This window comes from Lithobates pipiens, unplaced genomic scaffold (genome assembly GCF_037356315.1).
Source record: "Lithobates pipiens isolate NorthernLeopardFrog02 unplaced genomic scaffold, aLitPip1_a1.2 Scaffold_23, whole genome shotgun sequence".
Classification (NCBI taxonomy): Eukaryota; Metazoa; Chordata; class Amphibia; order Anura; family Ranidae; genus Lithobates; species Lithobates pipiens.
In genome coordinates this window covers 57,485,736-57,629,914 of record NW_027507785.1, presented here as the reverse complement: position 1 = coordinate 57,629,914, position 144,179 = coordinate 57,485,736, and the positions used below count along the sequence as shown (strand labels likewise).

The 144,179-nt window shown below is 45.5% G+C and overlaps 1 protein-coding gene across 2 annotated transcripts; it reads right to left on the bottom strand.

Moving 5' to 3' along the window:
* Positions 1-63,407: 63,407 nt before the first annotated feature.
* Positions 63,408-127,599, bottom strand: IP6K2 (inositol hexakisphosphate kinase 2). Of its 2 annotated transcripts, XM_077451689.1 has the most exons (7): positions 127,461-127,575; positions 121,150-121,246; positions 77,877-78,163; positions 75,514-75,739; positions 73,267-73,439; positions 71,335-71,510; positions 63,408-66,939 (listed from the first exon to the last, which is right to left on the bottom strand). In XM_077451689.1, the coding sequence occupies exons 3-7, from the start codon at positions 78,076-78,078 to the stop codon at positions 66,427-66,429; spliced, it is 1,290 nt and encodes a 429-aa protein (XP_077307815.1). In that variant the 5' UTR covers positions 78,079-78,163; positions 121,150-121,246; positions 127,461-127,575; the 3' UTR covers positions 63,408-66,426. The 2 variants fall into 2 exon arrangements, with proteins under 2 accessions (XP_077307815.1, XP_077307814.1); XM_077451688.1 differs by lacking the exon at positions 121,150-121,246 and having other exon boundaries at positions 127,461-127,599.
* Between the last annotated feature and the right edge of the window lie 16,580 nt (positions 127,600-144,179).

The window sequence follows — 144,179 nt, the reverse complement described above, 5'->3', positions numbered from 1 at the left end:
CGGTCCTTTAACCTATAGGGTCCCGACGCACTAACAACATTGACATACACATATATTATGGCCAATTATTTTTTTTTGGACAGGGTCTAATTAACCTACCAGCATGTCTTTGGAGTGTGGGGGGAAACCGGAGTACCCGGAGGAAACCCACGCAGGCACAGGGAGAACATGCAAACTCCAGGCAGATAGTGTCGTGGTCGGGATTTGAACCAGCAAGTGAAAGTGCTAACCACTACACCACTGTGCTGTCCATAGAGCTCCAGCGTTTTTCTTTGGAGGGAGGAGAACCTTCCAGAAGAACAACCATCTCTGCAGAACTCCAGCAATCAAGCCTGTATAGTAGAGTGGCCAGACGGAAGCCACTCCTCAGTAAAAGGCACGTGACATCCTGCCTGGAGTTTGCCAAAAGGCACCTGAAGGACTCTCAGACTATGAGAAAAAAATTCTCTGGTCTGATGAAACAAAGATTGAACTCTTTGGCCGGAAAGGCATGTCTGGAGGAAACCATGGCGCCGTTCATCACCTGGCCAATACCATCCCTACAGTGAAGCATGGCGGTGACAGTATCATGCTGTGGGGATGTTTTTCAAGGGCAGGAACTGGGAGACCAGTCAGGATTGAGGGAAAGATGAATTCAGCAATATACAGAGACATCCTTGATGAAAACCTGCTCCAGAGCGCTCTGGACCTCAGACTGAGGCAAAGGTTCATCTTCCAACACGACAATGATCCTAAGTACACAGCCAAGATAACAAAGAAGTGGCTATGGGATAACTCTGTGAATGTCCTTGAGTAGCTCAGACTTGAACCCGATTGAACATCTCTGGAGAGATCTGAAAATAGCTGTGCACCAACGCTCCCCATCCAACCTGATGGAGCTTGAGAGGTCCTGTGAAGAAGAATGGGAGAAACTGCCCAAAAATAGGTGTGCCGAGCTTGTAGCATCATACTCCAAAAGACTTGAGGCTGTAATTGGTGCCAAAGGAGCTTCAACAAAGTATTGAGCAAAGGCTGTGAATACTTATGTACATGGGATTTATTTTTATTTTTTTTATAAATTTGCAAAGATTTAAAACAAACTTCTTTTGCGTTGTCATTATGGAGGTATTGTCTGTAGAAAATCTGAAGGAAAATAATGAATTGAGTCCATTTTGGAATAAGGCTGTAACATAACAAAAATGTGGAAAAAGCGAAGCGCTGTGAATACTTTCCGGATGCACTGTATGAGCGGCCGCCAACGTAAAGGGGGAAAGGAGGAACCAGACAAGGCAAAATATAAGCAGATTAAACTTCAGCTTTAACATAAAGTTGCCTGACTACAGTATTATCCTCCTCAGTAGCCCTTCCCCATATTTTTGTTGTGTTAATCTGCTTAAGGAGAGGTTGGTTCCCGCGTATAATTCCCAGGAATACAGGACATATATAGCCGTGTATTTTTGCAAGCTGTTTTATAGTTTCCTGTGAATCAGCCTTTTGGCTGGAACAACATCAAAGCTGGCGAAGATGCTTTGAAATTGATAATAAAACAGAAAAGTTCCAAGTTGTGGAAGAGTTGTGCGCAGAGCCCCCGGCCATCACCGCGCCGGCCGGGGAATACTGAAGGAAAACGATTTCATAACCCTTTCCTGTTGGCAATTTTTAAGTCATGGAGTAATTTGCGAATGCCGAGCAGGGATTGCAACATTAATATTACGCTGATGATGCGGAATTTATTTTACATTGGAAATTATAAAAGCTGATTCATTTATTTTTTTAAACTTCCAAAATAAATCTGCAATGTGACTGTATGGGCGTGATGGCCAGGCAACTAGCATTTTCAGCAGAGGTCAGCGAGGCAGCCTGTGTGTTTCTTTCAGTACAGGCTTTGAACTGAGAGTCGTTGCTGGAATTGAGAAAGATTGTAAAAAGTTTGATTTATAGGGAGTTGGTGAGAAGGTTACAGGGAGGGTTGGTGTTGGAAATCACAGGGCCCCATACAGGCTACCTGACAGTGGGGGCCGACTTAATAGCATCATGGGCCCCAGGGCAAAGTAATGCACTGGGGCCCCCTACCAGCCTGCCCCAACGTACTCACCAACACGAAGTATGAATAGTTAATAGAATTAAGCATATATTTATTAGTAGTTTCAATAAAATCGATTTTAACTACTTCAGATCCGCACTATAGCCGAATGACAGCTACAGCATGGACCTGCTTTGCCGGGAGTACATCCATTGACGTCCTCCCGTTGCCCGAGCGGCCTGCGCGCCCCCTGCAGGGCTCGTGCGGCATGTTCTGTGATCAGCGAGATCTATGAGACTCACTGGATCACAGATCGAAGTAAGGGGTCGATCCCGACCCCTTACCATTTGATTAGCTGTCAGCCAATGACAGCTGATCATGTGATGTCAACAGAGCCCGTAATCGGCTATGAGAGGGACATTAGTCCCGATTACGGCGAGCTGCCGCCGGATTCTGAGAGCCCACCTGTGCCCCCTGCCAGTGCCACCTAGCAGTAGGCAACAATGCCGCCTACCAGTGCCCACCGGCATCACCCATCAGTGCTCACAGTGCCACCCACCAGTGCCCACAGTGCCACCTAGCAGTGCCCACAATCAGTGCCTCAACAACTGTGCTGCACATCAGTGCCACCTATCTGTGCCCATCAGTGCCGTCCATCAGTGCCCCCTATCAGTGCCACCATCAGGGCCCATCCGTGCCATATAATCAGTGGCCATCAGTACTGCCTTAATATCAAGAAAAAATAGAAAAATGTATAGCTGCGCTACCTATATACTCCAAGCTCCCTAGTAATTCAAATGCATTAATCTAAACACTGGTATTATCGCAACCTTCAAACCATCACCATAGTGAATAAAATGAATGAATAATAAATTAATGATTTCCCAAATAATTCATCAACATATACAAAAATATATAAATAAATAATGCACAACTTCATAAGTGATACTAATAAATAGTTCATAATTAATAGATAAAAATTGAAAAAAAAAATCCGACGGTTTCCGAGTTAAGCCAAGCTGTCCCCGAGTATTTCCAAGGCTCTCCGGCGCCACACCCCCAACCTCTGGCCACATGCGGTATTGCATGCAATCTAAGTCAATGCGGAACAAATTATCTTTGTTTCCATTGACTTCTATGGGGAAATTCACTTTGGAGTGCTTTGGATTACAAGCATTCTCCTGGAACGGATTATGCTTGTAATCCAAGGTTCCACTGTACAAGCATGACTCCCACAGGCAGAGGCATGATGGGACTTGTAGTTTGGCAACAGCTGGAGGGTCACTAGTTTGAGACCCCTTCTAAATTATTCCATTGTAGCTCTGGCTGTATGTTTTGGGTCGTTGTCCTGCTGGAAGGTGAATCTCCGCCCCAATCTCAAGTCTTTTGCAGACTCTAACAGGTTTTCTTCTAAGATTGCCCTGTATTTGGCTCCATCCATCTTCCCATCAACTCTGACCAGCTTCCCTGTCCCTGCTGAAGAAAAGCATCCCCACAACATGATGCTCCCACCACCATGTTTCACGGTGGGGATGGTGTGTTCAGGGTGATGTGGAGTGTTAGTTTTCCACCACACATAGCGTTCTGCTTTTAGGCTAAAAAGTTAAATTTTGGTCTCATCTGACCAGAGCACCTTCTTCCACATGTTTGCTGTATGATTTCTTATGGTTTTCTTTCAAGAATGGCTTTCTTATTGCCATAAAGGCCAGATTTGTGGAGAGCACGACTAATAGTTGTCCTGTGGACAGATTCTCCCCCCTGAGCTGTGGATCTCTGCAGCTCCTCCAGAGTTACCATGGACCTCTTGGCTGCTTCTCTGATTTAATGCTCTCCTTGCCTGGCCGGTCAGTTTAGGTGGACGGCCATGTCTTGGTAGGTTTGCAGTTGTGCCATACTATTTCCATTTTTGGATGATGGATTGAACAGAGCTCCGTGAGATGTTCAAAGCTTGGGATATCTTTTTTATAACCTAACCCTGCTTTATACTTCTCCACAACTTTATTCCTCACCTGTCTGGTGCGTTCCTTGCCCTTCATGATGCTGTTTGTTCACTAAGGTTCTCTGAAAAAAAAACTCTGAGGGCTTCACAGAACAGCTGTATTTATACTGAGAGTAAATTACACACAGGTGGACTCTATTTACTAATTAGGTGACTTCTGACGGCAATTGGTTCCACTAGATCTTAGTTAGGGGTATCAGAGTAAAGGGGGCGGAATACTAATGCCCCCCACACCTTTCACATATTTGTTCGTAAAAAAAATGTTGAAAACCATTTATCATTTTCCTTCCACTTCACAATTATGTGCCACTTTGTGTTGGTCTATCACATAAAATCCCAATAAGACACATTTATGTTTTTGCTTGTAACGTGACGAAATGTGGAAAATGTGGAGGGGTATGTGGTGATATAACACACAGACAGCAGTCAGCAGGTTCTCTGTCACAGTGGGTCCTGTGACATGGCTGTTGGTTGTTGATTTTGTTAACTTATTGGTCATAAGCTAACAAGGTCAGCACCCAAAAGCCATGTCATGGGACCCACTGTGACAGTACCAGCCATGATAGAGCACCTGCCTGTGAGTTATCCTAATGCTGATGATCTTATCCTGTGCTGTGTTCAGGGGCGGATCCAGAGTCTAGTCTCGGGGGGGGGGGGGGGCACTGCTATAAAATATGTTTTTTTGGGGGCAATTTAAATGGGAAATGGCTGGTATTGGCGCTTCGATCATTAGGGCACCATGGCTGTTATGGTGTCAGGATGATTGAAGCGCATCATTTCTATTATTACATTGTAATATAAAATTAAATGGTTCAACTCACCATAATGCAGAATCAGTGGGAGCCCTGAGGGTGTCACTTGCCACGTCGCCTGCCACCAAATGCGGATTGTCCCTTGCCACATCATTTGTCACCAAATGCAGATTGTCACTTGCCACATCACCTGCCACACATTGCGGATTGTCACTTGCCACGTCGCCTCCCACACATTACAGATTGTCACTTGCCACGTCACCTGCCACACATTGCGGATTGTCACTTGCCACGTCGCCTCCCACACATTACAGATTGTCACTTGCCACATCGCCTGCCACACATTGCGGATTGTCACTTGCCACATCGCCTGCCACACACTGCGGATTGTCACTTGCCACGTCCCTTGTCACCAAATGCGGAATGTCACTTGCCACGTCACCTGCCACACATTGCGGATTGCCACTTGCCATGTAGCCTGCCACACATTACAGATTGTCACTTGCCACGTCACCTGCCACACATTGCGGATTGCCACTTGCCATGTAGCCTGCCACACATTAAAGATTGTCACTTGCCACGTCGCCCGCCACACATTGCGGATTGTGTGGGAAGGCTCCCTGCTGCCATAACACGATAGAACTGTGGGAAAGAGTGCCCCCATCAGCACAGAGTGTGTTAATGGAGGAATTGGCACTTTTTGTTTGTTCAGCCCACTGGTTGAATCAAAAAACGTATAAAGTATATAGGGAGGGTTGGTGTTAGGGTTATAGAGAGTAACAGATAGTTGGGGTTACAGGGAGGGTTAGTGTTAGGATTGTAGGAAGGGTTAGTCTTGGGTTTACAGAGATAGAGGGCTAGTGTTGGGATTACAGGGGGTGTTGGGGTTACAGGGAGGGGTAGTGTTAGGATTGTAGGAAGGGTTAGTCTTGGGTTTACAGAGATAGAGGGCTAGTGTTGGGATTACAGGTGGTGTTGGGGTTACAGGGAGGGGTAGTGTTGGATTACAGGAAGGGTTAGTGTTAGGGTTAAAGCAAGGGTTGCTGTAGGGGTTACAGAAAAGGAAGGGTTGTGTTGGGATTACAGAGAAAGTTAGTGTAATGCCGCGTACACGCGATCGGAATTTCGGCCAGCAAAAGAACGATGAGAGCTTTTCATCAGAAAATGCGACCGGGTGTATGCTCCATCAGAATTTAGCTGGCCGAACTCCCGCCAGCAAAAATTTGATAGCATATTCTCAATTCTCCCGATGGAAAAACTTTCCATCGGAAATTCCGATCGTGTGTATGCAATTCCGACGTGCAAAAACTCACACATGCTCAGATTCAACTACGAGATGGAAGCTATTGGCTACTGGGTATTGAACTTCCTTTTTCTAGTCCCGTCGTACGTGTTGTACGTCACCGCGTTCTTGGCGGTGTGACCGTGTGTAGGCAAGACAGTTTGAGCGCAATTCCGTTGGAATTCTGACCGGAAAACCATCAGAGCTTTTTCCAATGAGAATTCCAATCGTGTGCTTTAGGGTTATAGGGATGGTTAGTGTAAGCCCCCCGTACACGCGGTCGGACATTCCGACAACAAAATCCGTCGGATTTTGTCTGAAACTGGTGTTGCATACACACGGTCGGACAAAGTTGTCGGAAAATCCGATCGTTCGGAACGTGATGACGTTATTTCGTTACGACGGGACTACGTACAGGCTAGTAGGCAATAGCTTTGGTCTAGGAATGTGATCTGAGCATGCGTGGTGCTTTGTCCGATCGAAATTCTCTACAAGCGATCGGTCAAAGTCCGATCGGATCATGTTGTCGGAAAATCTTATAGCCCAGCTCTAAAACTTTGTTGGTCGGATATTCCGACGGAAACAGTCCGATGGAGCCCACACACGGTCGGATTATCCGATAACACGGTACGATCGGACATTTTCCGATGGAATGTCCGACCGTGTATACAAGGTCTAAGGCCGCGTACACACGCGCGGACTGTTCGCCCAACCTTGTCCGCTGAACAGTGTTTGGGCGGACAGTCCGCTCGTGTGTGGGGCTTCAGCGGACAGTTTCAGCGGACAGTTGGCCGAACAAGGTCTTACGGAAATTCCGAAAAACTGTCCGCTGAAACAAGGTTTCAGCGGACTGTTCGCTCGTGTGTAGGCTTGTTCGGCCAACTAAGTCTCGCGCATGCTCAGAAAGGATTTCCACGTCGGAAGGTTGCATTGCAGTGTATAGGACGTCGTATTTTTCGTCCCGTCGTACGTGCCGTTCACGTCATCGCGCACGGTTTCAGCAAACTGTTCGTCCGTCGTGTGTGGCCATGTCCGTCCATGCTAAGTTTGAGCGGACTGTTCGCTCAAACTGTTGGACGGACAAAGTTGGGCCAACAGTCCGCGCGTGTGTACGCGGCCTTAGGGTTACAAGAAGGGGTAATATTGGGTTTTTAGGGAGGTGAACGCTATATCAAAAAACTAGCAACTCCGAAGATTCCTTGCATTGGTCTGTTGCAGGGGTGGACTGACAACTCATGGGGCCCCCGGGCAATAGGAGATTATGGGGCCCCCAGGCAATAGATTATGGGGCCACACTGTATACACACACACGTAGACACATACAGTATACACACACAGTATACACACACAGAATACACACACAGAATATACACATACACACACTGAAAAGGTACTGGAGAGGCGGGTCAGCTACAATCTTGGGATTTTTAAAAAACACATATTTTTACATACTGTTCCTGGTTTTATTGAGGCTGGCAAGCATGATGGGGCCCCTTAGGGGCATGGGGCCCTCGGGCAGTGCCCGAGTGCCCCAATGGTCAGTCCACCCCTGGTCTGTTGTATCAATGTATGGAAGATTCTCACTGCAACATTCACTTGTCACAATGTGCATGCAGGGAAATGATCTATGGGAACAGTTCCCAAACATCTTGCCATCTGTGTGTGTCTGCCAACAACAGGCAAAAAGCGGTTGTAAAACAAAGATTGTATGAATATTTGATCATCTGTTAACGAATCCCCCACACCCCAAGGCATGTGTACCTCTGAGCATTCTGCAGAAAGTCCTTTAACTATTAAGGAAATACAAGTCCCAATTTGCCTGCCCAGAACATGCCGGGAACACAGAGCTCCTGGAGTCCTCCTGGATGACAGGACACAAGTAGCTCACCAGGAGCTCAGTGATTATTCAATGGATTAAGAATAAGAAACTAATTTTCTCCGCAGGCACTGAGGAATTTCAGATTTGAAAGTCCTGAGCCTGTGAAGGAGATTTACTGCCTGAAGATAAAGGAAAACTGCACTGCCATATTAAAGGAGAATGTTAGTCAAGGTGGAGGCTGTACTGTACATGTTCCATGAGTCACTTTAATTGCAGGCATTAAAAATACACTTTAACTGGTTCAAGTCCGCAGTCTGTAGATCCGCTTTCCATAGAACGTTTCCCCATACCGAGAGAATGTTAAAGATGAATTCAAGATATGGATATTTTTACATTGGTCAATGTAACTTTGCATGTACCATACCTGTGGGGTCCCCATGAAAGCTGGAAATCACTGTATAGACATTGATACTCCAAAGATGTCCACTAGATTCCTGGTCCTGAGCAGCTGGCCTGCTACATTGTGAACACAGGCAGGGCCGTTTTTTTTTTTTTTTTTAAATATATTTTTATTGAACAAACAAGATAAATGTAAACAATTAAATGACAGTCGAAGTGGACAGTATCTTTCTGAAGCAGTAACAACATGAAACATCAGAGCAGCTTAAAATAGAAGGAGCGAAACGCTCCATCGACCCCAAGGGCCAAAATATTAGGCAGTTTAATCCTTCAAGAGAGAAGAGAGTGGAGAAGGAAGTTGAGAGGAGAAAACGGAAAAGAAAGAAAGAGAAACGAGAAGGAGATAGGGGGGTAGGGGGTAACACCCTGGGGGACAAGGATTGCATCACAGTTTAGGTGCTGCATGGTATCACAATAGAATTTGAAGATGAGAAACAATATCATCTATACATACAGAAGTACAGAAATGAAAATCTCCTACACTGAGGATCACAAGGGGACAGTAATATTTGGCTTAGTCCGGGGTCCCAGTCCACGAAGAATTATTGAGATGTGGAAGGTTGAGCTGAGGGATGGTGTTCCTCCATTGCAGAAACGGTAGGGTCATACCCGTCCAACGATAATTGAGCTAGTAAAAGAGCGGCATCGTGTGAGGGAGGTAAATGGTCCGGTAATGATGTCAGCTTGAGTTTCCCCAATGCATTGCCTATGTCTCGTTGCAAATACCAGCTGGTATAGCGAAAGGGGGAAATGATATTATTAATTTCCTCTGAGGTAAAGGATCGTTCGATATAAGCTCTCCATCTGGTAAAGAAGCGGGGAGTGGAAACAAATTGGGAGGAGATAACATCAAGTCGTTCTATGTGGAACAGCGAAAGGAGGGTTTGTTGAACCCCAGTTAGACTTGGTGGTGTCGTGGAAATCCAGTAATTCATAATAGTCCTGCGTGCCGCCAGGAGGCATAGGTGGGACCAATGCGAGAGGGTGAGTGGACTTGGAGAGGTTAGCGACTCGGGTAGAGGGTCGCAGCTAAACAGGCAAATCAACGGGTCTTTGGGTATCAGTGTCCCGGTAACCGAGTGGATGTAGTCCAAGACTGAATCCCAAAATGCAGATATAGAGGTGCAGTCCCAGAAACGGTGTAGTAGGGTAGGTCGATCTTGAGAGCACCAGGGGCATTTGGCTTCCGAGGGCTCCTTAGTGGTAGTACGGAACGGGTAGTAGGCTCTATGGGTGATCTTAAATTGAGTTTCTCTCCACTTTTCTGAGATAACCAGTTTGGAAACAAGTCTGTATCCCTTCAGGATCCTTTCAGGCAAGGTAGTATCATGAAATATCGAAGCCCATTGTTTGAAGGGAGCAATGTGGTACTTTTCCGCCTGGTAGTCGATTAGGTGGGAATATAGGGTCGAAATGGAATAGTCGCCCTGTCGAAGCATAGTGTCCAAAGGTGATTTTCGGAGGCAATCTTGACGTAAACCTCCAATGGACTTCAGGTAACTCAGCAGTTGATGATGATAAAACGAGTGATTCGAGGGTAGTGAGAATTCCTGAGACAATGATCGAAAGGATCTAAGTGTTCCTCGCCCCTGCTCGTAGAGGGATGCCACTGTACGTAGACCCCGCTGTTCCCATTGAGCAAAAGCTGAATGAATGGTAGAAGGCGGAAACATGGGATTGCCTTGAATAGATAGATGAGCAGAAATATTTGTGGGCAAGCCCAGGAGCTTCCTTACCTCCCTCCAAGCCACCACAGTGTCCCGAATAAGAATGTTGCTTTTAAGGTGAGGTGGTAAAACGTGAACGTTGGAGTGAAGGATCGCCGAGAGCGTGTAGGGATGTACCAGCGCCTTTTCGAGATGGTGATTGGAATATCTTGACTTGCCCGCTATCCAGTCAAGGCCCTGTCTCAGGAGACATGAAAGGTTATAGAAACGGAGATTGGGCAGGCCCGCCCCTCCGTCAAGCTTCGGAAGACACAACTTTTGAAGGGCAATGCGTGGCTTTTTATTGGCCCAGAGAAAAGCGGATAAAGCTGTATGTATTTTTTGCACATCAGAATGTTTAAGGAGGAGTGGGATGGTTTGCATTGGATAGAGCAGCCTCGCAAAGGAAACCATTTTGAAGAGATGGCATCTTCCAAAGAGTGACAACGGCAGCCCCGCCCAAGTCTCCAACTCCTGTACAATCTTAGAAATCAAGGGTGGGTAATTGAGGGTATAGAGAGAAGAGGGTTCTCGACCTATGCGCACTCCCAGGTAGGTTATGTGGTGTTGTGCCATTGTAAAAGGCAAGGAAGATTGCCAGGAGATGGCTGTTCGCAAATTTAAGGATAAGATCTCACTTTTACCAAAATTGATTCTAAATCCCGAACATAGGCGATATTCTGCAAATAGGTCACGAAGTGTAACAAAATCGGCCGGGGGATTAGACGAAAAGAGTAAAATGTCATCCGCAAATAACGCAGATTGAAGATTTTGATCCCCAACCATAATACCGCTGATACCGTCCGGTGAATTTAATAACCTAGATAAAGGTTCAATTGCTAGATTGAACAACAGGGGAGACAAGGGACATCCTTGTCTTGTCCCTTTGGTGAGAGAGATGGTGGGCGAGACAAAGTCCGGCGTAACTAATCTGGCAGTAGGGGCAGTGTACATCTGGCAGAGGAAGTGCGTGACTGGACCCGAAAAGCCAAAGGCTCGTAGTACCTTAAATAGCCAAGCAAAATTGATATTATCAAAAGCCTTTTCGGCGTCAATAGAGATGATGGCTAAATCCTGTTCCGGGTATAATTTCGCTTTTTCCAGTGCCAGAAGTACCTTGCGGATATTCAATGTTGCGGACCTGCCAGTAGTGAACCCTGATTGGGCCTGGTGGAGGAGTGTAGGAAGGATGGTAGCTAACCGTGAAGCTATAATTTTGGACATTATTTTAACATCTACATTGATAAGAGAAATGGGCCTATACGAACCTGGGCATAAGGGGTCTTTACCCGGTTTGGGTATTAGCTTGATGTAGGCCTGGGAACCCGTAGGGGGGTAAGAACCACCATCCCATAGTGCCGTAAAAACTTTAGATAAAGTGGCCGGTATAAAGTCACGGGTAAGTTTATAAAATTCAGCCGAGTATCCATCGGGTCCAGGTGCTTTGGAAGGGGGCATCAATTTTATTGTAGCCCTAATGTCCTCCAGGGTAACAGGAGCATTTATGGCTTCTAATTGAGGTCCAGTCAATTGTGGCAGATTCACCCTCGAGAGCACCTGGTCAGCGACGGAGTGGTCGATGGGGTCCTCTGCATATAAGGAGGAATAATAATCAGTTAGTAGTTGGCTGATCAATTTAGAGGAGGTAGCAACTGATCCGTCAGGGTGTTTCAAAGCATGAATATGGGTCGGTCTTTTAAAGCCTGAACAGAGCCTGGCTAACAGCTTACCCGCCTTATTGCCATACTTGTGGAGGCGCATGGACAGATAGGAGGAGGCAATCTGCTCCTGCCCTTCCGCCCAGAGATCAAAGTCTTGCTTGGCTAGCTGCCATGACCTGACAGTAGCCTGTGTGCGATTATGTTGGAGCTCAAGGTGCATGGAGCGAAGTTTTTCGCTAGCTTGAATATAGTTTTGCTTTGAGTGTCTCTTGTATTGTGTCACATAAGCCATAATCTTGCCTCGGAGGAAGGCTTTACCCGCCTCCCAGAAAAGATTTGGGGTGGCGATATGTTCCCCATTCGTCTCTGTATATTCGGTCCAACTAGTGAGTAACATGTGTTTAAAGTCCTCATTATTTGCCAGATAGGAGGGGAAACGCCATATGGGCGAGGAAGAGGAAGGCTTAACATTCAACAAGCTAACCGTAACAGGGCTATGATCGGAAATGGCCATGTCCTTGATGTCAGAATCCCTCACCAGCGGCAAGAGTGCAGGGGACACAAAGACATAGTCAAGTCATGAGAACGTCTTGTGCGGGTGTGAATAGAACGTGAATTCACGCTCCGTTGGATGGGACAATCTCCACACATCAGTGAACTTTTGTGACGAGAACGTACGGTCCAGGGGGGTGGTGTCATTACTAGTTTGAGTTAAAGGCGTAGGCCCGCGGGGGTTAGTGTGTGTCCTGTCCTCAGAGGGACTCATAACTGAGTTAAAGTCCCCTCCTATCAGGTGGTGTGTCTCTGACACCTGGGAGATCCAAGTTCCTAATTCACCGAAAAACGACAAGTCTGGGGAGTTGGGCGCATATACATTAGTTATAGCAATGTCTTTAGAAGCTAGTGTCAGGTGCAAAGTGAGCATACGACCCCCCGAGTCCACCCGTACATTACGAGTGGTGTACTGCAGCTGTTTATGAAGCAGAATAATCACCCCCGCTTTGCGACCCACAGCCGGGGAACCCAATACTTCGCCAACCCACAGTTTACGAAGGCGTGAAAAATCTCCGTCAGTCAGGTGTGTCTCTTGTAAGAGCGCCACATCTGTCTTTAATCGCTTCAGATGACGGAGGATTTTCATGCGTTTGGAGGGTGAACGTAAGCCTTTAACATTCCAAGATACTACATTCAGTCGGTCTTTAAAGGCATCAGCCATAGGGGCCTTGAGGTGAGGTAGTATCAAGATGAGGAGAATGTAAATTAACAGTGAGACAGACCAAATCTATCCCAGGAGTGCGCATATATATGGAGACCCCCAGGGGTGTTTGTGGAGAGGTATAAGGGAGAGAGAAAAGATAAGCCGTAGCAAGATAGAGAAAGGAATGGGATAAGAAAAAGACAGGGAAAAGTGAACAGATCCATACAATATGAAAAGTAACCAAACATAATAGGTGTATCCACCATAGAGTAGCCGTAGCCCACTTCACCTTTTTCCACATGGGTTGCATCTATGGTAGTCGGCTCCCAGTGGGCGCAGTAGCCCCCTGGGATAGGCCGATAATGTTCCCCGGGGGGGGACGAGGGTAGGGGGAAGGATAAGGGAAGGGCGAGAATAATCAGCAGTATCTCGGGTTGGGGGTGGGGGAAGGTTTGGGGGTTAGGGAAGGGGGGTCAATCCCAAAGTTGTAAAGGTACAGCCTGTTTGCTGTATATGAAGAATGGGACAACCAATCGGGAAGGTGAAATAGGCCGGCTGACACGCCTAAACAGTATATTAGAAGTAAGTGCTAAAAAAAACAAACAAAAAAAACAAAAATGGGCAATAGACCCAGTGAAAAACAAATAAATGTGGAACATAACATATCAAACAAAGTAATCGTGCACAGGCACCATCATAGGTAACCAACTTACAGAGGACCTCACAGCTAGAGTAGTAGCTGTGACTACCAAAAAGTGAGAAACACTCTAAACAGTACCCTTATCCGGGCGCAGTGCCAGGAGGATTCCAAGGACAGAGTCAGCGGATCTCAGAGCGTGGGTGCTGATTAGTGGAGCGAATCCTTTTGTAAGGTGGTTTGGAGGGGCTCAGCTGGTTAGCCGTAGTGGCCTGGGGGGCCGCGGCAGGGTCAGCAGTTGGACTCTCCATCAAAGGGTCACGTGTGGTATCCATGTCTGCTGGGTAATTGGTGAAACGTTCCGCCTCAGAAGGTGTATTGAAGGTGCGGCGAGTGCCATTAGGAAGAGTAACATGTAGTATTGCAGGATAGGCCAAAGTAAACTTAATATGGTTCTTAAAGAGAGAGGCACAGATCGGTGAAAATTCTTTACGCAATCGCATAACTTCAGCAGAATAATCAGCAAATAAAAGTAGATTAACGCCGTCAATCGTGAGGGTGCGTTGAGAGCGAAACTTTTGCAGGATAGCGTGCTTGTCTGCATAGTTCAGGTATCTAGCTATGACCGCTCTAGGCTTGCTGCGCTGTTCAGAGAGCTGTCCCAGGCGGTGTGCTCGTTCCACCACACAGGGGGTAGTGAGGCCTAGTCTAGCCGGGATAGTAACCATGCAGAGGTCCATGAGCTGTCCCGCAGTGACTGATTCAGGCAAACCCACTATTCTCAGGTTGTTCCTTCTTGCTCTGTTCTCAAAATCATCCAATTTGATCCACAGATCTCTGGTGGTACGTGTGAGGCGAGCTAGAGCAGCAGCTTGAGCAGTGGTGTCATCTTCCATGAGGGAGATCCTTTCCTCTGCCTGTGTTAAGCGCTGTGACTGGGCCTGCAATTCGTTTCTGTAGTGTTCCATGGCCTTTTGGATAGCAGAGTCTATAGATGCCGTTAAGGTAGGGGTTAATAAAGCCACAACTGCCTGGGCTATGTCTGCCGTATGAGGCGCCTCCGCGCCAGAGAGCAGGGATGGAACGAGCGATGGCTCAGCAAGGCCTTGTATCGGCGCCATATTGCCTAAGGACGCGGCCGTGTCCGCCGGCGCGGGCATCGCTGCGGCCAGCGATCGGTTCCCGGACCGCTCCACAAAGCGGTCCATCCACGGCTCTGCACCTTCCCCAAAGAACAGGGGGGGGTCCCCGAGGCTATTCGCTGCTTTATAGCGGGTTTTCAGGGGGTATGCGGCGGGAGCAGAGTCCGCTTACCTCCTCCTCATGTGGCGCCGGAACCGGAAGTGGGGGCCGTTTTTTAAGGCCGGGGAAAAGGGGCAGCTGCCCTGGGCCCTGTCATTGTTGTGGGGCTCAAAGCAGCTGCCTCATACTTGCCAACTATCACGGTTTAAATTCCCTCATCCCTTGAGGTTTTAGTCCTGTGCTGTGTCCCGATATCTCAGTGTGAAGTGCTGCTACTAATGCTGCCCAGCTCTGCCCTATTGTTGTGTACAGATGACTCACCTGTAGGTCCTGTGTTTACATGTAAATTACCAGCATTTATATGTAAATAGTGATGGCATTCCTATGTAAATAGCAACGACCGGCAGCATTGATATGTATATCATGCCCCCCGGAGGTCATATCCACAGTAATCTCTAGCAACCAATCAACAAGCATAAATCATGTGCTGTAACCTCAATCAACAAGTGGAAATCATGTTCTGTACCCTCTAGCAACTAACCAGTGAGCTGTAATGTGTGCTGTAGCCTCTAGCAACCTGTCAGTGAGCGGTAATGTTACACTTTAACCTTTGGCAACCAATCGTAATAGCTGCCTGATCTGATACATTAAACTGATTTTAGCTGCTATTTATTATATGCGCAGGTGGAGAGCAAAACTGCATGGGGGGCCCCAAGAAAAGTTTTGCCCAGGGTCCAAGTGGCAGGGTGGCAACATCACAATCTCAGCCCCCACAATCAGAGAACACTTTGCATTCATTGGGAAAATTCAAAGTGTTCGCTGAATGGCGCCTGTGCCAAGCGGCTAACCGCAGCATGGAAGCCACTCAGCATTGGACCCAGAAGCTAGTGGAGATCACTGGAGTAGAAGTGCCTACTACAGTGATTTCCATCTTCCACCTGGAACCCAAGCTGGACCAATGGAACTATGTTAAAGGCTAGGTTCACCTTTTTCTTTTTTTTTTTCTAAATTCCAGTCCCCCTATGTACCAATATAGCAATAAATTACAAGAAAAAGAACCACTGCTCCAGGTGTATAGAGATAAGGCTGATTGGAGTATCTTGCAGAGTGCTAGCCCTGGCCCACCTCTGTGGGAAACTTGGAAAGAAGAAAGAAATGGCTGCACATCCAGAACTTCCGATCGCCTTTTATTTTGTTTCACAAAGATAACACCAAAACACCAATCTGTGGTCACGTAGACGCGTTTTTCATACATCTTGTGCTTAATCATTACCAATGTGTACATCTTGTGCTTAATCATTACTAATGATTAAGCACAAGATGTATGTGTGAAACGCGTCTACATGACCACAATTTGGTGCCTTTGGTGTTATCTTTGTGAAACAAAATAAAAGGCATTAGGAAGTTCTGGATATGCAGTCATTTCTTTCTTCTTTCCATAGCATTAAAGTGATTGTAACCCTTTGTTTTTTTTTGTTTTTTTTAAATAACAAACATATCATACTCACTTCCACAGTTCGTTTTGCACAGTGTGGCCCTGATCCTCCTCTTCTGGGGTCCTCTGGTGGCTTTCGCGGCTCCTCCTCGCATCGGTTAACCCTCTGTGAGAAGCGCTCTCCGGGGGGGGGGGGGGGGTGTTACCTTTGCATCCATAGACAAAGAATGTCAGACTTGGCCCCGCCCCCTGGCGCCCGCATCATTGGATTTGATTGACAGCAGCTGGTTAGTCCTAACCTTGTTCTTCAAGGGGAAACCCTAACCTTAAGCCCTAACCATAACTCTTTAAGGCCAAACCCTAACCCTAACCATAAACCCTAACCCTAAGCCCTAACCATAGCTCTTTAAAGTGGTTGTAAACCCTTACAAACCACTTTGACCTAGAGGTAAGCCTAGATTAAGGCTTACTTGTAGGTCCAAGAAATATCTCCTAAACCTACACAGTTTAGGAGATATTTGCCAAAAGACAGGCCCCCGCTGTCTACGGCGCATGCTCCGCAGACAGCGGCACGCAGGCGCACTGAGCGCGCCGCAGTTAACGGCGATATTCCACGAGTGACGGCTCCTGTGCGCATGCACAGGAGTGACGTCATCGCGGCTCCGACGAATGACAGCGCCGGAGCAGCGAGACCCACCAAGAAGATGGAGGCTCCGGACTACAGGGGACAGCGGTGACTTCGCTGGCTGCTGTGTCAGGTAAGTGACACATTATGCTTTACCTTTTCAGGGAATCAAAGAGGAAGTAAACTCATCAGGGTTTACATCCTCTTTAAGGGGAAACCCTAAACTCTAACCCCAAGTTCCTTAAACCCTTAATCTTGCCTAGGCAAGAAAGGTGTATGCCGTGTGATCTCGCACATGTGCAGACACGCCATGAGATCTATGGGACCCTGCAGAGCACCCCCTTTTAGCCTTTGACTGAGCATTGTCCTAATGAAAAATTTTCCCCCTATCTAGCTAGTTTTTTTTTGTTACTGGTAAATGTTCTTGTATTAAAATAAAAAAAAAATCATATTTACTAGTCCATGAAGTCTAGAGTTATCCTCCTTCCAGCCAAATGTTCTTCACTGTCGTCACTATCTTGGCCAGACACCTTGTGCATGCGCAGACATGCTATGAATCCCTGCCAGGTCTATGGGACTTGGCAAGGCTTCATGGCACTCCTACACATGCCCAGTCACAAGAAATTCCTGTGCATGCACACAAAGAAGCAGGTCTCTGCCATTCTATGGTGTCTCTGCGCATGTGTGCAAGGTTCAAGCAATTCTGCGCATGCACAGGCACAGCGCTTGGCTCTGCCAGGTCCCATGGAGAAATGATAAAATAGATAGACTTGAAGCTTGTGAAATTATTGTTCTTGTCTGTGGGATTTTGCCTACAAATGATATACTATCTATTTCTAGTTTTATACACACTTTTTTTACTTATAGATTTGTATTTTATCTCCGATGAAGGGAAGAACCCTTTGGCCCCCAAAATGCTGTGGCTATTGTTTTCCCACTGGTTTATGATTTTACTGTCAAACTTAAAGTGGTTACATAAACCCAGTGTAGTGACTGGCGATACACAGAGATCAAACAAATCCCCCTACATAAGTTGTACCTGTTTATATGCTGTCTTCTCTATTGTAAAGCCGTTTGAAGTCCAGAATGTATAAAGCTTATCTGAGCTGTCAGAAAAAAAGGGGATGGAGAGTCGAAATTACACTCTGTAGAGCTCAGCTCTGAGAGCCGATTGGCTGGAAGGGACCCGCCTCCTTTCACACTGCACACAGGAACAGAGCTGAGGCTGTCAAGCGCAGGCTGTGTGCTGGAGATCCCTTCCCTGTCACCCTTTTCTCTCTTGGTGCCAGGAAAACTTGTGAAGTGATTCGTACTGACTCCAAAGACATGCTGGTAGGTTAATTGGCTTCTGTCTAAATTGGCCCTAGTATCTGAATGTAGGTTAGGGACCTTAGAATGTAAGCCCCTTGAGGGTAGGGACCGATGTGAATGTACAATGTATATGTAAAGCACTGCGTAAATCGACGGCACTATATAAGTACCTTAAATAATAATAGCAGAGGAAGGAGGCAGCAGACAGCAATGACACTTAGTGCTTTTCATTTAGACAAGTACACATTTTAGAAGGATATCCTTTGTTCATATTTCATGCCTGAGGTTTACAAACACTTTAAAAGGTACTTAGCGTTCTGAACCAATCCTTTGACGTTTGGTTTCTTCTGTTCGCGTTAAGGTCCCATACAGTGGTGGCTGGTGGGTTCTTCTTTGAGGGGGGGGTGGCAAACAAAGAACACCACCCCTGGCAGCATGGCACGGCACTGAAGCCCCCCCCCCCCCCCGGGCGGTCTGGCACTTACCAGCAGGGCTGTGGTGTCTTCTCCTCCTCTCCTGGAGTGCAGTGGCTCGGTGTCCGCTCCTCCAGCGGCTTCCCCCGCCGTGTGTCTCCTCTTCCGCCAAAGTGCTAGACATCCAATAGGATCTCCTGAGGCTTTGGCCAGTTAGGAAACAGATCTCACAGACCTGCCTCCTAATTGGCGGGGAAGAACTTTAGTGTTGAAATAGCAAAAAATTTATTTGCTATGGTCACATAACTGGGTGGCCTCGGAGCGCAATGCTCTGCGCTCAGAGGCCACTCTTTTTTTTAAGCCCATTAGAACATCTGGCTCTAATCTGATGCTTCAAAAAACAACCCCCCATTGGAATCCACGGGCCGCCACTGGATAGGACTTGCGCCTTGTCTGCGCGAGATGTTGTGGCCAAGATGGACGGAGCTGGAGCATTGAAGAACATTGGGCTGGAAGGAGGACAACGCTGGATTCCAAGAACTAGTAAGTATGTATTTGTTTCCTTCAATACAGGAGCAATTGGTTGGATAGGGATGATGTTCCTCTTTAAGACAAATTTCAGACAAAGGCTAAAACGGTGGGGTTCCTTGGCAAGCATGTCTGACTGCCACCAAGAGCTCTGTCAAGGCTGTGGAAAAAGAAGGTCATTTTTTAGGATCTCTTTTTCCATTCTCATTGATTGATTTAGATAGTTGAAGAGAAACGCACTGGAAGACCTTCTCTCGAAGGACATCGTAAAAGTCAAGTATGTTGTCATAACAACATGACCCATACGGGACCAATAAATAATAAGACTCAGAAGCAAAAGCAGCAGCTTCATTCATTAGGCACCTGAACCTCCCGGCGCGACTGTGAAAATAGACTTGAACTTACTGTTTAAGAAAATAGCTAAGCTGAAGCATGACATCGAAAATAAAAATGAGAACTTTATTTACTAAATGGATTTAGACAAAAAGAGCAGAAAATACAATTTCCAAACACATCTAAGGCCTTGGAAATAAATGAGGAAACCAGTGCAGAATCAGCAAAAAAAAAAAAGGGAAGAAAACGCGCTGACAAGTCAAAATGAAAAGTCTCAAAATGTGATGGACAGCTAGCAAAAAACAATCAGATAAACTGTGCAATAAAGTAAATAAAAAAAAATAAAAAATATTGCAGCGCTAATAAAGTCAATAAAGTAGTGAACAAATAATAATGTGCATGTGAAATCCCAAAAAATGTATAGCATGACGAATAAAGTTCATTTAGTGGTGCAAAAAATTAATAGTTTAGAGATGATGCGTGTGATCCAACCATCACCAACGTGCTCCACCACCAAGGGTAAGATGGACTCTTACCAGAGTTACAAATCATTACACACCAAACCGCAATCTTCGATCAGCCAACAAAAACCTCCTCCCCGTGCCCAAAGCCCGGTATAAATCCAAGGGGGATCGGAGATTCGCTGTCCAAGGGCCTCGGCTATGGAATGCTCTACCAATCAACATCCGCCTGGAAGAAAATCACCTGGCTTTTAGGAAAAAACTCAAGACCTTCCTCTTTTAGCAGATGATCATAGCTCGCCACAGCGCCTAGAGGCGATTCAGTTTGCATTGTGCGCTATACAAGTATTTCATTCATTCATTCATTCAGAGGACTTTGCACAGAGTCAAATACGCTCTGATAAATGAATGATCAGCAATCGGCCATCACAGATCTTTCCAGGGACAGTTGCTGTTCAGTGATCCCAATAGAAGACAAATGGACGTAGGGCAAACTATGTATCTCATATATATATAAATGAAGGAAAACATCCAAATAGTGTCGTAACGCAAACGCTAGTTTATTGCACACAAACGGGATAAAGGGTACTCAAATAAAAGATATCTAAAGATAAAAGCAGGCATGTATGCAATGTAGACCATGCATAGAGATCGATCAATTGGTGTACACAAAGAAAGCATGGCGACGGCACGTACATAGGCTCCGCCCTACAAAATTAATAGTTGGCAGATGATGTGCGTGCTCCAACTGTCACCAATGTGCTCCACCACCAAGTGCAATTTCAGGACACCAAACAGTCAACTCTGGATTTTTTAAGGCTTTATTCTGGGCAGAAATCGGTGGGCTGTTGAATAGAGTGTATGAGATGCCCCATCCGACCCCAGTTTTAAATCCAAAAAGGGTACTGATTTGTTGCCGTAGCATTTGTCAGTTAAAGCGGGAGTCCGCCGGGAGTCTGCGTTTTTTTTTTTTAAAAGCCAGCAGCTACAAATACTGCAGCTGCTGACTTTTAAAATAGTGACACTTACCTGTCCAGCGCGCCCGCAATGTCGGCACCCGAAGCCGATCTCTAGATCGTCTGTCGGGTGCTGCCGCCGCCATCTTGGGTATGTGAATCAGGAAATGGAGCCTTTCGGCTTCATTTCCCGGTTCCCTACTGCGCATGCGCGAGTCGCGCTGCGCAATAAGGACGGTCCCCGCTGCCTCTGGGATCTGTGTGTTTCCCAGCAGGCAGCGGGGCACTTGCGGAAAGGGGTGGGCACTTGCGGAAAGGGGCGTAATCTACGCCCCTTTCCGCAGAGAGCTATCCCGGAAGTGGGTGCAGAATACCTGTACTGTACGGGTATCTGCACCCCCCTCCCCCCTGAAAGGTGCCAATTGTGGCACCGGAGGGGGGGGAGGGTTCCGATGAGCGGAAGGTCCACTTTAGGGTGGACCTCCGTTTAAGACCCTTCTAGCGATCCTTTCCTGGTTCCAATTCCTATCTCAGGCTTTTGCACTTCAAATATGGACAGATAAACATCAGTCTGAATAATGCTGTGGATGTTGACCCCAAAGTCCCATGACTTGTGTTGTCAAACCTCCCTCAGTCCTGGAAAAGTGCTTGATACTGTGGTCCTTGGATACACACCATTAAGTTACGGATTAGTCCTACTGGGTTGCACTCCCGTTGCTCTCTCCCAATCAACAGTCCTTGTTGCTCCAGAAAGTCGATTCCCAGTTTAGTCTGCTTAGTTCCTAGTTCCTACTTCCTCCTCCTCCATGCTATCCGGTACATCCCCGCATGGGACGCCTGGTCTTCCTCCAGCACTACATACTGACTAGGCTTGTGAAATTCGTTCATAACGAATCAAAATTCGGCCGAACTTTGCATCTTTCGGACATTCAGATGCATCCGAATGTCCGAATAAAAAAATAATGAATTACAACGAATACAAAAGAAATATAACAAATGAATTCGAATGAATTCAACATGATTCAGTAATTCTTTAAATATCTAATGAAACAAAAGGTCAGCTCAAAGTAAATCTTACAGTCCAATCATCTAATTAATTTTGTGCCGGAGGTTGGATTACAGGCAAAGTGCATTCCTGAGAACTGAGTTAGAAGGGTGTTGTATTGTATTTAAGCCGAGGAGAAGAGACGTTGTCATTGTGTGTGTTAAAAGATTTAATAAACAAACGACTTTCCAAACTACGAATCATTATCACGAATGTCTATACATACATAAATAGCGAATTTTAACGAATACAAACAAATTAATTCGACACTGTACGAATAATAACAAATTATCCGAAAACGTATTAAAGTAACATAATGAATATAACAGAACGAAATGATGTATTTTACGAATGACAATGAACCGAAACTAAACAACATTTTCCGTTGTGCACAAGTCTAATACTGACTTCTTCTCCAGGGGCCAGACGACGGCCTCCCTGGACTTGCCTCCGGCTATCCGTCTCCGGGATCTCGGAACTCCCGGGCCTTCACGCCTCCTCCCGGAGGCTCCGGGATCTCTTAACCCCCGGGCCTATAAGCCTCCTTCCCGGAGGCTCCGGGATCTCTGAACTCCCTGGCCTCCGACCCTGAACCTCTAATCCTCAAACTCCCCTCCTGGACTCTCCCTAGAGCATGTGACCTCCCTTTTTATGAGAGACCTTCCATTGACCATAGCAATTAACCATTGGTCAATACTCTCACATGGGTTTCCTGCCACTCAGGTCTCAGCCCATCCTCTCTTTCCAGCAAAATCTACTGTCAAGCAGAGGAGGTTTCCCTGAGCCCAAGTGTAGGCGGCCACACCTCCTACTACTCTGACACTCCCATACTCCAAATAAACAACCAGGCCTAGTAAAAAAGTAAGACCCTGGCTAAATTTACCTGTCTCTTTACCCTATACTGTCAAAAACAAACAAACACTAAGCACCTACCTAAAAGTAGAGGGCGCTACATCTGCATCTCAAAATGTTGGGAGTTATGCTAGTTGAGAATGACTGGTGTACAGGTAGCCATCTGTTTAGAGGCAGGGCTTAACTTCCTCATGTCAAAGTTGTTCCCTGATGTGGTGATCCAGAGATTGAAGCTGGGGTTAGGGGCCTGGCATGAGGAGGGGCCAATAGCACAATGCTTGAATAGAGGCAATGGTTTAACAGTGGCACACGTAGTGCAGAATGGCAACACATTGCTGTGGCTTGATAGCTACAGGCCTACAATGGATTAACTTATACACTATATAGTCCTCACAACAGTGCTGATATTACATTATAAACTAGGGTGGTATTGGAGAGGGCTGGGGCAGCACTGGAGCAGGGCTGAGTTGTACATTGGTCTGAGGGTTCTGCAACAGACTGATGAGCAATGGAGGAGGCTAAGGGCTCTGGTGGGGTCGGATGGGGTTTGCATGGCGCTGAAGTGCACTGTCAGAGGCTTTGCTGGGTTTGGGTGCTCTGGATGGGACTGGGAGGGCACTTTGAGTGGCCAGTAGCTCTTCAAATAGGGTTGGGAGGCATAGTGTGGGCTGCGGGCCCTTTAGTAGGAATCTGTGGAGGGGGAATTGCACTGTAGAAGACAATGAGGAGCATTACAGGAGGCTGTGTGAAGCAGAGACCCGTTTTCCTCACTTACTTTTAGGCCTCTTGCTAGATGGACAGCCACTGGAAGATTAAACGCCCCCTTCTTTCTCCGGTTATTTCACGCGATAGATACATTATATTGCTAGAAGTATTGGGATGCCTGCCTTTACAGGCTCATGAACTTTAATGACAGCCCAGTCTTAGCTTGTAGGGTTCAATATTGAGTTGGCCCACCCTTTGCAGCTATAATAGCTTTAATTCTTCTGGAAAGGCTGTTCACCAGGTTTAGGAGTGTGTCTATGGGAATGTTTGAGCATTCTTCTAGAAGCGCATTTGTGAGATCAGGCACTGATGTTGGACGAGAAGGCCTGGCTTGCAGTCTCTGCTCTAATTCATCCAAAAGGCATCGGGTAGGGTCAGGACAGTCAAGTTCCTCCACCCCAAACTCACTCATCCATGTCTTTATGGATCTTGCTTTGTGCACTGGTCCAAATCATTTGGTGGTTGGGGCATTATGGTGTGGGGTTGAATTTCAGGGGTTGGGCTTGGCCCCTTAGTTCCAGTGAAGGGAACTCTTAAGACGTCAGCATATCAAGACATTTTGGACAATTTCCTGCTCCCAACTTTGTGGGAACAGTTTGGAGATGGCTCCTTTCTGTTCCAGCATGACTGCACACCAGTGCACAAAGCAAGGTACATAGAGACATGGATGAGAGAGTTTGGGTTGGAGGAACTTGACTGGCCTGCACTCGACCAGACAGAACAACTTAGAGATGAATTAGAGCACAGACTGCGATCCACGCCTTTTTGTCGACATCAGTGCCTGACCTCACAAATGTACTTCCGGAAGAATGGTCAAACATTCCCATGGACACACTCCTAAACTTTGTGGGCAGCCTTCCCAGAAGAGTTTAAGCTGTTATAGCTTCAAGGGGTGGGCCAACTCAATATTGAACCCTACGGACTAAGACTGGGATGCCATTAAAATTCATGTGTGTGTAAAGGCAGGTGTCACAATACTTTTGGTGATATAGTGTATGTCACATGGCAGGACAAGAGAAGTAATGGGACTCCACACCCCAACAGGCGCCATTTAACGTTGATTTTCAAAGCCTCCCTGTGATACTGGCTCAAGCATGCTAGGTCACAGAGTGTTCTGCCGCTTCACACCTTAAAGGTTCTGCCAAATCCCCAAGTGCAGCCATAGCGGACTCTTGGTAACCTAGAGACCCAGCAGAAAAGCTAAGCATCCATTATCTTTGGGCCTTATCAGGAGAGTTCCCAGCTATGAGAATCTTCAAAAGGTCGCAGGAGGGGTAGAAAAATCACACACCCACAGAATGGATAAAGCAGGAGCAGGAGGATCCTTGCACTTCAGGTCTGCAGATGCAGCTTCCCCTCCAGCAATAAAAGTAGTGAGCAGCACAGTAGCTACATCACCAAATCTCACTCCAAAATCTTCTAAGAATAGCAGTCAACCGTTCCTTAGATGATCTCACACAGCAGATGTACAGCTATGTGGTTGTAGGTAAAAGGGTGCCTAATTTTTTTAAGTAATTCCAGACAAAGGGACTTTCAGGATACTGCTTGGTACAATGAACATTTTTAGATGTTCCCTATCAGATAGAAAATATTCATCTTTTGAGCTCAGGTCATTTCGCTGTATTTGTGTAGATAGGTGTTGGAGCGTAAACTTTGTTTCACTTGACCCTATTCACTTTTCTTATCTTTGTTAAATGCCATAAGCTCATATGTCACCATCCAGAGACAGGTGGAAAGTGATCTCAGCCATGGACAGAAGTGGTGCAGAGCATTATCTAAATTTCTCTGTAGATAGTCACTGCAGACCTTTGAGACATAGTAGAGATAATTCGGTCCTCAAAACATTACACATACTCTCCTTGTCTCTGCTCTGTGGGGTTTCCTCACTATATACGGTAATTCAAAGCCTGATTAGAGCAGTACTTGAATTGTACAGAAATGGACGTGTGAAGGAGGTAAATGTCCATTGTAATACAAAGCTGCCCATACCAACAGACTAGGCTGCCTGACCCTTCTTCTGCAGCATATTCTGCCCTCCTTAGATATGGGAGCATGGGATAGGTCCTGAATACTCATATTGTGCAACAAATAGTATTTCTCAGCCACAAGTATTAACCAATATGCCCCCCCCCCCCCCCCCATAAGACCTGCACATTCCATCATGGTAGGTTGAAACCTAAGCAGATATTTGCTGGGCCTCCAAAGTTGATGGCACATGTCAAACAAAGTTTTTAGCAGAGAAGGTGTGATACAACCACGTATTTGGCCCCTCTGTGGAAACCTTAAGACCCCAACTCTAGGCAGATGACCTGTTTAGTCGTACAGGCTGATGGCCCCATATCGGTTGTCTTCTTTTGTAGGCCCAATCTAGATAAAAGAATAAAATGGGGGGGGGGGGAGAAATAAAGAATGAATGGAATGGAGCGGTCGCAAGTCACAACATAGAATCTATTGTCTCAAAGTTTCTTTCACACAATATGGAGAATTCATATTCTAAATAAAGTATAATAAAGCCAATTAAAATTTAGATATTAAGAATATAACAAGCGGGAGGAGGAAAAGGGAGAAGGGTAAAGAGAAAAGCAGGGGGGAAGAAAAGGGAGAAGGGAAAAATGACAAGCAAGGAAGGAAGAAAGGAAAAAAATGGTAGAAGAAAGGGAGAAAAAAAAAGAGCAAGGAGGACGGGAGGAATAAAATGGAGAAGGGAAAGGAGAATGTAGGGAGGAAGGAAGGAAGAGAAGGGAGAGGGGAAAGAAGAAAAACAAGGAGGAAGGAAAAAAGAATAGGGGGGAAGAAATGAAGAAGGAGTGTAATGGGGCTAAGGGAATGAAAAAAGGTAACAAGGGGAAACATTTGTGATAGAGGAAAGCAAAGAGGGGAAGATAGGAATAAAAAGAAGGAATGAATGCAGAAAAAAACAGGTAGGGAGGAATTAACAGAGGAAAAGGAGAAAAGTAAAGAGGAAGGAAAGAAAGGAAGAGAGGAAGGAAGCAGTGAAGGAAAAAGGAGAAAGAAGGGGAGGAATGAAAGAAGGAAGGGAGGAAGGAAGAAAGGAAGGCAAGAAGGAAGGAAGAAAGGAAGGCAGGAAGGAATAAAAGGTAGTAGGAGAAAGGCAGGAAGGAAGGGAGGAAGGAAGGAAGGAAGGAAGGAAGGAAGGAAGGAAGGAAGGAAGGAAGGAATAAAAGGTAGTAGGAGAAAGACAGGAAGGAAGCAAGAGAAGAAGGGAACTGAGAAAAGCAAAGATGAAGGAAGGTATAAAAAGGAGAAGGGAAATGAGAAAAACAGGGAGAGAGGAAGAAAGCATATAAAAGGGAGAGGGCAAAGGAGAAAAGCAGAAAGGAAAGAAGGAAGAAAATGGGGAAAGGAGAAGAGTAGGGAGGAAGGAAGGAAGAAACGGATGAAAGGAAAGGAAAACGCAGGGAGGAAGGAAGGATAAAAAGTTAGAAGAGAAAGGAGAAATGCATGGTGGAATAAAAGGGAGAAGTTAAAAGAGAATGCAGAGAGGAAGGAATGAAGTAAGGAAGAAAAGGGGAAAGGAGAAAAGCAAAGAGGAAGGAAAAAAGAAAAGGGAGAAGGAAAGGAGAAAAGCAGGGAGGAAGGAAGGAAGAAAAGAGAGAAGGGAAGGAGAAAAGCAAGAAGGAAGGAAAAAAGAAAAGTGGTAAGGGAAGAGAGGAGATCAAGGAGGAAGAAATGGGAGAATGGAAAGGAGAAGAACAGGAGGAATACAAGGGAGAAGGTAAAGGAGAAAAGCAAGGAAAAAAGAAAAGGGAGGAGGAAAGGAGAAAAGCTTGGAGGAAGGAAGGAAGAAAAGGGAGAGGGGGAGAGAGCAGTGAGGAATATGGAAGAAATGGGAGAAGGGAAAGGAGAAGAGCAGGGAGGAAGGGAGGAAGGGAGGAATAAAAGGGAGAAGGTAAAGGAGAAAAGCAAGCAGGAAGAAAAAAAGAAAAGGGAGAAGGGGGCGAGAACAGTGAGGAATAGGGAAGAAATTGGAGAAGGGAAAGGAGAATGCAGGGAGGAATAAAAAGTAAAGGAGAATGCAGGGAGGAATAGAAGGGAGAAGGAAAAGGAGAGTGCAGGGAGGAAGGGAGGAATAATAGGGAAAGGAGAATGCAGGGAGGAATAGAAGGGAGAAGGAAAAGGAGAGTGCAGGGAGGAAGGGAGGAATAATAGGGAAAGGAGAATGCAGGGAGGAATAGAAGGGAGAAGGAAAAGGAGAGTGCAGGGAAGAAGGGAGGAATAATAGGGAGAAGGGAAAGAAGAAAAGCAGGGAGGAAGGAAGAAGCATTGAAGAAATGAGGCAAGGGAGAAAGAGCTGGTTGGGGGAAGAAAAAGGCAAAGACAGCAGAGAACATAAACACATATACTTATGGTCTAATAGAGGAATCTATAATATCATTTTTGGCGCCCAGCTTCTATTTGGCCATTGTGGGAACCATTAAACTGATATTCCCAGGCATTCAACCACTCATTGCCACCCTTCCCCCCCAAATGAACAGATCTGTTGTGATTTGCCTTTGTATGGTCAGCATTAGATTGCCGCTTAACATTCACTTCAAGCAGTCAGGACTTTTACCCTTCGGCCTACGCCCGAAAACCCTGAGAATTTCCTTGTGAGCGCAGATCAGATGTCTGTACAGTTTTTTTCTGTACAGTCAGCATTATCTTGGAGAAATGTCGGGACGCACATACCAGGATAGTCATTGGGTCTAATATAGTTAAAAATAAACAAACTTCACTAGGATTCTGTTATTGTGTACAAAGTGAACGTGAAGAATCGATGTCACATTAGTAGTTAGAGTTAAAGTTTAGCCCATCTCGCGGTTAGCATGCAGCTCAGTGAGACATAAAGCATTGCATAACAGTTCTCACACTTCAGGAACATTGCTGTGTCACTTCTCTGCATCTGAAAACATTTAAATCTGAAGTTTAATCTGCTTATATTTCGCCTTTCCCTTCTTTATCTATATGCTAATTACATTTTTAAATAAAACCTTTATTTTTTCATTACATACCTTATTTTAGACCCCGTGATGTCATCACTGGCTCTCAATGCTTTTGTATGGAATGCAGGTAGATCATGGCCGGTAGGAGGAGCCAGCAGGGAGCTGTACATACCTTCCTGAAAACATCACAGCACCGTTCTCAGTACTCCTCTCAAGAGTCCTCAGCCCTGATGTAGGCAGAAGAGGTATCCAAATATCAAAATGCTTTTATGGGTGAATGTTAGTCTGGAGGATTAAGTGTTCCTACACAGGATGTATTTGAATGTAGACTGCCCTAGGTAACCTCGACATGTGATGTTGAGCCTTTATTAATGAAAGTATTGAAATCCAAATGGATGAATGGGGCGTGTCAAGGAGAGTTAGGCAGAGGAGGAAAGGACTAGATCAGGGGTGCCTAACCGCTGGCTCGCAGCGCCCACCTCCTTCTCTGGGATTGTAGGTCGGCAAGCCCAGATCGCGGCTTTTTGAACCGCCATTCCAGAGCATCGGTGTCAAGAATTGTGCTGGCGTTATAGGAAGCATTCAGCTGCAGTAGAAAGCAGAGCCGATGCTTCGGCTATAGCGCCGGTTCTTATCACAGGTGGAGCGATACCAAATGTACTCCATCTGGGACCACAGCCACAAGCGATACCCACCCTGGGGGATAGCCAGCAGCTGCTAGCCAAACATTCCTCGGGGGCAGCAGCAGACACCAGCCATAACCGCCCCTGGGGGACAGCAGCAGCCGCCAGCCATACACGCCCTGGGGGGACAGCATTAGCCGTCAGCCATACCTGCCTGAGGGACAAAGGCAGCCACCAGCCATATCTGCCCTGAAGGACATCAGCAGTCACCAGCCATACCCACCTGGGTGACAGCAGCAGCCTCTAGCCATATCCGCCCTGGGGGACAGCAGGTCGCCAAGCCCAGATCGTGGCTTCTTGACCCGCATCAGTGTCAAGAATGGCACCAGCGCTATAGGAAGCATTCAGCTGCAGCAGAGAGCAGAGCCAATGCTTCCATGGGGACATCTGACCATTAAGATTTTTCCATCTCTGGGGATATCTGACCATTGAGACATTTCTATCTCTGGGGGCATCTGACAGTTGAGACTTTTCCATTGCTGAGAACTTCTGACCATTGAGACTTTTCTGTCCTTGGGGACATCTGACCATTGAGACTTTTCTGTCCTTGGGGACATCTGACCATTGAGACTTTTCTATCCCTGGGGACATCCAACCATTAAGACTTTTCTGTCTCTGGAGGCATCTGACAGTTGAGACTTTTTCTCCCTGAGGACATCTGATCATTGAGACTTTTCAATCCCTGGGGGCATTTGATCATTGAGATTTTTCAATCCCGGGGGACATCTGATCATTGAGACTTTTCAATCCCTGAGGACATCTGATCATTGAGACTTTTTAATCCCTGAGGACATCTGATCATTGAGATTTTTCAATCCCGGGGGACATCTGATCATTGAGACTTTTCAATCCCGGGGGACATCTGATCATTGAGACTTTTCAATCCCAGGGACATCTTCTCATTGAGACTTTTCAATCCCGGGGGGCATCTGATCATTGAGACTTTTCTATCCCGGGGGACATCCAACCATTAGGACTTTTCTGTCCCTGGAGGCATCTGATCATTCAGACTTTTCCATTCCTGAGCACATCAGATCATTGAGACTTTGCATGTCTCTTCTGCAAACTCTACCACTTCGCAGGTATTTATTTATTTTATTGCTTCATTTATGCATTGATGTAATCTTTCTAAATACACTAAAACCTTCATAATTAAATAAAAAAAAAGGGCAGCAGCTACTTCCTCCTTCCTCGTTCTTTGATCTACATAGTGGAAAGTCGTTCCCCTCTATTGATATCTTTGTCTTTGATCTGGTATTAGTATTGATCTCCTACTTCAAACCTACTGAGTAAGAGAAATCCTGGAGCTCAGGTAAAGTGCATCGCACATATCCCGATGACTCGTCATTTGTCCGTTGGTGACATCGCAGCAATGACAGGCTGATACCTTCTTTGGGTTTGCTGCTCATTGTGTGGAATTAGACCTTTGTTATTATGTGCCGGTGAGCCTTACAAGGCAAGATCCAGAGCTGACCTTCCTCCGATATTTACAGCCTCATAATTCATGATTACCCTCCAGATAGGAGCGGTTTTATCACCACACTGTCCAAGTTCAGTGTGCCCCCGGGAGTGTTATGGTTTCCATTGACGTAAGGATTTATTTGCTTGTTTTCATAGCCAAAAATGTATAATTTAGTTTGCATGTTTTACAGAGTTTGAGAAAAGGGGAAGGAAGAGATAAATCGCACCACCATGGTGGAGGAAATACAGCTTCTATTACACTGACGGACTATTATATTGTTTTGAATTAAGCACTGTCACATTATTTGATGGGATTGCTCTTCATCGTGGAGGATGTTATTGTTATTATTATTATTATACTTACTGTAACCCGATCTTGATCCAGGGATGTGCATGAGAGCAACGGCTCTCTTGGCTCTCTCTCTCTCCTCAAGGGACAGAGAGGCAGCACCGAGAGCTATTGGTTCCCGCTGCTGTCAATCACAGCCAGTGAGGAAGGAGCATGGGGTGGGGCTGAGCCACGCTCTGTGTATCAATGGACACACAGAGCCGGCTTGGAAGCAAGCCTCTATGAGTACACCCAGAGCAAGCAGCTTGCTGTGGTGGCTCTTGGCAGGGGAAAGGAGCCAGGAGTGCCAGAAGTGGACCCGAGAAGAGGAGAATCGGGTCTTCTCTGTGCAAAAACATACAAAGAGAAAAGAAAAAACCCACAATAACATCAAAATGATACACTCCAGGGGATGTGTTAGCCTAATAAGAACCAATATATATAAAAAAAAACTAAATTATATCTCAAAACTAATACCTTGTTTCCCCGAAAATAAGACCTAGCGTGCTTGTCAGTGATGGCTGCAATATAAGCCCTACCCCACCAAATAAGCCCTACCCTGTTTCCCCGAAAATAAGTCCTACCCTGAAAATAAGACCTACAAGGACTTTAACTAGGGCTTATTTGGGGGGTAGGGCTTATATTGCAGCCATCACCAACAATCACACTAGGTCTTATTTTCAGAAAAAGGGTATGTGTATAGCTTGAACCATGCATTATACAATTTTATAGTACAATCCCCATGGAGGGGATATAATTTTAATATATAATGATATCAAATTCACATGGAGATCTTCCTATGTTCTTTCTAGCCCTGACAAAGCGGGCGCCCTTGCACACCCAAAATGCATTGGCTACTTTTTGAAATGTACCCCTGACTTTTAATGGAAAAAGTTGTATCTGGACCTCTTAGCAGTGGTGTGGGGCTTCATTTTTAATTCTCGTTAGATGATGCTGAATGTCCCCCAGCTGGGAAATAAGATGGGCTCTATCTGACTTGCGGCTTCTAAGGCACAGAGGCTGGTCTTTAATTAGGAAAATGATGCGGTCGCCTAAGGCCTCGCACTCACGGGGGCTTCACGGCCGCCTAATTTGTGCATTACCCCAGTTTTGAGGGACAGGGCACCTTAACTGTGCTGTGCACAGACAGCGTTAAGAGCCCTGCCTTTGCGGCAGCCGAACAGCTGATTTGCAGTGTGACAGTGGAGGAGCAACTAGGGTAGCAAAGGTCGCACATACAACAGGGCCCTGGTGTTCCGCAACTGTGGAGGGGGGAGTGTTGCTACTAAGAAAAAGGGCACTTTCCTGTGGTCCATAAACAGCAGAAAAGTGCCGGTTAAAACTACTGTTGTCCTAGAGCAGTGATGGCGAACCTCGGCACCCCAGATGTTTTGGAACTACATTTCCCATGATGCTCAACTACACTGCAAAGTGCATGAGCATCATGGGAAATGTAGTTCCAAAACATCTGGGGTGCCGAGGTGCCATCACTGGCCTAGAGCATCTTCTCCCTCCCCCACCGTGCCCCCACTTGTACACCTTACCAGCGAGGCTCAGCCAATTACTAATCAGCTGGCTCCGGAACTGCGCATTGGTAATCGGCTGAGTTCAGCTGGGACTCAGCGTGGACTTGGCTTGGGCGGGGATTGCCTTGAGGGGTGGTGGGGAGGGTGGGAAGGGTGGTTGGCGGGCCTCTGGTCAAGTGTGCAATGATATTATGGTGCTTGGTGCCTGTGCAGCAAATTTGAAAGCATCTGCAAGGAGAGAGGAGGACCAAAGCCTGCAGGCAATTACAAGGTAGTGTGTCAGTCAGTCACACTATTGGGGGGGGGTGGGGTCAGAGATGTAAGGAGCAAGTGGAGACCCTAAGGTAAGGGGAAGACACTGATATAAATGTCCTACCTTATATCAGTGTCCTCACTCCCCTCTTACGTCAGTGAAACTCTTTACCTTAGTGTATTCATTCTGCAGACTCTGGTGTAAAAGGTTCTCTGGTCACCAGACCCCCCCTTGCAGATTTCCTCCTTACATCGGAGTTAACAGAGTTACAATGCAAGGGGAATGCTGCAGACTCTGAGGTAAGGAGGAACATTGCAAACTCTGATGTATGGGGGGCTCTGGTGACCAGAGAACCTCTTACACCAGAGTTCCCCTTTACACCAGAGTCCACAACATTCCCCTTTACATCAGGGTCCGCAGAGTTCTCCTTTACATCAGGGTCCGCAGAGTTCTCCTTTACATCAGGGTCTGCAGAGAAACTCTCAAGTAAGGTTTATTCTGATGTAAGGGCAGGAAGGGACCTGGCTGAAGAACACATGGAAGGGTCCCGCTGCGGGACCATAATAAAGGGCCCAGCAATGAGCGTAAAGTGCCCCCTGGGCTTGGGTGGTTTTTTGAACCTTGAAGGTTCTAGTTCCGCCTCTGCAGTGTGACTTTATTTTGGAGGTGACAGGACACCTTAACACTGCTGTGCGCAGGCACCTTTACACTCACCTCTTGCATTATCTAAGACTACTGGAGCTTATTTTTCTTATTATAGGCGTGACGTGAGTGGGGCCTCATGTCTAAGTTTTGCTTAAGGCCTCACAAAGCCTAGAGCCACTGATGCTAATGCACATTGTGTGAAACTCACAGTTGCATTAAAATCAGAGAAAGCCATTTCAGTACAGGAGGGGAGCTTGCAATTAGAATTTGGTAAAAATCTGAAATTGGTGATTTTGGGGTCAATTCATAAGGGTTCAAGAATGACAAATAAAATGTGGTAAAATAATGCATGGAGTAAATCGGTTGTGAAAGTTCAAATCACAAAGAACTTTTTGTTAAATAGCGAATGCAGTTGTGGTATATCAATTTAGTGGTAATTACCGCACTATTTAATGCGGCAATTTACACCACTGAGCTGGTTGCTAAGGAGCGGGCCGTAAATCTGGCCACCGCGTCCTTAACAATGGAAACAAAAACAGCGCGGGGTCCGCCCCCAGTCTATACCAGGCCCTTCGGGTCTGGTATGGATTTTGGTGGGGGGGCCCATGCCATGTTTTTTATTTTGCCGTGGGGTTTCCCTTAAAATACATACCAGACCCTTCAGGCTGGTATGGATTTTGGGGAGGACCCTGTGGCATTTTAAAAAAAAATCTTGGAGTGGGGTTTCTGGGGATTTTTTTCATCAGGATTTTTTGTCAGGATTTTTTCAGGTATTTTTTTGGAGGGGGGGGACCCCCTGTCCTTTTAAAAAAAGTTTTTTTGCCGTGGGTTTCCCATAAAATCCATACCCGAAGGTCCTGGTATTACTTGGAGGGGACCCAATGCTGTTTTTAATTCATCATTTTTAATTGTCTGCATTTTTTTTGCATTCAGTTGTCAGCAGGAAACCCGCTGACAGCTGATGAGTCACCCGCTGTTAAGGACGCAGCGGCCGGTCTGTTCCTTAGCAACCAGCTATTTGTCAAAAAAAACAGCATGGCGGCCGGTGCTCAATATTTGGGGGGGGGAGGGCTGGGGCAGCAAACTAATGCCACCACCCCCCCCCCCCCCTCCAGGAGACGAATGGGAGGGCAGCAATGCAGTGATTGACCCACCCCCTCCAGCATAAAAAGGATGGGAAGGCAGAGATCAGAGACCTTACCTTAGGAGGCAGGGGGAAGGAAGAGTCGGGTCGTTGCTTCACCTCCCAGCCGAACAGGAAGTGTGTCCTCAGACATAATCGGGTCCCAGGCCCTGCTTCCTGATTGGCCAGGAGGAGCATCAGGAAGACAATAGCGTCCTGCACCCTGAGCTCATCCTTTTTTGAAGCCAATTAGGGCCTCAGGCACTAATCATGTGAAATCCAGCACGTAGTTTAGAGGCTGGGAGCATGGATTAGGGGGGGGGCGGCGCCCCTGAGTCCCTTATGGATGGGCCGTCACTGCTGCATGCGATACCGCCAGCAAAACCCTGGTGGTAAATATTGCATGTTTTTTTACTCTCTGGTGCGTTTTTAAACGATATTTACTGGCACATATTTCATTTTGCGGCAAATACTGCATAATTGTTATTCATTTATTTTTTAATGAAATGGATTATATTTAGCGCTAGCGATAATTTATGCAAATTAGTCACTTGAATGTGGTATCACATGCGGTAAACATTAGTGAATTGACCCCTTTTGTGTGGCAGGGCCGGTGACAAGCGTTGCTATGGTCCTGTCCACCGTGAAAAAGGGTTAAAAGGGGCCCGTACAAGGCCGGGTGGTATGGGCGGTGCGGTGGGCATGGAGGTGGCGGTACATTTCCGTTGTGTCATACTGAGTTTCAGTGGCAGGGCCTAAAACATTCCCATGGAGCTATGCTGATCCCATGTTACACCACACAACCTGTCAGCCGTCTGACCTTTCCATTGACACTTATAGCTCAGCAGCGGCCAAGTTTCCAAAACCCCCCCATACGTCGGCTCGTGCATAACACACCCCGGCCTCTCTGTATCAGACCCGGAATTCCCTGTCACATGACCGGTGAGAACGCAAAGTACAGGGACCACAACTCACGCCTGTTGTGTCCACAAATAGACTGCTGGTATGGAACACTAACCCCGTACATAGGATGGAATTGAGAGCACTAGGAAAGACATTGATTGGAATGATAAATAATAGGTTTGGGACTGTAACAGGATAACAAGCTTGCCTTTACACACAATGCGATTCTATGCAAGACTCAACCCATCGCAGCAGGGTGCTGAAGACAGGACGTTGTGGTAACAGCCACCTGTGATGTAGAGCCTCTATGATTGAAATCTAATACACTTTGTGAGAAACTCACAGTGTGCAGTGAAATCAGAGTTAAGCCAGTTCAGTCCAGGAGAGGAGCAGGCACAACTGTGCAAGGCTGAAGCGTTCCGTTTTAATAAGGTGCTTCTGGTTTACAAACTAGCCTTTACTCACAATGTAATTCTATTGCATGCTCCCCCCCCCCTAAATCCAGCCAATGCTTTTACCAAAAAAAAAAATGGACATTTACTAGGGGCTGGTTTGGAATCTTCAGCATGGGCACTTCTGAAAATAAAGAATCCGGCGCTACAGGGCCCAAACAAGTGTAAAGCTAACATGTTCTCACCCAAAACAAGACTTTAAAGAGTATCTAACCAAAACTTGGTTTTGTTTTTTTCCGTTGTGGATGGAGTAGGGAAGGGTTAAAGAGGAATTTCACCCCGGAAAAATTCTCTTTTCAACGTTCTTCCTCTATGTCGCCACCTTTAAAGTGGTTGTAAACCCTTCCATCTACCCAGTGAAGTGATTGGCCTCAGGTGATACACAAAGATTAAACAAATCCTGCTACATAAGTTGTACCTATTTATCTGCAGTCTTCTCTTCTTTACATCCATTCAAAGTTCAGAATTTTTACAGCTTGTCTGAGCTTTTAGAAAGCAGGGGCGGGAGCTGAAGTTACACTCTGCAGAGCTCAGTGAGAGCTGATTGGAGGAAGGGACACCCACAGGGCCGGTGCTATGACTAGGCAAACTAGGCAGCCGTCTAGGGCGCACTGCTGCCTAGGGGCGCCCAGCTGCTGGTCTCCCTCTGTGTCTGCATGCTCTGCAGGCTGCAGCATGTAACTAACTCAGGCTCCGCCCCACAGGTAGTGTAATTAGAGGCGCAGCACTGGAGCCAGCACTAGAGAAAGCAGAGCCAATGCTTCCTATATAGCGCCGCCTCTTTTCACATGGGCATGGCAAAGGGGGTGGAGTCAGGGGTGTAGCCAATGGGGGCGCTAAAATTAGGTTTCGCCTAGAGTTTCAAAAATCCTTGCACCAGCCCTGGACACCCACCCCCCTCTTCACACAGCAAACAGGAACAGAGCTGAGTCTGTCAATCACAGGATGCATGCTGGAGCTCCCTCCCTCCCCTGTCACCTTTCTCTTGGTGTCAGAAGTGATTTATGCTGATAGCAGAGGACTGAAGTAGCAGACATAAATTACACTTAAGCCCCATACACACTATCAGATTTTCTGCTGATTTTTTTTCCTTCAGATTTACCAAAACCATATAATATGAGGTAAAACCTTGGAAGTTTCAATTTGTATGCAATCAGGCCGGCCCTTCTACTACATGGTTTTGGTAAATCTGAAGACAAAAATCAGCAGAAAAACTGATAGTGTGTATGGGGCTTTAGTGCTCTTAATTGAGACAAGTACACACTATAGAGGGATATGGTTTGTTCATATTTTATGTCTGAGGTTTACAACTACTTTAAATACCCTGCTTGGTCTCTGGCAAGTATTTGGGATCCAGCAGAAAGCTGTGGCAGGTCCTTGTACGCGTTGAAGGTTTCTTTCGCACGCTCACACATGTCGCTGGTTTAGGTATCTGGGATCTTGGTGAGACGCAATATCCACACTTCAGTAAAACACTGGAATGTCCCAGGATGTTCATCTCACACATTGCAGGAAGTAGTAGTAGCCAGGCATGTACTGGCCATAGGGACTATAGGGAGTTTCCCGGTGGGCTGATGGCTCAGTGGGCCGGTTTCAGTGACAGCCAGTGGCATCGCTGGGGGGGACTTTTGGGGCCATAGCCCCGAATCTGGGGCCCATAGCCCAGAGTCAGTCCAGGAGTCCCCAACCACAGGGTCCTGGCCCACTACTTTCCTCTTTCTGGTGACCCTGATGTAAGGAGGGGCTCTCTGGGGACCCTGATGTAAGTCGGAGGCTCTCTGGGGAACCTGATGTAAGGGGGGGCTCTGTGGGGACCCAGATGTAAGGGGTTGGCTCTCTAGGGACCCTGATGTAAGGCAGATGATCTCTAGGTACCCTGATGTAAGGCGGATGATCTCTGGGGACTCTGATGTAAGGGGAAGGCTATATGGGGGCCCTGATGTAAGTGGGGGGCTCTCTGGGGACCCAAATGTAAAGGGAGCTCTCTAGGGGCTTTGTTGCGCAATTGCGTACAGTTTATATACTGTTTTTTGCGTGTTTGCAAAATTAAAGTGGGCCGGTCTGGATGAAGTCCAGCGCCAAATTTTTGTCCCAGTCCAGCCCTGGTAGTAGCCCACAAAATTCTTGTCTAGGTGAGAACATTTAGCCCCAAAAAAGTGCTAAACGGTCCTGAAAATTCTGTTTTCAATTTTGTAAGGATCTGCCATCTGAGTCCAGTTGTGGAGAGGATCCCCTTCACCTCCTGTATCACAGACATAACAGGAGGTGAGGAGATCTCTAAAAAAAAAAAAAAGTAGGTAACGCTTCTTTTAGACATGTGTCCCCCATTGGAACTTGTCCCCTCTTTTCCTTTTCCTGGAGACAACCTCTAAAATGTAGGATTTTCCATCAATTTCAGTCATGGAGATAATGGTCACCAGAACAAACTTAGAAGATGAATCTCCCCAGTGGGGATATCAATAAACATCCATCAGGGGTTCTAAATCTTCCAAAATCCATCCAAAATTAAAAAAGCAAGGTTTGGACATACAATTTTAAGTTTAGTCTAGTTATATAAACAACCCTAGACATGTCCAGAACAAGCATTTCACATGGTAAATGAGTCATTTGCGATACGGCTGAAATTAAAGACAAATTAAATATGAGCCTGACAGTTCCTGAAATGTCCTTTGCTGGTCTATTAAATACTATATTGCATCACCCGGCTCTTTGGCCGTCTCCAATTACAGTTTATATATCCTGCCGCAGAAGGCATCAGGGAGTAAATGTATTTTACAGGTTTATAGAGGAGAGGTAGGATGGGTTTTATTTATCATGTCCTCATTGGGGAAGGTGTAAAGTTCCTCCTCCACAAGGGTCAGTCCAGTGATACAATATCGGAAAATTGATTACCAACACTTACCATCATTTTCCTTTCCTATCCCCATGGCATCACACGGGGGTTGGGGATTCAAGTGGTGTTGGTCCTCAAAGGTCCAAGGGGTCAGACAGAATAAGCAGATTGGAGACCCATAAAAAGGCCTAAGAGAGCCACCGGAACAAGAGAGGGGAGATGTGGGAGAGCCCTTATAATGTATCTAAATGTAATTATTTTCTAAATTGAGAGAGATGAAAAAAAGAAAAGAAAAATTGACAAACTCTTGAGTGGAAAGATTAATCGAGAAATGTCAAACATTTGCGTATCACTGTAAACTGAGGAAGTGGAAATACATAGACACAAAACATCTAACACAGTGGTCTCCAAACTGTGGCACATGGGTCGCATGTGGCCTTTTGCTTGCCTCTCTCGGGTTCTTGGAGCATTATTCTTCCCACTGACACCAACCATGGGGTACTATTCCTTCCATTGGCACCAAAGAAGGGGCACTATTCATTTCAATAACACCAACAATCGGGCAGATATAAATACAAAGAATTACCGCTCTAAGGTAATGACTTCTCCCAAAACAGCAGTCTCCACAATCCCACAGGGTGCTGGCTCTGTTTGCAACAGGAACTGAAGTAGAAAAGATGTAGCTGGATAGCTGCACTCCGAATTATTCAACATTATTTCAAAAATATAATTAACTATGTCATTAGCTATGACATAGTTAGTCATTAGCTATGACTAAGCACCGTGTTTGGTGTGAAACATGTCAGCGGCTGTGCAGTTAGTCTGTTTACCAGCCTAGATGCTATGATTTTAATTATATTTTTGAAATAAAGTTGAATAATTCAGAGTGCGGCTATCCAGCTACATCTTTTCTACCAACAATCGAGCAATTTTCCTTCCACTGACACCAACATTGGAGCATAATTTCTCCTACCGATGAAAAACAATGGAACACTATTCCTTCAACTGACACCAATCAGAGGGCACAATTCTTCCTAATGACATCAACTATGACACACTATTTCTTCCACTGACACCAATGATAGGGCACTATTTCTCCCACTGACACCAATCATGGGGTACTATTCCTTCCACTGGCACCAAAGAAGTGGCACTATTAATTTCAATGACATCCACAATGAGGCAATATTTCATTCACTGACACCAATGATAGGGTACTATTCCTCCACAAATATCAATGATAGGAGAATATTCCTTCTCCCACCAATAATAGGGTATTTTCTACTCTCATTTACCACAGTCTGACCCCCTAAAATCTGAAGGACAGTAAAATGGCCCTTTGTTTAGAAAGTTTGGAGACCCCTGATCTAACCTAATGACTCTGACCCATCCACATGGACACCTCTGCCATTTGTTTCACCGACGGGCTTCTTACCTCCTCTTATCCTACCAAGACATGTGGGTTGGCTTTGCCCCTCACTCAACCCCACCAACTGTTGATCAGATCATTTGCATTCCAATCTAACAAGGTAACTAAGTACTCCTTAGTTAGGCTTGTGTGATGACATGAAAATAGCCAGGAAAGAAAAATTATGTTAAGTATTGGTAATCAATTTTCCTGACATCTCCATGGCGTCTTGCATAGTAAATAACTACCACAAATTCATTCAAGAACCAGCTGAAATTTCTCAGTGCTTAGCCAGATTTAATCTTTTTGTCCAAAATCAACCACAATAAATGTAGCCTAAGCTACACAATAATGAGATAGGAATATGTTTGGTGATAATTATGTTGCAGATAATCTCAATTGACAACATCCTTGACACAGTCCATGATATGTTGTATGAGCAGTCACCCCTTCTGGCACTGGAGGAGTTTGCCATATAGATGTGGTTGATGACTTTGCTCCAGGGAGCCTCCTTGCCCTTGTTTCTTCCTATAGGAATCACAGATTTTCTTGCCTGGAGAAGAGATTTTAAGCTTTTGCCCACATTGAGTGGATCCACTTAGCGGTCCTCTAGTGTGGTGAAGCTCGGTAAGACTAGTTCTTCATTGACTTAGAACCTGGATGGTACCTTGTGTAGAAAGTCTATCCTAAGAATGAGGAAAACTATTTGGGAAGAAATTGTAGAAAGGGGTCAGAAAGCCCCAGGGGGTCATACCTCAATACAACAAAGATCATTACGGCATCCAAAAGAAGCATTTAGCTAGTCAGACACCATGAAACCAGCTGATACTCAGAAGACCCTATTTAGAGGCACGGAATCTGAATTTTTGTGCCCCAGATTTATAGAGATAGGCTGGAAATCTTCATCCTGGGGACAGGAGAAAAAAAAAGGAACACTCCTGCTAGGATAGGACTTCCTGAAAGGGCTGAGTATGGAGTGGAGTCAACCTGTCTGTAATGCCATGGAAATATCAGGAAACATGGTTTGCATTTGATTCAAGATATCTTACAGGGCAAGCTCTATAGCAGCCATTCTCAACCAGGGTTCTGAAGAATTCTAGGGTTCCTTCAGAAGTTGATCAGGTTTCCCTGAGCTGTGGCTGATTGACTTCCCATTTGATGATGCCACATAGTTCTGTGGTCAACATTATCTTTTTAGCTGTCTGGGTGGCCTTCTGACCACCAACGTAAGGTGAATTTTTCCCACTGTTCACTATTGAATTAATTTTAGCAGGGGTTCCCCCGAGATCTGAAAAGTACTTCAAAGGTTCCTCTGGGATAAAAAGGTTGATAAAGGCTGCTCTATGTGCAGAGCAGTTTCCTCCACCTCATACAAAATCTTATGGTGCAAATGAGACACTCAACCCATTGCTTTCTGGCATGTTTCGCCCTCCACAGGGGAAAAATCGTACTCTACTCATAACTCTATAATTAAGCCCCAGCAGGAGGGGAAATGCGTCAGCAGAGGAACAAGTAGAGTATGTGGCATTTACGGTGGAAGAAATGTTGGATGGCTCAATGTTTGCTCCTGATGCAAAAGAGGGGTTGATGGAATCCAAGATGCCCATGGCTGGGGTGTGGCCCAGGACCTTACAACACTGTTGAGGGATGCATGAATAGAAAGGCTCTTGTTTGAGACAGCCAATCTACAGAGGGATGCAACACTTTAATATACCAGCAGGTCTCTAGTTGGGAAGGCATGCAGTCCTTCAGTAACACAGGTACCATTTCTAAAGGGCATTGGCTTGGCACTGGTCATGTGGCTGTGCACTGGTAATTACCTACAAATTCCACCAATATTGGTCCGTGAAGTTGCTCATTACAATAGCAAGCTGTTGGTTGAAAGAGGGCGACCCAAAGTTCAGATCCCCGAAAAGGCAGCCTACATTTTATTTCCATGTCAAGTTTCCTTTAAAGCTGCTTTGGTGATTTAGAGGCGAAAAGCGTGCCGTTATATGCTCCGCGTTCACTGTGCTCTCGCTAGTTGGCCTCGAGGGCGGTGTCTTAGTAAATCCATAGTGCTGCTGTTGTATAATGTCATCTTCCTCTCGTGTCTATCTATAGTCTTCTTTGAATATAATTTACTTTACAGCTCGTGAAAGATGATTGGTGACCGGCCTCTCGGGCCCGCCTCGCTCCCCTTGCATTGCTTATTAAATATCAGGTATTTATAGTGTGGAATCCAGTGAGCGAGCATGGTATGTGGCCCAAAGACATTCCCGGCCCTTGGCCATCTCTCATCACTCAATGTGTGTCCCTGGAACCGTGCCAAGGCATGCCGGTTATAAAAATACAATACGGCACGCAGAGTCCTGGCTTGTGTCTGCTCGGGTTCTAAACACAGAATCTCCTGTTCAAGTGACCCTGTCACACAAACTCGAATTTAGACCCATCGAATAATGAATAAACACAGAGAAGGAACAGAAGAAGCCACATAGTGTAGTAATTCTAACTCCATTTTTATATTTAAAAAAAAAGTACATACTTACGAATGTAATAAAATACTCAGACAGCTCCTTAAAACACTGTTGCTCGTCCAAGCCGGTGTGATGATGTTGCCGATTAGCTCCGCCCCTACGCATTTCGTCCTACAGAAAGTTTTCTGAGGGATGTCAAATGAATGGGCTGCTGTACCCACAGTGTGTGCCCACAGAATTGTGAACCTAGGTTAAGGCCCCATGTACATGGGTGCTTTCAGGGTATATTCTGGTGCCTGGGAGAGACAGCCACTATGTACAGCCGCCCACGGAAATGAATGGTGGTCTATGCAGTTCTTATGTTGTATTATTATTAATAATATTATTATATAGGATAAAGTTTGCGCAGTGCTTTACAACATGAAGACAGTACAGTTACAATGCAATTCAATATAGGAGGAATTAGAGGGCCCTGCTCGTTAGAGCTCATAATCTAGAAATGCCTGTAAGCACACGTGTATGGTGTATACCCACATAAGCTAGAGTACAGCTATTTGGCCATTGCTATGGGTGGCTGTACACTGCAGCTGTTTCTCCTATGTGCAGAAATACGCCCGCAATTTATGTTAGATGCCTGAAAGCCTTGTGTGCAAATGTAGGCTTTAGTCCATGGACACATTTGCTAAATTAAAGAGGAAGTAAACCCTGACAGGTTTTCCTGACACCAAGAGATAAAAAGGTGACAGAGGAGGGAGATCCAGCACGCAGCCTGTGATTGACAGCCTCAGCAGTATAAATTCTGCACTTTGAACGTCTGTAAAGAAGATAAACATGTGCAACTTATCTGAAATTTTATTTATCTGTGTGTATCACCTGAGAGTTTTTTTTTGCCATCTGAGTCTCCGTAAGGGAGATTCCCGCTCTCCGTTTACCATTATCACAGAGAGAAAAGAAAATGGCAAATTTGTGCTGTCACCAGAACGGGAATAAAGGAGAAATCTTCCAATGGGGACAACCTTGATTTTTGCTCATTGCGAATTGTTCAGGTTTGTGACAGGGGCTCTCGAAGTCTCACATTCACACACTGTGCCTGCAAAACCTGTGCTGTATTTCCTCATTTTTCACATTTTTTGCCATTTCCTGAGCCCTCCTGGCCCTTTCTGTTTTTTGAAATTTTTTGATGCTTGCCATTAGTGATGGCCGAACGGTTCGCCCTGCGGTCGTTTCGCGGCGAATTTCGGCCGTTCGCGGTCCGCTCGTTCGCTCGACTATTGGCGTCGTTCGCCCCGGCGGACTTACGTGTTTAATGTGTAAAAGAACTTTGACCTATGATGACACATCCATCATGGGGTACAGGACAGCCAATTGAGACATGACAGCACATGGACACTTGGACATTCCCCCTAACCTTTAAATACACCCGATCCGGTGGCCATTTTACATTCTTTCTTCTGTCACTATAGGGAAAGGTTGCTGTGTGGAGTAGGGAGAGATAAATCGCTAGCTATTTGGTACACAAAAGTTCTTTTCAGGACTGGTATAGGTGTTAGGTGTATATAGGTTTGCTGTGCTACTGATTGTTGCAGCAGCCTGAGTGTCTTTTGTCAGTTTAGAGAAAGGGACAGGACGGTGTGTGCTACAGGGAGAGTCGGTTTAGTCATCATCATCATCATCATCATTAACTGTTACTATCAGGTCCACAAAAGAGCTATTCCAGTAACCACTAATCGTTCCAGTCTCCTCTTTTTTGCCACTTTGTATAGGGACAGGAAGGAAGCAGTGTGTCAGGCAGTGAGGGTCAGTTTAAAGAGTTGCTGTTACTATTAGTTCCACAAAGGTTCTTTTCAGGACTGGTATCAGTAGTATGGTAATAGGCTTGTACACGTATAATATTCTTTCTTCCAAATATAGAAAGAATATTATACTTGACTGCTGCCCTTCTGCTGCAGTCTGCTAATCATTCACAACTCACTTGTTCCACAAAGCTCTTTATCAGGACTGGTAACTTGGTCTGTGTAGGGTGCTACAGTACATAGGGTTGAGTGAGGTACAGTCTGCTGTTCTGTAAGGACCGCTATCGGTCCACAATAGATAGGGTTGAGGTGCACCACTGCTGACCGCTGCCCTATACTGCAGCAGTCCTTCATTGGTATAGGGACTGAAGTACAGTCTGCTAATCACTAACACACAACCTGCTTGGTCCACAAAAGTTCCTATAAGGACTGGTAACTTGGTCTAGGGTGCTACAGTACATAGGGTTGAGTGCGGTACAGTCTGCTGTTCTGTAAGGACCGCTATCGGTCCACAATAGATAGGGTTGAGGTGCACCACTGCTGACCGCTGCCCTATACTGCAGCAGTCCTTCATTGGTATAGGGACTGAAGTACAGTCTGCTAATCACTAACACACAACCTGCTTGGTCCACAAAAGTTCCTATAAGGACTGGTAACTTGGTCTAGGGTGCTACAGTACATAGGGTTGAGTGCGGTACAGTCTGCTGTTCTGTAAGGACCGCTATCGGTCCACAATAGATAGGGTTGAGGTACACCACTGCTGACCGCTGACCTATACTGCAGCAGTCCTTCATTGGTATAGGGACTGAAGTACAGTCTGCTAATCACTAACACACAACCTGCTTGGTCCACAAAAGTTCCTATAAGGACTGGTAACTTGGTCTAGGGTGCTACAGTACATAGGGTTGAGTGCGGTACAGTCTGCTGTTCTGTAAGGACCGCTATCGGTCCACAATAGATAGGGTTGAGGTGCACCACTGCTGACCGCTGCCCTATACTGCAGCAGTCCTTCATTGGTATAGGGACTGACGTACAGTCTGCTAATCACTAACACACAACCTGCTTGGTCCACAAAAGTTCTTATAAGGACTGGTAACTTGGTCTAGGGTGCTACAGTACATAGGGTTGAGTGAGGTACAGTCTGCTGTTCTGTAAGGACCGCTATCGGTCCACAATAGATAGGGTTGAGGTGCACCACTGCTGACCGCTGCCCTATACTGCAGCAGTCCTTCATTGGTATAGGGACTGAAGTACAGTCTGCTAATCACTAACACACAACCTGCTTGGTCCACAAAAGTTCCTATAAGGACTGGTAACTTGGTCTAGGGTGCTACAGTACATAGGGTTGAGTGCGGTACAGTCTGCTGTTCTGTAAGGACCGCTATCGGTCCACAATAGATAGGGTTGAGGTGCACCACTGCTGACCGCTGCCCTATACTGCAGCAGTCCTTCATTGGTATAGGGACTGAAGTACAGTCTGCTAATCACTAACACACAACCTGCTTGGTCCACAAAAGTTCCTATAAGGACTGGTAACTTGGTCTAGGGTGCTACAGTACATAGGGTTGAGTGCGGTACAGTCTGCTGTTCTGTAAGGACCGCTATCGGTCCACAATAGATAGGGTTGAGGTACACCACTGCTGACCGCTGACCTATACTGCAGCAGTCCTTCATTGGTATAGGGACTGAAGTACAGTCTGCTAATCACTAACACACAACCTGCTTGGTCCACAAAAGTTCCTATAAGGACTGGTAACTTGGTCTAGGGTGCTACAGTACATAGGGTTGAGTGCGGTACAGTCTGCTGTTCTGTAAGGACCGCTATCGGTCCACAATAGATAGGGTTGAGGTGCACCACTGCTGACCGCTGCCCTATACTGCAGCAGTCCTTCATTGGTATAGGGACTGACGTACAGTCTGCTAATCACTAACACACAACCTGCTTGGTCCACAAAAGTTCTTATAAGGACTGGTAACTTGGTCTAGGGTGCTACAGTACATAGGGTTGAGTGAGGTACAGTCTGCTGTTCTGTAAGGACCGCTATCGGTCCACAATAGATAGGGTTGAGGTGCACCACTGCTGACCGCTGCCCTATACTGCAGCAGTCCTTCATTGGTATAGGGACTGAAGTACAGTCTGCTAATCACTAACACACAACCTGCGTGGTCCACAAAAGTTCCTATAAGGACTGGTAACTTGGTCTAGGGTGCTACAGTACATAGGGTTGAGTGTGGTACAGTCTGCTGTTCTGTAAGGACCGCTATCGGTCCACAATAGATAGGGTTGAGGTGCACCACTGCTGACCGCTGCCCTATACTGCAGCAGTCCTTCATTGGTATAGGGGCTGAAGTACAGTCTGCTAATCACTAACACACAACCTGCTTGGTCCACAAAAGTTCCTATAAGGACTGGTAACTTGGTCTAGGGTGCTACAGTACATAGGGTTGAGTGCGGTACAGTCTGCTGTTCTGTAAGGACCGCTATCGGTCCACAATAGATAGGGTTGAGGTGCACCACTGCTGACCGCTGCCCTATACTGCAGCAGTCCTTCATTGGTATAGGGACTGACGTACAGTCTGCTAATCACTAACACACAACCTGCTTGGTCCACAAAAGTTCTTATAAGGACTGGTAACTTGGTCTAGGGTGCTACAGTACATAGGGTTGAGTGAGGTACAGTCTGCTATTCTATAAGGACTGTTATCGGTCCACAATAGATAGGGTTGAGGTGCACCACTGCTGACCGCTGCCCTATACTGCAGCAGTCCTTCATTGGTATAGGGACTGACGTACAGTCTGCTAATCACTAACACACAACCTGCTTGGTCCACAAAAGTTCTTATAAGGACTGGTAACTTGGTCTAGGGTGCTACAGTACATAGGGTTGAGTGAGGTACAGTCTGCTATTCTATAAGGACTGTTATCGGTCCACAATACATAGGGTTGAGGTGCACTACCTTCTTTCTTCATTTGGCTCACTTCCTTGTCCCAAAAAAGCACACCGTACTATATGCCCCTACCCTCCTCTTTGAAGAGGTTGAGCTGTGTCATATTTCTACTGGGGCTGCTTATGATATCCCTGTGCTGTCCTGACTTACTCCTGGGGGTTCTTATTATGAGGGGATCACACCATCCCTGTGCTGTGCTGAGTTTCTCCTGGGCCTGCTTATTATGAGGGGATCACACCATCCCTGTGCTGTGCTGAGTTTCTCCTGGGCCTGCTTATTATGAGGGGATCACACCATCCCTGTGCTGTGCTGACTTCCTCCTGGGGGTTCTTATTATGAGGGGATCACACCATCCCTGTGCTGTGCTGAGTTTCTCCTGGGCCTGCTTATTATGAGGGGATCACACCATCCCTGTGCTGTGCTGAGTTTCTCCTGGGCCTGCTTATTATGAGGGGATCACACCATCCCTGTGCTGTGCTGACTTCCTCCTGGGGGTTCTTATTATGAGGGGATCACACCATCCCTGTGCTGTGCTGAGTTTCTCCTGGGCCTGCTTATTATGAGGGGATCACACCATCCCTGTGCTGTGCTGAGTTTCTCCTGGGCCTGCTTATTATGAGGGGATCACACCATCCCTGTGCTGTGCTGACTTCCTCCTGGGGGTTCTTATTATGAGGGGATCACACCATCCCTGTGCTGTGCTGAGTTTCTCCTGGGCCTGCTTATTATGAGGGGATCACACCATCCCTGTGCTGTGCTGACTTCCTCCTGGGGCTGCTTACGGTGCTGCTGTCAGTGCTGTATATCACGGTGCTGATGTCAGTGCTTAATGTCACGCTTCTGATGTCAGTACTCTCTATCACGGTGCTGCTGTCAGTGCTGTATATCACGCTGCTGATGTCAGTGCTCTCTGTCACGGTGCTGCTGTCAGTGCTGTATATCACGGTGCTGATGTCAGTGCTGTATGTCACGCTTCTGATGTCAGTGCCCTCTATCACGGTGCTGCTGTCAGTGCTGTATATCACGGTGCTGATGTCAGTGCTTAATGTCACGCTTCTGATGTCAGTACTCTCTATCACGGTGCTGCTGTCAGTGCTGTATATCACGGTGCTGATGTCAGTGCTTTATGTCACGCTGCTGATGTCAGTGCCCTCTATCACGGTGCTGTTGTCAGATGCCTCTATCACGGTTCGTGTGTCATTGCTGTATGTCACGCTGCTGGTGATCATCTCCTGCATCCTCTTCTTTGCCTACCCTGGTTCCTGACCTTCCCTCTCCTCCATTGCCTTCATGCGCTCCACAGTCCTGAATTGTCAGAACAATTTCCCATATAAAAAAAGAATGCTTGTAGTTATCGATCCCAAATTCACCTCATACATGTATTATGTCATTGGCCATGTGGTGGGACTATGTTTGCCCAGCTAATAATTATCTTGTGGCTGCAAATTTGACCTAAAGGTTTGCAAAGTTCGCCTCCCATTGAAGTCAATGGGGCCCGCCGCGAACGTTCGGTTTCGCGAACGGTCGGCCTCGTTCGCGGTCCGCGTTCGCGAAACGTCCCGTCGGAAGTTCGTCCATCACTACTTGCCATTCTTTAGCTCTGCTTAGAAGAGACGACATTAACAAAACAAACAATTTTGCTAAAAAAATTTTTTGCCGAATATCTTAAATCTTATTTAGGAAAGTATGTTACTTTTTATTGCCCAATTTTTCTCTATATTATACCTACAGTGATTGTGGCTTATAAAAAAACATTTTCCATGTGGTAAGGGAATTCAAAAACTTTTTTTTTTTTGCTGAAAGATTTATTTTTTCCCCCTCCTGGAAGAAAAAAAAAATCATTGTCAGTTGGGGGTATGTCTGTAGATTCTGTAGATTCCGCAGGTTATATTTTCCCCTCTATGGCACACCTGCCAGTTACTGAAGAAATGCTTTATGGGGCATAAACCAGACGGATGAGATTTTCAGAAAGGCGACATGGAATGTGAAAAACAGGCGAGGACGATTACTAATGACTAAAATCTCAAATTCATTTTGGGATTTGAGAAAGAGGATTATGGAAAATTGGTTGACTGTGGAAATTTCCTATAAGGCTTTCATGACACGGCACTCGGCAGCCACTTCCTTGTGCGAGAGCCGGCGGTGTGCCCAGACAACAGGCACAACAATAAGAGGAAAGCTGGACTCTAATCAGGCCTTCCCTTCCTTTCAGCCACAAAACAATTGTGGATTTGGAAGCCCTCGCCATCTTTGTTAAAGTGAAACCGGGCAAAAAAACTTTAATATATATGCACTATATTACCAAAAGTATTGGGGTGTCTGCCTTTACAAACTTTAATGGCATCCCAGTCTTAGTCCGTAGGGTTCAATATTGAGTTGGCCCACCCTTTGCAGCTATAACAGCTTCAACTCTTCTAGGAAGGCCGTCCACAAGGTTTAGGAGCGTGTCTATGGGAATGTTTGACCATTCTTCCAGAAGAGCATTTGTGAGGTCAGGCACTGATATTGGATGAGAAGGCCTGGCTCACAGTCTCCGCTCTAATTCATCCCAAAGGTGTTCTATCAGGTGGAGGTCAGGACTCAACCCGGCCAGTCAAGTTCCTCCACCCCAAACTCGCTCATCCATGTCTTTATGGACCTTGCCTTGTGCACTGGTCCAAATCATTTGGTGGAGGAGGGATTATGGTGTGGGGGTTGTTTTTCAGGGGTTGGGCTTGGCCCCTTAGTTCCAGTAAAGGGAACATTTAAGGCGTCAGCATACCAAGACAATTTGGACAATTTCATGCTCCCAACTTTGTGGGAACAGTTTGGGGATGGCCCCTTCCTGTTCCAACATGCACAAAGCAAGGTCCATAAAGACATGGATGAGGGAGTTTGGGGTGCAGGAACTTGACTGGCCTGCACAGAGTCCTGACCTCAATAGAGCACCTTTAAAAGCAGACTGTGACCCAAGCATTTTCGTCCAACATTAGTGCACAGACTGGCCTTTTGATATTTTGAGGGTATCCAAAGCACCAAGTCTATGGGCAGCGGGGAGCATGCTCAAGGTTCTATAGTCTAAAGGAGTCAACTTCTAACTGTTCCTCTGCAAACCTAATTATGAGTGAAATGGATCCTTGCATTCTGTGGCCATCCAAAGGGGTCAATTTCAAACTGTTCCTAGGTAATCTTAATTATCAGTGAAACAAATCCTATTGTCCTGAGCCGCCCTCTGAATACAACATTTCATGAGCGTGTGGAGGTCACACATGGTCAATACCTTTCATTAGCACTCAGAGCCCCGCATGTGAGAGCTGAAAATTGAACTGTACAAATGACCTACTGATCCCGAATCTGTGTACGCCAAACCCGGCAGTCCATTTTCTTTCACTGTCCTGGAGGCATATTAAGCTCATTGATTTTCCACAGCCATGCTCAGCTTCCCATTCAGGTCAGCAACTGCCATAGACCTCAGAGATAGAAAGCTAAATCCGAGGCTCTCTAACCCGGAGCAAGCAGACTGCAGGGGCCACACACATTTAAAATAAAGAGCTCAGCAATTGTAGCACTTGTACACCGTGATGGGTACACCTCAGTCAAACCTAAAAATTAAGCCTTTGAGGAGAACGCACTGGTTTCCATATTTAGGGATGAGCTTTGGGTTTGGGTCAAACTCACGATCAGTTTGGCAAATTAGGCCAGTTCGCCCAGCCAAACCTGTGGCTTCTGTTTGTGTACAGACTAACCGGGTGTCAGGGTGCAACTCGGATGAAAGATGTACGTGAACTGAAGCAAAGACCCGGCACAGTTGCCACTATCCTACATGAGTGTTTGTTTGCGTATGCATGCGCCGGCGCGCCCGTGCTTTGATGCAGGTTGGCGCACTGGCACGTGAGGAGCACAAAGGACCACTGGGAAGCTGATGATCAACCAGCAATCTCCAAATTCTGCTGTCATCCTTATAAAGACCGTTTAGCCCCAATCTTGATTGGCATGCGCCGGCGCGCCCGTGCTCTGACGCAGGGTGGCGCACTGGCACATGCCATTCAAGAGTGGGGTTGATCATCAGCTTCCCAGTGCTTCTTTGTTGCCTGTGTTACTATGATTTTGGCCTGCTCTTCTGACTACCCCACCTGGCTCCTGTGCATTACCTTGGCTCAGTCTTGACTAGACTCTTGCCTCTTCCTCTGCTTGATCCTCCATGCATGACCCCGGCTCTGATCCTGACTACGCCACTTCAGTTCTGCTCTGCCAGTCTGGAAAATAAGGAAGAGGTTGGGACTTTGCATGAGACAAATGACAGGCAATAAAAGGGGTAATAAACATAAAAAACATGGTATGACAGGATATATCCAAATAATAATGTTTCTCTACGCGTTTCGTGGTTACAACTACTTCTTCATGAGAGAGTGCCTCATAATGTCTGGAAAAAGACATAAATGCCAATGGGAAAGATCAAGGGGAGAGTAAAGATGGAAAAGGAAAGGGCCAATAGGTCCTAAATACATTGGAATGTAGAAATATCACGTGGTGCTAGGGAATAGGGGCCGCTGGGTAGGTCTGGCCCGGAAGCTGAGGTGACTTGACCAGCATGTGAGGTGAACGCACACAAAGTGTCCCCAAAGAGTGAGAAATTCTCCATAGGTACTGAGTAGTAACTTTCTTCAAGCGTATCTGTAGAGTTAATTAGCTATAAAAACTTGCAGTGAAAAGAGAGTAGATTGTAACAGTAGAAACAAATCATTGTGTTGAGGAAACCAGCATAGTAATGTGTAGAAATGTTGCATGAAAACCAAGCGGCCCCCATTCCCTAGCACCACGTGATGTTTCTACATACCAATGTAAGTAACTAGGACCAATTGGTTCTTTCCTTTTCCATATTTACGCTCCCCTTGATCGTTCTCATTGGCATTTATGTCTTTTTCCAGACATTATGAGGCACCCACTCCTGAAGAAGGTGTTGTAACCATGAAACGCGTAGAGAAAAATATGAAGCAGTCGGGTTTATGCCATCTGGGGCCCATCTCCCCTCTGGGAGTTCCAGTGCTTCGGCTGATGTCTTGTCCAGTAACCTTCCAGCCTTACATCTCCACAAGCAGACTCCAACAAGGCAACCCATGCTTCTTTGAGCCCTGCAATCCCTCTCATCCATCACCTTCAGGGGTGCTCGGTGCTTAGCCAACAGAGAAGCCTTCTCATCACTTTGACCTCCAACCAGGTACAGTGCCTTGCAAAAGTATTCACCCCCCTTGGCTTTTTACCTATTTTGTTACATTACAGCCTTTAGTTCAATGTTTTTTTAATCTGCATTATATGTGATGAATCAGAACACAATCGTGAAGTAAAATTAGAAAATATATACATAAAACTATTTTTCAGAAATAAAAACAATGATAATTGGCATGTGTGTATGTATTCACCTCCTTTGTTATGAAGCCCATAAAAAGCTCTGGTACAACCAATTACCTTCAGAAGTCACATAATTAGTGAAGTTATGTCCAGCTGTGTGCAATCTAAGTGTCACATGATCTGTAATTACATAGACACACCTTTCTGAAAGGCCCCAGAGGCTGCAACACCTAAGAAAGAGGCACCACTAACCAAACACTGCCATGAAAACCAAGGAACTCTCCAAACAAGTAAGGGACAATGTTGTTGAGAAGTACAAGTCAGGGTTTGGTTATAAAAAAATATCCAAATCTTTGATGATCCCTAGGAGCTCCATCAAATCTATCATAACCAAACGGAAAGAACATGGCACAACAGCAAACCTGCCAAGAGACGGCCGCACACCAAAACTCACGGACTGGGCAAGGAGGGCATTAATCAGAGAGGCAGCACAGAGACCTAAGGTAACCCTGGAGGAGCTGCAGAGTTCCACAGCAGAGACTGGAGTATCTGTACATAGGATGACAATAAGCCGTACGCTCCATAGAGTTGGGCTTTATGGCAGAGTGGCCAGAAGAAAGACATTACTTTTAGCAAAAAACAAGTTTTAAGTTTGCAAAAAGGCATTTATGGAGGAAGATGCTCTGGTCTGATGAGACTAAAATGTAACTTTTTGGCCATCAAAGAAAATGCTAAGTCTGGTGCAAACCCAACACATCACATCACCCAAAGAACACCATCCCCACTGTGAAACATGGTGGTGGCAGCAACATGCTGTGGGGAGGTTCTTCAGCAGTCAGGACTGAGAAACTGGTCCATGTTGAGGGAAAGATGGATGGTGCTAAATACAGGGATATTCTTAAGTAAAACTCTGTGTGTGATTTGAGGCTAGGACGGAGGTTCACCTTGCAGCAGGACAATGACCCCAAACACCTGAGTGCTTTAAGGGGAAACATGTAAATGTGTTGGAATGCCCTAGTCAAAGCCCAGACCTCAATCCAATAGAAAATCTGTTCTCTAACAAACCTCTGAGGGCTTCACAGAACAGCTGCATTTATACTGAGATTAAATTACACACAGGTGAGCTCTATTTACTAATCAGGTGGCTTCTGAAGGCAATTGGTTCCACTAGACTTTAGTTGGGGGTATCGGAGTAAAGGGGGCCGAATACAAATGTACCCCCCACACTTTTCACATATTTATTTGTAAAAAAAAAAAAAAAAATTGAAAACAATTTATAATTTTCCTTCCACATCACAATTATGTGACACTTTGTGTTGGTCTATCACATAAAATCCCAATAAAATACAGTTACATTTTTGGTTGTAACATGACAAAATGAGGAATATTTCAAGGGGTGTGAATACTTTTTCAAGGCACTGTACCTGTGATAAAAGCCTTTATTAGTATGTACAGTATGTCAGTATTACTGCTAGATAATAAAGCATAGCGAGTGTGATATATATATATTTTTCACCCAAATTAATCCAGTTTTAAAGATTTATTAACCCCCAGTAAAAGCTGGTTTATAAATTACTGTAGGATATGAATTGCAGCCTTGGTGCAGTGTCAGTGTGATCCTTTCTTTTATTACTTGCTATACAGCAATACTGCCTTGTAATACATTTGAGAACAGGTTTATGGCTAGCTATAGGGAATTCTATCAGGTTTCAGTTAGTCTGCATACAGGCTGTTTTTTTTTTTCTCATGCCATGATGTGTTAAGACTACATTGTGCTAAAGATAGCTTTGACCTGATTATCTGCTATGCGTGCATTTCAAAGGTCATCATAGCGAGCGATCGATGTACACTACACGAGACAGCAGGAATCTGGTTGCTACAGACAATAGCTTGACTTTTTTTTTCATGATCATTTATCATTGTAATCGTCCATAACTGTATGCACTATATTACCAAAAGTATTGGGACACCTGACTTTACACGTGCATGAACTTTAATGGCATCTCAGTCTTAGTCCGTAGGGTTCAATATTGAGTTGGCCCTCCCTTTGCAGCTATAACAGCTTCAACTGTTCTGGGAAGGCCGTCCACAAGGTTTAGGAGTGTGTCTATGGGAATGTTTGACCATTCTTCCAGAAGAGCATTTGTGTGGTCAGGCACCGATGTTGGACAAGAAGGCCTGGCTCTCAGTCCGCACCCTAATGCCCCGTACACACGATCGCACATTCCGACAACAAAATCCATGGGATTTTTTCCCGACGGATGTTGGCTCAAACTTGTCTTGTATACACACGGTCACACAATGTTGGAGGAAATTCCGAACGTCAAGAACGCGGTGACGTACGACGAGCCAAGAAAATTGAAGTTTGATAGCCAGTGCGGCTCTTCTGCTTGATTCCGAGCATGCGTAGATCTTTGTGCGTCAGAATTGTGCACGCACGATCAGAATTTCCAACAACAGATTTTGTTGTCGGAAAATTTGAGATCCAGATCTCAAATTTTGTGTGTCAGAAATTCCGATGGAAAATGTCCAATGGAGCCTACACACGGTTGGAATTTCCCACAAAAAGCTCCCGTCGAACATTTTCCGTCGGAAAATCCGAACGTGTGTACGGGGCATAATTCATCCCAAAGGTGTTCTATCGGGTTGTCCAGGCTCCACCCCAAACTTGCTCATCCATGTCTTTATGGGCCTTGCTTTGTGCACTTGTGTGCAGTCATGTTGGAACAAGAAGGGGCCGTCCCCAAACTGTTCCCACAAAGTTGGGAGCATGAAATTGTCGAAATGTCTTGGTATGCTGACACGTTTATGCCCTGTACACACGATCGGATTTTCCGACAACAAAACCGGTCACACAAATGTTGTTGGAAATTCCGAATGTCAAGAACGCGGTGACGTACAACGCGTACATAGAGCGGAGAAAAATGAAGTTCAATAGCCAGTGCGGCTCTTCTGCTTGATTCCGAGCATGGGTAGAACTTTTGTGCGTTGGAATTGTGTACACACGATCACAATTTGAGAACCTGTTCTCAAACATTTGTTGGTGGAAATTTCGACAACAAATGTTCTATGGAGTGTACACACGGTCGGATTTTCCAACAACAAGCTCACATCCAACATTTGTTGTCGGAAAATCCTATCGTGTGTACAGGGCATAAGGGTTCCCTTCACTGGAACTAAGGGGCCAAGCCCAACCAATGAAAAACAACCCCACTCTATAATTCCCCCCTCCACCAAATGATATGGACCAGTGCACAAAGCAAGGTCCATAAAGACATGTATGATTGAGTTTGGGGAGAAGAAAATTGACAGGCCTGCAAAGAGTTCTGACCTCAACCCGATAGAACACCTTTGGGATGAATTAGAGCGGAGACTGCAGGCCAGGTCTTCTCGTCCACATTAGTGCCTGACCTCACAAATGCGCTTCTGGAAGAATGGTCAAACATTCCCATAGACACACTCCTAAACCTTGTGGACGGCCTTCCCAGAAGAGTTGAAACTGTTATAGCTGCAAAGGGTGGGCCAACTCAATATTGAACCCTACGGACTAAGATTGGGATGCCATTAAAGTTCATGTGCGTGTAAAGGTAGGTGTCCCAATACTTTTGGTAATATAGGGTATATGATGGCTCCTTTAATCGCTGACACCCTGCTCTCTGTGTGGCCAGGGAGGGAGGCCAGCGCTGACAGCTCTGATCCACTGCCTCCATCCACAGCAACATTGTAAAATTAGCACACCCGCCTAGTGACTGTGCTGTTATATGAAGCACTGTATAAACCCGGAGCAGGTAGGATTACACAGAACAGCATGGGCACTGCGGAATGACGTATAAATATATCAGCATGCTATAGGAATGTGTTCATATGGGGATAATGGAAGGATATAAGATAGACCTTGATGACGAGAAGATCCCCTTTGAGTTATGGAATAAGGCAGGTGCACAAAGTCACTCATAATCTTGTAAGAAGAGTAAAAACTATCAACTGTGCCCATAGGTTTAAAGAGGAAGTAAACCCTGATGGGTTTACTTCCTCTTTCATTCCCTGAAAAGGTAAAGCATAATGGACTACAATGCATCGCATACTACCCCATTATGTGCCACTTACCTGACACAGGAGCCAGCGAAGTTACCGCTGTCCCCTGTAGTCCGGAGCATTCATCTTCTTGGTGGGTCTCGCAGCTCCGCCGCCGTCATTCGGCGAAGCCGCGATGACGTCGCGCATGCGCACAGGAGCCGACACGCGTGGCATCTTCGTTGTTGACAATGCCGCGCTCAGTGCGCCTGCGCGCCGCTGTCTACGGTGCATGCGCCGTAGACAGCGGTGCCTGTCTTCGGGCAAATATCTCTTAAACCGTGTAGGTTTAGGAGATATTTCTTGGACCTACAGGTAAGCCTTAATCTAGGCTTACCTGTAGGTCAAAGTGTGTTGTAAGGGTTTACAACCACTTTAATATGCTGGTAAAATGTAACTCAACTTTGGTGACAATATAAATTAATAATTTTTCAATAGTTGGCTCCTTTTCATGTTTTCTTGTTGACGGGTTTCATCCTTTGTACACATTTGTCCTTGAAGACCTCTTTTGCAAAGAGGAGTATTTTATTTTATGGCCAGCCGGCAGGTTTTTCACCAATGTTCATCTAAGTCAGGGGTCTCCAAACTATGGCTGATGTGAAGAGAGGATTCTGCCGTCTGTGTGTGTCTGATGTGATGGGGAAACTGATGTAATGGGGGGGTGGGGGGGGGGGCTTCTGATTTGTGGATGGGGGAGCTCTGATGTGATGGGGCTTCTAATGTGAAGGGGCGACTCTTATGTGAAAAGCTGACTTTCATGTGATGGAGGACTTCTGATATGAAGGGGGACTTCTGATGCAATGGGGGGGGGGTTTCTGATGTGATGGAGGACTCCTGAAAGAAAAGGGTAACTTTTAATATGATGAGGGGGTTCTGATGTGAAGGGTGCCTTCTGATATGATGGGGGGGTTTCTTATGTGAAGGGGCGACTCTTATGTAAAAAGGTGACTTTAGATGCAATGGGAGATTTCTGATGTGAAGGGGCGACTCTTATGTGAAAAGATGACTACTGATGTGAAGGGGCTACTCTTATATGAAGGGGGACTTCTGATGTGATGTGGGGCTTCTGATGTGAAGCGTGACTTCTGTGATGGGGGTTCTCTCTTGGAGCATATTAATTTATAAAACTGATGGGGTGGAGGCACTGATGTGATGGGGAAATTGATGTAATGGTGGGGGGGGGGGGACTCTGATGTGAAAAGGGCACTTCTGATTTGATGGGGTGGGGGAACTTTGATGTGATGGGGGGTTTCTGATGTGAAGGGTGACTTATGAAGCGAATGAGGACTTCTGATGTGAAGGGTGCATTTTGATGTGATGGAGGACTTCTGATGTGAAGGGTGCCTTTTGATGTGAAGGGGTGACTTCTATGTAAAAAGGGGACTTCTGATGTGAAGGGGCGACTCCTATGTAAAAAGGTGACTTCTGATGCATTGAGGGACATCTGATGTGAAGGGACAACTCTTATGTGAAAAGGTGACTTCTGATGTGATGGGGGACTCCTGATGTGAAGGGTGACTTCTGATGTGATGGGGGGGGGGGGGGGTTTCTTATGTGAAGGGGCGACTCTTATGTAAAAAGGGGACTTCTGATGTGAAGGAGCAACTCTTATGTAAAAAGGTGACTTCTGATGCATTGAGGGACATCTGATGTGAAGGGGCAACTCTTATGTGAAAAGGTGACTTCTGATGTGATGGGGGACTTCTGATGTGAAGGGTGACTTCTGATTTGATGGGGGACTCCTGATGTGAAGGGTGACTTCTAATATGACGAGGGGGTCCTGATGTGAAGGGGGCCTTCTGATGTGATTGGGGGGGGGGGGGGTTTCCTATATGAAGGGGTGACTCCTATGCAAAAAGGGGACTTCTGATGTGAAGGAGCAACTCTTATGTGAAAATGTGACTTCTGATGTGATGTGGGGCTTCTGTTGTGATGGGGGACTCCTGATATGAAGGGTGACTTCTAATATAAGGGGGTTCTGATGTGAAGGGTGCCTTCTGATGTGATGGGGGGGGGAGGGGTGGTTCTTATTTTAAGGGGCGACTCCTTGTAAAAAGGTGACTTCTGATGAAATGTGGGACATCTGGTGTGAAAGTGCAACTCTTATGTGAAAAGGTGACTTCTGATGTGATGTGGGGCTTCTGTGGTGAAGGGTGATTTCTGATGTGATGGGGGGGGGGGGGGGGGGAGGGGTTTAGATGTGAAGGATCGCTGCAAATGTGAAGTTCCCTCTTGGAGCGGGTTTATTTGTTCATTTGTAAAACTGACTTTTTTTTTTCAGCCCACAAATATTTATAAAATATACACTGGGGCCCTCAGACTGAAAAGCTTGGAGACCCCTGATCTAGGGAGATGGTGAGCCCTTGCTTGCCCTCCTTAATACTGTACCAATCTATCACCGAGCTCCTATATACTTGACAGTTACCATAGTAATTCCACAACAAACTTACTGAAACATGACACTGACTTATATAACAGCAATTACGGTTTATTGATATGGTGTGAAACGCTCTTGCTTTTACTCCATGGGAACTTTAACCAAAACATGAATACCTATTTATACAGCTGTATAAGTAATGTTACGCAGGATCTTGTTAATGGTTACGCATGCACGGTGCAAAAGGTTCCTAGTGGCTACCACCACTGCTCAGGGGCAATGTAAATACACAAAATGTGTAGCCAGCAGCGCCGTCACCGATTACAAAATTCGAATGTTTATATGTCAGCCCTAAAAGCGTTAATAATGCAGCGGTGGCGCACGTGCACGACCCCAACCCATTCTGAAAGCACTGAAGGCCCAACATGTACGCATCAACGGTGTACATTCGGGCAGCGCTGCTGCTGGACACGTTTTACTAATATTCCCATGACGACCCTGAGCAGTGGCACCAACAGGGTTCATTTATGGTGTATGCCTGTAAACCAACTTTTTCATGCCCACAGCATACACCCACTGCACATGCGAGAGCTGTGTTGTGCTTTGCGAACGCTCATGCAGTCTCCTTCGGGCAAAGAGAAAGGGGCTGAACCTTCACTGGAATCAACCTAAGCGATCCGAGTGGAAGTGGGAATGGGCACTTATCAAAACTAGGTACCTGCTCCTCTCCCTCCCAAAAAGTAATTTTCCAAATGAAATAGAAGAGGAGAGTAGGAGAAGGACATAAAGCAGAACTTCCCATTTTGGGGGACGTTCTGCTTTAATATCCCGGTGGAGCTCTGCATCTTCGTGTATTAACTTCCCTCCTGCCTGCTTAGCGAACTATGAGACTGGATTCACACAACCCATTTCTGATCCAATGGCCGTTCAGGTGACAAAGCAAAAATCAAAGGGGGGGGGAGTTATCAGGGATAACTAGCTGAGCAGAATTAGGCTTCACATACACTTGGCCGTCATTTACCGGGGCTGCAGGAAATCGCGGCAATTTTACTGTGGTTTTGCGTTTTCCCATGGCTGACGATCAAATGTTCCTATCCTGAACGCAATTTTCCCTCGTTAAGGATAGGGCGGTTGAACCTCACCAGCTCCTAAACTCTGCTAAAAGCCTATGTCTACATGTCGAATTGAGTTTAGGAGCTTTGGCAAAAAAAAAAAAAAACGCCAAAATCTGCTAATGTACACGAAGCCTTAGCCCTTGTACACACGGTCGGAGATTCCGTCGGAATGTGTCCTATCGGACCGTTTTGTCGGATATTCCGACTGTGTGTGGTCTCCATCGGACTGTTTCCGTCAGAATATCCGTCGGACCAAATTTTCCAACTTGCTGGAAATATTTTCCGACAAACTGGGCCGATCGGACATACCCTGATCATGTGTAGAGAATTCCGATCGGACAAAGTGCCACGCATGCTCAGATCAAATTCCTACATCAAAGCTATTGGCTACTAGCCTGAACGTAGTCCCATCGTAACGAAATTACGTCATCACGTTCTGAAAGATCGGATTTTTCGACAACTTTGTCCGACCGTGTGTATGCAAGTTTCGGACAAAATCCGACGGATTTGGTTGTCGGAATCTCCGACCCGTGTGTACAAGGGCTTAAAGTATTCATATAGTAAATTCAGTTTAAAATTTTTGGATGGAGTAGGGCAGAGTTAACACCCTTGGTAGGTTTTTATTGCCATTTGTGTCCCCGGCAGGTATTTTCAGCTTGTTTATTTGTCTTGCTAATACCACGTACACACGACTGGACTTTCTGGCAGACTAGGTCCGACGGAATCAGTCAATCAGACAATCCGATCACATGTGGGCTAATCCAATCGTTTTTCACATAAAAAAAAAAAAAAAAAAAAAAAAAAAATCAGACGGACCTAGAAACAGAACATGTTTTAAATCTGACGGACTCAATTCCTATCGGGAAAACCGTTCGTCTGTATGCTGGTCCGACGGACCAAATACGACGCAAGAGAAGATATTGGCTATTGAACTTCCTTTTTAGTCCTGTCTTACGTCATCATGTTCAAAACAAACAGACTTTCGAATGGACTTAGTCCGTTCCTGTGTGGCCAAGTCCGTTTGTTCGGGAAGGTCCGTCGGAACTCCGCCGAAAGTCCGTCGGTCCACGCGGCATAAGGCCTCATGTACACTGCTGCTGGTAAATGGATGTTTAGGAGCAGTTGGGCATTTTATTCAACTTCTCCTCTATGCTCTCTTATCAGTACATGTACACAGGGTCGTTTATAGCCATTTGTAAGCAGTTTAGTCTGGAGGCTTTTTTTTTGGAACGCAAAAAAAATGGGTTCAGAAGCTGTGTTTAGAGGCATTTCAAGCGTCAAATACGGTAACTCGTGTTTAGTTTACAGGCGTTTTTTTTCATTTTTGCCAAGTTACTATCTGTCAAGTTTAATCGTTCAGGAGAGGTTGTCAAAACATCCCGTGTACATGAAGCCACCGAGACATAAATTGATAAGAAATCCAAACTTTACCAGTTGTGATCAGAACGGGAAGAGTTTGTTTTCCAATGGGGGACACCTGCTCCGGGGACAACTCTCCAAGAGAGGAAATCCCTTCACCTTGTAATGATTACTTATCAGCTCATGTGGTATCTCTGGGACAGATAGTGAAGGAAGATCTACCCAACAGGATACAAACATGAAATAACAAACTGTGATAGGGGTTTAACCCTTCCCTACATGCATGTTAAGGGCTCCTGCACACCATGTGGAGTGACCTGCATTGATCTGCGCAGATCAACTCAGGCTCCCTGCAAGGGCAGATAGAAACCGATTGTTTTCTAGGTGCCATGTTCACACCATAATGTTGTGTTGAAGTTGTTTGCAGTGCACCTTACGTCAGCTCCACTATGGTGTATGAAAGAAAATTCTGGTGTGAAAGAGCCCTATTCCTTTGCCCAATAAAACAGTTCACATATACACTGATCACCCATAACATGACCACCTGACTAATATTTAGTAGGTCCCCCTTTTTGCCATCAAAACAGAACCGACTTGTTGAGGCATGGTTGCCACTAGACCTCAGAAGGTATAAGTGGTATCCGGCAACCAAGTCATCAGTAGCAGATCCTTTAAGTTGCAAGGTGGAACCTCCATAGATCAGACTAGTTTTTCAAGCACATCCCACAGTTGCTCGATTGTATTGAGATCTGGAGAATTTGGAGCCAAAATCAACACCTTGAAGACACCTTCTTCCATTGCTCTGCAGTCCAGTTCTGACGCCAACATGCCAATGGTAGGCAATTTTGGCTGAGGATATGGATCAGCATGGGCACCTTGACCTCTCTTGCAACCACGTAGCTCCATACACTGCAAACTGGCACTGTGTGACTATCAACTTTGTATTGGAACCAGCATTAACTTTAATTTAAGCTACAGAAGCTCCTCTATTGCAGGGATATGCAATTAACGGACCTCCAGCTGTTGCAGAACTACAAGTCCCATGAGGCATAGCAAGACTCCGACAGCCACAAGCATGACACCCAGAGACACCTGCTAATTGCACATCCCTGCTCTATTGGATCGGACTACACAGGCCAGCCTTCGTTCCTCCCATGAATCAATGAGCCTCAGTTGCCCAGAACCCTAGTCACCAGCGCTCCTTCCTTGTACCACTCTTGGTCGGTTTTAACCACTGCAGGCCGGGAACATTCCTTAAGAGCTGTAGTTTTGGAGTTGCTCTGACCCAGTTGTCTACCCATTACAATTTGGCCCTCGTCAAAGACACTCAAATCTACACTTTCCCATTTTTTTTCTGCTTCCACCACATCAACTTTAGGGACAACATGATGTTCACTTGCTGCCTAATATATCCCACCCACTTTCAGGTGCCATTGTCATAAAATAATCAATGTTATCCACTTTACCTGACAGTGGTTATAGTGTTATGGACAATCAGTGTATGTCTTGTGTGTGTTTGTATTTAATATATAAATATATATATAGATAGTGACTTAAAGCACAAGTAAACCCATCAATGTGATAGTTTCAAAAAATAGTTAACATTCCCAGCATGCTGGAAATGCTGTCACATTTGCTTGTGCTCTCAACCAAACTGTCAAGTCAAATCATCCAAGGGCTGGTGTCATAACAGATCACATGTGCCGCATCATGGAAGTTGGATTAAACAGAGGCCAAGATGGCAGCCTTCTTGGCTGAAAACGATAGGAGGGTTTGCTTCCACTTTAAGTTTCTGGCTAAATGGCAGATCTGAAAAGTTCTCATGACCCCAAAAATAAAACATGAACAGAAAACCATGTAGTCAAATTTAGAAAAAGTGTGTAATAGAACAGAAAACACAACCTCTACAAAGACAAGTTACAAGTCATAGAAGATATTTATTTACTATTCCATGAACACAAAAGAGCATCCATTGCTCACTGATTAACAACAACGGGTCTCTCCCAACAGCATTCCCTGAAGACCGAAATAGAGAAAGAACGTACCAACTTCACGCAAACATCTGAGGAAGCCATTTAGAAAGGAAAACAATATTCCTGGGAAGGCAGCCCATAGCTGTGCCAGGAACCTGTGACATCACAGAGGGCTTAGGCCGCGTTCTCAAGAAAATTGTCCCAGCCCACAAAATGCGAACCCACCTCCTCCTCTCCAGGCAGCAAAGGTTTTGAACCTCCCGTATATTGCGGCTGTAGTGTTTGAATGGTTGTCATGGAAGTTACTGTTAAACAACAACAGCTGTTCAAGCTCTCCAACTTCTCTTATTCTTGTCTTCGGGAACTGCGATTGTGCTCGCTGGTAACAACATCGGATGGTGACAAGCTACGTTCCCAAAACATATTGCTTATAAAACCTTTATGCAAACCCAGCTCTGGAATCGTGACACGCCTAGGGATAATTACCACCTTTTTTTTTATTTTATTTTTTACAAGGCATGATGGTCAAAGTCCCTACATTTTGCAAACTCCACAGGAGCTTCACCATCAAGCAAAGAAATGATCCAATTTGTCTTTAACCAAAACTGAACCATATGTATTACAGCAATATATATATATAGATATAAACAAAAACACAAATTGGCAGAACTAAACCCGGTCTTTAACAGATGGCTCTTTAACAGAAAACACCCTTAGAGTGCCATTGATGCTTTAAAGTGCATCTAAACCCAAAAAGTAAAAATACAACACACTGCAGCTTACCAGTCCTTAGATGTGGGGGGGGGCTTCATTAGTTTTCTTTGTGTCAGGCTAAGAATATTTTCTGCATGTACAGATCTTGTTCGAAAACCCAGTGCTCTTGTAGCTTCCCGTGTACGGATCTGAAATCTCACACAATGTTAGCCTTCCGCCCTGGTTCACACTGCTGAGATTTATCATGCAACTTGCAACACAAAAGTTGCATGACAAGCCAAAACACATTCAGTTTAACGCATGGCCTCTCAATCAATGCGACTCAAGTTGCAAGGACCAAAAAAAAAAAAGGTTCCTGCAACTCTGGTGTGACTTGTGTCATGGACTGCAATAGCAGATCACAAAAGTCATTTGACTTGGGGGGGTCGCAGCAGTGTGAACCGAGGCTCCAAGCTATCTTCTGTGTCCTACAGAACTACTCATTCCTACGATAAGGAGATGAGGAAAAGGGGAGCGGGTTGTATTCCAAATAAGAGGAGTAGTCTAGGGCGACTACACTGCTCCTTTATAAAAGGACAGCAATTGAGCGTTGTCACCCTAGGACATGAAATGTATGACTGTCCGGATTACCAGGTGAAAATTAGGAGGAAAAAAACAAAACCAGTCACCTGACCTAAGGAGCGGTAAGCTGCCATATAATACATTTTTGTTTTTGGGCTTAGGCACGCTTTAAGTATACCTAGGCCTATTAACATGCAAGGTGCCGTTTTTTTTTTTTCTGGGAGCTTTGAACGTTGAAATAGCGCCATCACTTTAGGGTGGTAAATGTCTGAAAAAGCCTTCTTTCATAGATCTGCACCCAGCACACAATCACATTAATATTTCAGAAAAACAGAAACTTCTTGATGAAGGTGCAGCAGCTTTGGGCAGTTCTTCTTTCAGGCATTTTCAATTGCAAAAACCCTTTTGATGATGGGGCCAGTTCACAAAACAAAAAAAAAAAAATGGCGACCTCCCATGTATATGAAGCACCTGATCACTTAAAAAAAAAAAAAAAAAAAAAAAAAAAAAGGAACCTGTCACCAAAAACAAGATACTTGTGTTAAAAGCCTCATATGGACGCTGCCGGATTTTGATTGGCCCGTAGCATTTGAAGCGACACGTATTCATCCCCGACGGGAAAGACATCTCTTGTCTTGAGCTAGAATCTGGCATACAGCATAGCAGCTTCCATTGGTGGCTTTTCACACAGCTATCTTGGCAATTCCTATTAAAGCATAGATACCCGTTCTGTCAGCAAAGCATGTAATTTTCTTCTTTTTTTGTTATAATTTTATGCTGATCCCCTTAACAAACATATCACAAAATAGTATTTGGTTTAATGATCTCTTCAAAGAAGCAAAAAAAAATAATAATAAAATAAAAGTGCAAATGACATGGAACGCAATTGTGGTAAACTTCAAGGCTTGATCGGAGGAACATATCAATTCGATTCACACAAAAAGCCGGCCCCTTGGCCCGGAACGGTTGGCATTTCGTATTAGCGTGTGATTCAAAGGCACATATGTTCATGAAGTTACATCATGTTCCACTGCTATTGTAACTTGGGCTCGGGGCCCAATAAATAGAAATATTAGATTACAATGCTAGACCAGGCAATAATATCCAACACAGATTCATTATTATTATTTTTTTTTTTTTTTGTGTTTTCATTAGCTTTCTGTATGCAATAATGGATAATCTGGCATATAAAATGTAGTTCAGGCAAACGTTATAGCCTCAGGTATGTAACAGAGGGCCAAGCTTAATGTTAAATAGAGTCCATTTGATTTCCACGGCTGGTGGCTGCAACACAACAAAAACTAAAATAAGGGTGAAGGGGGAGGGTAGACAAAAAAAAAAATAGGGGGGGAGGAGAGGAGAAAAAAAAAAAAAAAGCAAGTTTATTGAAAAAAAAAATATATATATATACACACAGGTGTAACAGAGGTATTTGAATCATCAAATATGGAATGTTTTTAGAAATATTTAAAATAAATAAGTATAACAATATTAACCGGTGCTCTGTCCAGCACAGCTAAGTAAATGCCCTCTTGTTTTTTTATTTTTTTTTATTTTTGGACAAGTCTTCTCACGGGTCACACCCGTGGAACCCTGTCATGATTTCAACCACCACATAGTGGCCGTCGTTTTGGAATCAACAGTTAGTTATAATAGTGCTTCAGTACGAAACGTAGTTTCTTCAGTCCTCATTCTCCATTTTCATCTCTTATTTCTTTAATAATGGCTATTAAATTTTGGAGTCCGAAAATGTAGCCGGTGTCTAAGCCTTCGTGTACAACGCTGTCCTCCCTGTAAAATTTGCAGGTGGTGTGCGCAAAGTCTATCATCCGCACGTCGACCGTGCTGGCGCTGTGTTTATTACTAGAAGGTTTGTAGGCGTAGGCCCCCGCCGATTCGTCCGAAGACTCCTCTGACAAGTCCCCCAGATCTTCGGGGTCTGAGTCCATGGAAACTTCCTGCAACTCCTTCCCATCATAGATGATGAGCAAGGAGCTGGAATAAAACCGGTAAGACTCCTGTTTTTCTAAAACCATTTTGAGTTCTGTCAGTTTTTTAAGGACGGGGTCTATCAGTTCTCGCCGTAGGATTTTGCCATTGTGAAAAAACTGGTAAAGTGCTTCTTTGAAACCCTGAACCGAAAGCTTCCTGCCGTGGTATTTGTTCATAAACATTAATTGCCCCGTACCAGCTTGATAGACCTGAAAAGGAAAGCGGGAGAACAAGGTCATTAGTTGGGCTATTTGGACTATTCAAAGTGCACTAAAACCAATCTAAGTAACATTTCATGACAATTGTGTTTTCCATAATATAATTCTCAAACTGCTCCTTTTTAGCCTCAGGTAAAGCCAAACTAAACCCTCCCATTGTTTTCAGCCCAAGGCAGCTGCTCTCGTGGCCTCTGTTTGATCTTCATCTGTCATGGTGCTGCACATGTGATCAGTTATGACTCCAGCCATTTGATGGTTTCACAGTTTAGTTGAAAGCACAACCAATGTGACAGCCCCAGGAATGTGGCCAATTTTATTTTTTTAAACTGTTAAATCGTGTTTTGCTTTAATGTAGTATCTGGCAATCCTGCCCTTTGTGTATTATATTCAATCCTGCCCTTTGAGTATTGTGTATTTATTTCCTCTGGTGAGCCAACAATGCTATCCAACCTCTATTGAAAAGGATGATCCCATCCAGCGTTGTCGGCAACCCAACACTTTTCTGCTTTATTAGTATGCAAATCCTCTGCTCAGGTCTCACTATGCATGTGCTGCCTGGGCGTACTCTGGGCCTGCTCTCTGCTCAGAATCACGCACCTCCTCAGGTACATACAGCGCCTCCCCTCCTCTGCTGGCCCTTTAACCATTTGCCTGCTGGGCACTTTCACCCCCTTCTTGCCTATGCCAATTTTCAGCACCGTCACACTTTGAATGACAATTGCCTGGTCATGCAACACTGTACCCATATGACATTTGTGTTTTTTTTTTTTTAAGGCAGAGCTTTCTTTTGGTGGTATTTAATGACCACCGGGTTTATTTTTTGCCCAAACGAAAAAAGATTTAACATTTAAAAAAATAAAATAAAAAAGGGACGAGGTTTTTCTTCATTCCTGCAAAAACTTAAAATATTATAATATATATATTTTGCAAATAAGTAATTTTTCTCCTTCACTGATGTGCGTTGAAGAGGTGGCACTGATAGGCAGCAGGCACATGGGGGGGTGGGCGTGGAGCCAGGAGCACCGACAAGGAACCCGAGAACAGGTGGATTGGAACTGCTCTCTGCAAAACCACACAGCAGGCCAGTATAACCTGTTTATTATTTTAACGAGGGGGGGGGGGGGGGGGGGTGTGGGAACAAAAAAAAAAACACACACACACACACACAGCTTTACAATCACCAACATGTACCTAAACTCAAGCGCTACAATTTCATATAAGCTTTACCATGTTGATGTAATTTCAGATGTCACTTTACTATTCTTTAAAATAATATGTGGTGATCCTGCCATGAGGGTTCCTGTTCAGTCACTTCCTACCAATGGGTGACAACAGTTCTCCTCTTATCTCTCTGTCAAACATACAATAGACAAAGACTACAGGGAGCCATGCCAAGGCATGTTGTGCAAGCACGGTCTTGTATTACTAGAAGAAAACCAGTTCAGAGCCATGATGTGCAGCTGTCACTGGAGTGCATATAAAAGAAGTGTCTGAAAAAGTCTGGAGGAGATGGGCACCACTGACATAGCAAAAGAAGGAACAGTTGTAGAGACCGTATGAAAAAACAAAAAGGCAATTATGACACATGGTTGCTTTAGCCAACTAATTTGTCATACAGTTAGTGCAATCGCTCACTTTCCAAAGGAACCGGTCTAGAAAAAAAAATATAAATATATATGACAGCTGCCACCGCTGACATTTAAATTATGCTAACTCTGGGGCCGTCATCCTCCTAGTAATATTGCAGCAGAGGAGGAGGTGGTTTCATTTCTATGTGTTCTTTAGTGAGAGGCAGATAATAGTCTAAAGAGCCAAAACAAACCCAGGTTACTCAATACATGGGAACATTTTGTAACCGGCGCTAACCGTTTCCCAAACTGTTATATTAAATATGAAACAAGGAGGCCAGTCGGTGTTTACACAGGGCTTAGACAATTCCACTCAGTGGAGTCTGCTATTCTCCAGCCTGTCATCACCGGAGCACAATGTCCAAACACAACCAGTCATTTTGCTGTGATGTCCTCCCATCGGATGAGAAGAGTTATAATCAAACCCTTTCATGTGGCGGGATCAAATCATTCTGCTCCTAATGAGATATAAACAGGGTGCCTACCTCGGCTTTCCACTTACTAACTGGCTTAAAAGGAAATACAAATAGATTTACTTCATGTAAAAAAAAAAAAAAAAAAAACAGCTATAATTTCCCACCAGGCTTGAATATGGACATTACTAAGGCAATAAAAAAAACAAAAAACAAATACAATTCCCACGCATTCCACAAAGGCCGTTCATACAATGATAATCACCACCGTCATCTAGATTGGCTGTACAACTCCCCCCCCCCCCCCCACGCGTCTTACTCTGGAAATACCACTTCCCTCCTTTTAAAAAAAAACACATGGGGGCATATAAAGCAGTGAATGTGACATTCAAACAGTCAGTGAAGGTGACCTGTACATTGAATTGATACTACACACGTGCTGTAGAATTTACATTGTCCCTTCTACGTCTGTATATGGATGAAGGCACTGTCATTATTTTAATAAAAAATAATCTAAGTACGTTTTTCCTAATCGATATACAGCTGTCACATGACCCAGCTCTGTCCCAGCCTGTCTGCAGGGAAATATAAGCAAAAGGAGATTCAAGTCCTCTGCTGCTGGTCACATGTTCAGCAAAAAAAAAACTGCCTTTGAAAATAATTCAGATGAATAAACAGTTTTAAATCATCATAAGAATATAAATGTGAAATCAGATCTTTATTATTTTCGGCACTAACATGGTGTGGGTGAATTTCTGCAAGTCACAAGCTGTGTGACCCCCCCCCCCCCTCCCCTTTTCAGCCTGTCTTGGACTACAAGGGAGGGGAAACCTCCATCAATCTACATGCAATAGCCTGCCCCCATTGTGTTTAGCTGGTTAGTGGGCATGGAGGAGGAGGAGGGAGGGAGGGAGGGAGTGGGCTGTCATTCATCACTATGTATAGACCCACATGTGTGACACTATAGTCACATGGGCTACTCAGATGTGATAGGGAGGAAATGCTCAGCATAGAAACTCACTGAAAACTGAGCATGGGCAGAGTTACCACTGCAGCTGTGAAATCCCTAGCTGAATTGGGGACATGGACAGAATGGGGAAATGGAGAGCCACAGGATCAACCAGTTATTTTTTGAAGAATAAAGAAAACTAATCTCAGAACGATTGAGTATGTATTGATCATTTTTTTTATGATGTTGGTTTAGTGACACTTTAAAAAACATGCACCAGGAAGATTCACATGTAATTAAGGTTTGGTGAATGTGACTTTCACTGCTTTATAAATATAAGCCATATATTTTATGGGGCTGCCATGTGTCCGATATGCATGTGGAATAGTAACAAAGCAATACAAAAACCTACAAATTTTCTATACTTTTCTCACTGTACTAGAAAATGTGTTTTTGTTGATGCCTTTGTACCTACCTGCAGAAAAAAACAAAACCAAAAAAAAAAAACTGTTCTAACCCTTACCTACTCAATCCAGTTAAAAAGCTTTGGCTGGAGTTAGGACACAAATGGGACTGCCTCTATGTGAATGCATGGAACACCTTGCATGGGTGTCCGGTTAAAGCGAACCTTCAGTAATTTTTTTCATTTTTCCCATCTATTAAATCTTCTGCCCTTGTTGTTGTTATTTTAATTTTGGATAGTAAAACATTTTTCTCTGCCAGTAAATAGCTTATACAGCCCACTTCCTGTTTCTTGTCTGGTCATTAGCCTAGGCTTATGACATCATGCCAATGAAAGCTACATAGCTGGGAGGTGTGTGTCTGTGTAAATCCAGGAAGTGAACAGGCAGCAGATTCAGCTGCCCACAGTTAAAATGGGGGCAGCCAGACTCAGTGGAGGGAGATTTCTGCAGTATATTTGGCAAGTACAGAATCACTGTATATATAAAATAATATGCAAAGTGGTTGGAGGGAAGCTTTAGAATGGCAAATATGTTTTTTATTACAAATTATATGAGCAGACTGCAGTTCCTCTTTAAGTACACCCGTATGAACAAAGCCTTTATAGTTTGTTTGCTGAGCAATCACTGATGGTGGTATGTAGATAGGTACCTTAAACACAAGGATCAGCAACTTGCTAACAAGTAGCAAGGGCAATGTTCAAATGTCCCTAGTGTAATGTACATCAGGGGATATAAAAATAATTAAAATACAAATCATATCATGAACTATGGATTAAGCCAATGAAAAATCCCAGCATACTCTGTGGTCAGCTTGGGGAGCATAGAAAGCTGCTTCTATAGCACTGGTAGCCCCCGACTAGCAATATGGTAGAACAGGCAGTCTTGTCTTTATGTGAACAATGTAACCCCGTTTTTTTTTTTTGCAAACTCACCTGCATCCCGCAAACACGGACCCCAATTATTGCAGATGTGCTTTGCTGACACTTCTGGATCTGGTTAGCTTTTTTCTCCTCCGATGCATCGTCCCCATGCTGTCGCGTGCCCATCTTTAGGTCAAGGACGCATGGCACTTGATACCGACATGTCAGGTTTTCCAATAGGATGAATTCTATTTAGTTAAGGAACATACACAACTTTTTATCATGCCTATCTAAAGGTCTTTTTATCATAACCAATACTACAAATTCCTTCTGCAAGCCCTGCTGGAGCAGAGCGAGCCCGAGTTAGATACTTCTAAAGCAATATATTCTAGATAAAAGATCAATTAAAAACACATTTGTTGGGTACAGATTCCTTCCGCTAAAAAGCAAATAGAAAAAAAAAAAAAGAAGTGATCAAAGAAAACCTTTTATATGGCAATAATGCAGATTACTGATTCTGAGTGTGCATACAAAGACGCATTTGTTCTCGGGTTGGAAATAAATCTGGCTATTATAGGAACAGTAAACAACAAAGCCTTTTATATCCCAGAGTTACAACACTTTCAAAAAGAGATTAGTAACTTCCACTCTATGAATTTTATGCCAGAAGATGATCTGTTGGCAAATGGCTCCTGCTGCAGCTTTGTGTATGTCCAGACAAGACTCAGACCCATGTCACCTGTCAATGGTATTACAGAAGATGGAACCTCAAAGTTACAGAAAGACACAGACATCTTAGTACAAGACGAGAACATTTGGAAGTGACACGAGGCATTTAGATTTAATCAGCTTTCACTTCCCAGTACAAGTCTAATCACCAGACTGCTTAAGATATGATAAACAGAGATTAAAATGACTAGAGTCACCTTTGCTGAAGGGTGCAAACTCTGCTACGTGCAAGACAGCGAGTGAGCCGTGACAGGGTGCAAAAGGCGGGGAAAGCTGGCGGATCAGCAAGTAGTCAAATCAATTAACGGGAACGCTCTCAGGTATTGCAAAAAGCAATATGAAAACAACATGCACTATACTTCCACTGCTCTTCAGCGGCCACAGTCAAGATACAAAATACACGTCACTACACACACACACACACTCATTCAGTTTTTACTCCGAATGACATACATGAGGTATTTATACTTGGACAACAATGGAATGAAATGTTGCAGAAACCTCCAAACACAAAAGAAGCCTCCATATTGCTACGACTAACAGACTGAAAAAAAAACACAATCGGTGCTTTTCTATACAGAAAGTTGTGCTCCATCCCAAGCATGTTTAAAAGGCGAAGTACAGCCAAAGCTGGTTTGCCTGTACTTCTGTGGATCACAGGAATGGAGTTCAATCTGCACTCCTGTGACCCGTTTTCAGCAGACAGAGGGCTGAAGCCCCCTGTTGGCTGATGCCACAGAGCCAGTCCAGACTGGGGCAAGATCGCGACAGTATGATCATATCGTGATCCACCCACAACCCGAGCCGCTGAAAGCGGTGACTGAAAGTCACCAGCTCTCTGATCAGAGAGCTCTGGAGTGATCAGTGGCGTTTGATCGCTCAGTTCTCAGTTTTAGACCTGGCAAGGGACAGATGAATCATTGGACCTTTGCTGCATCCACCTAGGGAAGTAGGATTCATCAAAAAAAAAAAAAAAAAGAGCCGACAATGCCGCTGCTAAATACAAGGGTAGTGGTTTGGCACTGTCAGCCTAAAAAAGAAGTGCAGTTACTGACAGGATCTCCAGGTAAGAGAAACTTGGAAACAGATTCACAAAAATAGATTTGTTTAGAAAAGTATATACAGTGAGACCTGATGCCAACCATTTATACACTGCGGGTGTGAATAAGAATAATATTTTTAATATGAAGACTGAGCACAAGGGAAAGGGGACACAAGAGTAACCGTAAGAAATTGGTTCACACTCTGTAAGTGGCCATTAGTAGAAAAGGATACTGTATTGGTTCCTGTGTTTGGCGTTTTCCTTCATTCGCTGGAGCTGTTGCTGGTGGCATTTCATACTCCAAGGATTGTGCTTAAATTGCGAACCAACATTCCCTTTCTTCTCCACACTATAATACAAGACTTCAGATTTCTTTAACCATTCAAACTCTTCTTCTAGCATGTGGCTGTAAAAAAAAGAAAAAAAACAGACATTTGTAGGATATAGTCACAAGTTATTTTTGGCCATTAGCCTGGTTCATAAAATGCAACAATAACAAGTAATGTGCCACATACAAAAACTTTAAGTTTGGTCTTGTTAAGAGCAGAAATAGATTATTACTCTAGCTGTATCTTAGCTATAAGTCTCCAAGAGATGTCTGAAGACCGTTGACAGGAAGGTTTTCTAGAAACTGAAGATCTACATCACCTGGTGTGCCGGACTAGGAGACCATCTTAACATATACACCACCTGGGGTGTGGGACTACAAAACCATCTAAGCGTAAACATCCCCTGGGGGTTCCGAACCATGTCACTATCTTAACATATACACCACCTGGGGTGCCAGACCATGAAATCACCTTTACATATACACCAGCTGGTATGCTGGATCATGAAACCTTCTTACATGGCCTGGGGTGCCAGACCATGAAACCATCCCAGCATATACAGAGTATCCACAGTGTACTAATCCACAGCAATCAATTACTCATCATTTATAGATCATCTCTGAAACCAAAGCCAACTTGGATTCTAATGAGCACTGCCTTATTTAATCAGAATATATTACACCATTGCTACATAGCTTTGCCTGTAAAGCTGTAACATTCCATTTAGAGGCAAATTAGCACCAGGGTAAGAATTTAGCAACTTTTTACCTACATGCTGTCTCCATTAGATCAGTGGTCTCCAAACTCAAACTGTGATCCATGGGCCAGATGGGAGCCTCTGCTTGCCATTATCCAGCCCTCAGGGCCTATTCCTTCTACTGACACCACAGATGAGGCACCAGTCCCTCCCACTGACACCAAATGGGGCACTATTCCTCCCACTGGCACCAGTGATGGGGCACTATTCCTCCCACTGGCACCAGTGATGGGGCACTATTCCTCCCACTGGCACCAGTGATGGGGCACTATTCCTCCCACTGGCACCAGTGATGGGGCACTATTCCTCCCACTGGCACCAGTGATGGGGCACTATTCCTCCCACTGGCACCAGTGATGGGGCACTATTCCTCCCACTGGCACCAGTGATGGGGCACTATTCCTCCCACTGGCACCAGTGATGGGGCACTTTTCCTCCCACTAACACCAATAGGGCACTATTCCTTCCACTGACAGCGAGGCACTATTCCTTCTCCTACTGACCACAGGTACCATGTAAACGTCTTACTCCCTCTGACCACCAAGCCTGAGGCATGGCCTAATCCCACAGACCACTGGAAATGTTCAGATCCTGCTGGCCATACTCTGGCCCCCTAAAGTCTTAAGGACATCAATCTGGCACTTTAGGAAAGTTTGGAGACCCCCCCAAGTTAGATAATGACAATTCAAGTTATTTTTTTTTTGGTAAACATTAAACCACCTGACTTTTTCTTTTACAAAAACTTGAAGATTTCACTCTACTGGTGAAAGCTTCAAGTTTTGAAGTCTTGCACACCTGCTGTGCCCGTTATAAAGGGACTCAAACTATTCCCTTTGTTATTCTTATTTGACTTGATTAAGGCCTCATGCACACAATACTCCTGTTTGAGCATCTACTTTTTCAGACCTTCTTTTTGTGTATGCAATATCGCGCATATGCAGTTGCACAATTTTCACGCAAATTTGCGCAAAAGCTTGTTCACAGATTGACAATGTCAATAAACAAATCTGTGTGCATTTGCGCGCATGAGGTGTAAAATTACTCACCAAAAATACAGATTTTTCTATTTTTGTTTTGTTTTACTAAACAATACACGGCACTTGTTTACACGCCTGTGTGCATAGGCACATTACAATGAATGGGCTGTATTTTAGCTCAGTGAAAAAAAAAAAAAAAATAAGCTGCACTGAGCATTTTCAAGCTCCAGTGTGTAAGAGGCCTAAGAATGTAACAGGAGGAGCTAAAACACACAAAGGTTGGTGGGGATACCCAAAAATGCCCAATGTGTATAGGAAGCAAGGGGCTGACTAAGCCTACCAAGCAATATCTATAACTAAAATACCATTATTGGGAAAACTCCTCAAAAGCAAAAAAAAACGAAAAAATGGACTCACCTCTTGATTTTCTCCTCCTTCCGGTGCTGTCGAACTCTTTCCTTGGCAAGGTTGTCGTTCTCCAGCAGGAGGGCCTTCTTGTTAGACCACCTGAGCACTTTACTTTTTGGCTCGCTGCAGTCTGAATAGTCTACGTTTTCTAGGTTGTCTTGGTCCCGCTTTAAGGGATAGGCTATTAGGCATAAATTGCCATCTTCGTCCTCTTCGAAGCTTACCGACACCACACCTGCAGGGGCACAGAGGAGGGGACATTTAGAGAACAAAGTGGAAGGTGAAGCTCAGCATGAGAAAAAGTTTTACAATGACAGCGGTTTGTGTCTTACCCAATCCTTAGCACTTATCCTGTCACAGGCCCAACCTGATCTGCCAACCTAGCAGATATCAAAAAGCGGCTAAACACAGAAAAAAAAAAAAACACCCGACACAGAAGAGACAGCATAATTCAAAAAAGGCACAATTGCTGTATGGAAGCATTTCATATTAAAAAAATAAAATAAATACCCCCAACAAAAGCACAACACTGACAAAATAATAACAGGAGACAATTTCCATTTATTAAAATATTTATTGAAGTTAAATAAATATTCTTTTTATTGGTAGCATGTGAAATAAAGATGTAAAACAAACTTTATTTACATCTTGCAGCGAAACACCATGTGTTTCATATGCATTGTAGCAAAGCGAGAATAAAAAAATAAAAAGGCATTCAATGTCACACAACTATGAAGGGATCAAGGCATTAGATTAGGAGATGTGCAAGCGGAGCAAAATAAAAACAGGGGGAAGACACAAACAATACAGCAAGAACTACCTAAAACGCATCTATCCAGAGTCACCATAGCTTATAAACTTTTTTAATAGTATTAGTGAAAAGCGTCTTTATTTATAGTGTTATTAAACTGGGACGCAAACACACAAAGCAAACCTAATATCATCCATGGTGAACTCTTTAAAAAAATAAAAATAATAATAAAAAAAAAAAAAAGCACCTCTTGCTTAGTACAGTCTTTAGTGCACCCTTTTTTTTGTTTTTTAATTTTTTTTTTTTATTTAATAGTCTTTAGGCCATTCAGCTGTTTTCCAGGAGTGCCATAAAAGTCCTCAATAGTCCTGAACTGTCCCTTTATTTTTGGTCCTAGTGTCTGCTGTACTTGCTGTCGCTCGCTTCCCTCAGGGCAGGCGGACCTGGGACTAAACAGGAGAGCTGGGGACAACAGCGGGCTGCTTTCAAGCACAAATGGAAGGGCTAAGGGTAAAAAAATAAAATTGTAGACGGCAGCTAGCAAAACAGCTTTCAGCTTTATCGCCGAGGAAAGTCAGGACTGTGTGGAGCCGTTTGCCTACCCCTCCTCCACCATATCACAAACTAGAACACCAGAAAAAAATAAATAAAAAAAAAAAGCAAAATAAATAGGAAAAAATAAAAAACACAGCTTATAAGATTTTACGGTAACATTTTAAAGTCATGGCTGCTTACCCGTGTGTTTGTTTGCAATAAATAGTTCAGTAACTCCATACCTGTACCACCCTGTTTACCTGTTCGTGTGCCATGTTCAAAATACAGGACTGCACGGCTGGTAAGGACACCCCAGCAGCATTGTGTAGAGAATATAAAAAAAAAAAAATGGCCCATATCCCAAATCTCTGAATCACCTGCAATTAATGTTATTACTCAGGAACAAAGAATACTGACTCTGGAGCGCAAAGCCCTCGTATCGGGAACTCCACTTGTTTACTTGAGGTGACTCACTCCGAGGGAGTTTGCTGCAATCCTTTAATCCAAAAATACATTTTTATTTCCTCTGAAAGGTAAAGTATGTAGAAGGTACAGGAAATACTCAGCCTGTGCAGCTTTCCTTTTTTGGTAATTACCATAACAGTTTAACTAAAACTCAAGTAAATCGAAGTTAAAAAAAAAAAAAAAGAAAAATAATGTGGATTTTTTCCACCTAAAACCAACCTCTTTTCGGCAGCCAGAGAAGAAAAGCAGGAGAATAAATTGGGAGAGAGAAAGAGAAAGGAAACGGGACCAGGTTGTTTTAAAACGCTGGTCTCCTGAGGTTTCACTTACCCACCGAAGTCTAAGGGAGACACAGGGCCGCAAGCACAGCTGTCTAAATTCTAAAGCTTTTAGCCAGCCAAGAGACCCAATCGTAATCTCCAACACACGCATCACAGCCTGTCCCTGACAACAATCAAAATATATGGAAAAAAAAATCATTCCCATAAAACTGCTTCCGTAAAAGAAAGAGCCTTCGGGAGAACAAATCATGGCAAACATAAAACATTTTATACAAGGACAGTGAAAAAAAAAAAAAGGAAATAAAAAAGCGGTGACCCGCCACAAAGAAGTGATGACCTACCTTTGTACTGTGGTGTAAATTTTCGGATTTCGGCAGGGAGCGTTTCGTAAAACAGGTGCTCCCTTTGAATGAGAGGCTTACAGATGGTCTTGTCGTTAAAGCGAAGGACACAAGAATGCCCTCCGACCTGGTGTAAAAAAGGCTCGAGCAGGACTCCCTTTCCGTAGTGCTCCACTTCCATGGCTCCGAATGCTGGGCTCATTGTTACTGCACATTAGAGAGGGCGAGCCGCAAAATAGCTTCTCAGATCTGTCCTCTTTAACGTGGCTTACCCGTTTCGAACGTCTCTGTCAAAACAAATGCAAAAAAGAAAAAAAAAAAAAAAATCCCTTTGTTTAGTCAAATGCGAGATTCAGTCCGTGCGTGAAAATAAATAGCTTTTCATTATTTCCTAAAACATAATCCACGGCATGTCTCTCCTCAGCCAGGAAAAATCCTCAACTGAGCTCCCAGGCTTGCAGCACCGAGACAAATAGAGTGAGGTCACGCAGGAGAAGAAAAACAATCTCGCTGGCTCCTCCTGCGTGACATCCAGCCAATCAGATAGGTGTCTTGGGCAGGCTGGGAGGAGCCCCCCCAAGGCAAGCTGGAGAGACAAAAGAAGGTGGAGAAAAAAAAAAAAAAAATAACACATTGCTGCTCTCAGCTGTTTTTTTTTTCTCCACTTTCTAAAACATTGAATGTTGATGATACAACAGCCAGAGAAACTTAACGCTTGACGGTATTCAGTTATGGGAGACCATGACCTGCATTACAGGGCAGTCTGGGAATAAAGTATAAAATATATATAGATACACACACACAAATTTTTTAATTTTTTTATTAGTATATGATATATTCATTACATTTAAATGGGCTATTTACTGACAAGTACATCACGGTTATTGATCATTTTCAGATCTCTCGCTCATATATATATATATATATATATATATATATATATATATATATATATATATATATATATATATATATATCTCTCTCTCTCTATCTATATACACACACTGAAAATGACAACGATAACCATGACATACTTGTCAGTAAATAGCCCATTTAAATGTAATGACATTAACAAAACAGGCACAATAATTGCTGCTAAACATTGGGAGACCGCTGCCTGCTTTACAGGGTGGCTTGGGAATAAAATATACTATAGAATAAAAAATAAAATAAAAATACAACAGTAGGCATGATATACTTGATAGCCCATTTAAATGTAATAAACATAATGGGCAAAATAATTGCTGCTAAACATTTTTAAACACCAAAAGAAGTAAAAGATTGTTAAAATGATATCTATATCTATATCTATATCTATATCTATATCTATATCTATATATATATATATCTATATATATATATATATATATATATATATATATATCTATATATATCTCTATATATATCTATATATATATCTATATCAAAAAATTATATTTATTAACAGATTTACTAAAACTGGTGCAGCCTGTGCATGGTAGCCAACCCGTTTTTAAACGTCTGCTTGTTCAATTAAGCTTTGACAATAAGTGGCGGTTCACACTTGTGCGCTGCGGATTCCGCACCAAATCCAAAATGCACCCTTCCCTGTTCATGCGAAACCGCTGCGGGGGTGTACATTACATTAAGTTAAAGACACCCTGAAATCGGTTTGCAAAGCGCAGTGCGATTTGCAGAATTGGATCGCATAGTTGTGAACGCTCAATGCGATCCGATTCTGGGGCAGCCAAAAATAGAAAGGGTTCCTGCACATTTTTGGTGTTGTTTGAGTCATACAGAATAATGACTCAAACCGCACTGCTGAAGAATCGCATGTGATTTGTACAGGAATGCAGTGCGATTTCTGTTCAAAAACACATGAGGTTCCCGCGCCGCATAGTGTGAACCGGCACTATAATTGGAAGCCGATTGGTTTCTAAGCAGAGCTGCGCCAGATTTTGTACTCCCAGTTTAAGTAAATCCACCCCATAGTGTTAATAAAAACAAGGCGATTTAATCTAAAATGCACATGGGGTTGATTTCCTAAAACTTGAGAGCGCTAAATCTGGTGCAGCTCTGCATATAAACCAATCGGCTTCTAACTTCAGCTTGTTCAATCACGCTTTGACAATAAAACCTGGAAGCTGATTGGTTTCTATGCATCAGATTTTAGTTTTAGTAAATAACCACCAAAAGGGTTTTTTAGCAAAGCAACTAATCCAAAATCAAGCAGAGAGCACTATACTTTATTTTCTGCAACATATCACATCAGGGATATTATGTAAGATATACATTTCTGTATTTCAAATAAATGGTAGCATGCATTTTCACTACTGCTACAATAGAGATCTTTAAAAAAATGTAAAAAAAAAATTAAAATATGCAGCATTTTGCTCAAGAATTACTTAACTAAAAAGATACACGGTGCTGAGAAAATTATTTTGCACAACAGATACAAGTCATCAGGAGCCATGCTCTGATTTCAACACATTTTACCAGCAGAGGGCACTGTAGGCCGTTTTGTCAGCCAGTCGTTCGACCAACACTGATCTACTTATATTCATTTGTTTAATCCTGAAATTACATCGGTTTCTTTTTCTCTCTAAAAACAATTATGGAAAGCTGTAGGATCATCTATATTTATCATAGATTGTTGATTTCTAATATGTCGAAGAACACGGACATAGAAAGGTTACGGAATATGAACAGCAAAATTAACAAACGGGGGGGGTGTCACTGAGGACAAAACAGATCTAGAATCGTACATATGGAATGAATGCCACAATTTTTGTCCAGCTTTGTTGTGGAATTGAAAACCCGCTCCTGGCCCTCCGCCAAGATTTGGTACATGAGCTTGTTTTGGAGCAGAGAGAGGCCCAATCAAAAAATGCTCAACAAAAAAAAAACAAACAAAAAAAAAAAAAAAAAAAGAGTGGCTGCAGCTGTAATTGGTTTCTTCTGCAAATGTTTGACATTTTCCTCTTATAAATTGTATAATAAAATGTCTACAGACGGTCGCCGGGTTACAAAAGACTCCAGGAAGTGAGAGGAAATCTCCCCTCTAGGAAGGGAAATTCACTCCTGTAAGATATCGGGGGGAAGTCTCCACTGAAGCTTTATCACTAATCCTCATTTTCCACAATAACTCAATTTTCAAAATCCAACTGTCACAGGGGCAGAAATTGAGGTGAAATCTTCTGGACAGGAGCACAGACAGAAAAACAAGACGGTTTCCTATGCGATCCAAAAAACGTAAAAAAAAAAAAAAAAGTAGCTGGAGCTACACTTAAAAATGTACCTGTTCCAACTTGAAAACAAATTCAACTTAAAGGGGTTGTAAAGGTTCATGTTTTTCACCTTAATGCATCCTATGCATTAAGGTGAACACACACCTGTCAGTGACCGCCCCCCTCTGCCCGTTTTACTTACCTGAACCCTCAAACTTGACCCGGCAGGGACACGCTGTCTCTCTGCCTGGGGTTCTTGGCTCTTGATTGGATAGATTGATAGCAGCACAGCCATTGGCTCCCGCTGCTGTCAACCAAATCCATTGACACGAGCGGGGGGCGGGGCCGAGCCTCTATGGATGCCAAATGCTGGACTCAAGGAACACGCCTGCAAGGTAAGCCCCTCAGGGAAGTGCTTCTCCGAGGGGTTTTTTAGATGTGGGGAGAAGCCGTGAGAGCCGCCAGAGGACCCCAGAAGAGCAAGTTAGGGGCCACTCTGTGCAAAGCGAGCTGCACAGTAGAGGAATGTGTAGGTTTATTTAAAAAAAGGGAAAAAAAAAAAAAAAAAGACTGTTACATTGTAGGTGAGGTTGAAAAAAGTCACAAGTCCAACCTATGTGTGTGATTATATGTCAGTATTACATTGTATATCCCTGTATGTTGTGGTTGTTCAGGTGCTTATCTAATAGTTTCTTGAAACTATCGATGCCCCCCGCTGAGATCACCGCCTGTGTAATCACTTTAAGAACAAACATATAGACCTGATCTTGTTTGTAACTTGGGAACCGCCTGTAAAGGAGCCCCATGAGTAGCTACATTGGATTTCCCCTCTTCCTGTACTGGGCAGCAAGGCAGCAAAACAGCAATACCCCCCCCCCCCAAAAAAAAATATATATATATATATATTTTGGCTGTAGTTCAATTGTTGGATTATATGTAGATAAATGATGCTCTTATAAGAGGATGCACTGACAATGCACCCTCATCAAGGCTTTGGTTTCAAAGAAAACCCGTTGAACCTAAACTATTATCTTCCTGCCTAAGGCACTTAAATATTGACTGTTCAATCAGACTGACAAGAGAAAAGTACTGCTGAGGCGGCTGCGATAATTGAGCTGTTCTCCTTAGAAGGGTTATCAGGTTCAGCTAAACATACACATCAATAATAAAGAGAAGAAAGTCAGAGCAAAGTAACAGGTTTGCTTCAGAGTCAGAGCAAAAAGAAAAAAAAAAAAAAGAAGGGGGGGGGGGGGGGAAACCTGGCGACCAAGAAGGCTTCCCGTGTCCCCCCCCAGGACTGGGGGTGGTACAGCCTGCCGAGCACAATGGTAGTATTTTGCCCAAGATATACAACCCCGCATGCCATCTTCTAGGTAGGTAGCCAAACTGCAGCTCAACGACCTGTTTTTAAAGTGGAAGTAAATCCCGTAGGTGATTTTTGCCTACAAGTCATCATAAGGCGGCTTACCTGTAGGCAAAATGAGCATCTCCTAACTGTGCACCGTTTAGAAGATATTCACCCTGAACGCAGCCAGTTACGTCACTAGCGCATGCGCTTTGAAGGTCCAGCATTCCTTCCCAGACCTTCAGAGCAGTGATGGTGAACCTTGGCCCCCCAGATGTTTTGGAACTATATTTCCCATGATGCTCATGTACTCTGCAGTGTAGTTGAGCATCATGTGAAATGTAGTTCCAAAACATCTGGGGTGCCGAGGTTCACCATCACTGCCTTCAGAGATTCACGACGGAACCGAGGGCTCCCGACGTCATCGCAGCTCCGGCCAATCACATAGCCAGAGCGCACGAACCAGAAAGAATGACCGGGGGAACATGTCAGCCCCCTCAGCGGCAAAGTGAGCTTCTCCCCTTTTGTGTGGAGCATCGCTTTCAGTAGTGACCCTTTGGTGGTATTGGGGTACATCTCTGTAAAAGGGAGAGCAGTCTTCCACTGCTCTCCCCTCCGAGAACCCTGAGCATCCTCTCTGGGGGTCCCACAGATCCCAGGAAGAGAAAAGCAGAGTTATGTTTTTTTCTGGCTGAGACACTGAAATTAAATACGCAAAATGCATGGAACGAAACTATTAAAGTGTAAGTAAACTCGCATCTGTGACTTGTACCTATAGGTAAGCCTATAATAAGGTTTACCTATAGGTACTGTAAATATCCCCTAAATGTGGGCCTGTTTAGGAGATATTTACTTTACATGCAGCCGGTGACATCACCAGTGCATGCGCTCTGAAGGGACGGCCACCAGGGCTGTTCCTTCAGAGTCCTGTGCCATAAATGATTGCTCCCACACACATGTCCGGGAGTGAGGTCATTGTGGCTCTGGCCAGTCACACAGCCAGAGTCTGCGAACCCGGAAAGGAAGGCGAGTGAAGTTGGAAGCGTCTGCAGCATTGACAGTACAGCGCTGGAATGCTTCGTTTTCAGGTAAGTTTAACATAATGTGCTATGTGGTGCATAGTAGCACATTATGGCTTTACCTTCTTGCAGGTTGGAAAAACAAAAACAAACAAAAAAACAAAACAAAAACACCACAACAAAAAAAAAAACAAAAAAAAAACAAAAAAAAAACAAAAAAAAACAGCCAGTGGCTTAGTACCGCTTTAACCACCTCAATACAGTGCAGTTACACCCCCTTCCTGACCAGACCAATTTTTAGCTTTCAGCGCTCTCACACTTTGAATGACAATTACTCAGTCATCCAACACTGTATCCATATGAAACTTGCGTCCTTTTTTCCACACAAATAGAGCTTTCTTTTAGTGGTATTTAATCACTAGTTGGTTTTTTATTTTTTGTGCTATAAATAAAAAAATACGTAAATTTTGTGAAAAAAATGCCTTTTTCTTCGTTTGTCATAAATTTTTGCTAATTAGTAATTTTTCTTCATACATTTTGGCCAAAATTTATACTGCTACATATCTTTGGTAAAAATAACCCACATTAGTATATATTATTTGGTCTTTGTGAAAGTTATAGAGTCTACAATCTATGGTGCCAATCACTGAAAATTGATCACTTCTGATCAGGCCTTCAGTACATCAGGTGTACCTCATTTCTTGAGACACTAACAAGTCAGGAAAGTACAAATACCCCCCAAATGACCCCTTTTTACAAAGTAGACATTCCAAGGTATTAAGTAAGTAGCATGGTGAGTTTTTTTAAGTTGTCATTTTTTCCCACAATTCTTTGCAAAATGAAGATTTTTTTTTATTTATTTTTTTTTTTTTTACTAAATTGTCATATTATCAGGTTATTTCTCACACACAGCATATGTATACAACAAATTACACCCCAAAATACATTCTGCTACTCTTCCCGAGTACGGCGATACCACACGCGTGAGACTTTTGCACAGCCTGGCCACATACAGAGCACCAACATTGATGTAGTACCTTCAGACGTTCTACGAGCAAAAATGACGCATCTCATTTCTCAACCACCTATTACACTTTTGAAGGCCCTGGAGTACCAGGACAATGGAATTTACCATAAAATGACCCCATTTTGGAAAGCAAACACCCCAACGTATAATCTGTGAGGCATAATGAGTCTTTTGAACAGTTCATTTTTTTCCAGAAGTTTTTGGAATATGTGGAAAAAAATTAAAACGCATTTTTTTTTTACACAAAATTGTCAATTTATAAGATATTTCTAACACATAACATGTATATAGCAAAAATTACACCCCAAAATACATTTTGCTACTCCTCCCGAGTATGGCGATACCACATGTGTAGGACTTTTACACAGCCTGGCCACATAGAGAGGCCAAACATTGAAGTAGTACGTTCAGGCGTTCTAGGAGCATAAATGACACATCTCATTTCATTCCATCTTCATTTCATTCCTACCCATCACACTTTTGAAGGTACTCGGGTACCCTGATGGGCCGGGACAGGTACTCGGGTACCCTGATGGGCCGGGACAGGTACTCGGGTACCCTGATGGGCCGGGACAGGTACTCGGGTACCCTGATGGGCCGGGACAGGTACTCGGGTACCCTGATGGGCCGGGACAGGTACTCGGGTACCCTGATGGGCCGGGACAGGTACTCTGATGGACTGTGATTGACAGGTACTATGAGGGGTGGTGACAGGTCCTCTTTATTGGGGGGAGGGGGCAATTAGTATGTTTGGTGTACACTGTATGCGGTAACGAGATGTTACCGCAATCTCCTCCTCACACACGATCGGTGTGTGAGGAGGAGAACCCGGTAACATCCCATTACCGAGGTTTGTTTACATTTTAGTGATCGGCTGTGAAAGGATCACAGCCGATCACGTGGGTAAACAGCTGGCCAATGGCTGTTTATCAGCGTCGGTGACGAGCAGTGTTCCCGGGGAACACGCCGCCACCGACGTGCACACACAGCGCGCTTGCGATCGCGCGCATGCGCCGTGCACGTTCGGGGTGTGACCATCTGTGATCGGCCGTGACTTCATCACGGCCGATCACGTGGTAAACAGCCATAACGAATGGCTGTTCACCCCCTTCGGTGGCGAGCGGTGTCTCCGTGACACGCCGCCACCGAAGAAACAGGGATGCGCGCGCATCCCTGTTTAAACGGGAGGCCGTCATATGACGGCCTCCCGCCACAATAGGTGCGCCGCCTGGCCGTCATTTGACGGCCGGCGGTCAGCTACTAGTTAAGTACAGGGTTTGTGTCCTGTGTATCTGTTCAATGCAACTACATATTTATTAGATTGAAAGCTCTGAGCAGGGTCCTCTTAATCCTCTTGTATTGTAACTGTTCTTTCTCCCTAATATTGTAGAGCACTGAACTGTTGGTGCATAATATAAATCCTGTATAATAATATTTAAATTTCATAGATCTAAACATCTATGCCTCTTACTGTATGTGATTTTACCTCAACCAAACATATTTAATCGTTCAAAACACACATTACACAGTTTCCCCTGACAGATGCTTCTATTCGGCCACAGCAAAGCACAGCTCTCCGAGATCATAACAAGTACATGGAAAACACAGAAGGAGCCGAGAAGAAAACATGAACAGAAACAAGTGCCGGCCACACCCTGCCGACTCTCAGATGAGCTCATTAGAAGGCTCATGGTGACGTGACACATTCCAGCTTTCCGAATGCTTCGTTGCTTCAATCCGTTTCCAGAGTCCCTCAGACAATTAGGGATTCAAGAAAACATTACTGGTGTCTGGTTTTATACACAGCACTTGCTTTACATTTTTAAAGAGCATTCTAGAGAGAAGGAGGCTTCTCTACACAGACATTCTTCAGCTGCAAGTGTCAGTTTAGGACCACCTATGTTGTCAACCAGGATTCCTCCAGTTAGGGGTTCACTGAGAAATTTCTGTCTCTCACATAGGTAACCACTGACAAGTTATCTTTTTTAGCTACTGTATATGTAAGACCCCTTTCACATGAAGGACCTGATCTGTTCTGCCTATCTGTTTTTCAGGTGGACCTGAGCGGACCCTCCATTCACCCCTATGGACCAGCAAGTGTTAAACAAACTTATGTCCCTTTACAACTGCCTACCTACCATCCAAATGGCTTGCAAAAAAAACAAAAAACAAACACACACACAGAAGGGGATCCACATTCCTCCATCTGTCCATTTACACCCAGCCGCCAACAAAGCAGAACAGGCTCGGGAACATGTCCACCCTGAGGAAAATGAGCGGACACGGACCTGTCATCCGCCCGCTCTACTCCAATCAGCAGACCGATCCCTTGATCAAAAGAGTCCATTCCATGTGAAAAGGGCCTAAGGGAGGCATTCTTCCCACTGACCAATGTACTAGGACCTTTCATTGACCACCAATGTAAGGACCATTCTTCCCACTGACCACCAATGTAAGGACCATTCTTCCCACTGACCACCAATGTAAGGAGCATTCTTCCCACTGATCACCAATGTAAGGAGCATTCTTCCCACTGATCACCAATGTAAGGAGCATTCTTCCCACTGATCACCAATGTAAGGAGCATTCTTCCCACTGACCACCAATGTAAGGAGCATTCTTCCCACTGATCACCAATGTAAGGAGCATTCTTCCCACTGACCACCAATGTAAGGAGCATTCTTCCCACTGACCACCAATGTAAGGAGCATTCTTCCCACTGATCACCAATGTAAGGAGCATTCTTCCCACTGATCACCAATGTAAGGAACATTCTTCCCACCGATCACCAATGTAAGGAGCATTCTTCCCACTGATCACCAATGTAAGGAGCATTCTTCCCACTGACCACCAATGTAAGGAGCATTCTTCCCACTGATCACCAATGTAAGGACCATTCTTCCCACCGATCACCAATGTAAGGAACATTCTTCCCACTGACCACCAATGTAAGGAGCATTCTTCTCACTGACCTTTAATGTAATGCAACTTTTCTGACAATCAATATCTAGGGCAGTGGTCCTCAACCAGGATTCCACAGCGATCTGACTGTCAGCAAACAGACACAGGCAGAGAAGCAGCTGGCATCCTATTGGCTGTAGCGTGCTGTTCCCTGCAGGCCCCTCCTCCCCTCTTGTCCTTCCCGAGTACGTGACATCATCTGGGGTGGACAGGATAGGAGGAGGAGGGGCCGAGGGGGGAAGAGCGCACCACTGGAGGAGATATAAAATGTGCTCTGAAGCCAGAAAAAGAAAGCCACCGGTACTGTGCCCAGCTGTGTCCCTCCCCCTCACAATGTGCCCAACAGTCTGGCCTATGTAATGTCCCCTATCATGTCCCCCACCCCATGTAATGTGGCCTGTCCCATGTAATGTGCCCCGTCATGTGCCCTGCCCCATGTAATGTGCCCTGTCATGTGCCCTGCCCCAATGTCATGTACCCAGCCCTGTGTAATGTGCCCTGCCCCATGTAACGTGCTCTGTCATGTGCCCTTTCCCGTGTAATATCCCCTGTTATGTGCCCTGTCCCTTGTAAGGTCTTGATATGTCTCCTGTCCCATGTAATGTGCTCTGAATGTATCAGCTCTGCAGGAAAAGAAAGCACGAGTTTCACATTAAATAGGTACATTTTAATATTTATTATTTCATTTAATGCTATTTCTACACATATTTTTTGTTATCAACAGCTCGCTGATCATACCAATGTTCCGTGAGCTGTAGATGTGAACATTATTTCAGGGGTTCCTGGAGATCTCAAACTTTTTTCCAGGGGTTCCTCTAAGGTAAAAAGGTTGAGAAACACTGATCTAGGGACACATCTGCTTTTCTGTCAATTATAATATTTGTTTCATTTTGATATGAATGAAAAAAAATGAATATATGTCATTGTACAGAGCAGCCCCGGGTATCATACTCTAAGCACGCTACATGCCTTAGGCCGGCTTCACACTGCTGCACTGCGGATTGGACACAGCTGGGGTGTATCTGCAGTTATGGCATGCTTTTCCTATAGACCTCCATTAGGTTTCACGTTTTCTGAAAGTGAAAGATGCAGCATGCAGGACTTCTTGTGTGCTTTCAGAAACTGCAAAACCCAACAGAAATTCGAAAACCACAGCTACAGCTACACTGCGGTCAAACAGCACCACAGCAGTGTGAAGCCGGCCTTATTCTATTCTATACTCTTATATCCCGATTTACAGTTCATACTAATATACTCCGATATGTTGGTATAGTCATTTCCAGCAGAGGTTACCAGAGGCCTAACATTTATTTGAAGGGTTACTTGGAGTTAAAAAGGGTTGAGAAAGTCTGCTGCCTCCAAGAGCATTTAGATGTTATTTCTTTCTGCTCAGATAACCCCATTAGGCTATATCAAGGTCTGTGGGCTTTGCATGGCTCTGATCAGTTATACAGGTGGAGGACTTCCAAATCCCACATGCCTCCTATGACTTTCAGAGCTTTTAATGGTGGGAGATGGGCACATACTGCTTGGGGATCTGGTTTCATTGATCTGTTAAAGTGGATGTCTGAGCGAAATTGTAAGTGATACTAAAGTCTCTCTCTCTGTTTATTTTTATTTAAAAGAAAAAAAAAAAAGAAACATATTATACTTACCTGACCTGTGTAATGGTTTTGCACAGAGCAGCCCCGGATCCTCCTCTTCTCGGGTCCCTCTTCGCCTTGCTTGGCTCCTCCCTCCTGGTGAGTGCCCCCCCCCCCCCCCCCCCCACAGCATGTAGCTTGCTATGGGGCAGCCGAACCAAGCCGCAGCTCCATGTGTCCATTCAGTCACGAAGCCGCGGCACGACCCCCATTCTCTCCTCATTGGCTCACTGACTTTGATCAACAGAATCGGGAGCCAATGGCACCACGCTGCTGTCACAGCCAATGAGGAGGGGAGTCTTGGACAGCCAAATCTCTCGTGCAACATCGCTGGATCTAGATGGACCTCGGGTAAGTATTAGGGGGGCTGCTGCACACAGAAGCCTGTTTATCTTTATGCATAGAATGCAGATAAAAAATACCTGTTTTTTTTTTTTGTTTTGTTTTTAAACGACAAAAGTGTATTTAAAACAAGCCATTAAAGGTTTTCCTATATCTGTTCAATATGTGCAAAAAATACCTGTTATTCTGTCAGCAATCCTGGCACTCCTAACTTCCTGTACCCCTTGGCACAGGCCCTTTAAGGGGTTTGCTATGCCGGGAGGTGGGGCAGCTTATGGCCACATGACTGCCACGATTAATGATCATGTGACATGTGTCAAAGTCCCGATCAGGAACTTTCTATGAGCCGCAGGTCACTGTGCTGGGAACGTGCAAGGCGCACATTCTTAGCACAGCACTGTCGGTGCTACTGCATGCAAATATGCGGCCACTCGGCACCAAGGCCCGGGCACCGAGAGGCCGCATATTTGTATGCTTTTGGCGCCAAGAGATTAAAATAGAAATTAAATGCAAAACATTAGTGTATAGATATATAGAAAACGTTATAAACCTTTCTTTTTCCTTTACAAGTGATCACATTCCCTCTGTTCTCTGCTGCATAAGTGCTTGGGGGAGGAGAAACATCAGCACACTGAACTTTCCAGTGAATGGTTGTGTTTGGAGCAGCAGGGGTTGTCAGGACAAATACGATCACTGGAGAAGAGCACACCAAGTTCCCAGCAAAGCTAGAGAACTGAACATACTGCGCTCTCCTGCTTAGTGTGGCAAGTTAATAGGAAAGCAGAGGGACTGGCAGGAACACCAGGAATTTCACAAAAAAAAAAAAAAAAAAAAGAACAGGATATTTTTTTCATACAAGTACATGGTACAGTAGATGCAAATCAACAAAACGCTGAGAAAGAAGAGGCAGGCTCTGTATTGTAGAGACATGCAATGTCGCTTCTGTAATACACGATGCATTCACAGCACAGGGATGACATCATCCTGCTTCAGCCAATCAAGACAGCAAAGACTGGCCATCGGATAGTGTCCGCCCTGTACTGTGCTTGCACCGTATGGAGGACAAGGAGATGCCGAAGGTCTCCGAAGATGAACGGCGCCTGCGCACTGAGTCCAGGTTCAAGCCCCACCATCCATGTGGAGATAGAGTTAGAAAAAAAAAAATTGCTGAGCGAAGCGAGGCTGTGCCCGAAGGGTGGCGAGCGAGGCTGTGCCCAAAGGGTGGCGAGCGAGGCTGTGCCCAAAGGGTGGCGAGCGAGGCTGTGCCCAAAGGGTGGCGAGCGAGGCTGTGCCCAAAGGGTGGCGAGCGAGGCTGTGCCCAAAGGGTGGCGAGCGAGGCTGTGCCCAAAGGGTGGCGAGCGAGGCTGTGCCCAAAGGGTGGCGAGCGAGGCTGTGCCCAAAGGGTGGCGAGCGAGGCTGTGCCCAAAGGGTGGCGAGCGAGGCTGTGCCCAAAGGGTGGCGAGCGAGGCTGTGCCCAAAGGGTGGCGAGCGAGGCTGTGCCCAAAGGGTGGCGAGCGAAGCTGTGCCCGAAGCTCGGCCAGCGAAGCTGTGCCCGAAGCGCGGCCAGCGAAGCCGTGCCCGAAGCGTGGCCAGCGAAGCCGTGCCCGAAGCGTGGCCAGCGAAGCCGTGCCCGAAGCGTGGCCAGCGAAGCGAGGCTGTGCCCGAAGCGCGGCAAGCGAAGCGAGGCTGTGCCCGAAGCGCGGCGAGCGAGGCTGTGCCCGAAGCGTGGCAAGCGAAGCGAGGCCGCGAGGGGCCCACTTACTAAGTGCTGTTTTACATCATCTACTGTATGTTCACTTGCATGGTTGGGCTTGAACCTGGACTCAGGGCAGAAGATACTAGCAAGTGCGCAGGCACCGTTCATCTTCGGACACTTTCGGAGTCTCCTTGTCATCCGCGCTGCGCTTGCGCAGTACGGGGCGGACACTATCCGACGGGGAGACAGTTCTTGGCAGAGCACCGGCACCTGGAAGAAGATGCCGGCGCCAGCGTTGGACGTGGGAGCATTGGAACTACTGTAAGTAGTTCTACTTTTAGTTCCACTTAAATATATAGAACTATAAAGCAGAACTAAACCCACTGATTTAACTCATTCCTCAGTTACATTCAAGGCATGCTGTGAATGATAACTAGCACAGTTGCTTGTGTTCACAACCAAACTGTCAAAATTATCAAATAGCTGGTGTCATGCGCAGCGCCATGGCAACTGCTGATCAAACAGAGGCTAGGATGGCAGATCCCTGTAAAGATAGGAGGGATTAGTTCCACTTTAATAACATTATAATGAATTAAATGGGAATATGAAGCAGCGAACAAAACAGTTTGTTTCTGCTTTGGGCAGATAACGCCTGAATATACTATTAGTAATTACATTAGTGTAGTCTTTCTAAACACAGGCAGAGTGGAATATCTGACAAAAAATAAAAATGTAACTATATAAAAAGCTCTTCCTCCTCGCCAGCTGCAATCTGTGTGGATATTCTGTACAAAACACAACGACAAATCAGAACAGGCTGCTTGGAAGCCTCCGAATATCACTGGAAAAACAAGACCGCCAGGCAAGAAAAAAAAAAACGACTCAGTGTTATTATACGTAAATGGCCGACTTTGTTTTGTTTTTGTTGAGGCCGAGCAACGAGATCAAAAACGGAGAGGACTTGTGAGGAACGGCCAACAAACCCGATCTGGAGACATCTGCTTTTCGTTTAAGGCACTGGAGACGGGGATAGCGAACCCTTTCCATAACACAAGACGTAACACTGGTACAAATAACAGACTCCCAAATAACTGAATCAAAACACAAGAGCTGGGTGAGGATCTGAGACACACAGCAGGGCTAAAAGTGCAAAGAGGAACACAGGGTATAAATCAGGGATATGCAATTGCGGACCGCCAGCTGTTGCAGAACTACAGGTCCCATGAGGCATAGCAAGACTGACAGCCACAAGCATGACACCCAGAGGCAGAGGCATGATGGGACTTGTAGTTTTGCAACAGCTGGAGGTCCGCTCTTTGCACTATTAGCCCTGCTGTGTGTGTTTCAGATCCTTTATATCCCTGGTATAAACGATCTGCAATTACATAAGGTTCCATTCACACCTGCAGGTTCACAGAACACCTGTCAAGCCATTATTAACCTCCGATAGGTTTACCCCCCACTTCATGACCAGGCCTTTTTTTGCAATACAGCACTGCATTACTTTAACCACTTGAGATCCGCGCTATAGCCAAATGACGGCTACAGCGCGGATCTCCTTTTCCGGGACGACGTCAATAGACGTAGTCCCGTGCACGAGCGCCCTGCGCGCCCCATGAGGGGCGTGCGCGGCGCACTCTGTGATCAGCGAGTCTACGAGACTCGCCTGATCACCGATCCGTGCAAGGGGTCGATCCCGACCCCTTATCACGTGATCAGCTGTCAACCAATGACAGCTGATCATGTGATAACGGAGCCGGTAATCGGCTATTATTCCTCCTCGCGCTGACAGCGCGAGGAGAAAAAAAAAAGCCGATCACCGGCGGCCGTGATCGGGACATCAGTCCCGATCATGGCCAGCCCTGTTAGTGACCACCTGCCCCCTGCCAGTGCCCACCTGCCCCCTGCCAGTGCCACAATAGAAAAAATAAAGGGCCCCCCGTCAGTGCCCACAGTGCCACCCAGCAGTGCCCACAGTGCCACCCAGCAGTGCCACCCAGCAGTGCCCACAATCTGCCTCAACATAGGTGCTGCACCCCAGTGCCACATATCCGTGCCCATCAGTGTCATCTACCAGTCCCCAGCAGTGCCGCCCATCAGTGCCCAGCAGTGCCACCTATCAGTCCCATCTACCAGTGGTACCTATCAGTGCCCATCCGTGCCACCCATCCATGCCACCTTATCTGTGCCCATCAGTGCCACCTTATCTGTGCCCATCTTTGCCCATCAGTGCCGCCTTATCTGTGCCCATCGGTGCCGCCTTATCTGTGCCTATTAGTGCCGCCTTAACTATGCCTATCAATGCAGCCCATCAGTGCCCACCAATGCAGCCCATCAGTGCCCACCAGTGCAGCCCATCAGTGCCCACCAGTGCAGCCCATCAGTGCACTTCAATTAAGGAGAAAAATTACCCGTTTGCAAAATTTTATAACAAACTATTAAACATGATTTTTTTTTTTTGCATCTTTTTTTGTTTGTTTAGCAAAAAATAAAAAACTCCGAGCTGTAATTAAAGCGGGAGTCCACCGGGACTCCGCGTTTTTTTTTTTTTTTTTTTTTTTTAAAAGCCAGCAGCTACAAATACTGCAGCTGCTGACTTTTAAATAGTGACACTTACCTGTCCAGTGCGCCCGCGATGTCGGCACCCGAAGCCGATCGCTCGCTCGGCTGCCGGGTCCCGCCGCCATCTTGGGTATGGGAATCAGGAAATGGAGCCTTTCGGCTTCATTTCCCGGTTCCCTACTGCGCATGCGCGAGCCGCGCGGCGCAATCCGGATGGTCCCCGCTGCCTCTGGGAGCTGTGTGTTTCCCAGCAGGCAGCGGGGCACTTGCTGAAGGGGGCGGGCGCTTGCGGAACGGGGGCGTAACCTACGCTCGTTCCGCAGAGAGCTAGCCCGGAAGTGGGTGCAGTTACCTGGATTATCCAGGTAACTGCACCCCCCTCCCCCCTGAAAGGTGCCGATTGTGGCGCCGGAGGGGGGGGGGGATTCCGATGAGCGGAGGTCCATTTTAGGGTGGACCTCCGCTTTAAATACCACCAAAAGAAAGCTCTATTTGTGGGAAAAAAATGATAAAAATTTCATTTGGGTACAGTGTTGTATGCCCGCGCAATTGTCAAAGTGCATCAGCGCTGAAAGCTGAAAATTGGTCTGGGACTGAGGGGGGTTTAAGTGCCCAGTAAGCAAGTGGTTAAAGTGGATACAAACCCAATCTCTCCTTTCTAAACTACAGCAATATTGGTTATCCCGAAGGCTATACATGCCTCCTGCATGTATACTTATCTGTCAAAGGTCTCCCCTCTGTCTGCTACGAGACACGGAAAACTGCAGATTTTGTGGGCGGGTCTGTTGTCTGGAGCTCAGTGGGTGCAATCGTGACGTCAGTAGACTCCCCGCCCACCTCTACACTCCCCTTATCAACATGCATTTTCTCCTGTGTATTTCTTACACTGAACTTCTGCTATTATCACCAACATCCAGTCAAAACTCAGAAAAGTCCCCACATGACTTCAGCATGCCCAATCGTACTGAAGTGTGGAACAGCCAATCCTGGCAGAGCAGCAGAAGAAAGGAGTGGGGGGGGAGGGAATTAAAAAATAATGCATGTCTCTTAGGCTAGTGCATGATATATGTAAATCACCCGTCACTCACAGCAAGGGGGAGGATTTGACAAAGTTTTTCTCTGTTTGTCAAGATTTATCTCACTAAACAATAAAAAAAAAAAAAGAAAAAAAAAAAAAAAAGAGGATTGCTCAGAGCTGGAATAACTCTTTGTGGCAAGACTGGGCTCAACTAATAGGAAATCCTATACTCTACGTTATGACATATATAATTTTTATATATATATTTCGGGTTTACATCCACTTTAACTGACGATCGGGTACAGCGTAGCATGACCACGCAAATAAAATTTGGCATCCCCCCCCCCCACAAATAGAGCTTTCTTTTGGTGGTATTTGATCACCTCTGCGGTTTATTTTTTGTGCTATAAAACAAAAACAAAAAAGACAGATGATTTAAAAAATATATAATTTTTTAACTTTTTGATATAGAATATATCCAATAAAAAAAAATTTTTTTTTTTTTTTTAATCCAATTTCTTCATAAATTTAGGCCAATATGTATTCAGAATGAACTTGTAGTTCATTCACAGAACTCTGCGGCTGCACTGCGTACAAAAACCCGACAGCTGATACGGGTAAGTTCTCCCTGTATTGCTGTCACACCGAGGACACGGATCGTTGGGCCGTGGGAACATGTTACATGTTCCACCCTAAAAACAGGTGTAACATGTTCACAAAGGTGAAATTATTCTTTAAAGCCAACGGTTCATACTGCTGCCGGATTGAAATTGTGCGAGCTCCGCTGTTGTGGCGAGCGAGCCAAACTATTTTTTTTACCCTTTTCCAAACAAACCGAGTGGGATATGGGAAAGGCGGGGGTGGGGGTTGGGGAAGAGTCATAAATTGGAGATGCACATAGAGTTAGGGTTAAAGTGTATAGGTCAAAGGTCAGTTGGGGTTAGTGTAAGATGGGTTTGGGTTTTCCTTTGCGGAACAAAAAAGGTTAGGACTGAGGTCAAGAGGCATGGCCGACCCACTCCCACCAATGTGTTCCGTCTACCCCAAATAGGTCGGGGGGGGAATGAACAAGTTGGGGGGGGGGGGGGGGGGGAATAAATAAAAATTGCCAAAAGTAGTACAGAAACTACTTTTGGGATTCGGACCGTCCCATTGAGGGCAATAGCTGCCGATTTGGCATGCAAATCGCATCAAGGTGAACCAGGGCTAAAAAAAATAATTGTAAAAATACATGCAAAGCTCAACGCCTGAAAAGGGCACATGAGCTTCTTTGGCACGTAGGGCGGTCCATCCAATTGAATAGGCTGCCCTATGCATGCGGTGTGAAAAACACACACACACGCACAAAAAAAAAATAATAATAATATGATAGGGCCTATCTACAGGGTCCAAGAGTGATATTTTATTTCTAGACAGGAGTCAGTCTCTGGATTCTTTTTTTTGTTTTGTTTTGACCCCAAAAAGGCAAGGTCTGCCCGCCACGATTCCCAAATTCTGTTCTGTCTGCACCCACACAGCTGTCAAACTGGGAGCGGCAGCTGCATCCCTGATGACAAGAAAGGGACTGTCTGCACAGAGATGCACAAAACATCTGTGCATTCCACGTGGGCACACACTGCCCTTCACATGGGTGTACACTTCTACGTCCACGTGAATAAGGTCTTTATATGTGCAACTTCTGAATGATTGTAACCATATAGACAATAAGTGGAATTATTCTCTGCACACACTTGCTAGTAAAGACTGACAAAAAAAAAAAAAAAAAAAAGTGCTGTGCAGAATTTTTTTTAATTCGATTGTCACAATATGCCATCTAGGTTTGATGCTATATTCTTGCACTGACACCATATATCAAAGAAACTGACGCACACATGACTTGGTCCATTTTTAAAATGAATATGGGAAGCCATCAGCCCAACCTAGGAGCAGACAGGCATTGCAAGGAGTCAGACGGCACGGCGAGTATTATTACAGCTAGATATCAGTTGTAATTTTTACATGTTCCGTCTACCTGGTTTTGTTATCCATATCAAGGTTACTCATTCAATATATATTTCACAAAAAAAAAAAAAAAAAAAAAGTGTATACAGAAATGACCCAGATACTTCTTATGTAACCTTGACACCGTAAAACACACGGGATGCTTTATATGGAAGAGCTCTTTGTTTTTTCTTAGTTAGATCGGCGTTACAGCCATCAGAACAGAGACATGGAGATCAGCTATCATCCAATACTGCCACATTATTAAAGCGGGAGTCCGCCGTTTTTTTTTTTTTTTTTTTAAAGCCAGCAGCTACAAATACTGCAGCTGCTGACTTTTAAAATAAGGACACTTACCCGCCCAGCGTGCCCGCGATGTCGGCACCCGAAGCCGATCTCTCGATAGTCTCTCGGGTGCTGCCGCCGCCATCTTGGGTATGGGAATCAGGAAGTGGAGCCTTTCGGCTTCATTTCCCGGTTCCCTACTGCGCATGCGCGAGTCGCGCTGCGCAATAAGGATGGTCCCGCTGTCTCTGGGATCCGTGTGTTTCCCAGCAGGCAGCGGGGGACTTTCGGAAAGGGGCGTAGATTCTGCAGAATCTACACCCCTTTCCGCAGATAGATATGCCGGAAGTGGGTGCAGATACCTGTACTGTGCACCCCCCTCCCCCCTGAAAGGTGCCAATTGTGGCGCCGGAGGGGGGGAGGATTCCAATGAGCACAAGGTCCACTTTAGGGTGGACCTCTGCTTTAATATACTGAACCATAAGTGCCGGCCACCAGGGGATGTTTTCTGGCCTTTTGTCAGCAGCAAGTTCAGTGTGCATTAGAATGCATTAAGTTAAAAAAAAACCTTCTGCCTTTAGAACCAACCACTTTAATATACCCATATATAGTGCCTTGAAAAAGTATTCACACCCCTTGAAATTTTCCACATTTTGTCACGTTACAACCAAAAACGTAAATGTATTTTATTGGGATTTTATGTGATAGACCAACACAAAGTGGCACATAATTGTGAAGTGGAAGGAGAATGATAAAATGTTTTTCAAACTTTTTTTTTTTTTTTACAAATAAATATGTGAAAAGTGTGGGGGGTACATTTGTATGGCGCCCCCCTGAGTCAATACTTTGTAGAACCGCCTCTCACTACAATTACAGCTGCAAGTCTTTTTGGGGATGTCTCTACCGGCTTTGCACATCTAGAGAGGGACATTTTTGCCCATTCTTCTTTGCAAAATATCTCAAGCTGTCAGATTGGATGGAGAGCGTCTGAACAGCAATTTAAGTCTTGCCACAGATTCTCAATTGGATTTAGATCTGGACTTTGACTGGGCCATTGTAACATGAATATGCTTTGATCTAAACCATTCCATTATAGCTCTGGCTGTACGTTTAGGTTTGTTGTCCTGCTGGAAGGTGAACCTCCACCGCAGTCTCAGGTCTTTTGCAGACTTTAACAGGTTTTCTTCTAAGATTGTCCTATATTTGGCTCCATCCATCTTCCCATCAACTCTGACCAGCTTCCCTGTCCCTGGTGAAGAAAAGCATCCCCACCACATGATGCTGCCACCACCATGTTTCACAGTGGGGATGGTGTGCTCAGGGTGATGTGGGAGTGTTAGTTTTCCTCCACACATAGCGTTTTGCTTTTAAGCCAAAAAGTAAAATTTTGGTCTTATCTGACTAGAGCACCTTCTTCCACATGTTTGCTGTGTCCCCCACATGGCTTCTCTCAAACTGCAAATGGGACTTCTTATGGCTTCTTTCAACAATGGCTTTCTTCTTGCCACTCCTCCATAATGGGCAGATTTGTGGAGAGCACGACTAAAAGTTGTCCTGTGGACAGATTCTTCCACCTGAGCTGTGGATCTCTGCCGCTCCTCCAGAGTTACCATGGACCTCTAGGCTGCTTCTATGATGAATGCTCTCCTTGCCCGGCCTGTCCGTTTAGGTGGACGGCCATGTCTTGGTAGGTTTGCAGTTGTGCCATACTGTTTTCATTTTCAGGTAATGGATTGAACAGAGCTCTGTGAGATGTTCAAAGCTTGGGATATTTTTTTTTTTTTATAACCTATCCCTGCTTTAAACGTCTCCACAACTTTATCTCTGACCTGTCTGGTGTGTTTGCTTGGCCTTCATGATGCGGTTTGTTCATTAAGATTCTCTAACAAACCTCTGGAGGGCTTCACAGAACAGCTGTATTTATACCAAGATTAAATTATACACCGGTGGTCCTAAATGCAATTGGTTCCACTAGATTTATCAGAGTAAAAGGGGACTGAATACAAATGCACGCCACATTTTTCAGATATTGATATGTAAACAAATTTAGAAAAAAAAACATTTATAATTTTCCTTTCAGTTCACAATTATGTGACACTGTGTCTATTACATAAAATCCCAATAAAATACAGTTAAGTTTATGGTTGTAACATGACAAAATGTGGAATATTTCAAGGGGTGTGAATACTTGTTCAAGGGTACTGTAGCAAATTATCAGATTTCACAATACAAAACACTAATGGCGTGCTGTATCAATTTGTTACCAGAAAGACGAGGCTTTTCCCCTACAGCAATCAGAGGGGGGAGTTTCTCCAGGTCTTAGCAGAAGGGAACACTGATAGTTTAAGACTCAAGTTCTAAGTAAAGTGCTAAATAATCTTCAAACATTCCTTGGCAAAGTACAGAAAAAGTTACAAGGTAATTAAAAGGCAGTTTAGCTCCATTATGGGGAATCCCTGCCTGAGCATTAGAAAAGCTTCAACACACTGATCTGTGGAAAGATTATACTGTGACACAAGATCACCTGAACAGTCTTTCTGGAACACATAATGTGCTAAACAAGCAGTAATGTCATAACAGAGCAAAGAGCAGAGACCCATTACTGAGTGCACATAGTTCTGGTTATTTAAACGTTTAACCACTTAAGGACCAAGCCTCTGAGATTTGCTGTTTACAAGTTAAAAACTGTTTTGTTTTGGCTAGAAAATTACTTAGAACCCCCAAACATTATATATTTTTTTTCTAACACCCTAGAGCAGTGACGGCGAACCTTGGCACCCCAGATGTTTTGGAACTACATTTCCCATGATGCTCAACTACACTGCAGAGTGCATGAGCATCATGGGAAATGTAGTTCCAAAACATCTGGGGTGCCAAGGTTCACCATCACTGCCCTAGAGAATAAAATGGTGGTAGTTGCAATACTTTGTCACACCATATTTGCGCAGCGGTCTTACAAGTGCACTTTTTTTTTTTTTTTTTTTTTTTTTTTAGAAAACAATACAGTTTTTTTGAATGAAAAAAAAAATAAGACAACAGTAAAGTTAGCCAATTATCCAAGTAAATTGATACCCAACATGTCACGCTTCAAAATTGCGCCCGCTTGTGGAATGGCGACAAACTTTTACCCTTAAAAATCTCCTTAGGCGACGTGTAAAAAAAAAAATTCTACAGGTTGCATGTTTTGAGTTACAGAGAAGATCTAGGGCTAGAATTGTTTCTCTACCGATCGCGGCGATACCTCATATATGTGGTTTGAACACAGTTTTCATAAACACAACACAAACTCACATATGCTTCTGCACGCGAGCTCGGCAGGAGGGGGCGAGTTTAAAAAAAAAAAAAAAAAATTGTGTCACTTTTATTCCCATTACAAGGCATGTAAGCCTTGTAAAAGGAAAAAAAAAAAAAAAAAAAAAAAACGCATGACAGGACCTCCTAAGTATGAGATCTGGGGTCAAAAAGACCCCAGAGGAGAAGCTGTCAGAACCAGCGTGGAACGCAAATGGGGCCGATATCGGAACTGACATCAGCAGAGCAGAAAGCGTGAATTGCCACAGTGGATGCCTGGGCGTGGGCGGAACCATGTTTAGTCGGAGAGACCCCGGCCAGTGCACACTTTCCGCATTCACAGAAGCAGGGTTTAGGTAATATGAAGCAACGACAAATTTAAAGGAATGTGTGATGGTGCTACCTTAGGCCAAGGGGTGAGTGCTCAGGCCCTTTGTATATATTGGTGGATAGGTGTAAAGTGCAACAGTCAGAGGATGCTAAACTCCACTGATTAGACTAAAGTGCTTAAAAGGCATAAACCATCCTATAATGTGAATAGGGCTGGGGGGGGTGAATAAATAAAAATAATAAAAAAAAAATTTGATTTAAATCTTGAATAGAGTTGAGAGGCCAAATTGATTAAAATTTTCAGCAAATCGATTTTTTATTTTATTTTTCACCAGGAGCGGCGCTGACACTGCTCCAGTCCTGAGGTGCTGCGGGCAGGATTTTTTGTTTTTAGAAAAAAATCACCCAGCTCTAAATGTGACATATGGTTTAAAAAAAATTATGTGCTAAAAACAGTGTGACTTGAAATCTACGGTCACAGATGTAAGGAATAGATTGGTATAAACTTAACCCAAAATATTACTGTCTGTGAAGTAGCACCAAAAACAGCACAGGTACTGTGAAAGTTAGATATATATACAAACAAAATTTGTCCAAAACTACAATAATCAAAAATGAATAGTTCATGTGTACACATCAAAATAATACAAATACAATTTGTGCTTTTGCTAACCCAGATACAACCTTGTAAAAGTAGCAGTGACACTGTGCTATATACACAGCCTGTGCAGAGAGCAGAGCTGTGGGAGGAGCCCAGCAGGCTCCCCACAGAAAAAAAACTCCAGAAGGGGGGCGGATACCAGACCAGTCACTCTGCACAAAGAGGGAGAGCAGCAGTGAGCGGTCTTTATTACAGGAAGTCTCACACTGGATTACTGCACCGATCTCGAAGAAATACACAAAGCTGACCGAGATTCGGGGACGAATACATAGAACTCTCGTATTTAGAGAAGAAGATCTGCCTATCCTGGAGTTCAACTTTAAAACAGCAAAGGCTGAGAATTAGATAGATAGATAGATAGATAGATAGATAGATAGATAGATAGATAGATAGATAAAAAAAGTTTACTTTTGATCTTGTGATGATCATGAAATCGAAATTTACAGGCAACAGTTTCCATTATGCACAGAGATTTGTTTTGTTACCTATATGAGGTGTATTCATAAAGCAGGTTTTCTGTCACGTGGACCTCTTTTTGCTGTCAGGATAAAGAGCTGTCATGACTGCCTTGCCTGTGATGCAGAAAGCTCCGCTGGGAATGAATGACCTTCTACTAAGAAGCATCATACAGTCTCCTGGGAAGCGAGGATCTGGGAATATCTGCGTGACACCTGTGTCTATAGTGTTTAACACAAGAACAGTATAATACCTTGTTTATGTTAACGTGACTTGTGAAGAAAATAAAAGTATGCAGTAGATTTCTGTAAAGACCCCCCCCCCCCGGAATCAGGTTTTAGAGATTATTTAGTTGGGACATCTGAAACCACACCAGCTGTCCCCTGGCCCATGTTCAATGATACACTTGATACATAAACACAAAGCACACATTACCATTCTCTGGGTATATCAGACTGTGTGACACTGCTGAGAACTAAGAACTACAAGTCCCGAACTCTGCTGCAACCAGTGAACACGCTTGTACATGTAAATCCCTAAACAAATAATTTAAAAGGAGAAGGACAGCCAAAGCTCGTTTGGATTTGCAGTTTGTTCTGCCCACCTGTGACCCGTTTTCAGCTGAAGCCTGCAGTCGGCTGACGGCACAGAGAAAACTCGGGCAAGATCACGGCAATGAAGTCAGGAAACACCCACAAGCCCGGACCAGCACCCAGCTCAGCCTCTCAGCGAGCCCAGCACTCCAGTGAGCGAGGGGCAGAGCAGACAGCCGTGACTGACAGTCACCAGTTCTCTGCTCAGGGAGCCCTGAGAACCGACCGGTTGGCGTTGTTTGATTGCTTGGTTCCCAAGTGTTAAAGCCGGCGGGGGACCGATGTTGCATCCAGCTAGTCCAGTTTAAAATTTAAACTTTAAAATATAAACCTTAAAGCAGAGTTCTGCCTAATTTTTTTTTTACTGCGCAAAAAAATGACAGCTGATCACGTGATGTAAACAGAAGCTGGTAATCGGTTCTTATTTTTCCTCACGCTGGCAGCGTACAGTGTTGCATGACCGCGCAATTGTCAATTAAAACGTGACAAAGCTGAAAATTGGCCAAGGCAGGAAGGGGGTTTAAGTGCCCAGTAAGCAAGTGGTTAATACATATCAAATATTTACACGCTACTTAACCATTTCCCACCTGGTCACTGCACATAAAAACGGCCGGGTGGGCGCTTCCACTTGAGTGGACGTTCCCGAAACGCCACCCGGACACAGCACATTTCGGATCGGCAGGAGGGCTCTGCGATTGGCCCTCCTGATCACATGATGGCTGTGTCCAATCACAGCCATCATGTGATGTAAACAAAGAGCCAGTTGCTAGGTGACCGACTCTCCTCTTCACACGGAGCTTGTCAGTGATCAGAAGGAGAGCGGATCTTTGCAACCAGCGAGCATGAGCTGTTTTTTTTTTTTGCACACTGATCACCAGCACAGTGTCCCCACACAGTAAAAACACATGTCCCACATCTGTCCCAGTGATCACACATCATACACTTATCAGGATTTTGTTTTACCAGACATGTAGCAGAATACAGTCTGGCCTAAATCTGACCAAATTTGATTTTAATGCATTTCTTTTTTTAAACAGGAAGTAGAAAATAGTGGGTTTCCCCCCCCAAATTTTCGCTTATAATCGCCTATTTGTGTGAACAAAATGATAAAAAATGTAATTTGGGTACAGTGTAGCATGACCACCATTGTCATTCAAGGTGTAGTGCTGAAAATTGGCCTGGACAGGAAGGGGGTGAAAGTGCCCAGTATTGAGGTGGTTAAACCTGCTGCAACGATCAATATATTTCTAGACTTGGCAGAGAAGGAATCAGTCGTGTTACTTATCGATCAGTGAAGTCATTAAGAATAGAAGCAGCATTAAGACAGCGGGGTTTGCGATAATACTAATTTTGGTATAATATAATGGAATAAGGTGGCTGTACCATTAACAGGCTGCAAGCGTATGCCAATAATCCCAAAGTAAACAAGCTCAGCATCTTCAGACTCTATTTAAAGGGAACCTTTCACCACATTCTCATTAGTGACTTTTTTTTGGCAATACCACTAGTGCCTAATGCACAGATTTAAAAAAATAATAATAATAATAATAATCTAATCTTGGCCGAGGAGAGAATGTTCTGAATGCTGAACTATGTACTACCCCTAGACAGTTTTCTTTATGCTTATCTGAGACAAATACAGATTCATTCCTGGAACGAGCCTGCAAAAGTCCTGAAGCATATACGGTTTATGTGCAGGTCCCGGGCGCAGTTCCCTATAGCGTATATATGTGCAGGTCCCGGGCGCAGTTCCCTATAGCGTATATATGTGCAGGTCCCGGGCGCAGTTCCCTATAGCATATATATATATATATATATATATATATATATATATGTGTGTGTGCAGGTCCCGGGCACAGTTCCTTATAGCGTATATGTGCAGGTCCCGGGCGCAGTTCCCTATAGCGTATATATGTGCAGGTCCCGGGCGCAGTTCCCTATAGCGTATATATGTGCAGGTCCCGGGCACAGTTCCCTATAGCGTATATGTGCAGGTCCCGGGCACAGTTCCCTATAGCGTATATGTGCAGGTCCCGGGCACAGTTCCCTATAGCGTATATGTGCAGGTCCCGGGCACAGTTCCCTATAGCGTATATATGTGCAGGTCCCGGGCACAGTTCCCTATAGCGTATATATGTGCAGGTCCCGGGCGCAGTTCCCTATAGCGTATATATGTGCAGGTCCCGGGCACAGTTCCCTATAGCGTATATGTGCAGGTCCCGGGCACAGTTCCCTATAGCGTATATGTGCAGGTCCCGGGCACAGTTCCCTATAGCGTATATGTGCAGGTCCCGGGCACAGTTCCCTATAGCGTATATGTGCAGGTCCCGGGCACAGTTCCCTATAGCGTATATGTGCAGGTCCCGGGCACAGTTCCCTATAGCGTATATGTGCAGGTCCCGGGCACAGTTCCCTATAGCGTATATGTGCAGGTCCCGGGCACAGTTCCCTATAGCGTATATGTGCAGGTCCCGGGCACAGTTCCCTATAGCGTATATGTGCAGGTCCCGGGCACAGTTCCCTATAGCGTATATGTGCAGGTCCCCGGCACAGTTCCCTATAGCGTATATGTGCAGGTCCCGGGCACAGTTCCCTATAGCGTATATGTGCAGGTCCCGGGCACAGTTCCATATACCGTATATGTGCAGGTCCCAGGCACAGTTCCATATACCGTATATGTGCAGGTCCCGGGCAGTTCCATATACCGTATATGTGCAGGTCCCGGGCAGTTCCATATACCGTATATGTGCAGGTCCCGGGCACAGCTCCATATACCGTATATGTGCAGGTCCCAGGCACAGCTCCATATACCATATATGTGCAGGTCCCAGGCACAGTTCCATATACCGTATATGTGCAGGTCCCAGGCACAGCTCCATATACTGTACATTGCAGCACAGCATGAAAGCATGGCCCTGAGGAACAAGCTGCTTTCCAGGCTGTTGAGTTTAACCACCATTACTTGGTAAAGTGAAAAAAATAAAAATAAAATAAAAAAAAGGAACTAATGAAAATCTGGTGAACGATTCTCTATATAACTTTATAAAGCATGGGCTGATCCCACTGTTCAGTACAGAAACAACATTGTTTACCAAGAGCTTTGCAAAACAACAGAGTGAAAATAACAAAGCGTGTATTGTGTGTAGAATGGAAAGGAACGTGCCACGATCACCATACCTAACCATGACTTCCAGCTTTGAAAAAGGCACTATTACATAAAAAAGGCCATTCAAATAACATCTTACACAACGTTCACAGGCATTAACCAGACCCCTGCACAGAAAAATGTCAAAACAAGTAACAAATTGTTGAAAAGTCAAAAACCGTGGGAAATGTATTTTTGGCCTTATGTAGCAGTCCACAGGCTGCAACTAGGGATAAAGGATGGCTGAGCTTATATGGATTTGGAAATTTTGATGGTAAAATAAAAAATTAAAAAATCCCCCAAAATTGGGCTTATAAAGAAAACGGCACCGAGACCATGTGAAATGTTAGTAGTAGGGATGCGCAGCTACCGAATATATTCACGCGTACTCGTGAAAATGCTCCCAATACCCAAAATGAATGGGTGCAAATTGCACTGCAAATAATTGTATGCAATTTGAACAGGGATGCAGTGCAATTCCTGTCCGAAACGCATTTGGTTTCCCGCACTGCTCCTGTGTGAACTCGGGGCTGGCGTCAAGCCTGACAAGCTTGGGTTCACACAGGAGCGGTGGAAAAACTGCATGCAATTTGGACAGGAATTGCACAGCAGTCACTGGTTAGGCACACATTTAACCCCTTGATCGCCCTTGAGGTTTAACCTCTTCCCTGTCATTAGTACAACGACAGTGCATTTATTTATTTATTTTTTTTAGCACAAAAAAATAAAAATAAATGTATAATATAATTTATATATATATATATATATATATATATATATATATATATATATATATATATATATATATATACACACACACACACACACACACACACACACACACATACATTTTTTTTTCACACACTAGTAATGGTGGTGATCAGCGACTTATAGTGGCACTGCAATATTGCGGTGGAAAAATCGGACACCAACTGACACTTTTGGGGGACCAGTGACTTTAATAAATTGACAGGGAAGAGGTTAAACCTCATGGGCGATCAAAGGGTTAAATGTGTGCCTAACCAGTGACTGCTGTGCAATTCCTGTCCAAATTGCATGCGGAAGATTGTAAATCTTCCAGGGGTCAAGTGGTTATTAGCAGGATTGTTCCAGGTCTGTGACTCAAAAGTATGGAATCCAGACACAGCCAGGTAACTAGCATTTTCAAGAAGGTCAGCAGTGGTAGCTACTATATTTTCCACATTACTGAGCCCCTTTAGGTTTACTAAATTCAGATAACTTAAAGTTCTGCCATTTTTGCAGGAGAACTAAACTTACGATATTGCTTGTGAACACCTGTACTACGGAATTTGAAATAAATTGATACTGGAATACTATACTGAGTGTGCAGTAAAATCAAATATTCCTGATCCACCGTACCACCTCGTCATCGACTCCCACAAACTTCCAAAATTGTATCCTTGCAAGGTTATCACTGGAACAAGCAAACTATACACTCACACTCACACACACACACACACACGACTGTTGTCTTCCAATAATATATAAAAGGTACTGTGTGTTCAAACAAGGAAGCCTTCAATGACACCACCACCACAAGTAAATCATGTGATCCATTTCCCAATGTTAAAGTCATGTGACGGGCCCCATGTTCTATATACTGACCAGTAATATCACAGAGATGAGCCAACAGACTGATATAGATCAGCGGAAGTCGGAGTATACAGCACAGCATTTTCCTGTGACAAGTGCAGACACATTTCTAGACTGTAATCAGACCTCTTTCTCCAAGATAACTGGCAGCAGGAGAGAACAGTTGCTGTTTGTCAAGCACACTGTCAATTTATATAGCAATTATATAATCAACAAGAGATAACCATCATCAGTAGATAAGTAACCCAGGTGCTGCATGCAGAGCAGCTATTGGTGTGCAGGTGCTGTGCACATGGGGGCAGGGACAGTAAAAGCAACACCGCAATTACAAGAGACAGCGAGACTATTCCTCCTGTAAACCACAGAACTTAAAGAATAATTCCACTTTTGTTGAGGAAAAAAAAAAAAAAAAAAAAAACAACACACACACACCTCTGGGTGATCTATGGGATTTTAACATACTTTGTTGCAGATTCCCCTTTTGTTATTTTGAAGAAATAGCCGTTTCTCTGCCCATGTCGAAAGTGAATGGGAGCGATTTTATAATTACCAATCAGCTGGTGCATTTGTAGGGCTCCAATGACAAAAGTGGCAGGGTCTGCATCCCTTTGGATGTGATGTCCCTTTGAGAATAATCTCACCAACCCACATCCCAGGAAGAGAAGTTTTTCAACATTTTCAAATTTCCCATATTTTTTGCCCCATACACCCGCTCCTTTACCTCCCAGGCTTCTTGCAATTTCGAACCTCACGCTCCAGGTATTTCTTCACAGCTATATTCTCCTCTGACATCATCAGTTTCACATTTACCGTCATATGCTATGGGCTGGGCTGCAGATCTGAATGTCCACTTAGAACCCAAGGATTGGGAGCAGCATTTAAACTACTACCAATTCCTTTTTAAAAAAAATATGTTAGCCATTGAAACCAACTAGAACAGGGATATGCAATTAGCGGACCTCCAGCTGTTGCAGAACTACAATTCCCATTAGGCATAGCAGGACTCTTAGAGCAACAAGCATGACAGGCAGAGGCATGATGGGACTTGTAGTTTAGCAACAGCTGGAGGTCCGCTAATTGCACATCAATGATCTAGAAGGTCCTACTGCATTGGTATCTGGCCCCGGCAAGAATCGCCAAATCTTTACCGACCTACCCCTCCTCTACCTGTTTTAGAGGATACACAGAGAAGTCTCATGAGCATGTTTGGTGCACATGTCCAGTTGTGTAGCAATTCTGGGCTGAGGTTTTCAAAATCCTGTCTATCCTGATAGAAAGGCCTCTCACTCATGGCCCTACCTTTGCATTATTAAACCACTGCCCCCCCCCCCCACCACACACACACACACACACACACACACACACACTGAGGCGCTGCACTGGCAGGGCATCAAAAAAAAAAAAGTCCTGCAAGCAGCTTCTTTGCAGCGCTGCTTGCAGGACTTTTTAACGCCCTGCCAGCGCAGCGCCGCAGTGTGAAAGCACTTGTGCTAGGGCCCACCTGATTGCATACAAGTTGAAAGTGTTTAGGTTTTACCTCATTTATATGGTTTTGGTAAATCTAAATGGAAAGGGAAAAAAAAAAAAAAAAAATCTACAGAAAATGGTATAGTGCAGTGGTCATCAACCTTGTCCTCAGGGCCCACTAACAGGCCAGATTTTATGTATTACCTTGGGGGGATGCAGACTAGAATACTGCAATCACTGAGCAGCAAATGATATCACCTGTGATAGATTTCAGTTATCTTGCAAACCTGGCGTGTTAGTGGGCCCCGAGGACAGGGTTGATGGCCACTGGCATAGTGTGTATACAGCTTTACCATGGCCCTCTTGGCTGCTTCTCTGATGAATGCTCTCCTTGCCCGGCTGGTCAGTTTAGGTGGACGGTCATGTCTTGGTAGGTTTGCAGTTGTGCCATACTCAATTTTCGGATGATGGATTGAACAGATCTCCCTGAGCTGTTCAAAGCTTGGGATATTTTTAACCTAACCCTGCTTTAAACTTCTCCACAACTTTATCCCCGACCTGTCTGGTGTGTTCCTTGGCCTTCATGATGCTGTTTGTTCACTAAGGTTCTCTAACAAACCTCTGAGGGGTTCGCAGAACAGCTGTATTTATACAGAGATTAATATATGCACAGGTGGACTCTTTTTACTAATTAGGTGACTTCTGAATACAATTGGTTCCACTAGATTTTAGTTAGGGGTATCAGAGTATATGGGGGCTTAAAGCAGGGTTCCACCCTAAAGTGGAACTTTCACTCATTGGAACCCTCCCCCCCCTCCGGTGTCACATTTGGCACCTTTCAGGGGGGAGGGGGGTGCAGATACCTGTCTAAGACAGGTATTTGCACCCACTTCCGGGCATAGACTCCCACGGGAGTCTATGCCATTTCCTGTCCCGCCGGACTGTCTGCTGGGACACACACGGGTCCCAGAGACAGCGCGGACCACTCCTAGTGTGCTGTGCGACTGGCACATGTGCAGTAGGGAACCGGGAAGTGAAGCCGCAATACTTCACTTCCTGATTCCCTCACCTAGAATGGAGGCAGTAGCAGCCGAGACCTGAGCGGTCGATCGGTCTCGGCTGCTGACATCGCTGGACCCCGGGACAGGTGAGTGTCTATTTATTTTTTTGCAGGTGGATTAATACAATTGCATGCCACACTTTTCAGATTTTTTTTTTTTTTTTTTTTTTTTTTTTTTTACAAAAAACTAAGTTGAAAACCATTTATAGTTTTCCTTCCACTTCACATAAAATACATTTACATCTTTGGTTGAACATGACAAAAATGTGGAAAAATTTAAGGGGTATGAATACTTTTTCATGGCACTGTAGGATCATTATGCCTCAGACTATGGAGGCTCACATTATGTGAAAGGTGCTTGTACAGTTCCTAGGATTAAAATCATTGCAGAACAAGGCCAGTTTCTGCTACATGCTTCAATTGGTGGCTGACCCTTGTTCTAGAAGAGATAACTGGAAATAAAGACTGTTCTAAAGTAAAAGTTTGCTGTAGATTTAATTTGCCAGGTTATTGTGATCTCCAATGTGTAAACTAATTTCACCCTTATGTTGCAGATCCTCTCATTACACCCACTAATTTCAAGTCATAGTAATAAGAATGATAATTCTTTTTGACACAAAAAAAAATAAATGGCCTGAATTTAGATATAGGTTTCCTTACCCATTATACTAAAGTTTTACAACCCCCCTCTGTGACTAGCACCCCCCCCCCCCCCCTCCATTCCATTCCATAGCTCCCTCTTTGTCTTATCTCACTAACTCCGCTGTTATCTTTATTGCCATTGATTTGTATGTGTTTTTTTGTTTTTTTCTCTTTTCCCTCAGAGGTGTTTTTTTTTTTTTTTACATTCTGCTTAAAAATTTGTAAATCAGTACTGCTTGGACCTTGAAGAAGGGGACATACCCCGAAAGCTTGTCCTGAAAAATTGTATGTTAGTGCAAATAAAAAAAAAAAAAAAAAAAACTATCACGGACGACAGTACTCAATTTTCTAAGTCATAGTAATAAATCACATCAGGACTTGAAAGCGATAGACTGGGGTGTTAGGTGTAGTTCTCTACCATTCGTTTTGTATCCTGTATGAGAATTTAGGCAGCTCTTGCTCATTAAACTCCAAAGCCTGATTTCGTAGAAGCCAAAATTTTCATACCTTGCGCTGGCAATGACTAAAACAGCGGCCCGCAAAATAAACAACTTTGTGCACTAAACCAGTACATGCACAGCTGGCTGCTGAGCATAAACCAATCATTTGCATGTCCAGTGTTTTCTCTTACTATCCATCTCGGCAACGTTGGCCAAAAAGGTACAAATAGAGGGAATAAATCTCAAAATACAATACAAACCTATCAGGGTTCTAAACCCTTAGAATACTATCAAAAGTAAAAAAAAATAAAAATAAAATAAATAAATAAATAAAATCGCTTCCAGATCAGCCGCTGCAGTTTTACTGCGGCAGGCTGGCTCCCCTGCGCAAAATCACTTTATTGTATGTGATCTCACGAGGTCCGGATAGCAGGCGCGTGCCCGCTGCAGAGGCGGTTGTGCCAATGCTGGTGGCAGACGGTCGCGATGACTGCCAGCCACAAGCAATCGTGACAAGGAGAGAGACAGAACAGGGACGAGTGTGTGTAAACAGACACACGTTCTGACAGGAGGGACAGATCGTGTGTTCCTATTAGCTAGGAACCACGATCCGTCACTTCCTGTAGTTAGTCCCTCCCCCTTAGTTAGAATCACCTCCCAGGGAACACAGTTAACCCCTTCACTGACAGTGACATTTTTAAAGTAATCAATGCATTTTTTAAATCCCACTGATTGCTGTATAAATGCCAATAGTTCCAAAAAAAGTGTCAAAATTGTCTGACGTGTCTGCACACCACCGCAACGCAGTGACATCAGAGACAAGGCACTTTACCTGGTCATGCGGTGGGACTGTGCTGGAATAACAGCCCAACACTCTCCCCCTGCATCTGGTGTAAATTAACCCATAAAGCGGTTGTAAAGTCACATGTATTAATTACTTTGATCCTCTGTTCAGTACAGTGTGTGCGTTTTCCTAAAATTATAATGCCTTGCTGTCCTGTCATGTGACCTCCCTCTGCTTCCATTCCAGAATAAGCGAGTAGTGGGAGGGGTTGAGATTTCCCCATCATGAATGCAAGCTAGCAGAGAAAGGTCATGACAGCACAGCAGGGCTCTGCAAAGAAGGTATTTAGCGTTATAATTTTGGGAAAATACATGCACTGAACAGGGACCTAAAAACAGACGCAAATTAATACAGGTCTCTTTACAAGCACTGGAGCAGCTGCAGGGAATAGAGTTACACAGACAGTAGAGGAAAGGGGAGGGGCAGGGCGGAGATTGGTCCACAGACTACAAGAAACAGGGAGAGAGGGAGATGCAGAAACTCTGAGGAGAGAGCTGGATGCACGTAAACTGACCACACTATCAGAGATCAGCAGCCATGATAAACGTAGTTTACAGAAGGGAAGACAGGAACAGGCAGGAGCAGCCAGGTATTGTACAACATAGAAAGGGACAATTGACATGGCAAAAATCAATATATCTTGTGCCTTAAAAGGACAGTAGCATGTTTTTTTTTTAACCACTTCAATACAGGGCACTTAAACACCTTCCTGCCCAGACCAATTTTGAGCTTTCAGCGCTGTCGCACTTTGAATGACAATTGCGCGGTCATGCTACACTGTACCCAAATGAAATTTTTATCATTTTTTTCCCACAAATAGAGCTTTCTTTTGGTGGTATTTGATCACCTCTACGGTTTTTATTTTTTGCGCTACAAATAAAAAAATACCGAAAATTTTGAAAAAAAAAATGTTTTTTTTTGTTTCAGTTTCAAAACTTTGTAAATAAGTATGTTTTCTCCTTCACTGATGGGCACTGATGGGGCTACACTGATGGGCACTGATAAGGTGGCACCAATGTGGCACCAATGAAGTGGCACTGATAGGCGGCACGGATAGGCGGCACGGATGGGCGACACGGATGGGCGACACGGATGGGCGACACGGATGGGCGACACGGATGGGCGACACGGATGGGCGACACGGACGGACACTGATAGGTGGCACAAATTGGCACTGATAGCTGGCATGGATGGGCGGCACGGATGGGCATGGATAGGCGGCACAGGTGGGCATGGATAGGCGGCACAGGTGGGCATGGATAGGCGGCACAGGTGGGCATGGATAGGCGGCACAGGTGGGCATGGATAGGTGGCACAGGTGGGCACTCAGGCGGCACAGGTGGGCACTCATAGGCGGCACAGGTGGGCACTCATAGGCGGCACAGGTGGGCACTCATAGGCGGCATCAGTGTTATAGTAATGGATGCCAATCAGTGCCAAACAATAATGCATGCCAATCAGTGATGCCCATTGTGGCCACTGATTGGCATCCATTATGGGCACTGATTGGCACCCATTGTGCTGACTGGCACCCTGGTGGTCTAGGGAGGATTATGGATTTTTATTACCTTTTCCCTGGTGGTCTAGTGGTGTCCCTGGTGGTCCAGTGTGGGCATCCTCGGGGGGGCTGTGCTGATAATCGATCAGCACAGACCCCCCCTGTCAGAGGAGCAGCCGATCGGCTCTCCTCTACTCGCGTCTGACAGACGCAAGTGAGGGAAAGCCGATCACCGGCTCTTCCCATTTACACTGTGATCAGCCGTGATTGGACACGGCTGATCACATGGTAAAGAGTCTCCGTCGGAGACTCTTTACCGAGATCGTAGTTGCCGGGTGTCAGACTGACACCCCGCAACAACGATCGCCGCGATGCGCGCCCCCGGGGGCGCGCAGCGGCTCATTATCCTAATCACGTCATATGACGTCCGGTTAGGATAATGAAACCACTTTGCCGCCGTCAATTTGTAATAGGGCGGGCGGCAAGTGGTTAAAGGGTCACAAAACAAAAACAAAAAAAAATTCCTTAAATGCTAGAATACCTGTCTGTGGTTTGAGTACTTCCCATGGGATTAGCGTGACAGCCGGGCAGCGTGACATGAAGGAAAGGATGTCATGAAATATGACACAATTATGGTAATATTTTCTGAACCACTTTAAAAGTTTGTGTGATCTATACATACCCAAATATCATTAAAGCAGTGTTCCGCAAAAAAATAAAATAAAAAAAATAATAATGTAAAAAGTCAGCAGCTACAAATACTGCAGCTGCTGACTTTTAATAATCGGACCCTTACCTGTCCCAGGGTCCAGTGATGCGGGGGAATCGAAGCCCCGCTCGTCTCCCCCTCTGCTCGGCGGTGCCAGCATTTTAACTGTGGGCGCCCGGCTGTGGCTTCACAGCTGGGCACCCACTGCACATGTGCATTTCCCTTCCTGCGCCGAGGGAAGTGACGTCAGGAGCCTAGGCACCGAAGGAGGCAGACTACAAGGGACCTCCTAGCAACAGGCATTTTGAGGCGAGTAAATAAAAAAAAATGAATATATTATATATAATATTTTCTCCAAATGTTTCTTTTTTTTTAAGCACATTAATACATTTTTTTATTTTTTTGGGTGGCTGAAGTCCACTTTAACTAAATGCCCGCTTTTTTTTTTCTAGCTAGCAATGCTAAAATGTGGAATGTGGCACACAGCCTGCTCTGCTTCCATTCTGGGGCATAAAGCAGTCAGTGAAAGTGTCAACCATTAGATCCCAGAAGCAGAACGAACAGCAGCCGTTTTGTTTGAGGAGGAGGAGGGGAAGGAAGTGTTTATTTAAATGTTCAGTAAAGAGTCTGCACAGAGCAGAAACAGGAAGCCTGTGCATCCAGACTTCAGACATTTCACTCTTAAAGCAAACTTCACAGGATGCAGGTTTGACACCTCATCAAACCAATACTTTTATGTTATATAGAAATGCAATACCTGGACATGTGAACACAACTAGGGTCATACAGTACATATGTGATCATGTGCAGTTGCATACTAGCCCATTATGCTTTTACTTTGCAGGGGAATAAAGAGGAAGTAAAACCCACCGGGATTTACTTCCTCTTTAAGCGATACTAAACCCAATGAGGGGGGGGGGGGAATGAAAAACTCAAATACCTTCATTTGTTGTCACTTTTCTATCTTTTAACAGCAGCATATCCTGAAATCTAAAATATGGCGGCTTTGTCGTTTCCTGTGTCACCCATCTGCTCATTAAAGAATATGTAAATCCAACACGTCATATTACTGATATGTGGCTGCTGTACTATGCGCTTGTATGGAAAAAAAAAAAAAAAAAAAGGGAAGAAGTCTCCCGTTCTGTTTGTATTCCCTTCTTTGTGTGAATTCCCTGGTGTTCCTGACAGCCACTCTGCTTTCCTATTAAAAGCTGACCACACTAGGCATGAGTGTGCAGCCTGGTCAGTTTTCCAGCTGTGCCTACTCTCCAAGACTTGTCCTGCCCCCCCTATCAGTGTGTTGTTGTTTCTCCACCCCCAGCTGAGATCTTTAAGTAGCTTGTTTGAGAACAGAGATGTGATCTTCCCCCCCCCCCCCCCCCCCATTATAAATGAAGAAGGACGGGGAACAAATAGGACTTTTATGTTTTTTTATATCTATTACACAAATGTTTTGATTTGCATCCGTGTCTGAACGGACAGACAGTGCAGCCACTCAGGAGCGTGCCCCAATAGCAAGCTACTTGAGAGAGGGGCCAGCACCACCAACGGGGACCTGAGAAGAGGAAGATCTGTGCTGCTCTGTGCTAAATACAGCAGGTAAGTATGACAGGTTTGTAAAAATAATAAAAAATAAATAAAAATCTGCCTTTAATATCACTTTATATTTGATCCACATGCCATAGATTTTTCTAGTTTTGGACCAGTAAGCATCTGCGTATCTATATCTAGCAAAGTGTACGCATGTGTATATGATCCCCAAGGATTGGTGCACTTTTGTCCTTGGGTTTAGATATTCGATATAGAAATAAAACATTTTCAGTCTGCAGCAGAGCCTGTCTCACAGTATCACCTCCCACTCTGATCTCTGCGGTGCAGGAAACTGTGGGCAGCTAACGATCGAATTCAAGCAGTAATTCAAATGATATTTTTAAATGCATAGCTTTTATTTTTTTATTATTTTTTATATTTGCATAATGTTGCTTTCAGCAAGATGCACGGTGTTGTTGAGGCGGATCTCCACTTGCGTTCACACCATTCTCCCAGGTACAGCCAACTGCGGCCTAAACGGTGCCACCTACATATGTTCTGGGCTTTTCTCAAGGAGCTGCATAAAGCAGTCAGCTGTCGGTATAGAACAGAGATTCAGAATGGGTTTCTTAAAAAACAAACAAAAAAAAAACATAACAAGTCCTTGATCTTTGAGCAAACCTTTATGTAATAAAAGTGTTTCAGACCTAGTTTTCTAAATAAAAAGGCTTTCATTAGATGAACTATATCCAGAAAACATGGAATTAGGCGATAGCAATCTGTAGCTTTCCCATAAATAGAACGTTATATTAAATATTTAAGAGGCTTATCTAGCCCCCCCCCCCCCCCCCTCCGGGCTACTATAACACACTCATTTCGTTCCTATCTGATTTAAATGGTATTCCTGCATAAATGTGTATGCATATTTCTATCGATAATGTAATGTAACTGGATCACAGCAAGCAGGAGCCATGAAAAGGGGGATTGGTGGTGGTCAGATGGATGCTGGAGGTGTTGAAAAAGATAACAAAAACGGGTTTTTACTTGGGGAGCACACCTCCACAAATTCTACGCTGCCGGCAAAAATCAATAATTTCATACCAGACATGCCTGGGAAAGAATATACAAACACTTGTCCATTAAGAACTGATAATAAATGAATAACAGATTTGTTAAGCAAATATTAGAGCCTTCCCTCTTTGTTTTCATAGAAAACCTACGGAATAGAAAGTAGTTGATGCTCATGAGAACCAGAACTGAGCAAACGGTTCTGTATCAATGTGCTGAAAATGAAAGTGAACAGCTGCCAGGGGACGGGCAGCAATATTTTCCTCTCCCAATAGTGTTTACTATATCCAAGGAGAACTGGACTAGAACATGGATCAATAAGCAGCAGTAGAAAGAAGCCTTAGCCCCTTGTGCACACGGTCGGAGATTTCGACAACCAAATCCGTCTGATCTTGTCCGAAACTGTTGCATACACACGGTCGGACTAGGTTGTCGAAAAATCTGATCATTCAGAACGTGATGACGTAATTTCGATACGATGGGACTACGTTCAGGCTAGTAGCCAATAGCTTTGATCTGAGCATGCGTGGCACTTGGGCCGATCAAAATTCTCTACACATGATCAGAGTATGTCCGATCGAACCAGTTGGTCGGGAAATATTTCCAACATGTTGGAAAATTGGGTCCGACGGATATTCCGACTGAATCAGTCCGATGCATACCACACACAGTCGGATTATCCGACGACACGGTCCGATAGGACACATTCCGACGGATTCTCCGACCGTGTGTACAGGGGCTAAGACTCGCACTAGTGCAGGTTGTACGTCCCACGTTTGCTCTGGCACAGCAGCCCATTATTTTAATGGGGCTGCTTGTGACAGGTAAAACGCACAAAAAAAATAAAAAATAAAAATCATGGCTGCAAAGAAACCACATGGTCTTTTTGATCATGCGGTTTCCCTGCGGTTCCCGCACCCGCGATTGTGCTGCAGGCTGAGATGCGTGGGGGTGCCATTCAGAATGAATGACAGTCCTGTGCATCTCACAAGAGCAGTGCAATTCAGCTGCATGTATCGAGTCGCTTTCCACACCTGCAACTGGAACGCACTCGTGTAAACTGAGCCTTACAAATATAACTGAAAAAGTGTAGGGTGTCATATAGGGGTCGATTTACTAATTCTGGAGAGATCTGGTGCACCTGTGCATGGTAGCCAATCAGCGTCTAACTAGCTTGTTCAATTAAAGCGTTTGTAACCCAAAATAAAAACTGTTCTTTTAACTGCCCCCTAAAATACCTGGCTGATCCTGCCTGGTTCTGCCCTCCCCTCTGTTAACTGACCAAGTTTATCATGGCTGCCGAGCCCGACACTGGTCAGTTTACATGCCTCCGTCATCTCCCCCGTCCCTCCATGCCTGTCAGCTCTCCGATTCTCCCTTCCTGATGATAGAACAGGGTAAAGTCTCTCTAAACCCATTAGATAATGCTATGTTCCCCAGTGTGTGACTGTTTTTTAAAAAGCCCCGGTGTACCTTATTCCATAGTGCTGCCTGGCTCCATTCTGCTCCCAGCTGACATCAGCGGGAGCTCTCGACCCTTCCCACTGTAGCAGTCAGCCTGGGAGAGGAGAGGGGGGGGGGGGGGGGGGGGAACACGTGAGCGCCGATCTGCTCTATGGAATAAGGTACACACCGCAACCCCGATCTAGGTAAAGAGTCTGATGGAGACTCTTCGGACACGGCTGATCACGATGTAAACAGGAAGAGCCGTTTATCGGCTTTTCCTCACTTGTGTCCGACAGACGTGAGCCGAGGAGAGCCAATCGGCTGCTCCTCTGACAGGGGGGCATCTGTGCTGTTTGTTTATCAACGCAGATCAGGAACAAGCAATGCAGCTTGATGCCGAATTTCACCCTCGCAATCGATTTTTAAAGTAATTGAAAAGTCTTTTTCTACATTTCTTCTGTTACTTCCTGCCGGGTTTCCAGGCCTAGGCAAATGTCGTCACATCCCAGGAGTCTTCAGGAAGAGAGACGGGGTTTTCTCAGCTAAACGCATCCCCCTACCTGCATGCCTGAAGGTCAGATGAATTCCACCTGAGCAAGCGCACGGCCGCAAATGCACACTGTACACCTTGTGTAAATGAGGCCAAACTGATACCATTTACACTAGCCCAAAGGCCCTTCATACACTGGATCTGCATGAAAGTCAAGATAAGAGATTATTACATATTTGTCCCTTTAGAAGGTGTTTAGTGTATCAAGTCCACCCCTTCTTACAATGCAGTTTGGTTACTAAACAGATTGGTGACGCACGTAGAATTCCAGAGATTTCATAATGCAGAGCAAACATTACTGAGGCTCCGCCCCCCCCCCCCCCCCCCCAAAGAACTTAAAGTGGTTCTAAAGGTAGGAAGTTGTTTACCTTAAAAAGTGATTGTAAAACCCTTACAAACCACTTTGACCTACAGGTAAGCCTAGATTAAGGCTTACCTGTAGGTCCGAGAAATATCTCCTAAACCTATACGGTTTAGGAGATATTTACCTGAAGACAGCCACGCCACGAGTGTTGGCTCCCATGCGTTGGTGTGACGTCCTCGCTGCTTCAGCGAATCACAGCACCGGAGCAGCGAGCCCCCACCAAGAAGATGGACACTTGGAACTACAGGGGACAGCGGTGACATCGCTGGCTCCTGTGTCAGGTAAGTGACACATAATGGACTACTATGCAATGCATAGTAGTCCATTATGCTTTACCTTTGCAGGGAATCAAAGAGGAAGTAAACCCATCAGGGTTTACTTCATTCAGGTAAACCCCAAGCCAGCTGGCAAACCAAAAAGACAAGGATCAGGACTGCTCTGTGCGATAATCCACAGAGCAGGCATGTATAACAGGTTTATTAGGAAAATATATTATATATATATATATATATATATATATATATATATATATATATATATATATATATATATATATATATATATATATATATATATATATTTTTTTTTTATCTCATGTTTAGAATCACTTTAAATAATAAATGCAACCAATTTGATGACAGGTTACATTTAATTACCCTAGAGGGTTAAAAAAATAAGAAATAGGAGTGCATTACATTGATTGGAGATAATGCCATGGGTCTAAAATAAACTGTAAATAAAAGCCAAAACAGTAAAAGGTCACTGACCCCCCCACCAAGATTTTATGGAAGGGAGTGTGTGTGTTCCAGGATGCAGGAAGGGTTAGGTCAGGTCAGCTCTAAATGGGCTTTCAATAGGAACTAGCTTGGCAAACGCTATAATGACCAGAACATGTATCAGGACATTGTCGGAACAGGCCATAATCACTGTCAGATCCTAGAAGTGGGTACATCTGACACTGGATGGAGTTTTCCAGCCAAGACACGTACTCACTACCAAAGCTGGATCAAACGCAGCCCCTACCCCACTGAAGAATAAATATAACATTATGTAAAATTATCTTCCATTAAACCTTGACATATTGTTGTTTTCCTTACAAGGAATGGTACATAATGCATTTGTTAAGCTATCAGTCATCATGTACCAAGCATACAGGAGGGGTTTTCCACTTTACCATTAAAATCACTGTGCCCGCTTTCTCTGAGCGCTATGGCCTCATGGCCCAGTTAGCAGAATGGTGAGATCCCAATATCCGATTACCTTTCCTTAAGAGCAGAAGTTGTTTTCAAAGAAAAAACGGCTTCAAGGACCATAATGACTTGTTAATGAATGTAATTTATCAAAATTTGGCTACAGCAGCCATTGAGTCTATACTTTCATCTTGTAACCTGCACTGGGAGGAGTCTGGTTGCCATGGAAAAGATGTGGCCCAGATGTAGCTATTGCATAACTGCTAGTGTCATGTTCAGCATCTTCTGACTGCTAGAGAGAACGCTAAGAGTTTCATAGAAGATGAAAAGCCAATAAGGATAAGTTTACATTTCTGAACATGTTACACCTGTATTTATGGTGTAACATGTTCAGCAACCTCCCCCAGCAGCCCTGATCCTTCAGTTTCCTGGGACAGCAGATGGGGGATCCTCTCCCCTTACCCACTGTCATATTTTGAAAACTGTGCAGGGCTCCGCCCCCGTGCGGCTGCATCATTCATGTACAGGGACCTGTAAATGAGAGAACTACAAGTCCCATCTGTCACAGAAGGACACACGGACTTGTAGAATGAATGGGCGGAAAGCATGCTCATAGCCCATTCACGCTCCCTTCGGCTTACAGCCCCTAAAAAAAAAAAGTACGGGCAGAAAGCTGGGAAGAGTGTACAGGAGACCGAAATTGCACTACTTTTCAGGCTCCCATTTAAAAAATAAATGCAGATCTTTTAACCTCCCAAAAAATGTGCATTTATTATATTTTTTGCAAATGTAGTCTTTAAAGTGGAAGGAAATACAGAATAATATACCTGCTAAATGTTGCTTCTCCATTGCTTTTATACATCCCACAGGCCTTTTCTACTAAGTAGCCATCTAAATGTTAAGTCTTTTTATGCAGTTATGTGACCGCAAAGCTAGTCCATGCATCTCTGCTAGCCAATGACAAGTACAGTGGTAACATCCGCCAGAGTCTGCAACTCTGGGGCATGTAGTTCACACCCATCAGCAACAACACCGGAGAAAGGCGATAGAGCTGGAGCTTTGTGGTCATGTAACTGACCAGAGAAACTTCATTAAAGATGGTTATTTAGTAGAAAATGTCTGAGGAGCGTCAGGCCTCCTTCACACGGCCATTTAGCCATATACATCAGATCTAATTCTTGCAGCTAGAGTGACATGTAAATAGTGGCAACTGCTCAGCCCGTGTATAAAACGAATGATGGGCAGACAGCAGCCACCACTGTTCATACAGAGCAACACATCAAGCCGTTACCTGCTGTTAGGGAAAAATATCCAAGCCTGGATGCAGCCGACTGCGTCTGGACATCCGTGTACAGCTATGGGCAAAAAGCGGTGGCCGCGTGAAGGATCTAAAAGCAATGGGGAAGTAAAATTGAACACGTATGTTGGCTGCAAAACCTTTCCTCCCACTTTATGCCTGCCCTGGATCTGGGGAGGTTAAGCTGAACCTATTGAGCTGCATTGTAAATGATATCCTGAAAGATCTAAACAACCAAGGACGTTGTGGGGCACATTTACAAGGACTTCCACAAAGACTGTGAAAAATATGAAAATCCAGCATGTAGACGTTATGTTTAATATCATAAGTATACACTTTTATATTCTGCACAGAGTGTGCCAACCTCCCCCGAAACCCCCCGATATTTCTAGTAATTACTAAACCACAGAGGAGGAATAATTTCCCCTATAGAACAGTAGTTTGTATCTAAAGCATCGTCTGAAGGTGTGTGCTGTGAACAAGGCTCATCGCCGAAATGGGTCTGCCACGGTCTTTGTACTCACTGGTATGGCAAAATAAAATCATCATCTGAGGTTTATGGCAATGCCAGCTGTCTTTCTCTGTTGACAATAATGTCTCTTGGTGGATGGGAGGACACCACAGCTTCAGCACCCGGACTGCAACTTCCAGCTTTATACTAAGGCTTCACTGCGAGATGCATTTCTTTTGTTTAAACATCTTATGAAGGTGCCTGGCTTCAGACTCCCTTTATAATAAAACCCATTTCCATTCCATAATAATGCCTATAGGTTACAACCATGTCTTATGCAACCCGATGATCCAATGACTGCAACTGGCTATTGATTGTGAAAGCACACAAAGGGACACAGCTGTCTGCCTTTCTCAGAAGTGTCAAATGTTTAAAGGATAAGTTCACTTTTTTTTTCCTCTAAATTCCAGCTCCCCCCATGTACCAATATTGCATTAATGTTCTTACTTTGCAAAAAATAAAAGTTTTCTATTAATTCTACACCAGATGACCCATCTCTCTTCAAAGCTGTTTAAAACACACTGCTCAATTACTTCTGCCTTACTTCCTGGTCAGACTTTAGGTCATGACATAGGAAGGAGTTGACCAGCTGAGGGTAGGTGATGCAGGGGGTGTGTGCTAATGGGGTTTAGGAAAAAATAAAAAGGAGAAGGTGACCTTAGCCTTTAAGAGGCTTTTCATGCTTGCAACACTGGAACAGAGGGGAGGTAGCAGGAAAGAGAGGGGAGTACACTGTGTGGGAGAGTTACTAAAACTGGAGCACTCAGAATCTGATGCAGCTTTGCATGGTAATCAATCAGCTTCTAACTACAGCTTGTCCAATTAAGCTTCGACAAAAAAACAAAACAAAAAATAAAAAATAAAAAAAAACACTGGTTTCTATGCAGAGCTGAACCAGATTATGAACTTTCCAGTTTTAGTAAATAGCAGCCAGAACCAGAAATGGTAATGGACTCCCATTTGCTGTCCCTTGTGACAGTAATGGGCAGTGACAGGTACTCTTTATGGAGGAATCTAGGGTCTGCGTTTTTTAATATTTTTGAAAATCAGTGGCGCTGTGACATCGCCCCTTACGGGTTACTACAATTGGAGACCCGATCAAAGCAAATTCTGGCTTTGTTCAGGACTTTAGTCGGCCCTTATCACCTAGAAGCCGATCTCTAGCTCTGAAAAAAAAACTGTACCGGGGTGAAGCCTGCAGCTGGCATCACCCCCCCCCCCCCCCCCCCCGTACAACCCCTTCCTCAAAATGACGTACAGGTACATTGTTTTGCAATAAGCGTATATTAATTGGTTTGAGCAAAATCTATAGCTTCTACAATACTAAATAGGGGATAGTTTTACGGCATTTTTTTTTTTTTATTAGTAATGGCGGCGATCTGCGATTCCCCCGGACTGATATTATGGTGGACACATCAGACATTTTTGACACTATTTTGGGACCATTGTCATTTATACAGCGATCAATTACAGTGTAAATGACAGTGAAGGGGTTAAAGAGGAAGTAAACCCTGATGGGTTTACTTCCTCTTTTTCCCTGCAAAGGTAAAGCATAATGGACTACTATGCATCGCATAGTAGCTCATTATGTGTCACTTACCTGACACAGGAGCCAGCGAAGTCGCCGCTGTCCCCTGTAGTCCGCCGCATCCATGTTGCTTGTGGCGTCTCGCAGCTCCGACGAATCACAGCGGCGCAACCGCGATGACGTCACTCCCGCGCATGCGCACGGGAGTCGCGCCTCGCAGCTCCGCCGCTGTCATACGGCGAAGCCGCGATGACGTCACTCCCGCGCATGCGCACGGGAGTCGACAAATTTGGCAAATCCATTCTTGGATTTGCCGCATTTAGTGCGCATGCGCGCCGCTGTCTACGGCGCATGCGCCGTAGACAGCGGTGCCCATTTTCGGGCAAATATCTCCTAAACCATATAGGTTTAGGAGATATTGCTTGGACCTACAGGTAAGCCTTAATCTAGGCTTACCTATAGGTCCAAGTTGTTTGGAAGGGTTTACTTCCTCTTTAAGTGTGTCCTAGGGAGCGACTCCAACTGTTAGGGGGCTGGACTTCAACACAGAGGACAGTGATCACTGCTCTCGATGACAGAGCTGTAATCACTGTCCTGTCACTAGGCAGAATGGGAAAATGGTTTGTTTACAAAAACATCTCCCTATTCTTCCTCTCCATGACATGATCGCCGGCAACCGGCGGACATCAGGCCCGTAGGACTCATGGTCACCGCGACGGGTGCTCACTCACGACACCGCTTCTTAAAGGGGACGTACCAGTACGCAATTTTGGTTGGCAAGCAGTTAAAGTGGCACTTCAGTCAGAAAATAAAGTCTTGCTAGACAACTTCAGGCTGGCTGCTTTTGCAGGTATAGTTATGTAAAACATTAAAGAGGAAGTAAACGATGAACGGTTTTACTTCCCCTTTATATCTCTGCAAAGGTAAAGCACAATTGGGCTACTATGCATTGCATAGTAGCTCATTATGTGTCACTTACCTGAAACTGAAGCCTGCGATGTCTCCGCTGTCCCCACTAGCAGGGAGCGTCCATCTTCACCCTTCTTCCTTCTGAGGCCGTGAACTGCGTCTCTAACTGGCCGGAGTTGCGGGATGTTACTCCCGCGCATGGGAGCTGCCAGTCACAGCATGACCCCCATTTAGAAAACGGCACGATCTGCCCTTTCTAAAGTGCGCATGCACCGCAGACATCAGCGCACGGCTTTATTGTAAATATCTTCTAAACTGTGGGGGTTTAGGAGATATTTCCAGCAGCTACAGGTAAGCCTTAATATAGGCTTACCTGTGGGTAAAGGTGGTTGTACGTGGTGTACAACCACTTTAAGGGCCCTGTGTCAATGACAACAGTTTGAGATGATTACGAAATCATTTAAAATTCACTGTTGGATGCACTTGACCTGCTGTTGACCTCCTGACCTGAAGCTGCTCTGCTTTAAGCGGAGGTTTGCATTCCAATGACATATATACGAGAAAGCAAAACCCGTCAAACAAAAGCCAGCCGGGACAGGCGCTAAAGGATTAAGGAAAGTGTGCCGATATGTGGTGGAATGGTTGGGGGTGGGGGGGTCACAATGCCCTCATTGCTGAGCTTAGGACATTACTATTGTTTGCCGTTGAGGCGGGGGGGGTTCTATTTTCCATTAAATACAGGACATTCCATTTTCTGATCTCTCAGCTCCCCCACCATCCTCCAGGGTCTCTGTGAACCTCCATCCTACATGCAGGATGTGGACATCTATGCTGCCTGTCACCAGTGTTACATCACCCCTCCCCCCATGGGAGCAGAGGGCGGGGACGGAAACAACGTGACGCAACGTAGATGGGAACACTCATCAGTAATGGAGAACCTCTGCGAGGACAGAAACCACAGAGCCAAGTTTCTATCTTCATGGGCTTTCCTTAAAGCTCCACTGCAAAGCCCAGCCCCCCCCCCCCCCCCTCTCTCTCTCTCTCTCTCTTCCCTTCCACTTTGACATTTCCAAGAGCCAGGTTCCCTTTTAAAACATGGGCACAGGGCATGCTGGGGCTTGTAGTCATCTGTCAGTCACTTCACACAAACCCAAGGGCATGCCGGGTTTTATCCAAATAGACCTGAGTGGGCCATGTAGGCCTCCGATGGACTACAAGACCCAGAATGTCTTGTCGGGTCTGCCACTGGTCTCATTTAATTGGCCCCACAGGGGATTCTGGGACGTGTAGTCCCTTCACTCTCCTCTATTAGATTTGATGGGATCAGGGTGGATTTTATTTAAATAACTAGTAAAAAGACTTGAATTAAATCCTAATGTTTAAAGAGCAACTGTCATCTCCGTCCCGCAGTGGCGGCTCCTCCTCTGACCCGCTGGTGACTCACCGACAGTCCCATTCACTTTAATGGGACGGCTGGTGATCCGGCAGTGACACAAGGTGAGGGATGTGGCAGCAGTAGGTGAGTGGATGCCGCTAACAGCCGCTGCCATGATGGGTCTGAAATGACAGGTTCTCTTTAAAATGTAAGGACTTATTCTTGCTAGTAGTTAGAATCTTTAATATTTGCAAACAAAATGAAGAAGGTTTCCTATTTCGGATAACAAAACCACGATATCAGAACCAATTAAAAAAATCATACAGTTTGTAGTGTACATAGATTTGCAAAACAACGTGATAAAGGAATATTCCCCTTTCTCTCAAGGTTCCTGTGAAATTGCGTGAATGCATCAATGCAGTGCATGTTATCTCAGCTTGCAGGGCTTGGGTTTATTGAATGAGTTTACGAAAAAAAAAAAAAAAAAGTAAATATTGCAGAATATACAGCCTCATGCTACATAACTAAGCTCCATTTCATGCTGAATAGAAAAATATTTTTTACTCCAATTTTTTTTTTAATTAAAATAAAGTTTGATAAAAATCAGATTTAAATAAAACGAAAAAAAATTATCTATTTATTTATATATATATATATATATATATATATATATATAAAAATGTATTCTTTAAATCTGATTTTTAATAAAAAATAAATTGGAGTAAAAAAAAAAAAAAAAAAAAAGATATATATTTTTTTAATATATCTTACATAAACGCTTTTAGATATATTTTTTACTCCAATTTATTTTTATCAAAATTTGATAAAAGTCATTATATAAATATATATATATATATATATATATATATATATATATATATATATATATATATATATCAGACTTTTATCAAATTTTGATAAAAATAAACTGGAGTCAAAAATATATCTAAAAGCGTTTATGTAAGATATATTAAAAAAAAATCTATCTAGCTATCTATCTATCTATCTCATTTTTTTTTTTACTCCAATTTATTTTTATCAAAATTTGATAAAAGTCTGAAACACACACACACACACACACACACACCTCATTGATTTTTATCCACCCTGGATGGGACATGCTAAGACTTGTAGTCCTCCACTGGTCTTATCAAATTGATCTGACAGGGCCTCCTAGGACTTGTAGTCCTGCTGATCACCTCTACCTGAGCCAATCGCACATTCTGCCAATTGTTCTTCTCCAATAGACCCAACAGGCTACACTGGGAGTTGTAGTCTCCACTGACCCCCTCTAATTGGCCCGACAGGGCATGTTGGGCACTGTAGTCTCTATTGTCTTCCTATTACCAGACCTGACAGGGCCTTCTGGGACTTGTAGTCCACCACTGGTCTCATTTAATTGTCCCCACAGTGGATACTGGGACTTGCTCTAACAGAGCAGATATTCTGCGACTTATAGACCCTCCCCCACCCTGGTCACCTAATGGGCATGACAGGGCATCCTGGGACTTGTAGTCCTCTTGTTCTCCTGCAATACGCCCAAAAGGTTACACTGGGAATCGTAGATCTGCTCTAATTGGCCTGCCTGGGCATGCTGGGAGTTGTAGATCCCCTTATTCGCCTCGTAACAGACTTGACAAGGCATCTTGGGACCTGTAAACCTCTAACAGGCATGACAGGGCATGCTGGGCGTTGTAGTCCCGCACTGGTTTCCTCCAATAAAAGAGACAGGGCATTCTGGGACTTGTGGTCCCCCCTGTTCACCTCTAAGAGACATGATAAGTCATCCTTCCAGCCCCCCCACTGGTTTCCTCTAATAGACTTGACAGGGATTACTGGGACTTGAAGTCCCCCGACAGACGCTCCTGTCACCATCCATTAATCACTTACACACACAATGCAGACCTTCTCTCTCACACCCCCGGTGCCCCCAGGCCTGTCCCCCCCGGTCCCGTGTATGAAGGCCTCATTCATTTCTTTACCTGAGGTCCCCCCTCGGCCCAGCTCTCCGGCTGCTTCCTCTCTTTTGTCTCTCAGCGGAATGAAAATGGCGGCTCTGGCTTCTCCTGGCCTCGCTCTGGCCTCGCCTTCCCATTGGCCCGGCGTGTGGGGAGCCGTCAGATTGGCTGAGCCGCCGACCGTGTTGCTAAGGGACGGTTGGTTGCTGGGGTAGAATGTGCCAGAGGGTGAGGGGGAGGGGGAGAGTGAGGGGGCGGGGGATTGTTGTTATCAGTACAGAGGGCTCAGTACATAGACAGGGAAGAGGACCTGTCACCTCATATAATGGCGGGTTTTACATGTCTCCTCATATAATGGAGGGGGCACCTTTCTCCTCATATAATGGAGGGGGCACCTGTCTCTTCATATAATGGAGGGGGGCACCCGTCTTCTCATATAATGGAGGAGGCACCTTTCTCCTCATATAATGGAGGGGGCACCTTTCTCCTCATATAATGAAGGGGGCACCTTTCTCCTCATATAATGGAGGGGGTACTTGTCTCCTCATATAATGAAGGGGGCACCTGTCTTCTCATATAATGGAGGGGCCACCTTTCTCCTCATATAATGGAGGGGGCTACATGTCTCCTCATATAATGGAGGGGGCACCTGTCTTCTCATATAATGGAGGGGGCACCTTTGTCCTCATATAATGGAGGGGCACCTTTCTCCTCATATAATGGAGGTGGGTACATGTCTCCTCATATAATGGAGGGGCACCTTTCTCCTCATATAATGGAAGGGGTACGTGTCTCCTCATATAATGGAGGGGCACCTTTCTCCTCATATAATGGAGGGGGCACCTTTCTCCCTATATAAAGGAGGGGGCACCTTTCTCCTCATATAATGGAGGGGGCACCTTTCTCCTCATATAATGGGCGGGGGTACATGTCTCCTCATATAATGGAGGGGGCACCTGTCTCCTCATATAATGGAGGGGGCACATTTCTCCTCATATAATGGAGGAGGCAAATGTCTCCTCATATAATGGAGGGGGCACCTTTCTCCTCATATAATGGAGGTGGGTACATGTCTCCTCATATAATGGAGGGGCACCTTTCTCCTCATATAATGGAGGGGGTACGTGTCTCCTCATATAATGGAGGGGCGCCTTTCTCCTCATATAATGGAGGGGGGCACCTTTCTCCTCATATAATGGAGGGGCACCTTTCTCCTCATAAAATGGAGGGGGTACATGTCTCCTCATATAATGGAGGGGGCACCTTTCTCCCTATATAATGGAGGGGGCACCTTTCTCCTCATATAATGGGGGGGGGGGGTACATGTCTCCTCATATAATGGAGGAGGCACCTGTCTCCTCATATAATGGAGGGGGCACCTGTCTCCTCACACAGTGAAGAAGGGTGATTAGCTGTGGTGGAATTAGCTGGGTTTGGATAAGGATGACATTGTGTACACTGAGGTATTTGAAGAGCCATTAGGGATTTATGGGCCATTTCCACCCTTCACACCTCCCTGTGTGTGTTGGACAATGGTGGAGCAAAACAAACCTAGGCCTGAGTGCAGAAAAAAGTCTAAGCCCCTGTACACACGGACGGAGATTTCGACAACCAAATCCGTCGGATTTTGTCCGTCGGATCTTGTCCGAAACTGTTGCATACACACGGTCGGACTAAGTTGTCGAAAAATCCGATCATTCAGAATGTGATGACGTAATTTCGTTACGATGGGACTACGTTCAGGCTAGTAGCCAATAGCTTTGATGTAGGAATTTGATCTGAGCATGCGTGGCACTTGGTCCGATCAAAATTCTCTACTCATGATCAGAGTATGTCCGATCGAACCAGTTGGTCGGGAAATATTTCCAACATGTTGGAAAATTGGGTCCGACGGAATCAGTCCAAGGCATACCACACACAGTCCGATTATCCGACAACACGGTCCGATCGGACACATTCGGACGGATTCTCCTACCGTGTGTACAAGGGCTAAGTCCTTGTACATACGGTTGGAGATTCCGACGGAATGTGTCTGATCGGACCGTTTTGTCGGATATTCCGACTGTGTGTGGTCTACATCGGACTGTTTCCATCGGAGTATCCGACGGACCAAGTTTTCCAACTTGTTGGTAAAACTTTCCGACAAAATGCTCCGATCGGACATACTCCGATCATGTGTAGAAAACTCCGATCGGACAAAGTGCCATGCATGCTCAGATCAAATTCCTACACCAAAGCTATTGGCTACTAGCGTGAACGTAGTCCCGTCGTAACGAAATAACGTAATCACTTTGGATTTTCCGTTAACTTTGTCCGACCGTGTGTATGCAACAGTTTCGGACAAAATCTGACGGATTTGGTTGTCGGAATCTCTGACCGTGTGTACAAGGGCTCCTGTAGATAAAAAACACTCTGCAGCGTGGATAATGCCCTTCCTATAGATGTAGACCTTTTAGGTACCTCATGAAGCCTGACTGGAAAAACTCCCAGAGAGTAGTTCAAAGCCACCAGGCCATAACCCACTGCTAGACATGATCTCCCTCCTTCTAGACTTCAAGCTTAGTGCCCCTTGGCCTCCCATATCGCCACCCAGCTTCCATAGTGCCACCTCTTCCCTCCCATAGTGACCTGCAGTGCCCTTCGGCCTCCTACATCACCACCCAGCTCCAAAAGTGCCACCTCAACTCTCCCATAGTGACCTGCAGTGCCCTTTGGCCTCCCCCATCACCACCCAGTTCCCATAGTGGCACCTCAACCTCCCCATAATGACTTGCAGTGCCCTTCAGCCTCCTACATCACCACCCAGCTCCCATAGTGCCACCTCAACCCTCCCATAGTGACCTGCAGTGCCCTATGGCCTCTCACATCACTGCCTAACTCCCATAGTGCCACCTCAACCCTCTCCTAGGGACATGTAGTGCCCTTTGGCCTCCCACATTACCACCCAGCTCCCATAGTGCCACCTTAACCCTCCCATAGTGACCTGCAGTGCCCTTCGTCTTCCCAAATCACTACTCAGCTTCCATAGTGCCACCTCAACTCTCCCATAGTGAACTGCAGTGCCCCTCGGCCTCCCACATCACCACCCAGCTCCCATAGTGCCACCTTAACCCTCCCATAGTGATCTGCAGTGCCCTTCTACATCACTACTCAGCTCCAATAGTGCCACCTAAACTCTCCCATAGTGTACTGCAGTGCCCCTTGGCCTCCCACATCACTGCCTAACTCCCATAGTGCCACCTCAACCCTCCCCTAGTGACCTGCAGTGCCCTTTGGCCTCCCACATCACCACCCAGCTCCCATAGTGCCACCTTAACCCTCCCATAGTGACCTGCAGTGCCCTTCGCCTTCACAAATCACTACTCAGCTTCCATAGTGCCACCTCAACTCTCCCATAGTGAGCTGCAGTGCCCCTCAGCCTCCCACATCACCACCCAGCTCCCTTAGTGCCACCTCAACCCTCCCATAGTGACCTGCAGTGCCCTTCGGCCTCCCACATCACCAACCAGCTCCCATAGTGCCACCTCAAACCTCACATAGTGACCTGCAGTGCCCTGTGACCTCTCACATCACCACTCAGCTCCCATAGTGCCACCTCAACCCCCCCCCCATAGTGACTTGCAGTGCCTTTTGGCATCCCACATCACCGCCTAACTCCCATAGTGCCACCTCAACCCTCCCCTAGTGACCTGCAGTGCCCTTTGGCCTCCCACATCACCACTCAGCTCCCATAGTGCCACCTTAACCCTCCCATAGTGACCTGTAGTGCCCTTCGGCCTCCTAAATCATTACTCAGCTTCCATAGTGCCACCTCAACTCTCCCATAGTGACCTGCAGTGCCCCTTGGCCTCCCAAATCACCACCCAGCTTCCATAGTGCCACCACAACACTCCCATAGTGACCTGCAGTGCCCTTTCGGCCTTCCACATCACCACCCAGCTCCCATAGTGCCACCTTAACCCTCCCATAGTGACCTGCAGTGCCCCTTGGGCTCCCATATCACCACCCAGCTCCCATAGTCCCACCACAACACTCCCATAGTGACCTGCAGTGCCCCTCTGCCTCCCACATCACCACCTAGCTCCCATAGTGCCACCTCAACCCCCCCTCCGCATAGTGATCTGCAGTGCCCTTTGGCCTCCCACATCACCGCCTAGCTCCCATAGTGCCACCTCAACCCTCCCCTAGTGACCTGCAGTGCCCTTTGGCCTCCCACATCACCACCCAGCTCCCATAGTGCCACCTTAAACCTCCCATAGTGACCTGCAGTGCCCTTCGGCCTCCTACATCACTACTCAGCTTGCATAGTGCCACCTCTACTTTCCCATAGTGAACTGCAGTGCCCCTCAGCCTCCCACATCACCACCCAGCTCCCATAGTGCCACCTCAACCCTCCCATAGTGACCTGCAGTGCCCTTTGGCCTCACACATCACCACCCAGCTCCATAGTGCTAGCTCAACCCTCCCATAGTGACCTGTATTGCCCTTCAGCCTCCTACATCACCACCCAGTTCCCTTAGTGCCACCTCAACCCCCCCCCCCCCCCATAGTGACCTGCAGTGCCCTTTGGCCTCCCACATCACCACCCAGCTCCCATAGTGCCGCCCCAATCCCCCCATAGTGACCTGCAGTGCCCTTTTGCCTCCCACATCACCGCCTAACTTCCATCGTGCCACCTCAACCCTCCAATAGTGACCTGCAGTGCCCTTTGGCCTCTCACATCACCCCCCCAGCTCCTATAGTGCCACCTCAATCCCCCCATAGTGACCTGCAGTGCCCTTTGGCCTCCCAAATCACCAACCAGTTCCCATAATGCCACCTTAACCCTCCCATAGTGACCTGCAGTGCCCTTCGGCCTCCTACATCGCTACTCAGCTCCCATAGTGCCACCTCAACCGTCCCATAGTGACCTGCCGTGCCCCTCGGCCTCCCGCTTCACCACCCAGCTCCCATAGTGCCACCTAAACTCTCCCATAGTGACCTGCAGTGCCCCTTGGCCTCCCAAATCACCACCCAACTCCCATAGTGCCACCACAACACTCCCATAGTGACCTGCAGTGCCCTTTCGGCCTTCCACATCACCACCCAGCTCCCATAGTGCCACCTTTACCCTCCCATAGTGACCTGCAGTGCCCCTTGGCCTCCCACATCACCACCCAGCTCCCATAGTCCCACCACAACACTCCCATAGTGACCTGCAGTGCCCCTCGGCCTCTCACATCACCACCCAGCTCCCATATTGCCACCTCAATCCCCCATAGTGACCTGCAGTGCCCTTTGGCCTCCCACATCACCAACCAGTTCCCATAGTGCCACCTTAACCCTCCCATAGTGACCTGCAGTGCCCTTCGGCCTCCCACATCGCCACTCAGCTCCCATAGTGCCACCTTAACCCTCCCATAGTGACCTGCAGTGCCCCTCGGCCTCCCACATCACCACCCAGCTCCCTTAGTGCCACCTCAACCCTCCCATAGTGACCTGCAGTGCCCTTCGGCCTCCCACATCACCAACCAGCTACCATAGTGCCACCTCAAACCTCACATAGTGACCTGCAGTGCCCTGTGACCTCTCACATCACCACCCAGCTCCCATAGTGCCACCTCAACCCCCCCCCCTCCCCATAGTGACTTGCAGTGCCTTTTGGCCTCCCACATCACCGCCTAACTCCCATAGTGCCACCTCAACCCTTCCCTAGTGACCTGCAGTGCCCTTTGGCCTCCCACATCACCACTCAGCTCCCATAGTGCCACCTTAACCCTCCCATAGTGACCTGCAGTGCCCTTCGGCCTCCTAAATCATTACTCAGCTTCCATAGTGCCACCTCAACTCTCCCATAGTGACCTGCAGTGCCCCTTGGCCTCCCAAATCACCACCCAGCTTCCATAGTGCCACCACAACACTCCCATAGTGACCTGCAGTGCCCTTTCGGCCTTCCACATCACCACCCAGCTCCCATAGTGCCACCTTAACCCTCCCATAGTGACCTGCAGTGCCCCTTGCGTTCCCATATCTCCACCCAGCTCCCATAGTCCCACCACAACACTCCCATAGTGACCTGCAGTGCCCCTCTGCCTCCCACATCACCACCTAGCTCCCATAGTGCCACTTAAACCCCCCCTCCGCATAGTGATCTGCAGTGCCCTTTGGCCTCCCACATCACCGCCTAGCTCCCATAGTGCCACCTCAACCCTCCCATAGTGACCTGCAGTGCCCTTCGGCCTCCTACATCACTACTCAGCTTGCATAGTGCCACCTCTACTTTCCCATAGTGAACTGCAGTGCCCCTCAGCCTCCCACATCACCACCCAGCTCCCATAGTGCCACCTCAACCCTCCCATAGTGACCTGCAGTGCCCTTTGGCCTCCCACATCACCACCCAGCTCCATAGTGCTAGCTCAACCCTCCCATAGTGACCTGTATTGCCCTTCAGCCTCCTACATCACCACCCAGTTCCCTTAGTGCCACCTCAACCCTCCCCTAGTGACCTGCAGTGCCCTTTGGCCTCCCACATCACCACCCAGCTCCATAGTGCTAGCTCAACCCTCCCATAGTGACCTGTATTGCCCTTCAGCCTCCTACATCACCACCCAGTTCCCTTAGTGCCACCTCAACCCCCCCCCCCCCCATAGTGACCTGCAGTGCCCTGTGACCTCTCACATCACCACCCAGCTCCCATAGTGCTACCTCAACCCCCCCCCCCATAGTGACTTGCAGTGCCTTTTGGCCTCCCACATCACCGCCTAACTCCCATAGTGCCACCTCAACCCTCCCCTAGTGACCTGCAGCGCCCTTTGGCCTCCCACATCACCACTCAGCTCCCATAGTGCCACCTTAACCCTCCCATAGTGACCTGCAGTGCCCTTCGGCCTCCTAAATCATTACTCAGCTTCCATAGTGCCACCTCAACTCTCCCATAGTGTCCTGCAGTGCCCCTTGGCCTCCCAAATCACCACCCAGCTTCCATAGTGCCACCACAACACTCCCATAGTGACCTGCAGTGCCCTTTCGGCCTTCCACATCACCACCCAGCTCCCATAGTGCCACCTTAACCCTCCCATAGTGACCTGCAGTGCCCCTTGGGCTCCCATATCTCCACCCAGCTCCCATAGTCCCACCACAACACTCCCATAGTGACCTGCAGTGCCCCTCTGCCTCCCACATCACCACCTAGCTCCCATAGTGCCACCTCAACCCCCCCTCCGCATAGTGATCTGCAGTGCCCTTTGGCCTCCCACATCACCGCCTAGCTCCCATAGTGCCACCTCAACCCTCCCCTAGTGACCTGCAGTGCCCTTTGGCCTCCCACATCACCACCCAGCTCCATAGTGCTAGCTCAACCCTCCCATAGTGACCTGTATTGCCCTTCAGCCTCCTACATCACCACCCAGTTCCCTTAGTGCCACCTCAACCCTCCCCTAGTGACCTGCAGTGCCCTTTGGCCTCCCACATCACCACCCAGCTCCCATAGTGCCACCTTAAACCTCCCATAGTGACCTGCAGTGCCCTTTGGCCTCCCACATCACCACCCAGCTCCATAGTGCTAGCTCAACCCTCCCATAGTGACCTGTATTGCCCTTCAGCCTCCTACATCACCACCCAGTTCCCTTAGTGCCACCTCAACCCTCCCCTAGTGACCTGCAGTGCCCTTTGGCCTCCCACATCACCACCCAGCTCCCATAGTGCCACCTTAAACCTCCCATAGTGACCTGCAGTGCCCTTCGGCCTCCTACTTCACTACTCAGCTTGCATAGTGCCACCTCTACTTTCCCATAGTGAACTGCAGTGCCCCTCAGCCTCCCACATCACCACCCAGCTCCCATAGTGCCACCTCAACCCTCCCATAGTGACCTGCAGTGCCCTTTGACCTCCCACATCACCACCCAGCTCCATAGTGCTAGCTCAACCCTCCCATAGTGACCTGTATTGCCCTTCAGCCTCCTACATCACCACCCAGTTCCCTTAGTGCCCCCTCAACCCTCCCCTAGTGACCTGCAGTGCCCTTTGGCCTCCCACATCACCACCCAGCTCCCATAGTGCCACCTTAAACCTCCCATAGTGACCTGCAGTGCCCTTCGGCCTCCTACATCACTACTCAGCTTGCATAGTGCCACCTCTACTTTCCCATAGTGAACTGCAGTGCCCCTCAGCCTCCCACATCACCACCCAGCTCCCATAGTGCCACCTCAACCCTCCCATAGTGACCTGCAGTGCCCTTTGGCCTCCCACATCACCACCCAGCTCCATAGTGCTAGCTCAACCCTCCAATAGTGACCTGTATTGCCCTTCAGCCTCCTACATCACCACCCAGTTCCCTTAGTGCCACCTCAACCCCCCCCCCCCCCCCCCCATAGTGACCTGCAGTGCCCTTTGGCCTCCCACATCACCACCCAGCTCCCATAGTGCCGCCCCAATCCCCCCATAGTGACCTGCAGTGCCCTTTTGCCTCCCACATCACCGCCTAACTTCCATCGTGCCACCTCAACCCTCCAATAGTGACCTGCAGTGCCCTTTGGCCTCTCACATCACCCCCCCAGCTCCCATAGTGCCACCTCAATCCCCCCATAGTGACCTGCAGTGCCCTTTGGCCTCCCAAATCACCAACCAGTTCCCATAATGCCACCTTAACCCTCCCATAGTGACCTGCAGTGCCCTTCGGCCTCCTACATCGCTACTCAGCTCCCATAGTGCCACCTCAACCGTCCCATAGTGACCTGCAGTGCCCCTCTGCCTCCCACTTCACCACCCAGCTCCCATAGTGCCACCTAAACTCTCCCATAGTGACCTGCAGTGCCCCTTGGCCTCCCAAATCACCACCCAACTCCCATAGTGCCACCTTTACCCTCCCATAGTGACCTGCAGTGCCCCTTGGCCTCCCACATCACCACCCAGCTCCCATAGTCCCACCACAACACTCCCATAGTGACCTGCAGTGCCCCTCGGCCTCCCACATCACCGCCCAGCTCCCATAGTGCCACCTCAACCCTCCCATAGTGACCTGCAGTACCCCTTGGCCTCCCACATCACCACCTAGCTCCCATAGTGCCACCACACCACTCCCATAGTGACCTGCAGTGCCCCTCGGCCTCCCACATCACCACCCAGCTCCCTTAGTGCCACCTCAACCCTCCCATAGTGACCTGCAGTACCCCTTGGCCTCCCACATCACCACTTAGCTCCCATGGTGCCACCACAACACTCCCATAGTGACCTGCAGTGCCCCTTGGCCTCCCGCATGACCACCCAGCTCAAATAGTGCCACCACAACACTCCTATAGTGACCTGCAGTGCCCCTCGGCCTCCCACATCACAACCCAGCTCCCATAGTGATCCACTGTGCCCCCCAGCCTCCCACATGGTCACAGGACCTCTGCTAGCCCACAGCTCCTACTGTGCCCCCCCCACCTCATACAGTGCCACTAAGCATCCAATAGTGCCCCCCAGACCCTTTCAGTGCCCCTAGATAGCCACAAAACCTCCAGCCCCCCAGAGAGCCCCCAATGTCCAACAAAGTCCTACAGTGCCCCTTCAAATCAAGCAGCCTCCTGGAGAGGCCCCCACCTCCCACATTTTCCCCCAATTGACTCCAGAAATCTCATCCCTTAGAGGGATACCAAGTCTGCTACAGAGTCCCCTAACTACCTCTAGAACCCTCATCCTATCCCTCAGTGGACATTCAATGGACAGTGGATAGATTCTTATGAAAGAGATCCTATTAGAACTTGGGACCCTGCATCTTGGCCAGCTACAAACCCCAATATAGTGGGGCTGATGGGGTGGGTACATAAAAGTAACAGTCGTAGTAGCTGATCTGGCCGTAATCGTATTCACAATCCCACAACTGCTACAGATTGCAAAAACCTCCTTCTGCTGGCCACAAATGCCACATTCCTAATAACAATAAAAATAATTAGTGACCTTATTTATTCTGTATCAAAGCAATTATGTTTTATAGCCAGGCAATTACTGCAAATCCCGGCTTGCCCGTTGTATGACATTATCCAAATGTTATGCTGGTTGGTTTCATGTTTATTAGTACCTGCCTCACCGACAACTCAACTACCTGAAGGGCTTATTTACAGAAATGTAAAGTCAATGTTTGTTTTCATATCAAAAGTTTGATTTTGTTGGCCTTCCGCAATTTAGGAATAGGAAAGTACTCTACAAACATGTTCTCAACAAATTATGGTTCTAGATGTTTATGGATTTGACGCTCTCTCTAGAATGCTGTGGGCAGCGTACTGGTTAAGTGGTTAGCACTTCCATCTGGCAGCACTAGTTGCCACCTCAGATCCACATAGTGACATGGAGTGCCCTTTGGCCTCCCATGTCACCACCCAACTCCCATAGTGCCACCTCAACCCTCCCATAGTGACCTGCAGTGCCCTTCGGCCTCCTACATCACCACTCAGCTTCCATAGTGCCACTTCAACCCTCCCATAGTGACCTGCAGAGCCCCTCGGCCTCCAACATCACCACCCAGCTCCCATAGTGCCACCTCAACCCTCCCATAGTGACTTTCAGTGCCCCTTGGCCTCCCACATCACCACCCAGCTCCCATAGTGATCCGCTGTGCCCCTCGGCCTCCCACATGGTCGCAGGACCTCTGCTAGCCCTCAGATCCTACTGAGCCCCCCCACCTCACACAGTGCAACCAAGCCTCCAACAGTGCCCCCCAGACCCTTTCAGTGTCCCTACTGGCCACCTTTACCCCCTTCCTGCCCAGGCTAACCATCAGCTTTCAGTGCTGTCACAATTTGAATGACAACTGTGCAGTCATGCAAAACTGTGCCCATTTTTTCACACAAATAGAGCTTTCTTTTGGTGGTATTTAATCACTAATGTTTTTTTTTTTTTTTTAGCAAAACAAAAGAAAAAAAAAAGGCTGAAAATTTTGAACCCCCCCCCCCCCCCTCCCATTTTTTATGTTTGTTTTAACATTTTGAAAACAGGTCGTTTTTTCTCCTTCACTGATGTGCACTGATAAGGCTACACTGATGGGCATTGATAGGCTGCACTGTTGGGCACTGATAGGCAGCATTGATGGGCACCGATGATGCGGCACTGGTGGCCACTGATAAGGCTGCACTGATAAGGGGCAATAATAGGCGGCACTGATCGTGGCACTGATGGGCACTGGTAGGCGGCATTGATGGGCACTGATTGACAGTACTGATAGGTGACACTGATGGGGAGGCACTGGTGGGCACTGATTGGCAGCACTGATGAGCACTGATTGGCAGCACTGGTGGGCACTGTTGGGACTGCACTGATAATCAGGACACTGATAATCAGTGCCCTGATTATCAGTGTAGATGTCCCTTTAACACAAGCCTGTTATCAGCTCTCCTCTCCTCATGCTGTCAGCGCCAAGAAATTCTGATAACCAGCTGATCACGTGGTAAAGTGCCACTGTGATTGGCCCCTTTCCCCTGATCTGTGATCAGCTGTGTCCTAAAGATGCAACGATCACAGAGCGCACAAAACACACACGCTGCAGGGGGGAGTGCAGGTAGTGCAATCACAGGGGGGAACATCCACGGACGCCCTCCCAGCAAAGTGAGCTGTCTTTTGGCTATAGCGTGGGTGGGAGCTGGTTAATTCAGCTCCCGTTGAATTTAGTGGGGTCTGGGTTCAGCATCGCAATCTCATTGAAGTTCGCCGAACACTGCTCAAAGTGAACCCAAGGCAGTTCAGCTCATCACTACTCATGACGTCTAGAGGAAAAGAGATTTCATCTCCAAATATGGAAAGGTTTCTTCACAGTAAGGCCGCGTACACACGCGCGGACTGTTCGCCCAACTTTGTCCGTCCAACAGTTTCGGCAAACAGTCCGCTCAAACTTAGCATGGACGGACATGGCCACACACGACGGACGAACAGTTTGCTGAAACCGTGCGCGATGACGTGAACGGCACGTACGACGGGACGAAAAATACGACGTCCTATACACTGCATTATAGCTTTCGGCGTGAAAATCCTTTCTGAGCATGCGCGCAACTTTGTTTGACGAACAAGCCTACACACGAGCGGACTGTTTGCTGAAACAAGGTTTCAGCGGACAGTTTTACGGAATTTCCGAAAAACCTTGTCCGTCCAACTGTCCGCTGAAACTGTCCGCTGAAAGCCCACACACGAGCGGACTGTCCGCCCAAACACTGTTCAGCGGACAAAGTTGGACGAACAGTCCGCCCGTGTGTACGCGGCCTGAGAGCTGTGAAAATGTGGAATAGACCCCCTCCAGAGGTGGTGCTGGGCAGCTCAGTAGATTGCTTTAAGAAAGCCCTGGATTCTTTCCTAAAAGCACACAATATAACTGGATACCAACATTTATAGGTAAAGTTGATCCGGGGAAATCCGATTGCCTCTCTGGGATCAGGAAGGAATGTTTTCCCCCTGCTGTAGCAAATCGGATCATGCTTTTCTGAGGGGGGGGGGATGTTCGTAAGTAAGTAAGTAAGCCTACAGGTAACGTGTCCCTAGTCCAACCTCATCTTCCATCCCATTAGCACAATACTGGAGTTAGCAGTCAATGGCCTTCAAAATGACAGGTGGCTTACTCATATGCAGATTATTGGCAAAAATATCTAAAAAACTATCCTGGACTGTTCCTATGTATTGCATAGCTCCGGACTGTCCCTGATTTTGAGGGACTGTCCCTGATTTGGAGCAATGTCCCTCTGTCCCTCATTCCTCCTCATTTGTCCCTCATTTTGTTCTGATCTATATAGATGAATATAAAATGCACTTTTTATCTATAAAAAAAGTGTTTTCCAGAGCTAAACCTTTCATCTGATTTCTAAATTGCTCCCAAAAGCCAATATAAAGGAATAGTAGTGGTAAAAAAAAGCATGTGTGGGTTTAGTCAATCTTATTTTTTTGTACAATTTTCCTTTAAGGGGGCGTGGCAAGGGGTGTGTGTCCTATGCCTGCATACTTTTGCTTGTAGGTGTCCCTCATTCCCATCTCAAAAAGTTGGGAGGTACGGTATTGTTGCTGGTGCCAGGAAATGAGCCATGTGATTGACCCGCATAGAACGCTGTAAAAACTAATTTTAGAAACGCTGTGAAAAAAAAAACAGTTCTCGGAAAAAAAAAAATAACCGTTTAATATATCCATGTGATCACACATGGAAATATGGAGAGCCTTGGATGCGTGACTAATAGAAAATGTTGATCCCAGAACCACAAATCAAAGTTTCTAAAGTATCTTGGTAGCTTTCCTGGAAGTACCTGATATAATTCATACTGATCTTCTTGTACCTTGTCACCGAGACACCGAGTTCTTTCATCTCCTTATATAACGAACGCACTAAATACCCGAGACATCCAGCTATTTTCGAACGACATCTATATTCTTCTCTTTTCTGTCATTACAGGGAAATGCACAATTCCTCATGATAAGACCCCAAATTGCAGCTGATTATTATTAAAACATATTGACCGAAGGAGTCCAATCGATTCACAATTACAACTCGGGTGGTAAGATTTATCGACCATGTAATGGACAGTACAAGGTGTTTTGTTCATTGCCAGCTGAGACAGTGTATAAATAAATTCACGATATGCTTCCCACCTGCGGTATTTAATGGCTCAGTTTGCTCAAAATTTATATCTCACTTTTTTTTGTAGAGTTAAAAGAGAAGTTTGGGATTTTACATTTTTTTTTCTCAAGGAATCATACCTACCTAAGTGGATGTAGCATTGGTCTGATGCTGCATCTCTCCCCCCCGCCAGCTCTGAGACTCAGAACCGAGCGAGAAAACACTGCTGATCGCTGAGTTCTCAGAGCTCCGTAAGCAGAGACTTGGTGTCTGTCAGTCATTGCTGCCTGCTCCGTCCCCCCAGCGCTCACTGGAGCACTGGGCTGTGGAGTGGGTGGGAGCGGTAGGCCCAGGCTCTCAGTAGCTCACTGAGAGGCTGAGCTAGGTGCCGGTCCAGGGTTCTGGGCAGATCTCGACCCTATGGATGCAGTCTTTCTCCAGCCTGGCCCAGCTCTGTGACATCAGCCAATAGTGGGCTTCAGCCCTCTGTTGGCTGAAAACAGGTCACAGGCAGGACTGTCTTAATGCATGGGCACTGCCCAGGTGCCCCAGGTGCATAGGGGGCCCGATGATAGTCTTACATTACATCATACATACCAACTGTCCCGGATTTGCCAGACCAGTCAAGCTTTTTACTGAACTGTCCCAGGATGGGCATTTCTTGAGCAGCATCTTGGAACCTGTGCTGTGCCTTCCTGATGGCAGTATTGTGCCCTACTGACCCCCCTGTACTGCGCCCTTCTGCCTCCACCCCTGTACTGTGCCCTTTGTGTTGATTAGTCTTTGATTAATCAAATACTTTTTATCTGTGACCTCTGTCACCAGGGCCGTCTTAATAACATCATGGGCCCCTGGGCAAAGTAATGCACCAGGGCCCAGGGCCCCCAATTTACGTACCTACTCAAGAATTAGTTTATAGAATTACACATATAATTATTAATACTTTCAATAAAATGGATAAATGCTACCCATGGTTGCCAGACCCTGAGAAATTTATCATGGGTATCTGAAGCAAAGGCTGGCAGGTTCTCATTTATTATATCATTCATACGGTTCTTGAAGAGTAAGTTCACCTTTACAGAAAAACCCGTAAGTTGAACTTACACAGGACCCCCTCCTCACCCCCCCCCCAGTCCTGCTGACCTTGGGCACAGCGATCACCCGCTAGGAGGCATCGTGTCGTCGCCTCACCGGTCCAGGACTTAGAAATACGCCCGCAGCTTAATCTCCAAAACGTACCTCATCAGGAGAATGTTTAGGAGCATTCTAATTGGTCAGCGCCGTCACACGGGCAGCACCGGCCAATCAGAACCCTTGGAGCCTGTCCTGTTACCACTGGCGAAGAGAAGAGAAAGCCACAGGATTTCGAATCCTTGGACCAGTACAGCGGCGATACAAGCTGTAAGTGCAGGGGATTGCCGGACTCCAGGTTAGCGAGACCGGCGAGATGGGGAGGGGGGTCTAGTCTAAGTTCCCCTTACAGATTTTCTGTAAAGGTGAACTTACACTTTAACTGCTTCGAAGCAAAGTGCAGGGGTTCTCCAAGCCTTCGCAATGGTCAACTTAGTTGCAGTAAAAAGATGCAGAGCCAATTGGCGCTCTGGGTGAAGCAGTTCTCAAATTAGTTTACAAAGAAAGTCCTCGTAAGGGTCCCTTTTGAGGTTGGTGTGAAAAATATTACGAAGAAGGGTGTAAACCCTGACCCATAGTCTGCATACTCTAGGACAGTGATGGCGAACCTTGGCACCACAGATGTTTTGGAACTACATTTCCCATGATGCTCATGCACTCTGCAGTATAGTTGAGCATCATGGGAAATGTAGTTCCAGAACATCTGGGGTGCCAAGCTTCGCCATCACTGCTCTAGGACATGCCCACCAAATATGACCCATAGTTCCTGCCGGAGAACATCCCCAGAAGCAAAGAGGGGAATAAGATGGAATGAATTGGGCCAGTCTAGCTGGTGTATAATATCATCTATATAGCGCTTTGTAGGCATTTCTTCAATATTAGAACATTCTTGGAGCTTTTTGAAAGAGCTATTGTCATGATCTACCAGTCCTCTGGGTCAGTCAATGTTTGTTATTTTTTTTTTAAATAAAATATTTTCTTCTAAAATCCTTTCACTTCGTACAGAGGTAAGTTCTGATTGGCCAGCCTTTTAAACATGCCAACACTGTATGTAATGGGTCAGAGTGAATCCATTGCAAGGCTATTGTTTTCCTAGCGTAATATCATAAGAAATTGTTTGGCCATAGCTGTCATGTCTAAGTCTTCGAAAATACCCAGCAAACACCATTTAGGATTAAAGATGTTGGGGAGATCAAAACTGTCACACAATTTAAACTTTCTGAAATATCTACAGTAAAACCTTGGATTGGGAGTAACGTGATTTACGAGCATTTCGCAATACGAGCTGACTCGGTTTGCGAGCGTTGTCTCGCAAGACAGGCAGGTTTCAAGCCTCTGGGGTGTGCAGTACCACATTTGGCCAGAGGTGAGGGGGGCGCCGGTGATGCTTGGAGACACTCGGCGCTGGTCAGAAACACTCGGAAACACCCCTTTCCTGAGTGTCTCTGAGCGTCTCCGAGTGGTCTCTGAGCTACTCCAAGTATTTTCGAGTATCTCTGGTGCCCCCTCACCTCTGGCCACCTGCGGTACTGCATAGACAAGCAGTGGCCGTGGAACGAATTCCACAGAGTTTCCATATTCCAGATTCCTATGGGGAAACTCGCTTTGGTATACAAGCATTCTTCTGGAACGGATTATGCTCGTAATTCAAGGTACTACTGTACTTTTATATCTGTGTCTAAATTCAATATTTTTGAAGTGACTGGGAGCAATGCCATAAGGTAAGTAAGGCATAAACCAGAGATACTTGTTGTGGGTCAGTGACTCAGATACATATGCAATAGTAAAGCCATTGGGTCACCAATGACACCAATGACAATTAGCATCGCAAGGAAAAGAGGTTAGCTGTGTCAGCCTAAATATATCTCTCAGTACAGGTTTTCTTAACCGATTCTCTATCAGTATTGGTCTGACACTGATGATCGGGAACCACACTGATTGGTTCCATTTCATGCAATCTTATTTATAAGCCATAATGATGATTGCATGGGTTTGTTTAAAAAAAAAAAAAAAAAAAAAAAACAGGCACCTCAGCTGTGTACCTGTGTCTGGAAAAGAGAGAGGTATAATAC

Excerpts from the sequence above, each read along its gene's own strand:
- IP6K2 (XM_077451688.1), bottom strand. The coding sequence starts at position 78,078 with ATGAGCCCAGCATTCGGAGCCATGGAAGTGGAGCACTACGGAAAGGGA. Across the intron at positions 71,511-73,266 it reads CAAACACAGGAACCAATACA|AATTCATCCTATTGGAAAAC; the intron begins GTATCCTTTTCT and ends TTAACTAAATAG. Across the intron at positions 66,940-71,334 it reads TCCGTGTTTGCGGGATGCAG|GTCTATCAAGCTGGTACGGG; the intron begins GTGAGTTTGCAA and ends TTTCCTTTTCAG.